Raw genomic sequence first — 121,787 nt, 5'->3', positions numbered from 1 at the left:
GCACCAGTCGTTTTCAGCTCTGGGGTGACGTCGCATCACGACATTTTCACGGCAGACTTTTTACAGCAGGGGTGTAACACAAAGACGATCTGACTTTATTGGGAACGAGAGAAAGAAATTTTCCTTACAAAAATAGAAGCGCGTCTTGCAGGATGTATTCACGCAGGTCCATTTAATTTATTGCAATCGGATTCACTTCAGAACAGCTGTTTTGCTACAGCTCCGAGCGAGGCTCGTTTTGAGCAGGAATGCACAGGAACGCAGTTCTGGCTGGCTGGGTGTCAGGGGGTGTGGCCTGATATGCCAATGAGTTCCTGCTGGGCTTTTCTTACAAAAAAAAGCCCTGTGTGAAACAATGGTGATAGCAGGGGGTGTGGCCCATTTTGCAAATAAGTTGGGGAGGGACAGTGGCTCAGTGGTAGAGCCTCTGCTTGGGAAGCAGACAGTCGCAGGCTCAATCCCCAGCATCTCCAAAAAAGGGTCCAGGCAAATAGGTGTGAAAAACCTCAGCTTGAGACCCTGGAGAGCCGCTGCCAGTCTGAGAAGACAATACTGACTTTGATGGACCAAGGGTCTGATTCAGTATAAGGCAGCTTCATATGTTCATGTTCATATGTTCCTGCTGGGGGTTTTTTGACAAAGAAACAAAAACAAACTCTGGCTCCAAGCCCAGGTAAGACAGAGAAGAAGTCCTAGATAAGATGAAATACAAAGGGCAAACGAGAGCCAAAGAGGCTCAGCATCTAACCCAGGGGTGTTGAACTCAATTTGTTATGTGGGTTGGATCTGACATAAATGAGAACAGGTTGGGCCCGGCCGTGTTGGGCCAGGCCCTATCTAAGATTAGATCCAAGTGGGCAGCCGTGTTGGTCTGAAGCAGTTGAACAAAGCAGGAGTCAAGTTTCACCTGTAAGACCAACCAATTTTTATTTAGAACGTAAGCTTTCGTGCGCTCTTAAGCACACTTCATCAGACGAGGAATCTGGCCCAGTGAGCAAAGCCATACAGAGCTGAGCAGAGCCATACATAACTGGTAGGCAGTGGCCCAGAATGCAACATGGTACAGATTTAAGAACCAATGACAGTGAAGTAAAATTATCTGGTAGGCAGTGGTTTAGAATGTAAAACGGTACAATGACAGAATAGTGCAATGAATAGTATGATTAGGTAGCAGAGAGATACACTTTTTAAAGAACACAGCCAAACACGAATAAAGATTTATTTATTTATTTATTTATTTTGGGAAATAAAGTTTACTAGCATAAAACATCAGGGAAAGGTACTTGGGAGTAAAAAGAAATAAACTTTGCATTCTGCATGCACCATCAGCATCCTAACTGCTACATGGCTACATTACAACTCTTTGTTAAGCTGCTTCTTCTTCCCAGAGAACACCGAGACAGGAAATAGGACAATTCAACTTGCATACAAGATGATGATGATGATGATGATATTGGATTTATATCCCGCCCTCCACTCCGAAGAGTCTCAGAGCGGCTCACAATCTCCTTTACCTTCCTCCCCCACAACAGACACCCTGTGAGGTGGGTGGGGCTAAGAGAGCTCTTACAGCAGCTGCCCTTTCAAGGACAACCTCTGCCAGAGCTATGGCTGACTCAAGGCCATTCCAGCAGGTGCAAGTGGAGGAGTGGGGAATCAAACCCGGTTCTCCCAGATAAGAGTCTGCCCTTTCAAGGACAACCTCTGCCAGAGCTATGGCTGACCCAAGGCCATTCCAGCAGCTGCAAGTGGAGGAGTGGGGAATCAAACCCGGTTCTCCCAGATAAGAGTCTGCCCTTTCAAGGACAACCTCTGCCAGAGCTATGGCTGACTCAAGGCCATTCCAGCAGGTGCAAGTGGAGGAGTGGGGAATCAAACCCGGTTCTCCCAGATAAGAGTCCGCACACTTAACCACTACACCAAACTGGCTCTCAAGAGCAAAGCTTTTCACACACAAAAGCCACCCCCCCTCCCCGGCTTAGAAGAGAAAGTTCCTAATTGGATCTAAGCTACAAAACATAATATCCCATATTTCAGCTAAACAACAACAATTAACTGTATAATGTCTGAAATGTGCATAGCTAGCTTGCTTGCTTTCCAACAGTTTGACACCTCTGATCTAGCCCATGAGAGGGTGGCGCCATCTGCCAAGCGTACCCCAGTTATTGAATTCTTTTAACCCTTTCCCTCCCAGATCCTCTAGCCTGCAGAGTTACAACAGCCAACAGGGAAAAAGCTGGAGATTTTGGAGGTAGAGTTTGAGGAGAGGGAAGATTGGGGAGGAGGCGGGACCTCAGCAGGATATGATGCCAAAGTCCACCCTCCAAAGTATCCATTTTCTCCAGGGGAACTGATCTCAGTCATCTGGAGATCAACTGTAATAGTGAGAGATCTCCAGGCACCACCTGGAGGTTGGTAACCCTAGTGGGGCTGATAGATCAGACTAGTAGGAGCACTTTCACAGACACTAAATAACATACTTTCAACCCACTTTCCGTGCACTTTGCAACTCGGTTTTACTGTGTGGAAAATCTACTTGCGAAGTCGCTGAAGTCGATTGAAACGGCACCAGTCAGTACATGTGAAAAGTACCCTAGCAAAAAGGATGTCATCCCAGCAGCTGCCAGAAGAGGCAGTCGTGAGGGCACTTGTGGCAATCATCCCCCAAAATCCCGCCTCCCCTCCAGGGCTCTGAACCAATCCTTGTGATTTTGGCCTCATGCCAATCCAATGGGTCGTCAGCCAATCAGAGCCCGGGAATGCCTCTGGATGGGAGGGGCTGAGCCAGCCTCCACTTAAGAAGGGGGAGGAGGAATTTTTTTTCCTCCAAAAGGAGATTTTTGTGGCTCTGGATAAGAGTGTCAGTTTAGGCAGGTTTGTATTTAGCTTTTGCTTAAGATTTGGGGTCAGTTTAAGGAAAAAAGTTTGTTATACACATATATTCTGGGATAGGAATGAACGGTGCCAGTGAGTGAGTGTAGCTGTGCGTTTTGTCCCAACCCCAATAGCTCGAGGCAGCGGCAGCCCCTCCGCAGTCAAAATTTCAGGGCCCCTTTGACAAAGCTGCAGGGGAGAGGCAGAGAGAGGCAAACTTGACAAGAAGAAGAAGACTGCAGATTTATACCCCGCCCTTCTCTGACTCAGAAACTCAGAGTGGCTTACAATCTTCTGCATCTTCTCCCCCCCACAACAGACACCCTGTAAGGTGGGTGGGGCTGAGAGAGCTCTGACAGAAGCTGCCCTTTCAAGGCCAACCTCTGCCAGAGCTATGGCTGACCCAAGGCCATTCCAGCAGCTGTGAGTGGAGGAGTGGGGAATCAAACCCGGTTTTCCCAGATGAGAGTCTGCCCTTTCAAGGACAACCTCTGCCAGAGCTATGGCTGACCCCAGGCCATCTCAGCAGCTGCAAGTGGAGGAGTGGGGAATCCAACCCGGTTCTCCCAGATAAGAGTCTGCCCTTTCAAGGACAACCTCTGCCAGAGCTACGGCTGACCCCAGGCCATCTCAGCAGCTGCAAGTGGAGGAGTGGAGAATCAAACCCAGTTCTCCCAGATCAGAGTCTGCCCTTTCAAGGACAACTCCTGCCAGAGCAATGGCTGACCCAAGGCCATCCCAGCAGGTGCAAGTGGAGGAGTGGGGAATCAAACCCGGTTCTCCCAGATAAGAGTCCGCGCACTTCACCACTACACCAAACTGGCTCTCTAAAGAAGCAGCCGCACCAGGTGAGTTGGTCAAAGAGTGGTTCAGTTGCTGGCTGCACTTGCAGGCTGGGAGGGCTGCAAGCGGGGGGGGGGGGGAACCGGAGGAAAAGCTGGCATGGGGGCCCACAGGCCAGTGCCTGCTTGGCCTAATTGTGAATCCGGCCCTGTCTCTGAGGCACTGAGAGCTGATCCTTCAAGGGGGCTGGGCTGCCCTGTCTGTGGATGTCTCTGGGGGTGAGAGAAAGGACTTGAGGCACCAGGCGGTCCTGACTGAAGATTTTAAAGGAAACAAGAAGGGTGGTGAATGTGACGTCCAGAGAGGTTGTAGAGCGTGGCAGACGCTTTGTGTGAGTGGACTAGGGGTGTCACCTCCCCCCCTTGCAGTATCCTTTGGGGGGGGAAATCTAGCCTACGGCTGAATCCGTTTACTGGGGCTTTCATGGGTTGTCCAGTAAATCATTTGCTTTCAGTCCACAACACACCCTCGTCACATGTCTGGGTTTTCACCCCTAAGGAACTCAGGAATCGCATCATGTATGCATCTCTTGCAGGGCCTTTTTTTGGTAGCCGGAACTCATTTGCATATTAGGCCACACCCCCTGGTTCCCGGAGCTTACAGGAGGCCCTGTACGAAGAGCCCTGCAAGCTCTTGGAGGACTGGCTACATCGGGGGTGTGTGGCCTATAATATTCCCTCTCAACTGTGGCGTTTTGTGAGCAAAAATTCTACTTCGTGAGTTACTGGCGTTAAAGTTCTGAGCTACTGCATCAATTAGTGTGCTCTGGGGCCATCCCTCCTGAGCTAAGACAAAAATGTGTGAGCCAGAGGCTAACGAATTGTGAGCGAGCTCACACTAGCTCAGTCTAGAGGGAATGCTGAAGGCCTAATATGCAAATGAGTTCCTGCTACCAAAAAAAGCCCTGTGTGACCATACTTCCCTCTAACGTGTTTTGTGTGTAATTACCCAAGGCTATTTATATTTTTGTAAATTTAGCAAGCAGTTTGGTGTTACTAAACAATCAGAATTCTCTTTTGCTCAGCTGTTATATTTTTTTTTCCAGCCAGTGTTAGGCTGCTTTAAGCCAGTTTGGTGTAGTGGTGAAGTGCGCAGACTCTTATCTGGGAGAACCGTGTTTGATTCCCCACTCCTCCACTTGCAGCTGCTGGAATGGCCTTGGGTCAGCCATAGCTCTCACAGGAGTTGTCCTTGAAAGGTCAGCTGCTGTGAGAGCCCTCTCAGCCCCACCCACCTCCCAGAGTGTCTGTTGTGGGGGAGGAAGATAAAGGAGATTGTGAGCTGCTCTGAGACTCTGATCCAGAGAGAAGGGTGGGGTATAAATCTGCAGTCTTCTTCTTTTTGGTAAAATCTGACTTGGGAACAGAAATGCCGTTTGTGTGGTGGCCTTAAAGACTGATCTTGAACTGAAGAATGTCTTAAGTACTCTGAGTTAAAATGGTAGCTTAAAACTCATTCCTCAGTCAAAGACAAAGCTGTAATTAATTCCGGCAAGCTGTAGGCACTGGATGGTCCACCAGGAACGGGCTACTTCAGGCGTGTCAAACATGCAGCCAGTGGGCCAGATCAGGCCCCCAAAGGGCTCCTCTCAGGCCCACGAGCAACTCACTATCATCTGCTTCCTTCTCCCTCTCTCGCTTCCTTCTGTATCACAGCTTGCTTTGCCAGGCTTGCTCAATCGCACAGGAGCTACAGAGCAAAGCCTCTATTTTCTTCATTGGCTGACTGGCACACGAGGCAACTTTTGTACAAAAGCTCACAATGCCCAGCCATTTCATGTTTTCCCCTGGGTCCTAGGCTCAAAGCATTACCCATGGGATTTCTGTAATGAATGTCAATAAGTCAAAAGTAGGTTTGTGACAAGAGATAAACACCTGAACAGCACCTACTCAAGCTTGCTACAGCATGGACATTGTCTCCAGATTTTGATGCAATATTTCAGAGCAAGAGTTGTCAGTTATCAGAAACTGTTAAACAAAATATTGCAAGAATGCTAATCTTTTAAGTGTGTTTGAAGTTTTTTTTTTTAATTGTGTTTGTCTGTGTCCTTTATAAGGTTTAAATCTCTGCTACCTGGCATTACATACCAAAGAGCCAGTTTGGCTCTTGATAAAAGCGTCAGTTTAGGCAGTTTTTTATTTCGCTTTTACTTAAGGTTTGGGGTCAGTTTAAGGAAGAAAGCTTGTTATACACATATATTCTAGGAATGAATGGTGGCAGTGAGTAGATTGGAACAGTGAGAGAACTGGGCTTGATTCCCCATTCCTCCACTTGCAGCTGCTGGAATGGCCTTGGGTCAGCCATAGCTCTTGTAGGAGTTGTCCTTGAAAAGGCAACTGCTATGAGAGCTCTCTCAGCCCCACGCACCTCACAGGGTGTCTGTTATGGGGGAAGAAGATAAAGGAGATTGTGAGCCACTCTGAGACTCTGATTCAGAGAAAAGGGCGGGGTATAAATCTGCAGTCTTCTTCTTCATTTTAGGACACACACAGCCCAGCCTGACAGGGTCTCATTTATGTCAGATCCAGCCCTCATAACTAATGAGTTTGACACCTCTGAGCTGGTTGTGTTGAACCTTCGTTGAAGACCTCGGTCTTCAGCACACCTTTCTTTCGAGCTTGCTTTCCCCTTTCTCTACCACACGGTGGCACCAGAGACCTCTGTTTACCCAACCCCATTCCTGCAACCAGCGTGTGAGTGTGTGTGTGTGTGTGGGGGGGAATTCTCTTGTGTGTCTCTGTGTGTTTGTGTTACTTGTTCTCAAGTTCTTGGCCACCCCGGCTCCCCCTCCCTTCCTGGATATTTTATACTAACACGTTCTGCTCCCCGCCTCTTGGCAGCCGCACATCTTGACAGCGGCGTCTCTTCCAAGTAGGAGTTCTTTTCAGAGGCTCCTTGGGACACCAGAAAGAGAGGGGGAAAAATAGCATTTCCAAAAAAGAGAGAGAGAGGGGGGGATTTTCCATCTGAAACGCAGATTGGTGTCCCCCGCCCCACCCTCGGCCTTCACTGCTGTGTGCTGGCATCCCGCCTCTTCCCACAGCAACTCTGGAGAACAGAGTGACTTCTTTTGAAACCAGCGATTCGTACATCGGCTCTTTCCCTTTTGATCTAGAGCCAGAGGCAAAGGGAATCCTCTGGTTTTGCACCGAGATCTAAAGAGTTCTTGATTCCTGCAGTAGAGATTCCTTCCCTCCAGTCTTCTCCACTTAAGTTCTTGACCTCCTTCAAGACCGGGTGACCCACCGCAATTGCGTTGATCTGGAAGATCTGTGGACGAGAAGGGCTGTGGATTACTTGAAAGGACCAGAGCCTCATAAACTTCTCAACAATTCTTTGGCGCAACTTTTAGGAACTCTTGGATCGGATTTCCGGGCCTTGATAGGTTCCCTTAATCCAGACCCCTCTCTCTCTCGGCTTGACTTCGCGAACGAAGATTTAAGAAAGGTGCAGTAGTCCACGTCTTCTGCAGGCTCGCTTTTCTAATCCAGACCCACTTTTCTAAGAAATCACTTGGCGGTCCGACAGAACTCTAGATCCCCAGCTGAGATTTTGTTCCTTTTTTTTTGCCTTGGGAGTTCTACATTTGAGCTTTCAGGAGTCGGGGGCGTCGAGCCTCGCACCCAGGGCTGCCGAGATGTTCAGCTGGATGAAGAAGCAAGAAAAGAAGAACCCCGAGGTGATCCACACCGTCACCGAGGGCCTGAAGGACCTCTATAAGAAGAAGCTGCTGCCGGTGGAGGAATTTTACCGCTTCCACGACTTTCATTCTCCAGCCCTGGAAGATGCCGACTTCGACAACAAGCCTATGGTGTTGGTGGTCGGCCAGTATTCCACCGGCAAGACCACCTTCATCAAATACCTTCTGGAGCAAGACATCCCTGGGAGCCGAATTGGGCCCGAGCCCACCACCGACTCCTTCATTGCCGTCATGCACGGAGAAACGGAAGGGATCATACCCGGCAATGCTCTGATCGTGGACCCCAACAAACCCTTCCGGAAGCTGAACCCCTTTGGAAACACTTTTCTCAACCGGTGAGTGTCCAGGGTTGGCTTGTGTCCCTTCTTCTGTGCTCTCCGGCCCTCGAGTGCATTCACGGCGCATGCCTTCTGCAGTTTTGGGAGGGCAGATAGAACAAAATACCTTTTGAAGATCGTATATGCCCCCTGCTGTAATGAATAGGATCTTTAGTGCATGTCCTGTATGATTGCAAGGTGTACAGCATTCGGCAAAGGTGTACGGCAAGGTGTACAGCAAATCCTTCCTTTTCCTGCAATCTTGCGTACCGCTCTTCATCAAAAAAATGCAACAACTGAAGGATCTTTCGAATGACAGGAACCTGAGAGTTATACTCAAATTCGCTAAATTTGGCTTGCCACCAGAACTAGAAAAGTCACTCATAGCTCTGAAGGGAAATAGCTAGGCATTTTCTCTTAGTTGGTGGTTTTTAAAAGGTTTCGTTCCGTTGTTAACTGTATGCATGTATGTACTGTATGTTTTATAATTGATTGTAGCAATTTTACCTTTGTTCTCTCAGCACCATTTATATGGGTGACTGTAACTGGCATTGGTTTTATCTGTATGGTTTTTGCTGGCTTTTGCCGTGAATAAGCTAAACTGCCTTTGCTGACCTTAATTTTGGGGTCTGTGAAGCAGCGATGAGCCGCTGACAGCCGGCGTAGCTTTATCCCTAACATGCCAACCTCCAGGTGGGACCTGGGGATCCCCTGGAATTACGGCTCACCTCCAAATCAGAGTGCTCTCTAAGCTGAGTTTGTGTGAGCTAGCTCACCGTTTTCTAGCCTCTGGCTCACCCATTCTTGTCTTCGCACAGGGAAAAAAAGGCTCTAATGCAAATTGATTTGGGCAAGAGCTAAGCTTAATGCCAGTAGCTCACAAAGTTGAATTTTCACTCAGAAGACTCCACAGCTTCGAGCAGGGGCGGCCAAACCGCGACTCGGGAGCCACACGGGTCCCACCTGGAGGATGGTATCCCTGCGTAGAGACTTCTAGTACCTGAAACGCTTCCCAACAGAAAAATAGAACGATGCCGAAAACTTTAGCTGCTTTGATATCTGTCTGCTTGGTTCGTGCGCAGTTCCACTTTTATGCAATTCATACAGCTCCAGATTTAGAAATGGCGTCCTTAAGAACTAGCAGGAGGATAAATTCAGGTGGATCACTGTGTTGGCCTGATGCAATAGAACAAAGTTTGGAGCCCAGGGGCTCCCTGAAGATCAACAAAGTTCAATTCTGGGTAGAAGCTTTCGTGTGCATCCTCGCTTCTGATAAAAGATAAAAGGAAGTCCTTCTTCACCCAAAGAGTGATTAACATGTGGAATTCACGGCCACAGGAGGTGGTGGCAGCTACAAGCATAGCCAGCTTCAAGAGGGAATTGGATAAAAATATGGAGCAGAGTTTAGCCACAGTATATTATTGGAACTATTAGCCACAGTATATTATTGGAACTGTCTGGGGCAGTGATGCTCTGTATTCCTGCTGCTTGGTGGGGGGGGGCAAAGTGGAAGGGCTTCTAGCCCCACTTGTGAACCTCCTGATGGCACTTGGGTTGTTGTTTTTTTTGCCACTGTGTGACACAGAGTGTTGGACTGGATGGACCATTGGCCTGATCCAACATGGCTTCTCTTCTGTTCTTATGTGACACAGAGTGTTGGACTGGATGGACCATTGGCCTGATCCAACATGGCTTCTCTTATGTCCTTATGACACAGAGTGTTGGACTGGATGGACCATTGGTCTGATCCAACATGACTTCTCTTATGTTCTTATGACACAGAGTGTTGGACTGGATGGACCATTGGCCTGATCCAACATGGCTTCTCTTATGTTCTTCTGTTCTTCAGATACTTTTGCAGTGGGCCTGCACATGGAAGCTTATACCCAGAACCAAACTTCGTTGGCCTTAAAGGGGCCACTGGACTCAGACTTTATGCTAAGACAGGGGTGGCCAAACTTGCTTAATGGAAGAGCCACATAGAATAAACACTAGATGTTCGAGAGCCGCAAGGAGAAAGAAGAAAAGAAGGAAAGCAAATAGATGGGGGAGAGGGAGGGAGAGGTGGAAAGAAAGCAATTTTTAAATGCATTCTCCAAGTAGCTGGCTGGCTTGGCTTGGCTGAGTGATTTAAAGCCAGCTGATGGGAGGCTTCGAGAGCCACGCAACATGTGTGAAAGAGCCACATGTGGCTCCCGAGCCACAGTTTGGCCACCCGTGTTCTAAGACCTAGCATTGTGGAATACTTAAGGCCAACAGATGTCCTTAGCACAGCCCACCAATGGTGCCCCTCAGCCCTTCCTTTGCTTAACTGACAAGACATGAAAACTGGGGAGCTGCTGAAGGTGAAATAAGAGATTCAACATTCAAAATTTATTCCAGGACATCCCGCAGTTCAGACCTCACAACTATTTTAAAATGGAAACTTTTTATTTATTTTTCATTTACGTTATGAGAGCCAGTTTGGTGTAGTGGTTAAGTGTGCGGACTCTTATCTGGGAGAACCGGGTTTGATTCCCCACTCCTCCACTTGCACCTGCTGGAATGGCCTTGGGTCAGCCATAGCTCTGGCAGAAGTTGTCCTTGAAAGGGCAGCTGCTGGGAGAGCCCTCTCAGCCCCACCCACCTCACAGGGTGCCTGTTGTGGGGGAGGAAGGGAAAGGAGATTGTGAGCCGCTCTGAGACTCTTCAAAGTGGAGGACGGGATATAAATCCAATATCATCTTCTTCTTCTTCTACACTAAATAGCAGTAATCAACAGGGCTTTTTCTGAGTAGGAACGCACAGGAATGCGGTTCCAGCTAGCTTGGTGGCAAGGGGTGTGGCCTAATATGCGAATAAGTCCCTGCTGGGCTTTTTCTACAAAAAAAACCCCTTGTGTGGAGCAATGGTGCCATCAGGGGGCGTGGCCTAATATGCAAATGAGTTCCAGCTGGGCTTCCCCTACAAAAATCCTGTGTGAAACAATGGTGATGTCAGGGGGTGTGGCCTAATATGCAAATAAGTCCCAGATGGGCTTTTCCTACAAAAATCCTGTGTGGAACAATGGTGCCGTCGGGGTGTATGGCCTAATATGCAAATGATTTCCTGGTGGACTTTTTCTACAAAAAAAAGCCCTGGTAATCAATATAAGCAAAACGCCTATGTGGTGCCCCCGCTTCCCCCCCAGCAACGTGCTTCTTTTGCTTCATGGTTAATCCTGGGCTGGGCACTCCATATAAAATAGGTCAGCTGTCTTCACAAAAAACCCTGACGCAACATTGCTGGCTTCAGACTGCCCATTACTGAGAGGCACTCCACTTGAGAAAGAAAGGCCGTCTGTGGGGTTCTTGGCTCAGTCGAGATCTGAAGGTTTTGTCTCCCACCCCACCCCCAGCGTGGCTTTGATTCACACAACAGTGTTGCAGTGACAGAAAGAAAAGCTGCTCTGAGCTCTTTTGCAGCTGTTGACAATCCCCTGCACGGGCCAGGGTGGGAAAATCACATATGCCCTGTCTCTTTGACTTTAGACTGAGGAGGACTGCAGATTTAAACCCCGCCCTTCTCCCTGAATCAGAGACTCCGAGCGGCTTACAATTTCCTTTATCTTCTCCCCCGCAAGAGACACCCTGTGAGGTGGGTGGGGCTGAGAGAGCTCTGACAGAAGCTGCCCTTTCAAGGACAACCTCTGCCAGAGCTATGACCGACCCAAGGCCATTCCAGCAGATGCAAGTGGAGGAGAGGGGAATCGAACCCGGTTCTCCCAGATAAGAGTCCGCACACTTAACCACTGCACCAAACTGGCTTTCAGCAGCTCTGTGCTCAGAAATGAATAAATGAACTTTCGCATAGCATAGAAAGGTGAGAATTAGGGGTGGGCAGGGAACGTGAACGTGGTGTTTCGTTTCGTTTTGTGGTTTGTGGGGTTGCCCGATTCAGTGGTTCTGTTTGGTTCATGGGTTTTTTTTTTATAATTTCCTGAATGATTCGTGGTCCATTGGTTCATTTAGTTCAGAAAGGCATAGAATGGCTCCTGAGTGGGCTAGAGGTGCCAAACCTGTGGGCAAACTCTTCAGCAGGCTCTCCTCTACCTACTCTCCAAGTTTGGTGTGAATTGGATTTGGGGAGGGCAAGCTACAGCCCCCCAAAGCGGGTGACCCCCTCAGCTAGTCAGTTTCACTGGCAACTGTCTAGAACTGCAGGGGGCTGGGAAATCATGCCAGGATGTCTGGCAAAATGAACCAAACGCCATGCCAAGAGAAAAGGGCGGTTTGTTTTCATGCTTGGGTGCAGTGGGATAGACAAACCAGTTTGGAACGAACCACAAATCAGCCATTTTTAGCAGAGATCACAATTCGTGGTTTGGTTCCTGCCCTTCCTTAGTGAGAATCATCCCCCTCTAATGTGTATCGGGAAGGAAAGCTGGCATGGTCTAGCGCAGGGGCGTCAGATTCATCTGTTACGAGGGACGGATCTGACATAAATGAGACCTTGTCGGGCCGGGCCCTGTGCGTACCTATTTAAGATTAGGTAGCAGAGATATAAACTTTTTAAAGCACACAGACAAACACGACTAAAGGTTTTGTTTTTGTTTTCCAAAATAAAACAGGCTCAAAATATTAGCACTTGTTGGTCTTAAGGTGCTTTCTTCGCATTTCTCCCATGGGATCTAGGAAACTAGGAAGCTCTGGCTCTTTCCCTTCCTCCCCAGGGGACCAGGAGGGGGAGGAGCCTCAACCAAGGGAGAAAATTGAGGTTTTGCTCTGTAGCTCCTGTGCGATTGAGCAAGCTTTGCAAAGCAAGTTGAGATGCAGAAGGAAGCAAGAGAGAGGGAGAAGGAAGCAGACAAGAGCCGGTTGCTGGGGGGAGGGGGCCTGATAGGAGCCTTCCAGGGGCTTGATTTGGCCCCCAGGCCACATGTTTGACACCCCTGCTCTAGCCTGATCTTGTCAGATTTTGGAAGCTAAGCAGGGCTGGGATGGGAGACCACCGAGGAACATTGCAGAAGAAGGCATGGGCAAACCGCCTCTGCTTCTCACTTGTCTTGAAAGCCCCTTTCTGGGGTTGTCATAAGCTGGTTGTGACTTGATGGCCTGGAGGTATGTAATGTCTGCAGGTCAAAGATGCTATTTGAGGCACCGGGGTGTCTAGATGAAAGAAATAGCTGGGTCCTTGTTGCCCCACCTTCCTTGGCCCCTACCAGGTGATGCGGGATAGGGTTGCCAGACCCAGGATGGGAAACTCCTGGAGATTTGGGGATGAAGCTCAGCAGGGTACATTCCTATGGAGTCCCCCCTCCAAAGCGTCCATCTTCTCCAGGGGAACGGATCTCTGTGGTTTGGAGATGAGCTGGAATTCCAGGGGATCCCCAGGTCCCACCTGGAGGATCAAAAACACAACCCCAAGGTTATAGTGACAATCAACTAACAATTGTATTGTTAACCATAAACACAAAGAAACATATGTCCCTAATAAAGTCCTTAGGGTAGATACGTACGGGAAAAGTCCAACATGAGAAACGTCATCTTCGCGTAGTGATTTCTTCAGTGAAATTTCCATCAATGAAATATGAATTTCCAAAGTTTGCTTGAAAATCCCTGGGCAGGTCGTTGACTTCGGCCCCACCTGTTTCCAATTCTTTTTTCAACGGGATATTCCACAAATTTTGATAACAAATATAAGATCCTTGCATCACACTAATAGGGACCATAGCCTCCACAAAACCTTAGAGCCTTTTTGAGCGATTGCCATAAGTGAAGGTTTTGTGGATGGTCCCTATTAGTGTTATGCAAGAATCTTATATTTCAGGGGTGGCCAACGATAGCTCTCCAGACGTTTGGCTGATGGGAGTTGTAGGCAAAAAACATCTGGAGAGCTACTGTTGGCCACCCCTGTTGTATTTGTTATTAAAATGTGTGGAATACCCCCGGTTGAAAAAAGAACTGGAAACGGGTGGGGCAGAAGTCGAAGACCTGCCCAGGGATTTTCAAGCAAACTTTGGAAATTCATATTTCATCGATGGAAATTTCACTGAAGAAATCACTACGTGAAGAAGACGTTCTCATGTTGGACTTTTTCCATTTGTATCTACTCTAAGGACTTTTATTAGGGACATATGTTTCTTTGTGTTTATGGTTAATAATACAATTTGTTAGTTAACTGTCACTATAACTTTGTGGTTGTGTTTTTGATTATCTCCACAGTGACTTCTCTCTTAGTTCTACCCACCTGGAGAATGGCATCTCTACTTGCTACGGCTTTCCAGAAGGTTGCCATGTTTTTAATGTGCCCTGCTCCTGTGCCTTCAACGCTTTGACGTGCAGACGTCAATTATCCATTTGGAGCATTTTTGTGGTGCCTTCGCAGAGACTTGCTCTTAGCCACTAGAAGTTTCACCTCTGTTTTAAGCTGCTCTTTAAAAAGCACTGGAGCGGGCTGGGCCACTTCCCCTCAAATCATTTGGCAATCTTAGGTGTTGAAAAGCTGGAATTGTCAACCCCGATGAAGAAGGAGACGTAAGAAAAGGTTCAAAAGCAGCCAAATGTGCCAATAGAGCCATCGCATTTCTGAACTCAGCTCCGTCCCTGAAAACCAGATTTTAAAATACTTATGTACCACCATTCTTATCAGGGACTCTCTAGACAGTTCTCATAAAAGCAGTGTCTGGAGACATGTAGATTTCCCATCCCCTCCTTGTTTGCTGTCCAGTTGCCCCTTGGAAAAGGGTTAGGAAAGGGCTGGGGAAAGGAGTGGTTGTGGAATGCAAAGGGCACCTGTTCCCACTCCCCGTGGCTTCCCGGGGGAGAGAGAAAGGAGGGGAAAGTTTCCAGTGCTTTTCTGGAGGGTGGGCATAGCTCCAAGCCCAATTCCCTGGAACATGGCGGGGTGCTCCATGCCAATGTGTCCCGGTAACACCCCTGGAAACAAGTCAGCTCTCCAGATGTGCTGCTTTTCAAGAGGAGAGGGGACCTTTCTACAAGATGGATGCCAAGACGAGAAATGTTGGGCCTTGTGAGAGCAGACAAGCTAGGCATCCAGAGGTGTGTGAAACCAGAGAGTATGAGTAAGGTATATAACTCAGAACACTCCGTGAAAGCTTTAACTAATACATATATTGAAAACAAATTTTTAAACCGCAGTATTTTTCACATATTAATTTGGAATTATTTTACTGTCCATTTTACAATGTTTTTCTTCGTTTGTAGGACTTCTTGAAGTCCAATGGACCAATGCAAGTCTGATTGCAGTTCCCAAACTGGTGTGGCTGCAACCGGACTGCAATTTAATATGTTGTTAACCGGAAAATTAGCGGCCCCGTGGCGAAGAGTGGACTTCAGGCATCCGGAGATGGCAGAAAGGGCTTATTTTGACCCCCCCGCCTCAAAAAACACACACACACACAACCCTGTAGAGTCCATCAGCTTCCCCTTGCATTTATTTATTGTTGTCTTTTGGGAAAGTCTGGGATGATGCCAATCCTTGTGGCAATAGTCAGGATTCGAATCCAGACCTTTAAAAGCCTCCGTAAGGACATGGTCCTTATGCTTGTATCAGTTGCCCCCAAAAGCAAGGATTTTAGCTGCATCTTTACTTGTAGGAAGCGGGAGGCAGCTGAGTCATGAGGAAAGGGGGGGGCATCAGTGTTTTGATAGATAAAATAAAGAGGAGAAATTGCTCTGATTTGTATCATCCCAACTCAGGCGGTAACTGAAAGAGAGATGCGGTGCACACTAAAATGTGTGTGTGTGGAAAATACCATCAAGTTGCAGCCAACTTAACAGCAACCCCACCAAGGAGCTTCCAAGTCAAGGGAGAAAACAGAGGTGGTTGGCCATCGCCTTCCTCTGCAGAGCCTTCCTTGGTGGTCCCCCACCCAAATACCCACCCTGCATAGATTCCAAAATCTGATAAGATTGGGCTATACACCATGCCACCTTCCTTCCTTCAACCAGATCCCCAGCAAGGGGCTTTCAAGGGAAGTGAGAAGTAGAGGTGGCTGGCCCTTGCCTTCCTCTGCACAGCCTTCCTTGGTGGTCTCCCATCCAAATACCCACCCTGCATAGCTTCCAAAATCTGATAAGATTGGGCTATACCATGCCATTCCTTTCTGCAACCAGATTCCCCAGCAAGGAGCTTTCAAAGGAAGTGAGAAGCAGAGGTGGTTGGCCATCGCCTTCCTCTGCAGAGTCTTCTTGGTGGTCTCCCTTCCAAGTTCCAACCCTGCTTAGCTTCCAGTTTATGATTACTCCAGCAGGGGGCTTTCAAGGCAAGCAAGAAGCAGAAGGGATTTGCCATCACCTTCCTCTGCAAAGCCTTCCTTGGTGGTCTCCCTTCCAAGTACTGACCCTGCTTAGCTCCCAAGATCTGATGAGATCAGGCGGTGCTGTGCCACCTTCCCTCTTGGTGGCAGCTGCAACCATAGCCAGCTTCAAGAGGAAATTGGATAAACGTATGGAGCTATGGTCCATCAGTGGCTGTTAGCCACAGGGTATTGTTGGAACTCTCTGTCTGGAGCAGTGATGCTCTGTATTCTTGGTGCTTGGGGGAGGGGCTGCGGTGGGAGGGCTTCCAGTGTCTTGGCCCCACTGATGGACCTCCTGATGGTGCCTGGTTTTTTTGGCCACTGTGTGACGCAGAGTGTTGGACTGGATGGGCCATTGGCCTGATCCAACAGGGCTTCTCTTATGTTCTTATGTGACACAGAGTGTTGGACTGGATGGGCCACTGGCCTGATCCAACATGGCTTCTCTTATGTTCTTATGTGGCACAGAGTGTTGGACTGGAGGGGCCACTGGCCTGATCTAGCAGGGCTTCTCTTATGTTCTTATGTGACACAGAGTGTTGGACTGGATGGGCCACAAGACTTCCTGACAGGTGCCTAAACTTAGGCTCCATGTCTGAAAGGTTGAAGACCACGAATCTGATGGGTAATTAGCCATTTTGATTGGTGGAAAGAGGCTGTGATGGGTGTGGGAAGGAGCAATGAGGCGGAGCAGGGGTGGAATTCTTGCAGGAGCGCCTTTGCATATCAGGCCACACCCACCTGCTGTAGCCAATCCTCCAAGAGCTTACAAAAAAGAGCTTTGGAAGCTCTTGGAGGATTGGCTACATCAGGGGGTGTGGCCTGATATGCCAAGGAGCTCCTGCTAGAATTCCACCCCTGAGGCTGAGAATGTTGTGAGTTGGGCTGGAGGTACGGTTGCCAGCTCTAGGTTGGGAAACACCTGGAGATGTTGTGGGTGGGGCCTCAGGAGGGCAGGCTTTGGGGCATGCTGCTATAGAGTCCAGCTGCCAAAGCAGCCATTTTCTCCTGTTGCCTGGAGACCAGTTGTCGTAGCAACCCTGGCTGGATGATCTGGGGAGGCTGGGGGTACATCTTTTGGGAAGAGGGATTAAAATGTGGCATTTGCTGCCAGATGGAATTGCCGCATCTCCTGAGATCACCCACCCTCCACAAGGATGGCCACAGGCATAAATGGCTTTAAAAGGGGATTAGACAGATTCATGAAAGATAAGTCTATCAGTGGCTACTAGATATGGTGACTAAAGAGAACCTCCACATTCAGCGGCAGTAAAGCTTGAATACCCATGCCAGGATGCAACATCAGAAGGGGAATTCAGCCTCTATGCTCTGTTCTTTGCCCTCTGGAGTGGTCAGCCACTGTGTTAGACAGGATGCTGGACTAGATGGACCATTGGTCTGATCCAGCAGGGCTCTTCTGATGTTCTTATGAAAGCCTCAGCCTCTCTGGCCTGTTGTTGGCCCTTCAGAGGAACTGTCTGGCCACTGTGTGAGTCAGGATGCTGGACTAGATGGACCACTGGCCTGATCCAGCAGGTCCCTTCTGATGTTCTTATGAAGTCCTCAGCCTTTCTGCCCTGTTATTTGTCCTCCGGAGGAACTGGCTGGCCACAGTGTGAGACAGGATGCTGGACTGGGGGGACCACTGGTCTGATCCAGGAAGGCTCTTCTTATGGTTTCATGAGGGACAGCAAAATGGATGGGGTGAAGTGCATGATGCTGAGGACTCCAAAAGGAATGAGAAGAAGAAAGGCGAGCAGTGCTGGAATGTGGATATCCTGAGTTGTCGCTTTTTGTTCAGTGCCTTTTGCAGCTGCAGTAACTGGCAGGAATCTACAGGCTTTCCTGCCTTGTCCTTCTAACCTACTGAAAATCTTTGCCTGTTGATTTATACCTGTTAGCAGGGGTAGAATTCTAGCAGGATCTCCTTTGCATATTAGGCCCCACCCCTCATGATGTAGCCAATCCTCCAAGAGCTTACAAAGCTCTTTTTTGTAAGTTCTTGGAGGATTGGCTACATCAGGGGGGTGGGGCCTAATTTGCAAAGGAGCTCCTGCTAGAATTCTACCCCTGCCTGTTAGGAACTGTTTAATGACCTGGCTCTTTTGCCCACCCGTAAAAAGACATGGCAACAGCGCTCCAGCTGTCACAACTCAGAGGGGGTCTTACCAAGTGTCACCACCACTCTGGGTTAAGGGTTCCCCTTGAGAAGGCCCAGAGTTCCCTCCCAAGCCCTTCAGGCCTCCTGTAGCTTAGGCCAAATAACAGGCGTGAGGGCCAGGCAGAGTGAACAACAACAAAAAGCTTTATTTTAAGGTCAGTGCAATATAACAAACAAGGTGCATAAAACAGTAAAAGGGTGAAGGGAAAAATAACCAAATGCCCTAACGCGTCTGAACTTACTGTCCCCAACTCAGTCAGACCTGGGCCTACTCACCCTACCTCACAGGGTGGGGTTCTCTCCCTGGCAGCAGCTCTTCCTCAGCTCTGCCTCCTAGGAGAAGAACACCCCCTTCCTGGGCTTGGCCTTTATATAGTCTCTTCCCTGACCCCACCCCTCTCTGGGCCTGTTTCCCTCCAAAACCCTCACTACCCAATCAGAAGGACAGAGGGGATCCTGGGAAATGTAGGCTCTTCCCAGTACTCCTACAGAGGCTTCCCTGGGGCCTGCAGGCCTTACTCAGCCCAGGATCATGACACCAGCACAGACTTTTTTCAAGTTCCTGTTGGCTGGCCCAAGGCAGTGGGAAATGGTGGACTTGGATGTCCCTCAGCCTATTCCGGAAGGGTCTACTTTTAGCATCCTTGTTTATACTGTATGGCCCCGCTTCTTCCTCCGCCGAGGAGTCAGTAAACACAGACCCCACCCCAGCGCATAGCACAGCTCAGCTTTTGGCACCCACTATCTCGACTCCTGGTTAATCCACCTTTACTCCTGCTAGGAGGGAGTCAATCTGGAATGTAAACCATGATTCTGAGAAAAGAAGAAGGAGAGGTGAACCGAAGCACTAAGAAACGGGGAAGTGGAACGAGACAGTTTCATATAGGGTTGCCAAGTCCAATTCAAGAAATATCTGGGGACTTTGGGGGTGGAGCCAGGAGCCTTTGGGGGTGGAGACAGGAGCAAGGGTGTGACAACCACAGCTGAACTCCAAAGGGAGTTCTGGCCATTGCATTAAAAGGGACTGCATGCCCTTTAAATGCTTTCATTTGGAAATAATGAAGGATAGGGGCATCTTCTTTGGGGGCTCATAGAGGGTGCTTTGAGGAGAGGCATTGGATACTATGCTGAAAATTTTGTGCCTCTACCTAAAAAAAAACAACAGCCCCTCTGAGCCCCAGATATCCGCGGATCAATTCTCCATTATACCCTATGGGAATTGGTATAATCAATATATATCTCACACACCCCCACACCCCCTGCTTTCTGATGACCCTGAAGTGGGGGGAGGGCCTCCAAACCAGGGGATCCCCTGCCCCCATCTTGGGATTGGCAACCCTAGTTTCATAGTCAGTAAAGCTACGCGGTCTGTCTCGGGCAGCTACTTGGGAATAAGACGCTGGGACTTTTCAGCCTAGACTGAAGGTTGCCAGCTTCCAGGTGGGACCTGGAGATCTCCCGCTTTGACCACTGATCTCCAGCTGGCGGAGATCAGCTCAACTTGGAGAAAATGCCTGCTCTGCAGGGTGGAGTCTAGGGCAGGGGTGTCAAACATCTGGCCTTGGAGCCGAATCAGGCCCTCAGAGGGCTCCTATCAGGCCCCCAAGCAACTGTCTGTCCTCTGCTTCCTTCTCCCTCTCTCTTGCTTCCTTCTGCATCACAGCTTGCTTCTCCAGGCTTGCTCAATCGCACATAGGGTTGCCAAGTCCAATTCAAGAAATATCTGGGGACTTTGGGGATGGAGCCAGAGACTTTGGGGGTGGAGCCAGGAGACATTAGAGCCAACATCAAGGCTGTGGCAAGCATAATTGAACTCCAAAGGGAGTTCTGGCCATCTCATTTAAAGGTACGGCACACCTTTTCAATTCCTTCCTTCCACAGGAAATAATGAAGGATAGGGGCACCTTCTTTTAGGGCTCATAGAATTGGACCCCCTGGTCCAATCTTTTTGAAACGTGGGGGGTATTTTGGGGAGAGGGACTAGATGCTATACTGAACATTTGGTGCCTCTACTCCAAAAAACAGCCCCCCCAGAGCCCCAGATACCCGCAGATCAATTCTCCATGATTTTCTATGAGAATAAATCTCCATAGGAAATAACAGAGTTCCCAGCAGACATTTCCCTCCCCTCCCCCTGCTTTCTGACGACCCTGAAGCGGGGGGAGGGCCTCCATACCGGGGGATCCCCTGCCCCCACCTGGGGATTGGCAACCCTAATCACACAGGAGCTACAGAGCAAAACCCCTATTTTCTCCATTGGCTGAGGCTCCTCCTCTTTAATTGTGATTGTCTGTGTCCTTTATAAAGTTTCTATCTCTGTTGCCTAATGGGAACACACACAGCATGGCCCGGCCCAGCCCGGCCTAACATAGCTCGGCCCTCCAAGGTCTCATTTACGTCAGATCTGGCCCTCATAACAAATGAGTTTGACACCCCTGGTCTAGGGCATTGTACCCTGCTGAGGCCCTTCTCTAAGCCCCGCCCTCTCCCAGCTCCACCCCCTAACTGGCAGAGATCAGAAAATGGCTGCTTGGAAGGGTGGAGTCTATGGCATTGCACCATGCTGAGGCCCCTCCCCAAACCTCGCCCTCTTCAGGCTCCACCCCCAAAATCTCCATGTATCTCCTCACCCAGAGCTGGCAAGAGGGAGACCAGATGTCCTCTTTTTTGGTGCCTGTCCTCTTTTAGGGTTGGAAGGTTAGGAATATTCCTAGTTAGTAGCAATAATCACAGCTTAAATAGCCAGGGTATTTAAAATGAGATGTGCCATGGGGATCACCAGCTTGAAGCAGTAAATTGGGGAAAATGTCCTCTCTTTTGCTTACTGAACTAGGATTTGGGGGGATTTGAGTTCAAATCGTGTCGCTCCCTGGATTAATCTCAGTTTAACCTACTTCACGGGGGGTTTGCGATGAGAAAATGGAAGAGGAGCTGACCACATACAAAACTCCTTGAAGGAGGGGCGGGATTGAAAAAAATGTGATTGATAAATTGAACTGGCGCTTTATAACAGTGATATCTTTTTATGCCCACAGCCTTCGTTGCCGCTTGTGGTAGGGCAGGTGCCATCCTTTGGCCCAGGACTTTTTTTTTTGTAGCAGGAACTGCTTTGCATATTAGGCCACACCTGTCCTGATGTAGCCAATTCTGCAGCTTTTACAGTAGGCCCTGTGCTAAGAGCCCTGAAAGCTCTTGGAGGATTGGCTACAGGGGGTGTAGCCTAATATGCAAAGCAGTTCCTGCTACAACGCTCCCCCCCGCTTTGGCCTCATCTTAGTTGGAGAGGGCTAGTTGGCATTGCTGATCCCAGGGCCAACCCAATCACATGCCAAGGAAGCATGAACCCAGAGTGCCAAAATTCCAGGGCCGCCTGCCTCAGCTCTGGCAACGTCTTGGAGATGAGACTGCTGGCTGGCACATGTAAAGGAGGCGGACAGAGACAGCCGGCTGATAGCGAGGGAATGCAGTCAGTCGGGAGTCTTGTGATCTCCAACGGTTGCTGCAGGAACAGAGGTCAAAACCAGCCGGCCCTGAACATGAGAAAACAGTCTATCGGTGGCCTCTAGATCAGTGACTGTGTCATGTTTAGGATAAGACGGGCGAGGCTGCGGAATTGGAATTCATCTAGGGATGCAGGAAAAAAATACAACCTTCAGGCTAGCTTTGGGAACAGCTGGCAGTTACAGGCACAATTATTAAATCTTAGAGACAGGAACATCGGAGAAGGCATCAGAGGAAATGACCTGCAGCCTTTGAAAGCTGATACTGCAATAAATCTTCGTGCCCCAAGAAGTCTCAAGTCTTTCATTGGTGAACAGTAGGGCTGTCAAGTTCCCAGGCCCCGTATTGGGCCAGTGGCAGGGGGGGAGGGAATCCTCCCCCAACGTCACCAGCTCGATGACGTCACTCACGATGTCATGCACTGTCCCTCTAGGAGCTTCCGGGGGAATTTCCTGGATGCTCCAGCAATTTGAGAGGGAAAACTCTATGATGCCTATTGTACCGTAGAGTTTTCCCTCCCAACTTGCTAGAGCGTCTGAGAAAACCATAGAGTTTCCCCAGAAGCTCCTAGAGTGGCTGGCACATGACATCACTTGAGAGTGACATCATCATTCCCCGCGTGCTTCGTGCACCCTAGTGAACAGTCTTACTATAGGTACCTGCCTTGCTGGCTGAAGAGTGGATTCCAGTCAGCATCAGTGATTCAGGTTTCCAACTCTGGGTTAAGAAATTCCTGGAGATTTGGGGAGGGGGAGGCTGGGGAGAGTGGGGCTTGGAGAAGGGAGGGACCTCAGTGGGATACAATGCCACAGGGTCTACCCTCCAAAGCAGCCATTTCCTCCAGGAGAACTGATCTCTGTAGTCTGGAGGTCAGCTGTAATTCTGGGAAGTCTCTGGGATGCCACCCTCAAGGTTGTACCTGGGGATCTCCCAGAATTACACCTCATATCCAGAATACAGTTCCCCTGAAGAAAAATGGGTGCTTTGGAGGGTAGACTCTGTGGCATTGTATCCCACTGAGGTTCCTGTCCTCCCCAGGCTCCACCCCCAAATCTCCAGGCGTTTCCCAACCTGGAGCTGGCAACCTGCCCCTCGTCCCTTACTGGTGGCCAGGGGGGCATCCCTTTCTTTAGGCCCCACCTGGAGACTGGCAACCCTAGAGCATTGAACCAGAACAGCATGAGTTATTCCCCTTTAATTAACGTACTGTACAAAGAGAGTCCCTTGGACTGCAAGAAGATCCAATCAGTCAGTCCTCTGGGAGATCAACCCAGACTGTTCCCTGGAAGGTCAGATGCTAAAGCTGAAGCTCAAATCCTTTGGCCACCCAATGAGAAGGGAGCACTCCCTGGAGAAGACCCTGATGCTGGGAAAGACAGAAGGCAAAAGAAGAAGGGGACGGCAAAAGAGGAGATGGCTGGACAGCGTTACTGATGTAACAAACACGAATTTGAGCAAACTTTGGAGGATGGTGGAAGACAGGAGGGCCTGGCGTGACTTGGTCCATGGGGTCGCAAAGAGTCGGACACGACTGTGTGACTGAACAACAACAACAAAACAAAGATATGGTCTTGTACATGTGATATACGCACATATCCAAAATTGCAAACTAGAGCCGTTCATGGATCTTTCATTGTTTTTGGTATAGACCTCAACTGCCCCTGCTCCAGTACTCGATATCTTTCAACTGCTGTTCCCTTCTCCCGGTGTCCATGTTGATTTATTTATTCATGTCCACGTGCATGCATCCCTTTGCTTTTCCAGTGTTCAGATGCTTCCAAAGGAGCTTGCAGGAATGAAGACCTATCGAGGGTAAACGGGAGCAGTGCTGATTCACAAACCCTGCCCTAGAGTAAAGAAAAAGCAACAGAAGGTTTAAAAAGAAACTTGGTTCAGGGGTGAATGGGTGGATTTCCGCCCCACCCTTCGCATGCATGTCTCCACAAGAGCGTCTTACATTTTCCGCAATCTGAATCTCAGCATCAAGAGCTCAGAAGTGAAATCCTGTGTATGCTGTAAGGCCCAGAAGGGGTGTGGAATAAGAGTGCTCATTGGTTGATTCAGAACCCCAGGCAGAATGCATTTAAAATTGGCTTTTTGTTTTGCATTGCTGTTGTCACTCATGCATTTAGACAGGCCTCAGATTCAGCAGCAGCTCACAGGAGCACAGCTCCTGAACCTTTCCGAGGGTTCACCCTCTTCCTCTCCACCTACCTGGTCGATTGAATAGGAGGTGCAGCTGCATAACAATCCCTGGATTAGGAGAGCGGGCAGCCAGCCAGCCACCAGGGGCTTGGCCACACCCCCAGCAGCTCTCACTAACCCCTGGAGAAGCCCACACTGCCCTTTCTCAACTTTTGGGTGGTGGGTGGCTTTCTGGCTTTCTGACTGGGGGAGGGCAGCCCAGGAGAGCCCCAGGTGAGCGAGGCCTGCTTGGGTTGGCTGGATCAGTAGCCAGCCCAAGCAGGCCTCGCTTGCCCGGGGCTCTCCTTTCTTGCATCGGGTTGCTTTTGACTGGTGGAGGGTGGCATATGCTAATGAGTTATGCTAATGAGCTCCAGCACCTGTTTTTCTGCAAAACAACCCCTGCATTTGGATATAATGTTTATCTGGGCTGTACTCAGTATTTTCTGGCATGCATGGCCCTGCCTAATTACGTGACATTTAGGTCAGATCCGGTCCACAGAAAAAATGAGTTTGACACCCCTGCAAAGGTGCAACTGGACTTGAATCCAACTCTCCTCCTGCAGACCACCACGGCTGCCCTCAGTCCCTGTCTTTGTGGAAGACAAGGAGGGAAGAGGAGAAAAGGGAAGAGGAGCGTGTGGTTTTGGCTGCACTGGTAGTCCTGAGTTTTCCAGCATGCAGTTGATTTAAGGACAGTGTGCAATTAGAATCAGTGGGGCCGAGGCCAGCCCTAGACTGTCTGGTACCCTAGACAAGGCTACCTTTTGGCTTCCCCCTCCCCATCACTGATAACGTCACCGAGTCACATAGAGGTGCCCAATTCAGCGCAACCCAGAAGGCCAGCGCCCTGGAAGTCACCTAGTTTTCCTAGCATCACTGCTGGCCACTGAGCATGGTGGTTGGCGGGGAGGGGACAGCTTCAACTGCCAAAGATTTCTTCCTTGCAGAATGGAACTTGGATATTTCTGCTGCTTATATCCTGTGGCTAACACCACCTGGATGGCCTAAGCTGGCCTGATCTTGTCAGATCCTAGAAGTGAAGCAGGGTCAGTCCTTGGATGAGAGACCACCCAGGAAGTCTAGGGTTGCTCTGCAGAGGCAAGCAATGGCAAACCACCTCTGTTCATCTGCCTTGACCTAGATGGCCCAGACTAGCCTGATCTCTTCAGATCTCAGAAGCGAAGCAGGGTCAGACCAGGTTAGTTACATAAGAACATAAGAGAAGCCATGTTGGATCAGGCCAATGACCCATCCAGTCCAACACTGTGTCACATAAGAACATAAGAGAAGCCCTGTTGCATCAGGCCAATGGCCCATCCAGTCCAACACTCTGTGTCACATAAGAACATAAGAGAAGCCATGTTGGATCAGGCCAGTGGCCCCTCCAGTCCAACACTCTGGGTCACATAAGAACATAAGAGAAGCCATGTTGGATCAGGCCAGTGGCCCATCCAGTCCAACACTCTGTGTCACATAAGAACATAAGAGAAGCCATGTTGGATCAGGCCAATGGCCCATCCAGTCCAACACTCTGTGTCGCACAGTGGCAATATATATATATATATATATACACACACACACACACAAATATATACACACACACACAAATATATATACACACTGTGGCTTATAGCCACTGATGGACCTCTGCTCCATATTTTTATCTAACCCCCTCTTGAAGCTGTCTATGCTTGTAGCCGCCACCTCCTGTGGCAGTGAATTCCACATGTTAATCACCCTTTGGGTGAAGAAGGACTTCCTTTTATCTGTTTTAACCTGACTGCTCAGCAATTTCATCAAATGCCCATGAGTTCTTGTATTGTGAGAAAGGGAGAAAAGTACTTCTTTCTCTTCTTTCTCCATCCCATGCATTATCTTGTAAACCTCTATCATGTCACCCCGCAGTTGATGTTTCTCCAAGCTAAAGAGCCCCAAGCGTTTTAACCTTTCTTCATAGGGAAAGTGTTCCAACCCTTTAATCATTCTAGTTGCCCTTTTCTGGACTTTTTTCAATGCTATAATATCCTTTTTGAGGTGCGGTGACCAGAATTGCACACAGTATTCCAAATGAGACTGCACCATCGATTTATACAGGGGCATTATGATACTGGCTGATTTGTTTTCCATTCCCTTCCTAATAAATCCCAGCATGGCGTTCGTCTTTTTTATTGCAACCTCACACTGTCTTGACATTTTCAGTGAATTATCTACCACGACCCCAAGATCTCTCTCTTGGTCAGTCTCTGCCAGTTCACACCCCATCAACTTGTATTTGTAGCTGGGATTCTTGGCCCCAATGTGCATTACTTTGCACTTGGCCACATTGAACCGCATCTGCCACGTTGACGCCCACTCACCCAGCCTCAACAGATCCCTTTGGAGTTCCTCACAATCCTCTCTGGTTCTCACCACCCTGAACAATTTAGTGTCATCTGCAAACTTGGCCACTTCACTGCTCACTCCCAACTCCAAATCATTTATGAACAAGTTAAAGAGCATGGGACCCAGTACCGAGCCCTGTGGCACCCCACTGCTTACCGTCCTCCTTACCGTCTTGCTTACCATTCTTGGATGGGAGACCGCCGAGGAAGTCCAGGGTTGCTACGCAGAGGCAGGCGATGCCAAACCACCTCTGTGTGTCTTTCCCCTGACCTGGATGGCTCAAGCCAGCCTGATTTCATCGTATCTCAGAAGCTAAGCAGGATCAGCCCTGGTTCGTACTGGAATGGGAGACCACCCAGGGAATCCAGGGTTGCTGCGCAGAGGCAGGCAATGGCAAACCTCCCCTGTTTATCTCTGCCATAACCTGGATGGCCCAGGCTAACCCAGATCTCAGAAGCATGGGTAACGTCACCAAGTGAAATGGGGGCACCAAATCGGTGCCCCCAGAAGGCCGGCGCCCTAGACAATCGTCTAGCTTGCCTAGTGGCAGGGCCCACCCTACCTCTGTCTCTGCCCTGACCTGGATAGCCCAGGCTGGCCTGATCTCATCAGATCTCAGAAGCTAAGCAGGGTCGGCCCTGTTTAGTGATCGAGATGGGAGCCCATCAAGGAAGCCCAAGGTTGCTCTGCAGAGGCAGACATTGGCCAACCACCTCTTTTGTCTCTGTCTTGACTTGGTTGGCCCAAGCTAGCCCAATCTCATCAGATCTTGTAAGCTACCAAGGAAGACTACCAAGGAGACTACCAAGGAAGACAGGAGTTGCTGCGCAGAGGCAGGCAATGGCAAACTCCCTCTGTTCATCTCTGCCTTGACCTGGTTGGCCCAAGCTAGCCCAGTCTCATCAGATCTTGTAAGCTAAGCAGGGCCAGCCTTGGTTTGGTACTTGAATGAGAGGCTACCAAGGAAGACAGGAGTTGCTGCGCAGAGGCAGGCAATGGCAAACTCCCTCTGTTCATCTCTGTCTTGAGTTGGTTGACCCAAGCTAGCCCAATCTCATCAGATCTTGTAAGCTAAGCAGGACCAGCCTTGGTTTGGAACTTGAATGGGAGGCTACCAAGGAAGACAGGGTTGCTACGCAGAGGCAGGCAATGGCAAGCGACCTCTGAATGTCTCTGTCTTGACCTGGTTGAGCCAAGCTAGCCTGATCTCATCAGATTTCAGAAGCTAAGCAGGGTTGGCCTTGGTTAGTGTTGGAGATGGGAGACCACCAAGAAAGCCCACGGTTGCTATGCAGAGGCAGGCAATGGCCAACCACCCCTGTTCACCTCTTGCCTTGAAAACCCCATGGGGGGTTGCTATAAGTCTGCTGCGAAGTGCTTTCCACCACCAGTATGAAAGACAAGAACTCTAGTGTCCCAGTTTGCACTACCCTCGAGCCCTTCCGTTATGTGTGTGAGATCCTCCCTTCCCAGAGGTCCCGGCGCTGCCTTCCTTCCTTCCCCCCGACTGACTGCCTCTCTTCTCCTCAGGTTCATGTGTGCCCACCTGCCCAACCAGGTGCTGGAGAGCATCAGCCTTATTGACACTCCGGGGATCCTGTCAGGCGCCAAACAGCGCGTGAGCCGAGGTAAGGGGAAGTGTTGGGAGTGGGGGGAGAGCAAATGGGATCTGCCCCAGTTGGGCCCATCTCTTTGGGGTAAAAGTTTTTCTCCTCTACTCCTTATTGCTGCTTGCTCAATGCTTCTCAACCTCACAAATTGGTTTTGTGCATGGAAGTCAGACTAGGCTTGCCAATCCCCAGGTCCCAACGGGGGTTCTTCCGCTTTCCCAGGTTCCTTCACGCCCCCAGTCAGCTGGCCGGTGCGGGAAGCCCTGCCCCCAAAGTCACCATGTGACTTTCCACCTCTGGAGGCTTCAGTCTTCGATTGAAAGGCTTCCTCCTGGGATGGGGTGTCTGTGTTACTTTGAAGAAGTTGGCAGCAACTTGTGAGTAGAGAGGCCAATCCCTCGCTTCAGAGTCGCCAGAAAACGGGGGGGGGGCAGGGGGGGAAACGTCTGCTGAGCACTTCATTATTCCCTATGTGGAGATCGATTCTCATAGGGTATAATGGGGAATTGATCTGGAGGTTTCAGGGCCCTGGGGGAGCTGTTTTTTGAGGTAGAGGCACCAAATTTTCTGTATAGTATCTAGTGCCTCTCCCCAAAGTACCCCCCAAGTTTCAAAACGATTGGACCAGGGGGTCTAATTCTATGAGCCCCAAAAGAAGGTGCCCCTATCCTTTATTATTTCCTATGGAATTAAGATATTTTAAAAGGTGTGCTGTCCCTTTAAATGTGATGGTCAGAACTCCCTTGGAGTTCTATTATGCTTGTCACACCCTTGTTCCTGGCTCCGCCTCCAATGCCTCCTGGCTACACCCCCAAAGTCTCCTGGCTCCACCCCCAAAGTCCTCAGATATTTCTTGAATTGGACTTGGCAACCCTAAGTCAGACCGATTTCCCACTAGCTTTGTTTTATTCGTGCGGCATGCAGAAACCTCTAAAACCCAATTTCTGCTAATTGCAGCCCCGAGGCAGATAGTGTGAAATCCGACGGAAGCCCCGCCGAGAAAAGGAGCGTGAGAGCGGCGTAACGCTAGTGGGAAATCGGTCTCAGTTTGTTGATGCCAGATTGAGTGGGGACTGCATGTGTATTCCAAAGGTTGGATACCCGGCTGGTTTTACAAAGAGGAGAGGCGGTGGTCTGAGGTAGTTGATTTGGGGGATCCTCCGTAGACACTGGCTCAAGGGGATATAAGAAAAGCCATGCTGGATCAGATCAGGCCAATGGCCTAGTCCAACACTCTGTGTCAAAGAGTGGCCAAAACCCCAGGTGCCATCAGGAGGTCCACCAACAGGACCACAACTCCAGAAGCCCTCCCACTGCTGCCCCCCAAGCACCAAGAATACAGAGCATCCTTGCCCCAGACATAGGAACATAAGAGAAGCCATGTTGGATTAGGCCAATGGCCCATCCAGTCCAGCACTCTGTGTCACACAGTGGCCAAAACCCAGGTGCCATCAGGAGGACCCCCAGCAAGACCAAAACTCCAGAAGGCCTCCCACTGTTTTCCCCCCAAGCCCAAAGAATACAGAGCTTCACAGCCCCAGATAGAATATCCCATCTATACCTTGTGGCTAATTGCCACTGATGGACCTCTGCTCCGTAGGTTTAGCCAACTGAGGGGTGGGGGGAGAATAGGGTTGCCATTCTCCAGGTCTGAGGGGGAATCCCCTCATTTTTAGGGGTTCTGCCCACCTGCCTCCAGACAGCGAAGTTGCCATGCGATGCCCCTGACACGATGACGTCGCGTGGTTTGATGCCAATTGTAACGTAGAGTTTTACCCAAAAACCAGAGCATTGTCCCCGATGTCACCAGCACGATGACATTGCTCCTGAGTGACATTGGTGCATTGTGCAACGTCCCTCCCATTCCTGGAAGACTCCCCCAAATTCCCATAAATCCCCCACCCCCACTAAGATTTAGTGGCATGACAAGGAGACCTGGCAATCCGGGGTGGGGGGTTTAGACAGGCCCAATCTTAGACGCCTGGCGGACCCCATGCCGCGCTTCCACACAAGTTCCCTTTTTTTGTGCGTGTGCGTGGCGCACAATAACATCACTAGTGATGTCATCGTGCAAGGCAGCATGGGGGGAGAGAGCAACGGGCGGCACACGAGGCCGCACTGCCGCTTGCCCCCTGCACCGCCTGGCCACTTTCAAGCCGAAAGCGGCCGCCGCGCTCTTTGGAGTGCGCTCCAAACAGTGCAGCGGCCAAGTGGCACATTCCAGCCAGGAAAGAGGCAAGGGGAGTAAGGGGGCTCCTTGTGGCACCCCCTGGTGGGGTAGCGCCCTAGGCAGCCACTTACTCCGCCTACTTCCACGCGCCGGCCCTGGGTTTAGAAAAAATGTATCCATGACTTCCAGGTTGTATCTGCAGGCCTGTTTGACCTCAATGACATCCGCTGTCCCTGCATGATTGAAGGCCTTTTCAGACAACATTCAGCAATCTGTATGTTAAGTAGTGAGTTCGGCCAGCATAGAGATTTTCAGCATCTTTATTAAGTGACTGCAAACATGCAGCAATATATCCAGTTGGGGAAGGGAAAACCCAGCCCCCCATGAAGCAGAAAGCACTCTGTGGTTGCCAGGGGTCATCTTATAGAAAAATAGGTGGCGGAGCATAAGTTATTAGCATATGCTTCCCCCCCGCCAACCAAAGGCAACCTGATGCAAGAAAGGAGAGCCCTGGGTGAGTGAGGCCTGTTTAGGCTGGCTAGAGATCCAGCCAGCCCAAGCAGGCCTCACTTGCCTGGGGCTCTCCTGGGCTGCCCCTCCCCCCCAATCAAAAGGCCAGCAAGCCACCCACCGCCCAAAATCACAGAAGAAGTGGAGAAAGGGTGGTGCGGGCTTCTCCAGGGGTTAATGAGGGCTGCTGGGGGTGTGGCAAAGCCCCTGGTGGCTGGCTGGCTGCCTGCTCTCCTAATCCAGGGATCGTTATGCAGCTGCACCTCCTATTCAATGGACAAGGTAGGTGGGGAGGAGGAGGGGGAACCCTCAGAAATGTTCAGGAGTTGTTCTGTGAGCTCCTGCTGAATGCGATTGCACCCTTTTTGGATCCTTCATTAGAATACGCCTCCCCATCGGCAGATCCTAGGATTCCCTATTACTGCCTCCCGATTGGCCAGTTTGAATGATGCAGCCAATTGGAACGCAGATCTTTGGATCATCTCAGACTGTTGTGTTGCGCCTTGACCTCAGGACACAACACTGGAAATGCCTGGAGGAGAGGGGCGGTTACCCCCTCCCCACATCTGTGCATTCAACTGCAAAGCCTGCTTGGGTACATGGTCAGGAGGCACACTCCCCCCCCCAAAAAAAGTTGAGTTTTGCCTTGTATAGCAACAGCTCTAAAAGCCTGCAAAACATTCACCTGTAGGCACTGCCCTGGCCTTCTCATGGGAGCAGAGCCCGCAGCTGCCGCGTGCTCACTGAATGCTGGATGTCGCCCGGAAAGGATTTCTGAGTCTGCTTTGGCATCCCCACCTGCTCACCCAGCGCCAAGCAGACGGGGGTCCCTTCCCCTCTTCCTAGGGTGGTCAGCTCCAATTCAAGAAATATCTGGGGACTTTGGGGGTGGAGCCAGGAGACTGGGGGTGGAGCCAGGAGCAAGGTTGTGACAAGCACGATTAAACTCCAAAGGGAGTTCCGGACATCGCATTTAAAGGGACCGCACGCCTTTTTAAATGCCTTCCCTCCATTGGAAATAATGACGGATAGGGGCACCTTCTTTGGGGGCTCATAGAATTGGATCCACTGGTCCAATCTTTTTGAAACTTGGAGGGTGTTTTGAGGAGAGGCACTGGATGCTATGCTGAAAATTTGGTGCCTCTACCTCAAAATACAGCTCCCCCAAGCCCGAAATACCTGCAGATCAATTTTCCACTAAACCCTATGGCAGCATTTCCCAATGGCAGGGTCATGACCCGACACCAGGGCACCCGGGCCTCGATCCCGGGTCGTGAGGCCTCCCACCGATATCCGTCCCCCCCGCAGCATCACACCGCCCCCCACGCCTTCTCCTCCCTCCCTTCCCCACCCCAGGTTAATTTCACGCTGTGCAAAGCCCTCCGTCCCCCTCCCCCGCCGACCACCTCATCAACGGGAAAAACGGCTCTGAGCGCTGACTCGTTGCTCAGGCCTACCAGTGGCAGATGGCAGGGACGTAAGCTTCCTGGAGCTCACGGTAGGCCCTGTACTAAGAGCCCTGTAAGATCTTGGAGGACTGGCTACATCAGAAGGGTGTGGCCTAATATGCAAAGGAGTTCCTGCTACAAAAAAAAGCCCTGGAAATAGCACCATAGAATCCATCCTCCAAAAAAGTCCGTTTTCTCCAGGGGACTGTGGTCTGGGGATGAGCTGTAATTCTGGGAGATCCCAGACCACGTGATGAGAGCCAGTTTGGCTTTCAAGCGTGCAGATGAGAGCTGTTCAAGCGTGCAGATGAGAGCTATGTGAGAGCTGTTGCCTAAGCACGGGTTCCGGGAAAAAAAATACAGGCGGCCAGCGGAAGTGGCGTATGAAACACGGAAGGGACCTTGGCCCCGTGTCGCCGTACCTGTGGGATTGAGGACTACCCTCACCACACTTGAATAACGGTACGCTTGCGTCTACCAAGAAACCTTTTTAGACCGCAAGGTAGTGTACCTGTATTGCATTGCATATTGATCTGGAACGACTACGTACGTTGAGCTCAGCGAAGAGCCGCTGTGTTTTGGTGGAAAGTTGTGTTTGCGATGTTCCATTGAACTGAAAGCTTAAGAAGAACGGTTGCATTTATTCTTGTTTTGTAAATGACAGTGTTTTCCTATATTTGCCTTACCCGCCTGGGGATTGGCAACCCTACCTCCTCTGTCCTCGGTCGGCTGGGGGCTGGGGCATATCCCCGGGTGTTCTTTGGCTGGTCACCAGGCCTGAGTGTATCAAGCGGCTCGTGCTATTGTGTTCCTGCCTGCAAGGTCTGGGTGGGTCAATATTGATTCAGTCTCCTGGCTTCACGGAAAACAAAGTCTTGCCGGGATTCGTGTCAAAACAAAGGAAGCAGCTGGAGGGGGGGGGCGGAGGACGTAAAGCAGGAGGGGTGTGGGCGACCGGGGTGGGTGGGGAGGGGGGAATTGGCCAGGCACACAGAAACCTGAACTTGGAATCGGGTCACTACCCGCTCTCTTCCCAGCTCCGCTTCTGTAACTTTGACGGCAGCCTTTTTGCATTTTAGCTGTCAAAGATGCAGGAGCAGAAACCAAAAAGAGCAGCTGGCAACCACTCCGACACGTGCGCGGGCAGCTGTATGAACGGAAGGAGGTTCGGGGCGAAACAAGAAATAGGGTTGTCAGGGAAATACCTGGAGATTTGGGGAGTGGAGCCTGGGGAGGGTGTGGTTTGTGAAGGGGAGGGGCCTCAGCCTCCAGGTGAGGCCTGGAGATCTCCCGCTTTGACAACTGATCTCCAGCTGGCCAAGATCAGCTCCTCCGGAGGAAATGCAATATAAGTAACTGGTACCGATGTGCAAATGGGAAATATATAAAAATCATAGGTCAACAATAAAGATATTCACATTTTCAATGTGTGCACATGCATTTGATTTAGTGCAAATATAAGACGAAATCAAATAATAATGCAAAGGAACAATAAGGTACCCCTACTGGGGCCTGAACATTTTCCAGAGAGGTGGCTTGCTATTGCCTGCCCCTGCATCCTGCCCTGGTATTCCTTGGAGGTCTCCCATCCAAGTACTTGCCAGAATTGGCCCTGCTTAGCTTCCAAGATCTGACGAGATCGGCCTTGCCTGAGCCATCCAGGTGAAGGCCAAGAAATAACATTTGGGGTGGGATTGCATATTAGGCCACACACCCCTGATGTAGCCAATCCTCCTGGAACTTACAGAAGGCCCTGCGCTAAGAGCCCTGTAAGCTCTTGGAGGATTGGCTACATCAGGGAGGTGTGGCCTAATATGCAAAGGGGTTCCTGCTACAAAACAGCCCTGAAGTGTCCGAACCAAACGTCAGCCATGTATTACAGCCTGCTGTTTCTTGACCTTCCCACTGTTTCCTAAGCAGGCAAGGGAAGTGAGGGATTTCGGGAGCTCTTGTTTGGTCACAGTGCAAAGCCGTCACAAGTTGTGCTGGGGGGAGGCTTAACTCCCCATCTTGGCAAGCCCCCTTGGCCCGGCGAGCCAAAGAGCTCCACTGATTACAAAAAGCAAGGAAACATTTAGCCAGCGCGGGAAGGAATCGGTTACAAAGGCCGCTATTGAGTGGGAACAGAATGTGCCAACGAACGAGAGAGCCTGCAGATAAAACAGCTTCGGGATGCGCACTCAGCATTCCAGGGCGGGTTGGAGGGTGCTCTTGAGTCTCGATTTGGGTGTGTGCTTGTGCATATCAGTGGAGACGGGGAGAAAGAAGGGAGTCTTTGAAGGGATAAAGAGGGGGAGGTGGACCAAAGGTTGCCAACAAAACAGGAGTTAAGTTGCACTTATAAGACCAACTTAGTTTTATTCAGAACGTAAGCTTTCGTGTGCTCTCTAAGCACACTTCATCAGACGAGGAATCCGGTGCAGTGAGCAAAGCCACGCATAGCTGGTAGTCAGTGGCTCAGAAATTGCAAACTGGTACAAATTTAAGATCCAATGACGGTATAGTAAAATTATCCGGTAGGGAGTGATTTAGAATGCAAAACAGTACAAATTTAAGATCCAGTGACAGAATAGTAAAATTAACAAATTGAGCAAACCTTTGATCTGAGTAGCGTGAGCAAGCAAACGCAATAAAACAGTAATATGTCAAAATGTGAGAACGTACGTCAATGACTATATTGTATTAAGCCTGGGTCAAAAGGAAGGTATTTATATCTTGATATTTATATCAAGTCTCCCCTGGCCACTGAGCAAGGAGCAATTGGGGGGGGGACTTTTGCCGAAGGAGGGGCCATAGAGGGAGAAATGGGGGGCAGTGGAATGCAGGTTGTGTGGGATCGATTAAGAACGGCCAGTGGATGTGCTGAAGGGGCAATTTGGATTCTCTTGCTTTGCACACAGAAGTTTCCCTAATCCCTTCCCAAGGGGTGCGCCCGCTTCCCCCACTCCCCTGACCCATATGGATAAACCGTTTTTTCTAGGACAAAGCAGTAGACAAGGGCACCTTTAAGACCAATTAAGTTTTATTCAGAATGTCAGCTTTTGTATGCCCTTAAGCAGACTTCATCAGACAAAATGGGAACGGCAAGCAGCAATTCTTAATATAAGCGGGCAGTGCGGAATCATGGGAATGTTTTTAGCAGATTAAAAGAATCGCAAATAAGGATCTGTATTTGTTGTGTTAGGACAAAGCAGGGCTGAAAAAACACTGGAGGGTGATAAAAAGCAGACTGCTGTCGTAGTTGCGAAGTGCCATAAATCTAGGTAACGTTCCGGCTTTGTGAGTTTAAATAGAGGGCGTGGTTTCTCAAGAGATGATAACATCCATTAGAATTTGCCATTAGAAAAAAAGGACGACATTAAAATACAGTGGCCAGATGTTCACTCCAGAAACAAACTGCTGTCACACACCACGCACTTTCAATGCACCCTAGCTGTCATTTGCACCGCACCTGTGTTTCGCATAGGAAAATCCAGTTGCTAACAGTTGCTAAAGTGTATGGAAAGAGCATTATTCAACCTGTGTGAAGCAGTGGACTGTGGTGGAGAGAGGGAATCCTGCATTTGGATAAGGGAAGAGCCCTGAAGGGGGTGGTATGATCAGGGATACACCTTCCCCTCAGTGCTGCTGTGATCCCTTTATTGACTCCGCAGAAAGAAACCTCAATCCTTTTTAGGGTTGCCAAGTCCAGTTCAATAAATAGCTGGGGACTTTGGGGGCGGAGCCAGGAGACATTGGGGGTGGAGCTAGGAGCAAGGGTGTGACCAGCATCATTGAACTCCAAAGGGAGTTCTGGCCATCACATTTTAAAGGCACCACACTCCTATTTATAAATGCCTTCCTTCCGTAGGTAATAATGAAGGATAGGGGCACCTTTTTGGGGGGCTCATAGAGTTGGACCCCCTGGTCTAATCTTTTTGAAACTTGGGGGTTATTTTAGGGAGAGGCACTGGATGCTATACCGAACGTTTGGTGCCTCTGCCTCAAAAAACAACCCCCACAAAGCCCCAGATACCCGCAGAGCAATTCTCCATTATTTCCTATGGGAATCAGTCTCCATAGGGAATAACAGAGTTCCCAGCAGACATTCCCCCCCCCCGCTCCGCTTTCTGATGACCCTGAAGTAGGGGGAGGGCCTCCAAACCGGGGGATCCCCTGCCCCCACCTGGGGATTGGCAACCCTAGAACCAGTGCTCACAGCAATCTGCAGGTGGCTAGTCCGTTTCTTTCTCTGGCATTAGCGGTTCTGCATTGGCAGCCCTAGTCCTTTCCCCGCAGCCGGAGCTGATATGTTCGAGCCGCAGCCCCTCGGTGGGAATGGGGTGGGGTTGGGGGAGTCCTCTCATGCTTTCTCTCTGACTCAAGAGAACATTCCTGTACTCATCTTCCCCTGGGACGGCTGCTTTCCACAGCCCAGGGATGGGTCAACAGGGTGGCTTCGCGTTCCAGCCACGGGAGCCAGTCTCTCCGCCCCTCCCTTTCCTCCCCTCTTGTCTAATATTTCCTGGTTGCTGGGCACCCTCAACGAACTATGTTGCAAAGAGACATGCGCTCCTAGCTGTATCTTTACATTTCACCCTAAACTATGCTGAGAATCTGGTCAAACCCCACCTCGGTGAGCAGGGCGAAGTGGAAACGTGGAAAGAACCGCTCCCTGCACAGAATGGGCCTTGTTTCCAGCAACTGCTTGCCAGCAATCTTGTGGGAGCAGCTCTTCTCTGAAGGGTCTCTTCTCACCTTAGTAGAGTTAGATCCAAAGCCAGGAACTCCTTAGAGCAGGGATGGCGAACGGTAGCTCTCCAGAAGGTTTTTTTTCGCCTACAACTCCCATCAGCCCCAGCCAGCATGGCCAATGGCAGGGGCTGATGGGAGTTGTAGCCAAAAAAAACCATCTGGAGAGCTACCGTTGGCCACCCCTGCCTTAGAGAGCAGCAAGAATTTCAGGGAATGAGCTTTCAAGCGTCACAGAGCCCTTCGTCAGACACAAGGAGGAAAAGAGGCTTGAGTCTTCAGGAGCTTCGGGATTGGAATTAGGGTTGTCAGTCCCCAGGTGGGGCAGAATTAAAGGTAAAAACCTCTGTGAAAACCAGCCTCCAAAATATAAGAACATAAGAGAAGCCATGTTGGATCAGGTCAATGGCCCATCCAGTCCAACACTCTGTGTCACATAAGAACATAAGAGAAGCCATGTTGGATCAGGTCAATGGCCCATCCAGTCCAACACTCTGTGTCACATAAGAACATAAGAGAAGCCATGTTGGATCAGGTCAATGGCCCATCCAGTCCAACACTCTGTGTCACATAAGAACATAAGAGAAGCCATGTTGGATCAGGTCAATGGCCCATCCAGTCCAACACTCTGTGTCACACAGTGGCCAATATATACACACACTGTGGCTAATAGCCACTGATGGACCTCTGCTCCATATTTTTATCTAACCCCCTCTTAAAGCTGTCTATGCTTGTAGCCACCACCACCTCCTGTGGCAGTGAATTCCACATGTTAATCGCCCTTTGGGTGAAGAAGGACTTCCTTTTATCTGTTTTAACCCAATTGCTCAGCAATTTCATCGAATGCCCACGAGTTCTTGTATTGTGAGAAAGGGAGAAAAGGACTTATTTCTCTACTTTCTCCATCCCATACATAATCTTGTCAACCTCTATCATGTCACCCCGCAGTCGATGTTTCTGCAAGCTGAAGAGCTCCAAGCGTTTTAACCTTTCTTCATAGGGAAAGTGTTACTAAAGATATTATCAGCGAAAAATCTTCCTAACAATCAATATCAAAATGTACATAAATAACAAAGGAACAACAGCAGACCCAACCAAAATCAATAAATAACAAATTAATGTCCACTTTTCACACGGAGGGTGCGGGTAGAAATTCCAACGGTGCAACTGACAACGGAGACCGAAGCTCCACGCAAGTCAATCGTACTATGGAAAGATGTTCTAAGTAACAGCAGTTGCGATATGAAGTAAATTTCTGAAAGCTTGTCGAAGCAACAGCGAAACATGGGATCAAGTACGACCGCATAGCAGATCATTTTATGCCTTGCTTTACAACAAAGCTTGCGTGAAGCTTCAGTTGCTGTTGTCAATTGCACTGTTGGAATTTCTACCCATACCCTCCGTGTGAAAACTGGATATTAACTTGTTATCTACTGACTTTGGTTGGGTCCGGGGTTGTTTTTTTGTTATTTATGTACATTTTGATATTGATTGTTAGGAAGATTTTTCATATATCTTTAGTAAAGATTTTTCAATATCTTTAGTAAAAACAACTTGTTTATATTTTGGAGGCTGGTTTTCGCAGAGGTTTATACCTTTAATTCTGCTCCATTATCCGCGTTGCTCTTTTTTGGTTTCACAATCCCCAGGTGGGGGCAGGGGATCCCCCGGTTTAGAGGCCCCCCCCCGCTCCAAGGTCATCAGAAAGTGGGGGGGGGGAAAGATGTCTGCTGGGCACTCCATTATTCCCTGTGGAGACTGATTCCCATAGAGCATAATGGATAATTGATCGGGGGGGGCTGTTTTTAAAGATAGAGGCACCAAATTTGCAGCACAGCATCCAATGCCTCTCCCCAAAAGACCCTCCAAATTTAAAAAAGATTGGACCAGGGGATCCAATTCTGTGAGCCCCAAAAGAAGGTGTCCTTATCTTTCATTATTTCCAATGGAGGGAAGGAATTGAAAAGGTGTGCTGTCCCTTTAAATGTGATGGCCAGAACTCCCTTGGAGTTCAGTTATGCTTGTCACACCCTTGCTCCTGGCTCCAAGTGTCACTTGGCTCCACCCCCAAAGTCCCCAGATATTTCTTGAATTGGACTTGGCAACCCTAGCTGGAATCTAACTTTCTGCAGCACAGATTTAGACGGGTTGCCGTGTTGGTCTGAACCAAGTTTGAGTCCAGCAGAACCAAGTTTGAGTCCAATGGCACGTTTAAGACCAATAAAGCTTTATTCAGCTTTCCTGTGGGCCAGTCTGGTGCAGTGGTTAGGAGCGTGGACTCTAATCTGGGAGAACTGGGTTTGATTCCCCACTACTCCACTTGCAGCTGCTGGAGTGGCCTTGGGCCAGTCACAGATTCTCTCAGAGCTGTTCTCTCAAGAGAAGCACTCTCTGAACTCTCTCAGCCCCACCTGCTTTGCAGGGCATCTGGTGTGGGGAGAGGAAGGGAAGGAGATTGTAAGCTGTTCTGAGACGCCGAGTGAAGGGCAGGATATAAATGCAGTCTCCTCCCCTTCTTCTTGTTGGAAGTTGCCAGTCCATACATAGAGAGGAAGAAGACTGCAGATTTATACCCCACCCCTCTCTCTGAATCAGAGACTCAGAGCGGCTCTCAATCTCCTATATCTTCTTCCCTCACAACAGACACCCTGTGAGGTTGGTGGAGCTGAGAGAGATCTCCCAGCAGCTGCCCTTTCAAGGACAACCTCTGCCAGAGCTATGGCTGACCCAAGTCCATTCCAGCAGCTGCGAGTGGAGGAGTGGGGAAGCAAACCCGGTTCTCCCAGATAAGAGTCTTCTCTTTCAAGGACAACCTCTGCCAGAGCTATGGCTGACCCAAGTCCATTCCAGCAGCTGCGAGTGGAGGAGTGGGGAAGCAAACCCGGTTCTCCCAGATAAGAGTCTTCTCTTTCAAGGACAACCTCTGCCAGAGCTATGGCTGACCCAAGGCCATTCCAGCAGCTGCAAGTGGAGGAGTGGGGAATCAAACCTGGTTCTCCCAGATAAGAGTCTGCCCTTTCAAGGACAACCTCTGCCAGAGCTATGGCTGACCCAAGGCCATTCCAGCAGCTGCAAGTGGAGGAGTGGGGGAATCAAACCCGGTTCTCCCGGATAAGAGTCTGCCCTTTCAAGGACAACCTCTGCCAGAGCTATGGCTGACCCAAGGCCGTTCCAGCAGCTGCTAGTGGAGGACTGGGGAATCAAACACGGTTCTTCCAGATAAGAGTCCGCGCACTTAACCACCACACCAAACTGGCTCTCTAGAGGTGGAGGGTGAGCAGCAAATGAGCATGGAGTACAATAAAGGTGTTTGACAAATGCAGGGACCAAACTGGAATAACAAGCTTAGTTTATATGGTCACCATTTGTTTGGGTTGCTCTCAAGCATCCCACAGGTCAAAAGGGTACATCTCCCCATCAGTCTCCAATTCCGATACATTTATTTTATTCACAATGCCCCCACCCCAATTAAATTAAAACCAAACAGTGACCTTCTAAACTGAGCCTGGAAGCTCCCTGTTTTCCTATGTGGGGGGCTCTGGAGAAAGTATTTTGTGCAGGGGCGGAATTCTAGCAGGAGCTCCTTTGCATATTAGGCCCCACACCCCTGATGCAGCCAATCCTCCAGGAGCTTACAAAAAAGAGCAATGTAAGCTCTTAGGGGATTGGCTACATCAGGGGGTGTGTGGCCTTATATGCAAAGGAGCTCCTGCTAGAATTCCACCCCTGATTCTTTGTGTGCTCAAAGATTCTCCAAAGGAACATTGCTTCAGGTTTTGTGAGAGGACAGAGGTCATGCTAGAATTCAGGTCTGCTGGTCGGTCTGTTTTAGTCGCCCTGGAAGGGAATAAAAATTAAATTATTGTATGGCATTTTGTGTAGTATAGACGGGAGATCCTAGGCTTGTCTGGCCATTTGAAGCACTAGCTCAGGGGTGTCAAAAAGGTGGCCTGGGGACTGAATCAGACCCCTAGAGGGCTCCTATCAGGTCCCTGAGCAACAGGCCCTTGTCTGCCTCCTTCTCCCTCTCTCTTGCTTCCTTCTGCATCTCCACTTGCTTTGCCAGGCTTGCTCAATTGCACAGGAGCTGCAGAGCAAAACCTCAGTTTTCTCCATTGGCTGAGGCTCCTCTCCCTCCTGGTCTCCTGGGGAGGGAGGGAAAGAGCCGGCGCTTCCTTTGCCCACTTCCCTGGATCCCATGGGAGAAATACAAAGGAAGCACCTTTAAGAGACCAACCAGTGCTAATGTTTTAAGTTTTTTTAAAAAAATTTAGTTGTGTTTGTCTATGTCCTTGAAAATGTTTGTATCGCTGGTACCTAATCTTAAATAGGTACGCCCATGGCCCAGGTCTCATTTAGGTCAGATCTGGCCCTCATAGCAAATGAGTTCGACACCCTTGCATTATGCAGTGAGCTAGGCTTATGGAAGGGGGGAGGCTGGGAGACCTGTGACTGACCCAAGGTCACCCAACTTTCCTTCAAGCCGAGGAGGGTGGAACGAAACCAGTCCGTTGCACTTAACCGCTGCGCACCACGCTGGCTCCCAGAAGGGAGTCCAAGGAGCACATGGGGTGGGCTGAGAAGCCACAGTTTGCTGGGCTTCCTATAGGAAAGACCGGCCCCCTGCACCATGGCAACACAAGGCAAGATGGTTCAGTTGCAAAATGCTGAAGAATGCCACTCCTGTGCCAGGGACGGAGGAGGAAGGGCACGTTTCCAAGGCTGGATGGTGTGAGCGAGCGCCCAGGAGGGCAGTAACAAGGAAACAGCATGGAATCATTGGAATTGGCTGGTTCGTAGCCAATTTTTCTTCCAAAAAAGTATAAGAGGCCTTTGTTGAACTGGGCTCCGCCTCCCCCTTCTCCGGCTGTTTCTCTCCTCTCCAGATTTAAAGAAGGGGGTGGCGGAATGATGAATTGGCGGAATAGACTGGACCCCCGGGGGTAGGGTTGCCAAGTCCAGTTTAAGAAATATCTGGGGACTTTGGGGATGGAGCCAGGAGACTTTGGGGGAGGAGCCAGGAGACATTGGGGGTGGAGCCAAGATCAAGGCTGTGACAAGCATAATTGAACTCCAAAGGGAGTTCTGGCCATCACATTTAAAGGGACAGCACACCTTTTCAATGCCTTCCTTCCATAGGAAATAATGAAGGATAGGGGCACCTTCTTTTGGGGCTCATAGAATTGGACCCCCTGGCCCAATCGTTTTGAAACTTGGGGGATATTTTGGGGAGAGGCACTAGATGCTGTACTGAAAATTTAGTGCCTCTACCTCAAAAAACAGCCTCCCCAGAGCTCCAGGTACCCGCAGATCAATTCTCCATGATTTTCTATGGGAATAAATCTATTATTATTATTTATTAAATCTATATAGGGAATAATAGAGTTCCCAGCAGACATTTCCCTCCCCTCTCCCCGCTTTCTGACGACCCTGAAGCGGGGGATCCCCTGCCCCCACCTGGGGATTGGCAACCCTACCCGGGGAGTGGGGGTTGGGAAACGGCTTCTTCCCGGGAAAGGCAACTTTCCACTAATGTCGGCTGTATTCAGATCTTCCTGCAAGGAGGGGTCCAATTCTATGAGTCCCAAAAGGAGGTGCTCCTATCCTTCATTATTTCCAATGGAGGGAAGGCATATAAAAGGTGTGCTGTCCCTTTAAATGTGCTGGCCAGAACTCCCTTCAGAGTTCAATGGTGCTTGTCACAACCTTGCTTCTGGCTCCACCCCCAAAGTCCCCAGATATTTCTTGAATTAGACCTGGCAACCCTAGTCTTGCACACCAGCACAATACCTGCAAGGGCTCGGGCACGCCCAGCCACTTTGCCCAGGTTGCAGCCCAGTTTTAATGGCGTGCTGAGCTCATGCAAAATTAACCGGGGAAGTTCTTTGTCCCAGACGGTTTGGCACCACATAACCGGAATCAGAGTGTTGCTTTTGCTGAGTGCAAGTGTTTGACTCTCAAAAAGAGCAGCTGGCAGTGGCTCTGATAATAAAGAAGAGTTCTCCTAAGCATATGCAGATTGCTCCCCCTAGATAGAGAGGTGATGCACATTTAGGTTTGTCCATCAATGCCAGCAGCTTAGAAAGATTCCGGGTCGCCACGTTGGACTGAAGCAACAGAACGAAGTGAGTCCAGCATAAGCTTCCCAATCCCCAGGTCCCAGAGGGGAATCCCCCGGTTTTACAGGCTTCCCCCCTCCCCCAGCCAGCTGGCCGACAGGGGAAGCCCCGCCCCCAGAGCCATCATGCACCTCCATGAACGATTCCCATAGGGAATGATGGGGAATTGAACCACGGGTATCAGGGGCTCTGGGGGGGGGCTGTTTTTTGAGATAGAGGCACCAAATTTTCAGTATAGCATCTAGTGCCTCTCCCCAAAATACCTCCCAAGTTTCAAAAAGATTAGACCAGGGGGTCCAATTCTATGAGCCCCAAAAGAAGGTGCCCCTATCCTTCATTATTTCCTATGGAAGGAAGGCATTTAAAAATTTGTGCAGTGATGGCCAGAACTCCCTTGAAGTTCAATTATGCTTGTCACACCCTTGCTCTTGGCTCCGCCCCCAAGGTCTCCTGGCTCCACCCCCAAAGTCCCCAGATATTTCTTAAATTGGACTTGGCAACCCTAGTCCAGCAGCACCTTTAAGACCAAAGGAGTTTAAGTCGGGGTATAAACTTTAGTGTGCATGCACACTTCCTCAGATACATTGAAACTGACTTCCGCAACCCTTACATATAGGTGGGGGCAGGGGGTTTTTTTGTAGCAGGACCTCCTTTGCATATTAGGCCACACACCCCTGATGTAGCCAATCCTCCTGGAGCTTACAGTAGTAGGTCCTGTACTAAGAGCCCTGTAAGCTCTTGGAGGATTGGCTACATCAAGGGGGTGTGGCCTAATATGCAAAGGAGGTCCTGCTACAAAAAAGCCCAGGATTGGGAGGGTGGGGTTAGTTGCCAGGAAGGACTAGTTAGAGTTAAGATGCGTAAGTAACTGGGCAATAAGTATAGCTGAGAATGGATTGAAATAGTTGGTAAAACTTGAGAACAGCAGCAAACTAGCATACAAATCAGAGGTAACAAACAGAAATGAGAACTAAATTTGAAGCCAGTGACACCGTTAAGACCAACAAAGTTTAATCTAAGCGAGAACTGAGTAGGGTTGCCAATTCAAGAAATATCTGGGGACTCTGGGGGTGGAGTTAGGAGACTTTGGGGGTGGAGCCAGGAGCAAGAGTTCAACAAGCATCATTGAACTCCAAAAGGAGTTCTGGCTATCACATTTAAAAGGACCCTTTGAAATAATGGATAGGGGCATCTTCTCTGGCAACTCATAGAATTGGTCCTTTTGTTCCAATCTTTTTGAAACTTAGAGGGTGTTTTGAGGAGAGGCACCGGATGCTAGATAGAAAATTTGGTGCCTCTGCCTCAAAATACAGCTACTCCGGAGCTCCAGATATCCATGGATCAGTTCTCCATTATATCCTATGGGAATTGGTCTCCATAGGGAATAATGGAGTGCCCAGCAAGTATTTCTGTCCTGTTCCCCTTGCTTTCTGATGATCCTGAAGTGGGGGGAGGGCCTCCAAACCGGGGGATCCCCTGCCCCCACCTGGGGATTGGCAACCCTAGAAGTGGGTAACTTAGTTTGTAGCACAGGAGAGCTTATACCCAGTAATGTGTTGAGAGTGCCCCTGGTCTCAAAATTTGTTCTGTTGCTTCAGACCACCACGGCTGCCCACCTGGATCTATTCTCTTTCTGGTGAAAGGTTGCCATGCTTGTGCCAGTCTAGGCCTGCCTGCTGGGTGCCCCGTGTTTTGGCTCCCTCTCCCGCACGCGCCACAAAGCCAGGGGCTTTCCAAAGCAGAGGAAATTCCTGCCACAAGTTGGCACATGCTAAAGCCAGCGGCCTGCTCGGCGCGGTGAATTTCTGCTCTCCCTAGGAGCTGGAGCTGCCTCCAAAGATTCCAGTAAGCAACGATTCCAAAGAAGATTTTTGGAAACCCAGATTTCAATACCTAGACTTCTGTTCTGCTCAAAACTGGGTGGCCAGCCCAAGTTCAACAAGGGAAGCTTTCTCCAGGCATGAAGAGAACGGGATGAGAGGGGAAGTAGCTTGACCCGTAGAACTTCTGCTTGTAAGGCGCTGTTAAAGGCACTTTGGCCAAGAATTTTCAGAATTCCATCACTGAAGAACTATTCCCTACTGCCCTGTTAGGGCTGTGCTGTGTTGCCAGATCATCAGGTTAGAATCCTTGCCCAAGTTCAGTTATTTGGCTCAGGCTGCACTAGAGAAGGGGCTGTTTAAAATCTCCCCCCTACTGTTTTTCCTGATCAAAATCCATCTTCCCTCCCCCTCCCTTCCTGGAGTGGTTGAGAGCCCCCCTAGGGTTGCAAGGTCCAATTCAAGAAATATCTGGGGACTTTGGGGGTGAAGCCAGGAGACTTTGGGGGTGGAGCCAGGAGCAAGGGTGTGACAAGCATAGGGAGTTCTGGCCATCACATTTAAAGGGACCGCACACCTTTCAAATGCCTTCCCTCCATTGGAAATAATGGATAAGGGCACCTTCTTTGGGGGCTCATAGAAATGGACCCCCCTAATCCAATCCTTTTGCAACTTGGAAGGTATTTTGCGGAGAGGCTCCAGATGCTATGATGAAAATATGTTGCTAATGTCAGGAAAGCAAGCTTTTTTTTAACCCCAAGCCTGAACTCATTTATTTATTTATTTATTTATTTGGGATTTATATCCCGCCCTTCCCACGGATGGCTCATGACAGCATCGGGGGGGAGGGGGTAGGTGTGCATTTAATTGTGGTTCTCCAAGCCAGTTCAAGCAACCGTTTTCAGATTTTAAAGAGACTCCGAGAGAGATCTGTCCATCGGTCTCACACATCATGTCTTGTGGCCTGAGCAACCCCAAATTGGTTGCCAAGTCCAATTTAAGAAATATCTGGGGACTTTGGGGGTGGAGCCAGGAGACTTTGGGGGTGGAGCCAGGAGACATTAGGGGTGGAGCCAAGATCAAGGCTGTGACGAGCATCATTGAACTCCAAAGGGAGTTCTGGCCATCACATTTCAAGGGACGGCACACCTTTTCAATGCCTTCCTTCCATAGGAAATAATGAAGGATAGGGGCACCTTCTTTTGGGGCTCATAGAATTGGACCCCCTGGTCCAATCTATTTGAAACTTGGGAGATATTTTGGGGAGAAGCACTAGATGCAGTACTGAAAATTTGGTGCCTCTACCTCAAAAAACAGCTCCCACAGAGCCCCAGATACCCACGGCTCAATTCTCCATGATTTTCTATGGGAATAAATCTCCACAGGGAATAACAGAGTTCCCAGCAGACATTTCCCTCCCCTCCCCCCGCTTTCTGACGACCTTGAAGAGGGGGGAGGGCCTCCAAACCGGGGGGATCCCCTGCCCCCACCTGGGGATTGGCAACCCTAACTGTTGTATACTTGTACACTGGGATGCCAAAAGATCTCATATGGGAGCCCATGAATCCTGTTTGTAAAACAAAAAATTGTGTATGGCTCCAGATGTTGTGTGGGGACCTCAGGTCTAATTCTAAAGGGAATACTGCAATACGCAGAGGGTGATTAAAATGTGGAGATTGCCACCAGAGGATGTAGTGGTAGCTATGGGAATAGACAGTTTTAAAAGGGGATTAGATAGATTCATGGAAGACAGGTCTATCAGTGGCTACTAGCCACGGTGACTGAGGGGAACTTCTGTGTTCAGAGGCACGAGGTCTCTCAATCCCAGAGCCAGGAGGCAACATTAGAGGAAGGCCTCAGCCTCTATGTCCCATTGTCGGCTGTCCAGAGGAGCTGGTTGGCCACTGTGTGAAAGGGAATGCTGGACTGCAGGGACCACTGGTCTGATCCAGCAGGGCTCTTCTTATATCCTTGGCCTCTTTGCCCTATTGGTGGATCTCCAGAGGAACTAGATGGCCACTCTGTGAGACAGGATGCTGGACTAGATGGGCCACTGGTCTGATCCAGCAGGGCTCTTCTGATATTCTTAGTGGGGGAAGGCCTCGGCCTCTATGCCCTGTTGTTGGCCCTCCAGAGGAACTGGCTGGCCATTGTGTGAGACAGGAGGCTGGACTAGATGGACCACCAGTCTGATCCAACAGGGCTCTTCTTATATCCTTCTGATGGCCTTGGCCTCTGTGCCCTGCTGTTTCCCCTTCAGAGGAACTAGTTGGCCCCTCTGTGGGACAGGAAGCTGGACTAGATGGGCCATTGGCCTGATCCAGCAGGGCTCTTCTGATGTTCTTATGAAGGCCTCAGCCTCTATGCCCTTTTGTTGACGGTCCAGAGGAACTGGTCGGTCATTGTGTGAGACAGGATGCTGAACTAGATAGGCCCTCTCTGGAGTCTGGTCTGATCCAGCAGGGCTCTTGTAATGTTCTTACGAAGGCCTCAGCCTCTCTGCCCTGCTGTTAGCCCTCCAGGGGAACTGGTTGGCCTCTGTGTAGGGTTGCCAATCCCCAGGTGAGGGCAGGGGATCCCCCGGTTTGGAGACCCTCCCCCCGCTTCAGGGTCATCAGAAAGCGGGGGGAAGGGAGGGAAATGTCTGCTGGGAACTCTGTTATTCCCTATGGAGATTTATTCCCATAGAAAATCATGGAGAATTGATCCGCGGGTATCTGGGGCTCTGGGGGGGGGCTGTTTTTTGGCGTAGAGTCACCAAATTTTCAGTATAGCATCTAGTGCCTCTCCCCAAAATATCCCCCAAGTTTCAAAAAGATTGGACCAGGGCGTCCAATTCTATGAGCCCCAAAAGAAGGTGCCCCTATCCTTCATTATTTCCTATGGAGGAAGCCATTGAAAAGGTGTGCTGTCCCTTTCAATGTGATGGCAAGAACTCCCTTTGGAGTTCAATTATGCTTGTCACAGCCTTGATCTTGACTCCACCCCTAATGTCTCCTGGCTCCACCCCCAAAGTCCCCAGACATTTCTTGAATTGGACTTGGCAACCCTACCTCTGTGTGGGATAGGATGCTGGACTAGATGGGCCATTGGCCTGATCCAGCAGGCCTCTCCTCACGTTCTAATCTTAATCCATTGGGGGCGCCTGTTGCAGCTCGCAGGAAGAGCTTTTTGGGAACATTCACTTCCCACCTCCTCCTCCTCCTTCCCGTTCTTAAATAAACAGAGGAACAGTGGAAGAGCTTTCCAGGGTTACAGTGAAGGACCTTCAGTTCTTGGGAGTCAGGTTTTCCTCTCTGCTTGTCATGCAACTGGAGCCACCCGGAGCCCAGCTTTAGCTGCCAAACGTCCCAAGGACTGGCAGGGGCTGATTGCCTGGACGGTAGCCCCAAACTGGATGGAGAGCCAGTTTGGTGTAGTGCTGGAGTGTCAAACTCCTTTGTTACTGGGGCTGGATCTGGCATAAATGAGACCTTGTTGGGAGGGGCCATGTTGAGTTGGGCCGAGCCATGTCAGGCCGGGCCACATATGTACCGTTAGCACTCATTGGTCTTAAGGCTGCTTTCTTTGTATTTCTCCCATGGGATCCAGGGAACTGGGCAAAGGAAGCTCTGGCTCTTTCTTTCCTTCCCCAGGAGGCCAGGAGGGGGAGGAGCCTCAGCCAATTGAAGGAAGAGAGGCTTGGCTCAGTAGCTCCGCTGTGCAATTGAGAGAGCCTAGAAAAGCAAACTATTCCTCCCCCCCTTCCTCCCCAAGGAAGGAGCCTCAGCCACTGGGGAAAAGAGGTTTTGCTCTGTAGCTCCTGTTCAATGGAGCAAGCCTTCCAAAGGAAGCTTTTATGCAGAAGGAAGCAAGAGAGAGGGAGAAGGAAGCAGAGGACAGCCAGTTGCTCGGGAGCCTGATAGGAGCCCTCCGGGGGCCTGATTTGGCCCCTGAACCGCATGTTTGACACTCGTGGTATAGCGGTTAAGCGCACAGGCTCTTATCTGGGAGAACCGGGTTTGATTCCCCACTCCTCCACTTGCAGCTGCTGGAACGGCCTTGGGTCAGCCATAGCTCTGGCAGAGGTTGTCCTTGAAAGGGCAGACTCTTATCTGGGAGAACCGGGTTTGATTCCCCACTCCTCCACTTGCAGCTTCTGGAATGGCCTTGGGTCAGCCGTAGCTCTGGCAGAGCTTGTCCTTGAAAGGGCAGACGCTTATCTGGGAGAACTGGGTTGGATTCCCCACTCCTCCACTTGCAGCTGCTGGAATGGCCTTGGGTCAGCCATAGCTCTGGCAGAGGTTGTCCTTGAAAGGGCAGCTGCTGTGAGAGCTCTCTCAGCCCCACTCACCTCCCAGGGTGTCTGTTGTGGGGGGGAGAAGATATGGGCGATCATAAGCCGCTCTGAGTCTCTGATTCAGAGAGAAGGGCGGGGTATAAATCTGCAGTTCTTCTTCTTTACGGCACTGTACCCTGCTGAAGCCCCTCCCCTCCCCAAACCCCACCCTTTCCTGGCTCCAACCCCAAAGCCTCCAGGTATTTTCCAACCCAGACCAGGCAACCTTATGTCCCACTCCAGAGGTGGATGCCCCAAAGCCAAGCAGGGGTCTTCAGGTGCCCTTTGGCAAGGCCCCCTTTCCCGTGTGCGTGAGGCAGTGAGATAAGGAGTGTTTGGCCATACCCCCTCCCTCTGTTATTTAGATTCTCCCCCCCCCCCCAGAACCGCCACAAATTATTTGTCTTTCAGCCTGTCAGAACAATGAGGCCCCACGGCTCAGACTTTCCTATGGAACGGCTCTCGGTTTCCTTTTTTGGTGCTGTGGAACCAGGCCCTTTGTGAACTTGGCCTGCCAAAAGGGAGGGAGGTGGCTGGCTTCCAGCAGCTAAGAAAGCTGTGAGTCTTCTCTAGATTCGGGGAGGGGGGGTGGGAGGAGACCTCAAGGCAGAGAAAGAAATCTGCTTTCGTCAGGCACAAAAGGGGGTGTCCAGGCCGGGGCGGGGAACCATCCCAAAAGTAATAAATAAAAATACTGCTTTCAAAGCAAGCTTTTGGGTTTTTAATTCCTTAGCTAGCTTGCCAATCCCCAGGTGGGGGCAGGGGATCCCCCGGTTTGGAGCCCCTCTGCCCGGTTCAGGGTAATCAGAAAGCGGGGGGAGGGGAAGGGAAATGTCTGCTGGGCACTCCATTATTTCCTACAGAGACTTATTCCCATAGGGTATAATGGTGAATTGATCCGCGGGTGTCTGGGGCTCTGGGGGGGCTGTTTTTTGAGGTAGAGGCACCACATTTGCAGCATAGCATCCGGTGCTTCTCCCCAAAATACCCCCCAAGTTTCAAAAAGATTGAACTAGGTGTCCAATTCTATGAGCCCCCAAAGAAGGTGCCCCTATCCTTCTTTATTTCCTATGGAAGGAAGGCCTTTAAAAGGTGTGCTTTGTCCCTTTAAATGTGACAGCCAGAACTCCCTTGGAGTTCAATGATGCTTGTCATACCCTTGCTCCTGGTTCCACCCTCCAAAGTCTCCTGGCTCCACCTCCAAAGTCCCCAGATATTTCCTGAATTGGACTTGGCAACCCTGTAGCTCCGTCATGAGCTGGCTGAGGTTTGGAAGTCGTAAGGCGGGTGGGGGGAGAGAACCCTCCCACGAAAAATCTCTTTGCTGCAGCCCCAGCGTTTGGCCAAATGCTTCTTTGAAATGGGCATTGCCTGTAAATGAACGGACCTGTGAAAGAAAGAGCAGTAGGGTAGTTCTTTAAGAGGCCGTGGCAACTCCAGCCGAAATCGTTTTTCATTTTTATTTCATTGGAGCTGGATATATTTGATTTTTCTGGTTTCTGTGTGGCAGATTGCCAGTCAACTCAAGTTGCCAGCCTTCAGCAGGGGTTTGGCGATATTGTGAGATTTACTACCGATCTCCAGATGACAAGAGATCAGTTCCCCCAGAGAAAAAGGCTGCTTGGGAGAGGGGGGGGAATCTGTGGCCAGTTTGGTGTAGTGGTTAAGTGTGCGGATTCTAGTCTGGGAGGACAGAGTCTGATTCCCCACTCCTCCACTTGCAGCTGCTGGAATGGCCTTTAGTAAGCCATAGCTCTCGCAGAGCTGTTCTTTCAGGAGCAGTTCTCTCAGAGCTCTTTCAGCCCCACTTACCTCACATGGTGTCTGTCAGGGGAAGAGGAAGGGACGGAGATTACAAGCTGCTCTGAGACTCCGAGTGAAGGGCAGGGTATAAATCCAATCTCCTTCACCTCCTCCTCCTCCACCACCACCACCACCACCGCCACTTCTTCTTCTTCTTCTTCTTTCCCTGCAGTCCCTCCCCTCCCCAAAGCTTGCCTTCTCCAAGCTCCACCTCCAAGTCTCCAAGAATTTTCCAGTCCAGAGTTTTCAACCCTGCAGTAATCACATTCAGCCATCCTGTTTCCTGATCGCCTTTGGAGAGCCAGCTTGGTGTAGTGGTTAAGTGCGCGGACTCTTAACTGGGAGAACCGGGTTTGATTCCCCACTCCTCCACTTGCAGCTGCTGGAATGGCCTTGGGTCAGCCATAGCTCTTGCAGAGCTGTCCTTGAAAGGGCAGACTCTTATCTGGGAGAACTGGGTTTGATTCCCCACTCCTCCACTTGCACCTGCTGGAATGGCCTTGGGTCAGCCATAGCTCTAGCAGAGGTTGTCCTTGAAAGGGCAGACTCTTATCTGGGAGAACCGGGTTTGATTCCCCACTCCTCCACTTGCACCTGCTGGAATGGCCTTGGGTCAGCCATAGCTCTGGCAGAGGTTATCCTTGAAAGAAAGGGCAGACTCTTATCTGGGAGAACCGGGTTTGATTCCCCACTCTTCCACTTACAGTTGCTGGAATGGCCTTGGGTCAGCCATAGCTCTGGCAGAGGTTATCCTTGAAAGAAAGGGCAGACTCTTATCTGGGAGAACCGGGTTTGATTCCCCACTCTTCCACTTACAGTTGCTGGAATGGCCTTGAGTCAGCCATAGCTCTGGCAGAGGTTATCCTTGAAAGAAAGGGCAGACTCTTATCTGGGAGAACCGGGTTTGATTCCCCACTCTTCCACTTACAGTTGGTGGAATGGCCTTGGGTCAGCCATAGCTCTTGCAGAGCTGTCCTTGAAAGGGCAGCTTCTGTCAGAGCTCTCTCAGCCCCACCCAGTTTGGTGTAGTAGTTAATTGTGCGGATTCTTATCTGGGAGAACAAGGTTTGATTCCCCTCTCCTCCACTTGCAGCTGCTGGAATGGCCTTGGGTCAGCCATAGCTCTGGCAGGAGTTGTCCTTGAAAGGGCAGTTGCTGTGAAAGTCCTCTCTGCCCCATCCACCTCACAGGGTGTCCGTTGTGGGGGAGGAAGGGATTGGCAACGCTAGCTACATCAGGGGTGTGTGGCCCAATAGGCAAAAGAGTCCCTGCTATTTTTTAAAAAAAAGCTCCGGTCATGTGAATACTGATGCTGTGCTTCGGTTCTTTCTGATGGTTCCAGACTTCTGATATCCTAATGCAGGGGTGGCCAACGGTAGCTCTCCAGATGTTTTTTGCCTACAACTCCCATCTGCCCCAATGGCTGGGGCAGATGGGAGTTGTAGGCAAAAAACATCTGGAGAGCTACCGTTGGCCACTCCTGTCCTAATGCATCCGGTTATCAGATGCCCTGTTTGGTGTCTTGCCCTGACTCACTCTGTGTTAATCCACTCTGTAAGAAAGGTAGACTACAAAAAAACATGTATAACCAGGGGTCATTTTGTAGAAAAATAGGTGGCGGAACTCATCAGCATAACTCATTAGCATATGCCACCCCCCTCCCCAGCCAAAAGCAACCCAATGCAAGAAAAGAGAGTCCCGGGTGAGCGAGGCCTGCTTGGGCTGGCTAGAGATCCAGCCAGCCCAAGCAGGCCTCACTCGCCTGGGGCTCTGCTGGGCCACCCCCCATCCAGTCAAAAGGCTGACAAACCACGTGCCACCCAAAATCACACAAGAAGCGGAGAAAAGGTGGTGTGGGCTTCTCCAGGGGTTTATAAGGGCTGCTGGGGGTGTGGCCAAGCCCCTGGTGGCTGGCTGTCTGCCTGCTCTCCTAATCCAGGGATTGTTATGCAGCTGCACCTACTATTCAATGGACAAGGCCGGTGGGGAGGAAGAGGGGGAACCCTCGGAAAGGTTCAGGAGCTGTGCTCCTGTGAGCTCCCGCTGAATCTGAGGCCTGCATATAACTAACTAAATGCAAGCGGGCTCTTGAAAGGTACGTGCAAAAAGAGCCCCTTATTTGAGAAGCCTCTCTTGTCTCCCACAGGCTACGACTTCCCGGCGGTGCTGCAGTGGTTCGCCGAGCGCGTGGACCGCATCATCCTCCTCTTCGACGCCCACAAGCTGGAGATCTCCGACGAGTTCTCGGAGGCCATCCGGGCCCTCAAGGGCAACGAGGACAAGATCCGGGTGGTCCTGAACAAGGCCGACATGGTGGAGACGCAGCAGCTGATGCGGGTCTATGGCGCACTCATGTGGTCGCTGGGCAAAGTGTTCAATACCCCCGAGGTGCTGCGCGTCTACATCGGGTCCTTCTGGTCGGAGCCTCTGCTCATCTCCGACAACCGACGGCTCTTTGAGCTCGAGGAGCAGGACTTGTTCACGGACATCCAGAACCTGCCCCGGAATTCTGCCCTGAGGAAGCTCAATGATCTCGTCAAGAGAGCCCGTCTGGTTAGGGTGAGTACGAGGAGTCGGAGAAGTAGAAGGGACGGGGGTCAGAAAAGAGAGAAGGCGGCGGGGGTCGAACAGGAGGATATTCCTGTGGGTCAAGTAGGGATAGCAGGGTTAAGTCATTCTGTAGATTGGGAGTCCCCAACCTTCTTGTGACCTTCTTGTGGTACCAATTTGGAAGGGAAAACTCTATAGCGATTTGGGAGGGAAAACTCTGTGGTACCTCCCAAATTGCTAGGGCGTCCAGGAAAACCATAGCGTTTTCCTGGGTGCTCCTAGAGCAGCCGGTGTGCGACGTCGCCAGCTCGATGATGTCACTTCCAAGTGACATCATCATGCCAGCAACGTCAGGGGAAGATCTCCCCTGCTGGCCCAATATGGGATGGCAGGTTGGGAGCCTCCGGGGGGGGGGGGGAGAATCCTCGCCCGGCCCGGGAACTTGGCAGCCCTAGGTGGAGCCAGCCACAAAATGGATGCCGCGGCTTGTCTTCAGCCATACAGAGAAGCGCTTTGCGCTCTGGTGGTAGCTTCTGGTGACTTCTTGTATTGTGAGAAAGGGAGAAAAGTGCTTCTTTCTCTCCCTTCTCTGTCCCATGCATAATTTTGTAATCCTTTAAAAAAATATGCTTTTACCCCTTGGCAGGGGTGGAATTCTAGCAGGAGCCCCTTTGCATATTAGGCCACACACCCCGATGCAGCCAATCCTCCAAGAGCTTACAAGGCTCTTTTTTGTAAGCTCTTGGAGGATTGGCTACATCAGGGGTGCGTGGCCTAATATGCAAAGGAGCTCCTGCTAGAATTTCACCCCTGCCCCTTGGTCATCCAATGGCCCTGTTGCCTTCCTGACTCGTCTTCTGCTACCAACGATGGGCTAGGGATTAGAAGGGAGAGAAGGCAGCCATGTTCTGTAGGAAAATATTTAATAGAAGGTTTTGCCTAGGTGGGAAACACCTCTTAAGAAGTACCACAAGCCACACCCAGTAGGAAAGACAATAGTCTGTATATGCTTCTGCTCCAACGGCTCACCGTCTTGCCCTCATTTTGGCCCAGGTTTACTAGCAATTGAAGAATTAACGGACGTTCTCACATTCTGACACGTTACTGTTTTATTGGTTTCCAGGGCTTTTTTGGTAGAAAAAGCCCAGCAGGATCTTATTTGCATATTAGGTCACACCCCCTGATGCCACCATTGTTTCACACAGGATTTTTGTAGAAACCCCCCAGCAGGGCATCATTTGCATATTAAGCCACACCCCCTATGTCACCATTGAGTAACACAGGGCTTTTTTGTAGAAAAAGTCCAGCAGGGACTTATTTGCGTATTAGGCCACACCCCCTGATGTCACCATTGTTTCACATAGGGCTCTTTTTGTGGAAAAAGCCCAGCAGGAACTTATTTGCATATTAGGCCACACACCCCTGACATCGTAATTGTTTCACACAGGGCTTTTTGTAGAAAAAAGCCCAGCAGGTTTGCCTATGGAGATTTGCATATTAGGCCACACCCCTGATGCCCAGCCAACCAGAACGGTGCTCCTCTGCGTTCCTGCTCAAGAAAGAGCCCTGCTGGGTTTCCCACGCCAATGCTACCCAGATCAAAGTTTTTCTCAATTCGTTAATTTTCCTTTTTCGCCATTGGATTTTAACTTTGCACCACTTTGCGTTCTAAAACCGCTGCCCACCAGCTCTCCGTAGCTCTGCTCACGGCCCCCCACTCCTCGTCTGAACAAGCGTGCCTGCACACGAAAGCTCACGTTCTGCGTGAAACTTCGTTGGCCTTCAAGGTGCTGCCGGACTCCGACTTTCCTCTTCCCCTCTTCACCTTTCAAAAGATTCCTCTCGCGGAGCCAATGGATAGAATCGCAGAGCCGCCTCCCCTCTTGCGTCGGGACAGACACCTCTACCCAGCCCGAACGACCCCGTTCCCTTTCCTCTATGGGAAGAGATGAGCGTTTGTTCTGACGCACATTTTTAATTGCCGCTTTTCCTGTTCTCTTGAATGGCAGAGAAGGGACGACAACCCTCAACTTGAACAATGGCTGTGTTCCCACAGAGGAAGTTTGTAATTGAGCTTCAGGGTACAGGGTGTTTACGGGACCGGCCACCCCTTTCCCGAATCCTCTCTCCGCATCCTACTCTGGTTTTCTCATTAAGCGTTTCCTGTGGGGTAGCACCAATTACATTAACCTCAGTAGCTTGCCTCTCTTGTCGGGCCTCTTCTTTGGAGGTAAAAGGAAGGAGGAGCATCAGAGATAATGCCGAGGTAATACCGAGACACTCCCTGAGCCAGTATGGTGTAATGGTTAAGTGCGCGGACTCTTATCTGGGAAAACCAGGTTTGATTCCCCATTCCTCCACTTGCAGCTGCTGGAATGGCCTTGGGTCAGCCATAGCTGTTGTAGGAGTTGTCCTTGAAAGGGCCACTTCTGGGAGAGCTCTCAGCCCCACCCACCTCACAGGTTGTCTGTTGTGGGGGAAGGAGATAAAGGAGATTGTAAGTGCTCTGAGTCTCTGGTTCAGAGAGAAGGGCGGGGTATAAATCTGCAGTCTTCTTCTTCTTCTTCCCCAAAATCAGGTGCAACAGTGAATCCAGTTGGAGCAGATGTCCCTTCCCAAAGCGACATCTTCTCCATCATCCTTGTTGAAACATCAGCCAACTCCAGGTTAGAAAATCCCTGGAGATTTGGGGGTAGAAGAAGATGATGATATTGGATTTATATCCCACCCTTCACTCTGAATCTCAGAGCAGCCTACAATCTCCTTTACCTTCTTCCTCCACAACAGACACACTGTGAGAGGGTGGGGCTGAGAGAGCTCTCACAAAAGCTGCTCTTTCGAGGACAACTCTTGCTAGAGTTATACCTCACCCTTTTCTCTGAATCAGAGTCTCAGAGCAGCTTAAAATCTCCTTTATCTCCCCCCCCCCACAACAGACACCCTGTGAGGAGGGTGAGGCTGAGAGAGCTCTCACAGAAGCTGCTCTTTCAAGGACAACTCTTGCTAGAGTTATACCTCACCCTTTTCTCTGAATCAGAGTCTCAGAGCGGTCTACAATCTTTTTTACCTTCTTCCCCCACAACAGACACCCTGTGAGAAGGGTGGGGCTGAGAGGGCTCTCACAGCAGCTGCCCTTTCAAGGACAACCTCTGCCAGAGCTCTGGCTGACCCAAGGCCATTCCAGCAGGTGCAAGTGGAGGAGTGGGGAATCAAACCCGGTTCTCCCAGATAAGAGTCTGCACACTTAACCACTACACCAAACTGGGTAGAGTTTGAGAAGGCACGGTTTGAGGAGGGGAGGGACCTGAGTGGGGAATAATATCATTGAACTAGGGTTTCCGGCTCTGGGTTCCAAAATTCAAGGAGATTTGGGGGTTGGGGTGGAGCCTAGGGAAGAATATAGGAAGGGGAGGGAACCTCAGCATGACCCAGAATCCTCCGAAAGACCCAGGTTCAGTTCCCAGCGTCTCTAGCTAAAAGAACCAGGTGAGGAAAAAAGACAACTAGCCAAGAATTGCTGTCTGACAGGATAGACAATCTTGACTCGGATAGATCAGTAGCCTAACTTGGGATAAGGCAACTCCATGAGTTCAGGTTTGTTGAATGGCCAAGGGCTGATGGACTAAAATTCTTTCATCGATCGGTAGCCCAAATACCGTCGTTGTAATAAGATGTCACACAGTAGGTTCAGGATGGACAAATGGAAACACTGCTTGACACGGAGAACGATTCAGATGCGGAATTGGCTGCCCAAGGATGTAGCGACGGCCGCAGGAATAAACAGCTTTCAAAGGGGATTAGAGTCATGGGGTGCAGCATTCGCACTACACTCAATGATGCATTCTGCAACTGAATTTTTGCTATTCTTACGCAATAAAAATCCAGTTGCAAAACACATAGGCCGTTTTCCCACTGAGCTTACCTCGGAGCGACATCCCTCTTCACCGCGCAGCGTCTGCGCGGATTTCCCACCAACTGCTCCGAGGAACCAGGAAGTTCCCGACCTTTTGCGTCGCAAATGGAAACCGCTAAAAACCAGTTTACATTTGCGACGCAAAAGCCGCGGCTCTTCCTGGTTGTGCGCAGCAGTTGGTGGGAAATCCGCGCAGACGCTGCGCGGTGAAGAGGGACGTTGCTCCGGAGTGAGGTCAGTGGGAAAACAGCCATAATTTAGTGTAGTGTGAATACACCCATGGAGGATACGTCCATCAATGGCTACTAGTCATGGTAACTGAGGGGAACCTCTGAACTAATCCTCCGAATCCAAGAGCTAGGAAACAACCCCAGGGGAAGGCCTTGGCCTCCCTGCCCTGTTGTTGGCCCTCCAGAGGAACTGGTTGGCCCCTGTGCGAGGCTGGACTAGATGGACCACTGGTCTGATCCAGCAAGGGTCTTCTGATGTTCTTACAAGAGGAAGGCTTTGGTCTCCATGCCCTGTTGTTGGCCTTCCAGATGAACTGTTTGGCCACTGTGTGAGACAGGAGGGTGGACTAGATGGACCACTGGCCTGATCCAGCAGAGCTCTTCTTATGTTCTCATCAGGGGAAGGCCTCGGCCTCTCTGCCCTGTTGTTGGCCCTCCAGAGGAACTGGTTGGCCCCTGTCTGAGACAGGATGCTGGACTAGAAGGACCCTCACTGGTCTGATCCAGCAGGGCTCTTCTGATGTTCTTACTGTGTAGATCTGCTGGAATAACTATTGCCGCTCAGACGAAGGGCTCGACTGGGGCTCCTCTCTGATCCGTTAAGATTTCTGAGACGGTTTCAGACGATATTCTGTGAATACGTGGAGGAGATGGTAGATTGCCCCGATGACCGGATAGAGTTACCAGGATCCCCCTGGCTCAAGGTCTTTCCCAGGAATGTAGGAAACTTCTGTCTGGATTTCCCTTTTGCAAACATCTCCCAGGGAATTCAAAGACATTATTGGCGTTCCATCCAAAGCAGGAAGAAGGCCCTGCCCTATTACTGGGTCTTTTTCTTTCTCTCCCCCCACTTTAAAATTTATATACAAGGTTCTCTGATTGCCCAAGGGAGGGGCTGGCTGTCCCTCAAAAGTTCAGGAAGTTTCCATTCCCCCCCTCCCCCGACTTCTTTTTTTCTCCCTCTCCTTGGCCTTATCTTTTCCTGTCACCTGTACCAGGCTGGCTTTGTGTTTCAAGAGTCCTCCAGTGGCAATTTCCTCCCAGCTTCAAACAAAAACACAGCAACGGTGTACACAAGCGAGAAAGGATGTCAAGGCGTCAGGAGTGGGCTTTTCCACAACGGACAATGCCCCAGCCTTGGGCTGACATACCAGAAAACGTACAGTGTCGTGCAGGAGGGAATGTCGGGAGTGTGGGGGTGCGAGAGCTGCCCATGAGCTTGTTGCTTGAAATCAAGAACTGAAGAGCAAACATCCATCTTCCCTAATTCATGATTTATTCAGGTTGAGAGCCAGTTTGGTGTACTGGTTAAATGCACTGATTCTTATCTGGGAGAACCAGGTTTGATTCCCCACTCCTCCACTTGCACCTGCTGGACTGGCCTTGGGTCAGCCATGGCTCTCGCAGAGATGTCTTTGAAAGGGCAGCTTCTGGGAGAGCTCTCTCAGCCCCACCTACCTCAGGTTCAAGATTTCGGGGATCCCTCTGCCAAGAAGCCATCCAGCGGATCCTCTGCACCAAGGACTTTCAACAAGAGGGCCAGTTTGGTGTAGTGGTTAAGAACGGGTGGATGCTAATCTGGAGAACTGGGTTTGATTCCCCACTCCTCCTCCACATGCAGCCTGCTGGGTGACCAGGGGTCAATCACAAGTCTCTTAGAGCACTCTCAGCCCCACCTACCCCACAGGGCGTCTGTTGTGGGGGAGGAAGGTAAAGGAGAGTGTGAGCCGCTCTGAGACTCTGAGATTCAGAGTGGAGGGCAGGATGTAAATCCAATACCTCCTCCTCTTCCTCCATGGTGGGCAGCTATATTGGTCTGAAGCAGCAGACCAAAGTTATGAGTTCAGTGGTACCTTGAAGACCAACAAAGTTCAGTTCTGGGTATAAGCATTCCTGTACCACCGGACTCCAACCTCTCCCAGATTAGAGTCCTTGTGCCTAACCACTAATATTATTCAGCCTCCTGAATAGTATTATATTTTGCATGTGGTTTGGCTCACTGGCATGAGTTGTGTATAGGGTTGCCAATCCCCAGGTGGGGGCAGGGGATCCCCCGGTTTGGAGGCCCTCCCCCCGCTTCAGGGTCGCCAGAAAGCGGGGGGAGGGGAGGGAAATGTCTGCTGGGCACTCTATTATTCCCTATGGAGATTTATTCCCATAGAAAATCATGGAGAATTGATCCGCGGGTATCTGGGGCTCTGGGAGGGCTGTTTTTTGGGGTAGATACACCAAATTTTCAGTATAGCATCTAGCACCTCTCCCCAAAATACCCACCAAGTTTCAAAAAGATTGGACCAGGGGGTCCAATTCTATGAGCCCCAAAAGAAGGTGCCCCTATCTTTCATTATTTCCTATGGAAGGAAGGCATTGAAAAGGTGTGCCGTCCCTTTAAATGTGATGGCCAGAACTCCCTTTGGAGTTCAATTATGCTTGTCACAGCCTTGATCTTGGCTCCACCCCTAATATCTCCTGGCTCCACCCCCAAAGTCTCCTGGCTCCACCCCTAAAGTCCCCAGTTATTTCTTGAATTGGATTTGACAACCCTAGTTGTGTAGGCAGATGACTGTGTTGTGACTTGGCAGTTTTCACAGCCCTCCCCCCTCCCCCGGAGAAAAAGAAGATTATTATTTGGATTTATACACCACTCTTTACTACCCAAGAGGCCTGTGGCGCAGAGTGGTAAAGCAGCAGTACTGCAGTACTGTGGTCTGAACTCTCCGCTCACGACCTGAGTTGGATTCAAGCAGCTGGCCCAAGGTTGACTCAGCCTTCCATCCTTCCGAGGTCGGTCAAATGAGTCCCCAGCTTGCTGGGGGGGAAGTGTAAAAGACTGGGGAAGGCAAGGGCAAACCACCCCGTCAAAAGTCTGCCGTGAAAACGTCGTGAAAGAAACGTCACCCCAGAGTCGGAAACGACTGGTGCTCGCACAGGGGACCTTTCTTTTCCTACCCAAAGGAGTCTCAGAGCGGCTTACAATCTCCTTCCCTTCCTCTCCCCACAACAGATGCCCTGTGGGGTAGGTGGGGCTGAGAGTGCTCTAAGAGACTTGTGATTGACCCCTGGTCACCCAGCAGGCTGCATGTGGAAGAGTGGGGAATCAAACCCAGTTCTCCAGATTAGCATCCACCGTTCTTAACCACTACACCAAACTGGCCCTCTTGTTGAAAGTCCTTGGTGCAGAGGATCCGCTGGATGGCTTCTTGGCAGAGGGATCCCCCGAAATCTTGAACCTGACTGTGCTGCAATTCCTGCCTGAAGAGGGATGAAGGTGTAGGACGGATCCCTGTTCAGCCCCTCCCCCCCCCACTTCCTGCTCAGAGACACGTAGAAGAATTTACAACCTGACTGCTTTCCGGAGCCTCCTGCGTCCCCTGATTGTTGCTGTCCTCCAGGCATCCTGTCTTGGCCAGGCTTCAGGGCATCTCTCACGCTCCAGGCGTCTGCAGTTCTGGCTCTGCGGCCACCTCAAGGGGAGCCGGGCCGCCTCGATCTCACAGAGGAGGTTTCCTATGGGCTGGACAGACGATGGGCCTTGCTGTCCCCTTCTGCAGGAAGCACTGGGTTATAAATCCAGTTTAGGGGATTGGAAAGTGTCCCCAGGAAGGCCAAGGGGGAAGCAGCCGTGAGGCCGAGACCTGTCTGCCGACCAAAGGAGGTTGAGCCGTGCAGAAGTGGCGCCATTTAGGGTTGCCAACTCTGCGTTGGGAAATTCCTGGAGCTTTGAGGAAGTGAAGGCTGGGGAGGGGAGGGGCTTCAGTCAGGTATGATGCCATTGAGTCCACCCTCCAAAGCAGCCGTTTCCTCCAAAGGCAGTTTCACCAGGCTTGAGGCGCAATAAAGCTGTTAACAGACTCTGCATTTATTGCCTTGTGACATTCTCACCCTCATTCTCCAATTCTAACACGTTCTGCTGCCTTTGTTGCTTTCCCGGGCAACTGCTATCCAGACCAAACCTCTTTCAATTTGTTCGTTTCGCTTTCAGTTTGCTGATTTCACTATTTTGCAATTGGATTCTAACTTTGTACTATTCTGCCTGTTTTACTTCTCTATGCAGCTCTGCTCACTGCACCCCGTTTCACCGTCTGACGAAGCGGGCACGCCCACGAAAGCTGACGTTCTGCATAAAACTCTGTCAGCCTTAAAGGCACTACAGGACTCTGATTTTGTTCCATCTTGGGTATAAGCTTTCGTGTGCAAGCACACTTCTTTAGATGCATCGAGGAAGCGTGCATGCTCACGGAAGCTTGTACCCAGAATGAAACTTTGTTAGTCTTATAGGTGCCACCCGACTCAAACTATGTTCCGTTAGAAATACCATAAAAATTATTATTTTATTACATTTGTGTCTCGTGCTCCCCTGACGGGCTCAGGGCGGCTAACAACAATTCAAACGACATAGTGCTCAAATAAAATCACAATAAGGTCATTAAAAACATTTCATACGATCTTGTACAATTTAAAACAATCCTCCCGTTTCAGTTTCATTCTCTAAGTCCGAGACGGCGTGGTTAGTTCTTATTGAGCACTACGTGCAGGCCGCGGATTCAGTGGGAGCTCACAGGAGCACAGCTCCTGAACTTTTCTGAGAGTTCCACCTCTTCCTTCTGAGAGTTAGAACATAAGAACAGAAGAGAAGCCCTGTTGGATCAGGCTAATGGCCCATCCAGTCCAACACTGTGTGCCACATAAGAACATAAGAGAAACCCTGCTGGATCAGGCCAATGGCCCATCAAGTCCAACACTCTGTGTCACATAAGAACATAAGAGAAGCCATGTTGGATGAGGCCAATGGCCCATCCAGTCCAACACTGTGTGTCTCATAAGAACAGAAGAGAAGCCCTGTTGGATCAGGCCAATGGCCCCTCCAGTCCAACACTGTGTGCCACATAAGAACATAAGAGAAGCCATGTTGGATTAGGCCAATGGCCCATCCAGTCCAACACAGTGTGTCACATAAGAACATAAGAGAAGCCATGTTGGATCAGGCCAATGGCCCATCCAGTCCAACACTCTGTGTCACACAGTGGCCAATATATATGTGTGTGTGTATGTGTATATATATATATACACATACACACACATGCACATATATACTGTGGCTAATAGCCACTGATGGACCTCTGCTCCATATTTTTATTCAATCCCCTCTTAAAGCTGGCTATGCTTGTAGCCTCCACCACCTCCTGTGGCAGTGAATTCCACATGTTAATCACCCTTTGGGTGAAGAAAGACTTCCTTTTATCCATTTTAACCCGACTGCTCATCAATTTCATTGAATGCCCACGAGTTCTTGTATTGTGAGAAAGGGAGAAAAGGACTTCTTTCTCTACTTTCTCCATCCCAGGCATAATCTTGTAAACCTCTATCATGTCACCCCGCAGTCTACGTTTCTCCAAGCTAAAGAGCCCCAAGCGTTTTAACCTTTCTTCATAGGGAAAGTGTTCCAACCCTTTAATCATTCTAGTTGCCCTTTTCTGCACTTTTTCCAATGCTATAATATCCTTTTTGAGGTGCGGCGACCAGAACTGCACACAGTACTCCAAATGAGACCGCACCATCGATTTATACAGGGGCATTATGATACTGGCTGATTTGTTTTCAATTCCCTTCCTAATAATTCCCAGCATGGCATTGGCCTTTTTTATTGCAACCGCACACTGTCTTGACATTTTCAGTGAGTTATCTACCACGACCCCAAGATCTCTCTCTTGGTCAGTCTCTGCCAGTTCACACCCCATCAACTTGTATTTGTAGCTGGGATTCTTGGCCCCAGTGTGCATTACTTTGCACTTGGCCACATTGAACCTCATCTGCCACGTTGACGCCCTTGTTCCACCTCCTTGTCCACTGAATAGTACTGCAGCTGCATAACAATCCCTGGATGAGCTCCACCTCCTATTTTTCTACAAAACGACTGCTGACTACATGCAATAATGATGTTAGGTGTTGTTTAGTGCTCTACATTTATATTGGGATGGGTTCAAATACCAGCGCTATGGGACGGTGGGATAGTGGTTCCCTCCCCATTAGACGCTAAATGCCAGCCTATACAATTCTCCCTAGGACTAGTGTAAAAACAAATGCTAAAATGATCAAAGTTTCTGACATTGCTTCATCGTAGTATAGTACAGTAATATTTTTAAAAGGCAAACCAGGTTTCAGGCAACTTTTTCAGCCAGCTAAGCGAAGCATCGCATCTTGAGCAAAATAGAACTAGAATGGCCATGGCTAGTGCAAGGCCCTGCCCGGCTCCAGATTGCTGCTGAGCAGAGCTTCCTGTGTTCATGAGCTCATGTGCACAGTTTAGAGCAGGGGTGTCAAACATCTGGCTCAAGGGCCAAATCAGGCCCCCGGAGGGCTCCTATCAGGCCCCTGAGCAACTGGCTGTCATCTGCCTCCTTTTTCCTTTCTCTTGCTTCCTTCTGTGTAACAGCTTGCTTTGCAAGGCTCTCTCAATCACACAGGAGCTACAGAGCAAAGCCTCTGTTTTCACACTGTCTGAGGCTCCTCCCTTGGGAAGGCAGGTGGGGGGGAGGGGGAGGAATAGTTTGCTTTGCCAGGTTCTCTCAATCGCACAACAGAGCTATTGAGCCAAGCCTCTATTTTCACACTGGCTGAGGATCCTCCCTTGGGAAGGGGGGCGGGGGGGAATAGTTTGCTTTGCCAGGTTCTCTCAATCGCACAGCAGAGCTACAGAGCAAAGCCTCTATTTTCACATTGGCTGAGGCTCCTCCCTTGGGAAGGCGGGCGGGGGGGGAGGGGGAGGAATAGTTTGCTTTGCCATGTTCTCTCAATCGCACAGCAGAGCTACTGAGCCAAGTCTCTCTCCCTTCTATTGGCTGAGGCTCTTCCCCATCCTGATCCCCTGGGGAAGGCAGGAAAGTGCCAGAGCGTCTTTTGCCCAGTTCCCTGGATCCCATGGAAGAGATACAAAGAAAGCACCTTTAAGACAAAATAAGTGCTAACGTTTTAAGTTTTTTTAAAAAAAATCTTTGTGTTTGTCTGTGTTCTTTATAAAGTTTATATCTCTGCTATCTAATCTTAAATAGGTACAGATATGGCTGGGCCACGTCAGGCCGGGCCATATGTGTACCTATTTAAGATTAGATAGCAGAGATATAAACTTTATAAAGAACACAGGCAAACACCGACAAAGTCTCATTTATGTCAGATCCAGCCCTCATTACAAATGAATTCAACACCCCCGGTTTATAGGGAACACCGGCCAGGTATTTTTTTTTTTCTTCCTTGCTTTTAGGGATTCAGGCAACACCCAGAAATCTCATCTCATCATCTTCTGAGACTTCCACCCAGAGAAATCTCATTTGCTTATCACAGGAGTGCATATTTGTCGAAACATATCAGTCTTATCTTTTTCCTAAATCTGCTCTATCATGTGGGAAGTGATTGGTTCTTGACTGAATAGGAGATCATCAACACAAGTGTAAATGAGTCCGTCAACAAGTGCAAAGGAGTTACATCCGATAGAGCAAGATAAGGAGGCCGACCTTAACTCCTCACCTGCATTAAAAAGCAATTAGTCTCACTTTTCTGCAGCCTTTTCAACTTGAAACTTAACGGTTAAAGTAACTTTAAGCGAACAGAGTTCACCAACGGTTGAAGAACGCTTGAACTCTCAGTTGATGTGCAAAATCAGCCAGGAAAAGTTGCTGAACTGATAGCTTTGGCACTTATGCACCTACATATCAGGTGGTACAAAAAGACCACAACCTGAGACCCCAGCAGGGATGCCAACCTCCAGGTGGGACCTGGCGATCTCCCAGTATTACAGTTTTCTCCAGATGGCCCTGGAGAAAATGGCTTTTTTTGCAGGATGGATATTATATCCTGCTCCTTCCCCAAACCCTGCTCTCCCTAAGCTCCACCCCCCGCAAAAAATCTCCAGGCATTTACAACTCAGATCTGTCAGCCATAGAACCGGGGGACAGGGGCTGCTACCAAGTCAGAATAGACAAGACCACGGATGGCCAGTGTTTGAGAGCTACAAGCAGGGTGGAATTCTAGCAGGAGCTCCTTTGCATATTAGGCCACACACCCCTGATGTAGCCAATCCTCCCAGAGCTGACAAAAAAGAGCCTTGTAAGCTCTTGGAGGATTGGCTACATCAGGGGGTGTGGCCTGATATGCAAAGGGGCTCCCGCTAGAATCCCACCCCTGTCCACAAGACATAGACATCAGATGTTTGAGAGCAGCAGGGAAGGAAGGAAGGAAGGAAGGAAGGAAGGAAGGAAGGAAGGAAGGAAGGAAGGAAGGAAGGAAGGAAGGAAGGAAGGAAGGAAGGAAGGAAGGAAGGAAGGAAGGAAGGAAGGAAGGAAGGAAGGAAGATTGGGAGATGGAAAGAAAGCAACTTTAACTTTAAATGCATTCTCCAAGCCATTGGCTGGCTTGGCTTGGAGAAATGGTTTAAAGAGGGAAAAGCCATTTCCAAGTTGGCCAAAGGGCCAGTGGGGGCTTCAAGAGCCACACAATATGTGTGTTAGAGCCGCATGCGGCTCCCAAGCCACAGCTTGGCCACCCCTGATTTAGTGCACGTGATCACAACTCTTGAAAGAGTTACCTAGAAACTGTGGCAACATATAACATAAATCCCCATAACAGCCCCTTAGTTTAAATCAAAAGTCTTCAGGGATGTGGCCACCCTCGGTTATTGAAGGAGGATATTCTGTAGGTGGGGCAGCCACCGAAAAGACCCTTTGCCCGATTCCAACCAGCCAAGCTTCAGAAAAGACCGGTTCCCTAATGGAGGGCCTTGGAGCAGATCTCCTGGATCAGATATGGGGAGTGTCTAGTGGGGGGCCTGTATAAAATCCCCCCTTCCCCCCCTCTCTCCCTTCCCCTCTGTCTTTGTCCCCCAAGGTCCACGCCCACATCATCAGCCACCTGAAGAAGGACATGCCCTCCGTCTTTGGCAAGGAAAACAAGAAGAAGCAGCTCATCAACAAACTGCCCGTCATCTTTGCCAAGATCCAGCTTGAGCACCACATCTCTCCTGGCGACTTCCCAGACTGCCAAAAGATGCAGGTGAGAGCGGCTTCCCCCTCTGCAGCCCCTCCCTGAACAGCCAGAGGCATTTGGGGCAAAACAGACAAAATGCCAGGGCTTTTTTTTCTAGCAGGAATTCCTTTGCATAGTAAGCGACACACCCCTGATATAGCCAATCCTCCAAGAGCTTACAGGGCTCTTAGTAGAGGGCATTCTGTAAGCGCCAAGAGGATTGGCTACATCACAGGGGGTGTGGCCTAGAATCATAGAATGCTAGAGTTGGAAGGGACCTCCAGGGTCATCTAGTCCAACCCCCTGCACAACGCAGGAAACTCACAAACACCTCCCCCTAAATTCACAGGATAGAATGCTAGAATCCTAGAGTTGGAAGGGACCTCCAGGATCATCTAGTCCAACCCCCTGCATAACACAGGAAACTCACAAATCTCTCTCCTTAAATTCATAAGATCCTCATTGCTGTCAGATGGCCATCTAGCCTCTGTTTAAAAACCACCTAGGAAGGAGAGCCCACCACCTCCCAAGGAGGAAGCCTGTTCCACTGAGGAACTGCTCTAACAGTCAGAAAGTTCTTCCTAAAAGAACAAGAGACATTGGATTTATATTCCGCCCTCCACACAAGAGTCTCAGAGCGGCTCACAATCTCCTTTATCTTCCTCCCCCACAACAGAACACCCTGTGAGGTGGGTGGGGCTGGAGAGGGCTCTCACAGCAGCTGCCCTTTCAAGGACAACCTCTGCCAGAGCTATGGCTGACCCAAGGCCATTCCAGCAGATGCAAGTGGAGGAGTGGGGAATCAGACCGGGTTCTCCCAGATAAGAGTCTGCCCTTTCAAGGACAACCTCTGCCAGAGCTATGGCTGATCCAAGGCCATTCCAGCAGGTGCAAGTGGAGGAGGGGGGAATCAAACCTGGTTCTCCCAGATAAGAGTCTGCCCTTTCAAGGACAACCTCTGACAGAGCTATGGCTGACCCAAGGCCATCCCAGCAGCTGCAAGTGGAGGAGTGGGGGAATCAAACCCAGTTCTCCCAGATAAGAGTCTGCCCTTTCAAGGACAACCTCTGACAGAGCTATGGCTGACCCAAGGCCATCCCAGCAGCTGCAAGTGGAGGAGTGGGGGAATCAAACCCAGTTCTCCCAGATAAGAGTCTGCCCTTTCAAGGACAACCTCTGCCAGAGCTATGGCTGACCCAAGGCCATCCCAGCAGCTGCAAGTGGAGGAGTGGGGGAATCAAACCCAGTTCTCCCAGATAAGAGTCTGCCCTTTCAAGGACAACCTCTGACAGAGCTATGGCTGACCCAAGGCCATCCCAGCAGCTGCAAGTGGAGGAGTGGGGGAATAAACCCAGTTCTCCCAGGCAAGAGTCTGCCCTTTCAAGGACAACCTCTGCCAGAGCTATGGCTGACCCAAGGCCATTCCAGCAGCTGCAAGTGGAGGAGTGGGGGAATCAAACCCAGTTCTCCCAGATAAGAGTCTGCCCTTTCAAGGACAACCTCTGCCAGAGCTATGGCTGACTCAAGGGCATTCCAGCAGCTGCAAGTGGAGGAGTGGGGAATCAAACCCAGATTGATTCAAGATAAGAGACCACAAATTTAACCACTACACCAAACTGGCTCTTCCTAACGTTGAGCCAGAAACTCCGTTTGGTGCCCCCAGAAGGCCGGGGCCCTCGGCAATTGCCTAGCTTGCCTAGTGGCAGGGCCGGCCCTGATGGCAGGAGAATAGGAAGGCCGGGTCATGCACCTAGCGCACGGGTTGCTGAACTGAGGCTCAGGAGCCACACATGGCTCTTTTACACATACTGTGTGGCTCTCGAAGCCCCCACTGCCCAGTCAGCCAGCTTGGAGAAGGCATTGGTCTCTTTAAACCAGTTCTCCAAGCCAAGCCAGCTGGCAGCTTGGAGAATGCATTTAAAATTGCTTTCTTTATAGTTCTCCCTCCCATATATTTTCCTTCCTTCCTTCCTCCCTCATTTCCTTCCTCCCTTCCTGGGAACACTCACCTCCCTCCCTCCCTCCCTCCCTCCTTCCTTCCTTCCTTCCCTCCCTCATTTCCTTCCTTCCTTCCTTCCCTCCCTTCCTCATTTCATTCCTTCCCTCACTCCATCCTTCCCTCCTCCCTCCCTCCCTTCCTCCTTCCTTCCTCCCTCCCTCATTTCCTTCCTTCCTTCCTTCCCTCCCTCCCTCCTCCCTCCCTGCCTCCCTCCTTCCTTCCTTTCTAGAAGAGAGCCAGTTTGGTGTAGTGGTTAAGTGTGCAGACTCTTATCTAGGAGAACCAGGTTTGATTCTCCTCTTCTCCACTTGCAGTGCTGGAATGGCCTTGGGTCAGCTGTAGTTGTCCTTGAAAGGGCAGCTGCTGTGAAAGCCCTCTCAGCCCCACCCACCACACAGGGTGTCTGTTGCGGGGGAGGAAGGGAAAGGAGATTGTGAGCCACTCTGAGACTCAGAGTAAAGGGTGGGATATAAATCCAATATCTTCTCCTCCCTCCTTTCCTTCCTTCCTTCCTGCCGTCTTGCGGCCCTCAAAATCTGACCTTCATGTCTTGTGGCTCTCAAACATCTGATGTTTACTGTACGTGGCTCTTAAATTAAGCAAGTTTGGCCACCCCTGACCTAGCGTGTCTCACTCCCTCCCCGCTCTCCGGTCTCTTTTCAGGAGATGCTGATGGTGCATGACTTCACCAAGTTCCACGGACTGAAGCCGCGCATGATGGACATTTTGGACGAGATGCTGACCACGGACATTGCCAAGCTGATGCCCCTCTTGCGCCAGGAGGAGATGGAAGTCCCTGAGCAGGTCGTCCAGGGCGGGGCTTTCGACGGCACCCGCAACGGCCCCTTCGTGGAAGGCGCGACCGAGGGTGCCTACGAAGGCATGGACGATGAGGAATGGGTGGTAACCAAGGACAAGCCCAAGTACGACGAGATCTTCTACAACCTCTCCCCCATGGACGGCAAGCTGAGCGGCACCAAGGCCAAGAACTGGATGGTCACCACCAAGCTGCCCAACTCCGTCCTGGGCAAGATCTGGAAGCTGAGCGACGTCGACCGCGACGGCATGCTGGACGACGAAGAGTTCGCCCTCGCCAGCCACCTCATCGAGGTCAAGTTGGAGGGCCACGGCCTGCCCGCTGATCTGCCCCGCCACCTCGTGCCACCCTCCAAACGCCGACAGAAGGGATCGGCCGAGTAGGACACCCTCCTAAGCGTGCCCCTTCCCGTATACCGGGCTTGAACTGCTCCAGTAGGCCCCGGTTCCGCTCCAGCTTTCCACCTTCCATCCACATCTTTCGCTAGGCTCGGGACTCTTCGTGAAAACCCTGTTCCCCTATCGAAAGCATCAGGAGGTCTTTATTCATGCTGAAACGAAGCTCTGAGTAGACCTTTCTGCTTCCTCCTTCCCCCCTGCTGGGCCCACAAAAACGCTCATGGTTCCTCTTCTCGTAGGCCGGGCTCCTCCAGGCCTGGTTTGAACCACTTTGGTCGGCTTCCTGGGGAAAGCTCTCCACGTCGACCTCCGAGAATCGCTTCGGATGCGCCGGCGACGATATGAATTTTCACCCGTGTGAGGCTTCCCCCGGCCGTCTTCTGTTCCAGCAAGAGCCGGATTCAGAATCCTGTAGCTTGGCACCATTTCCCCTTTTTATATCGCATGCGAACTGCTTGGCAAGGCAGCTTCACGCTGACAGTCCGACCCGTATAAGACTTATAAGTCTCCAAACTGTGTTGATCGTGATTGTCTTTAATGGGCCCCGGAACCTTCCACTGGCTGAGACCAGACAGCCGTGGCCTTCTTGGTTGTTCTGTTAGAATGTTATCCTGTCAGTGTTACCCTCCACAAACGGCTGATCCCCACTTGTCTTTAATGGGCCCCAGAACCTTCCATTGGCTGAGACCAGACGGCCGTGGCCTTCTTGGTTGTTCTGTTAGAATGTTATCCTGTCAGTGTTACCCTCCACAAACGGCTAATCCCCACTCGCTGCCCATTAAGTCTTGGGTTCAGGGTCCTCTTGCTCGTTTCCACTTGACGTCTTAGCCTCCCAAGACGACTGTTGACCGCAAGAGTTTTGGACCAAACAAAAGGAACCAGTGAGTTGTAGTTTTGCAGGAGTTTGCGCTGGCTCCCTTCTCTATCTTGATGAGTAAGATCAGGTGAGAGCCCTCCTTTTAAGTAGGGCTTTTTTTGTAGCAGGAACTCCATTGCATAGTAGGCCACGCACCCCTGATGTAGCCAATCCTCCAAGAGCTTACAGTAGGCCCTGTACAAAGAGCCCTTTAAGCTCTTGGAAGATTGGCTACATCAGGGAGGTGTGGCCTAATATGTAAAGGAGCTCCTGCTAGAAAAAGAGCCCTGCTTTTAGGCAATGTTCCTGACGCCAGGGTCCTCGTCATAAGCAGCTCTGTTCGTAGGCGTGAGAATAGCAGCAAAAGCGGGGGCCGGTTGAAGCCGCGCAGAAAGTGTTGTTTTCCTCCTTAGGACTTAGAAGATGCTTTGGACATAATCCCATCTTCACAGCCATTCACAGGTCGGTAGGAAAGGGTTCGTGTCGACCAGAGGGGGAATAAGTCGTCCCCGCCTCTTCCTCTTGCTCTCTTTCTAGAAGGGAGCCTGTGTAGAATCCTGTTCTTGAGCGAGCCAAGAGGGGAAAGGCCCCCGCGCAGAAAATAATGTTGCAGGATTCAAGCAAAGACTAAACAGTGGTCAACGCAGGCCTCAGCAAGCAGTTCAGGGAGAGCAGTTATTAGCAGATCAGTTGTTTCAGTTCCTGTTGGAGAGGGGGAAAGGCCACTTAGATTTGCTTCCAAATATCCCAAGCACTCTGCCAGTCCCCTACACTGGCTTGGGATGGGCAGAACCTTCTTTCTCAACTCGACATCCTGTTGACCTCCCCCCCCGCCCCCCAGAAGCTCTGGGATCCAGCCAGGACTCGACATGCCCTTTCTCCTGGGAGCGGCTGGTCCTCTGGAAGCCCAGGGGGATCCGTCCATTGGCAAGGATGAGGCAATGGCAGGGGTTGAGCAAGTGACCGGGGCGTTGGTGTCTAATAAAAACAGCCTGTGGTGTGAAGCAAGAGAGCAGGCACGGGTTGAAGAGCTGAATGGAACGGCGAATCAGGGTTTAATAACGGAAGAAGCTTGAAGCTGTAGGTCGCCGTCGGAATTTCCGGGGAAGACATGAGTTCCAAGATGGAAAACATATACTGGGAGTCCTAGCCAATCAGGAAGCCAATCAGCGAACATATCTAGGAAGTTCTAGCCAATTGAGAAGCCAGGCAGGAAGCCAATCGGGATCCATATGTAGGGAGTCCTAGCCAATTGGAAGCCTGGGCAAGAAGCCAATCAGGAAGCATAGAGAGAGAGTCCTGCTTGTGATGTCACTTTTGGGCTTCTCTACTTTCCCAAGTGCCCTCCTTTAAAATTTCCTACCTTTGGGCCTGAGTCCTAGCCAATTAGGAGGCCAGGCAAGAAGTCAATCAGGGAGCACATATAGGGAGTCCTAGCCTATTGGGAGGCCAGCAGGAAGCCAATCGCTTTCCAGAACTGGCAGCGTAGCATGCCTTGGCCAGGACATGATGTGTCACTGATGGTAAACAAGCGTTCCTAACAAGGAACTATGGCCACCAATCTAAAAGGTGGGGCCACGGCGGAGGACTCTTATTGGCGAGTTCTCCGTCGAAGCAGAGCGAGGACGTCGGAGCCCCGACCACCCTATTCAGATGAACGCCCTTTTCCAAGTCTCACCTTTTGAACAGATTGTCCAAGGTGGCCCTTACTCTGAAACTGCGTTGTCTGGAGTAGCCATTGCTAATTGAACGTTTTGCCTTGGCAACCTTTTTTTTACAACACAAAAACACGTTTTAGCAGCATTTCTACCAAAGCCCCTGGCCTGGATCCTTTCTGTAGCCGGCGGGAGCTCTGCTCTTTGGTGCTAAACCCAAGCCGAGTGTCATTTGTGGGGGTAACTTTTTCCCATCCCCTTCCCACCCACCCCAACACCCACTGCATGCCTTTTCCCCTACTGAGACAACCAATGTGTTGTCCCTTTGAGGAACTCCTTGTTAGCTTTGAAGTTTAGGAGACAGTACAGACAGGACTAGTCTAAAGGGGTTTAAGACCATAAAGGGAGCCATGTTGGATCAGGCCAATGGCCCATCCGGTCCAACACTCTATTACACAGTGGCCAAAAAAACCCCCCACAGATGCTATCATGCTAGTTTTAAGTTCAGCTTTTGTAGCTTCCTTCTGGCTTGCACGATTGCACCTCTGTTGCTGACATTTTTCAAATATTTTTTTGAAAATATTTGCTGCAGTACTGCATTCCTAAGCTCTGCTCACGACCTGAGTTCGATCCCGGCGGAAGCTGGGTTCAGGTAGCCGGCTCCAGGTTGACTCAGCCTTCCATCCTTCCGAGGTTGGTCAAAGGAGGGCCCGGCTTGCTGGGAGGAAAGCGTAGAGGACTGGGGAAGGCTACGGCAAACCACCCCGTAAAAAGTCTGCCGTGAAAACATCGTGATGCGATGTCACCCCAGAGTCGGAAACGACTGGTGCTTGCACAGGGGACTACCTTTTCTTCAAAGAAGGAAGTTCTCATTCAGCCGAGGTTTTGAGAACCCTCCCTTGAGACTTGTGTCTCCCCTCACAGCACTACAGTTCCCTGGGAAGGAGAAATAACCGTTATCCCAAGCTGAATTCTGTAGTGTAAATATGCCCTCTGTATCTCTGTAGTGGAAAACTGGAGAGCCTGACCATAGAGACCACATTCTCCATCCCTTCTCAGGTGCTACAAAGCAGCTTGGCAGCTACGTCTCTATGGTTCTTTGGAGGACTGTGTGTGTATTCGGCATCAAAAAGAGTCAGGAAGCCCAGATTCTGCGATTGGAATATATAATGCAACTTGCACGACGGCGTAATTCTTGAACATCCAACCTCTCGCTAGTAGGGTTTCTTTTGTTTTAATAGGTGTGTAGATGCCGTATGAGAGCCCCGTGGCGCAGAGTGGTAAAGCTGCAGTACTGCAGTCGGAGCCCTCTGCTCACGACCCGAGTTCGATCCCAGCGGAAGCTGGTTCAGGTAGCCGGCTCCAGGTTAACTCAGCCTTCCATCCTTCCAAGCTCGGTCAAATGAGGACCCAGCTTGCTGGGGGGAAAGTTTAGAGGACTGGGGAAGGCAATGGCAAACCACCCTGTAAAAAGTCTGCGATGAAAATGTGAAAGCAACGTCACTCCAGAGTAAAAAATGACTGGTGCTTGCACAGGAGACTTTGTTGTTGTTCAGTCGCACAGTCAAGTCCGACACGTTGTGACCCCATGGACAAAGTCACGCCAGGCCCTCCTGTCTTCCACCATCCTCCGAAGTCTGCTCAAATTCATGTTTGTTACATCAGTAACGCTGTCCAGCCGTCTCATCTTTTGCCGTCCCCTTCTTCTTTTGCCTTCTGTCTTTCCCAGCATCAGGATCTTCTCCAGGGGACTACCTTTACCTTTTTAGATGCCATAAGGGAACATTGGAGGCTGCCATATTATCCAGCCCCTTAAAGCACGAGGACATAACTGGCTGAACCTTCACAAATTCCATTTTCTGATTTACAGTGATTGGCGCAAAAGCCCGAACATTGGAAGTCTGGCCATCCAAGGCCTCAGTAGGAGTGTGTCTGTGAGTGTCCCGGACTGATTGGCTGAACTGCTGTGATGTCACAGCACACAGAAGCATGTTAGAGAGAGACAGAAACCCCCCTCCCAAGTCTAGGGACCGTAATTCCCTTTAATCCAGGCTTTTGGCTGGTTATCTCTAGCTAAATGTTATTTATACGTGTTTGCTCCGGCTTGCGTAATTCCACCCTGTTGCTGAAATTTTTCAAATATTTTTTTAAATGACGGAGATGATGAAGGGGTAGTGAAAAGACAAGAAATGTTTCCGACCATTCCTCCAAAATCAGGAGGCCTAGAAGGTTGCTGTTAAAAAACAAACCAACCGAATGCCGAGTTTATCTCCTTGTCACCTTTTCAGGTGTTAGATGCCTGGAAGGAACGTGCTTATTGTTGAGTGGGATACGCAAGAGCAGAGGTGGAATTCTAGCAGGAGCTCCTTTGCATATTAGGCCAAACCTCCCTGATGTAGCCAATCCTCCAAGAGCTTACAGGGCTCTTTTTTGGAAGCTTTTGGAGGATTGGCTACATCAGGGGTGTGTGGCCTAATATGCAAAGGAGCTCCTGCTAGAATTCCACCCCTGCATAAGAGTATTGCTTTGACTGCGAATCTCTTTCAGTAGCCATCCAGATTGGCTTTCTAGCATCTCCAGAAGTGAAGTGACAGGGTTTACATGGTCTCTGGGGCCAATCCAGATCAAGTGACTCCTCGTATTAAACGCTCAGCATGGACCATACGGGGAAGAACAAAGTTTTTCTTCCGCCTTCATTGCTTCGTGTATATCCGTTTAACTCTTTCACTGCAGTCCACTCCAGCTCGCTGTATTATTATTTGTGTGACAAAACCCGCAGGCTAATTAAAGTCACACTTCACAGCAATGTATATCTGCCCACCTCACTTGTAAGTTTGTTGCAGAGGGCAAGTTACGGTTGTAGAAGAGAGACTTTATGAACGATCTGCGACTGGTGAAGTCCAAGGAGCAGGTCAGGCAAAGATGAGCGCATGCACGTTCTCATCAGAAAGCAGGGCGCCCCGTGGCGCAGGGTGGTAAAGCTGCAGTACTGCAGTCCAAGCTCTGCTCACAACCTGAGTTCGATCCCGGCGGAAGCTGGGTTCAGGTAGCCGGCTCAAGGATGACTCAGCCTTCCATCCTTCCAAGGTCAGTCAAATGAGTCGCCAGCTTGCTGGAGGGAACGTGGAGATGACTGGAGAAGGCAATGGCAAATCAGCCCGTAACAAAAAGCCTGACAAGAAAACATTGTGATCAAAGTTTCGTCTATGCTGTGGAGTCTTGTTCTACTTTGTGAGCTACTGGCATTAAAATTGTGAGCTGCTGCATAAATTAGTTTGTTCTGGGGCCATCTCCTTCCCTGAGGTAAGACAAAAATGTGTGAGCCAAAGGCTAAAGAACTGTGAGCTAGCTCACACTAACTCGGCTTAGAGGGAACACTGGTCGTGATGTGACGTCACCCCATGCGTCGGTAATGATTCAGTGCTTGCACAAGGACTCATTTTACCTTTTACATCAAAAGGCACCCTGGGAAATTTGCAAGACTGATGTATCCCTTAGGGCCTCGTTTTTGCTGTGAACCTGCATAGCCCACAAGGTGGGAGGGCGGGGGGTCCTATCCTGTACTCAGAGCCAGCACCCCTTATCAGCACCGCAAGCTACGATATGAACCCACACGTCCTGCACCCGAGTTTCACAGCTGGATCACAAGCTCTCTGTACAAAATATGAATACGCTCGCTTGTGTGTACTCCGTTTTGCCAGGTCCGCTCCGCCTCTAACATGCACGCACAGCGTCCTTGCGTCTCCAAGGGCATCCGCAAGTCCCACACAATGCCGGTCTGCATAGCCATCCTTTCCCACCCCCTGCCCCATCCACTGGGGTGAAAAGACTCCGGGTCAGATCTCCCACAAAGCTCTGAAACGGAGGCGATAGACTCCCATTCCGGTTGAGGAACTCTCACGAACTTTGCTGACCGACCGAGGCGAGCGAGATCCAGCTGCTGCGGCCTTCTCGACACCAGAGATCCAAAGCTGCCTCTCTGATGTGCCTTGGGGACTATAACAAAATTGCTACTGCAATAAAACACATTGTTATTTACCAGCCTGACCGGTCTCTGGTTATCCAGCTTTGTTCCCAAGCGTGTTTTGTTTGCCTGGTTTGTGGCCGTACGTGGGGGGGAAGAAAGGATTCAAAGGTGAGCGCAACAGAGCTCAAACTGATGTAGAGATGCCAGCCTCCAGGCAGGACATAGCTAACAAGGAATCCATGAAGAATCACCCCTAAACTGTGTGTGTTTATGTCCTACACAGTAAATGTGGCTCTTGGGTAATCTAAAGACATTCTGTAGAAGTTTTAGGGCAAGGATTTCCTCCTGTTTTCAGCTCATGGGTGTTTTTGGAATTTTGACACGAGGGGGTGGGCACAACCGCAAAATGGCTGCCAAAGGAGGTGGAGCCAAGCACAAAATGTCAGGGAGTGAGGTTATATGCCACTCTAATAGTAAATCTTCAACATCTCCAGGCAGGTGCTCTGTTTAACAAGATGCCTTTTAACACAAGCCCATTTAAGCATACATGCACACAGCTCAGAAGAGAAGAAATCGGATTTATATCCTAGCCTTCACTTGGAGTCTCAGAGCACTTTACAATCTCCTTTCCCGTCGCCTCCCCACCCTGTGAGGTAGGTGGGGCCAAGAGAGCAGCGCTTGAGAGAACAACTCTGCCAGAACTGTGACTGACCCAAGGTCACACCAGCAGCTGCATGCAGAGCGGAATCAAGCTCGGTTCTCCCAGATTAGAGTCTGTGCTCCTAATCACTACACCAAACTGGCTTACCTTCAGTCATGTTTTTTAAAAATTCTGCACAGCCAATTATATCTCCAGTGGCCAATCAGAAACCCCACTGGGCAAAAGTCCCATTTGGCTCCTCCCACTTTCTTCATGGACGCCAGGAAAGATGTCAGCAGGTACAACATGGCGCCCATGGGTACCACATTGGGGATTGCTGTTCTAGGGTAACTGTTAAAGTTTTTCAGTAAAACCTCAGCCTGTTCTCTAAGGTTGTCAAGGCCAATTCGAGAAATATTTGGGGACTTTGGGAGTGGAAACAGGAGAATTTGGGGGTGGAGCCAGGAGACATTGGGAGTGGAGCCAGGAGCAAGGCTGTGACAAGCACAACTGAACTCCAAAGGGAGTTCTGGCCATCACATTTCAAGGGACTGCACACCTTTAAAATGCCTTCCCTCCATTGGAAAGAATGAAGGATAGGGGCACCTTATTTTGGAGGCTCATAGAATTGGACAACCTGATTCAATCCTTTTGAAACTTGGAGGGTATTTTGGGGAGAGTCATCAGATACTGTGCTGCAAATTTGGTGCCTCAACCTCAAAAAACAGAGTCCCCCAGAGCCCCAGATCAGTTCTTCATTATACCCTATGGGAATCATTCTCCATAGGTAATAATGGAGTGCCCAGCAGACATTTCTCTCCCCCCCCTGCTTTCTGATGACCCTGAAGCAGGGGGAGGGCCTCCAAACTGGGGGGATCCCCTGCCTCCACCTGGAGATTATATAGCAACCAAAAAGAGTAATGTGGAAATCGGAGCAGGTGAGAAGCCCTAAGGCAGGGGTGGCCAGCGGAAGCTCTCCAGATGTTTTTGCCTACAACTCCCATCAGCCCCAGCCAGCATGGTAGCTCTCCAGATGTTTTTGCCTACAACTCCCATCAGCCCCAGCCAGCACGGCCAGTGGCTGGGGCTGATGGGAGTTGTAGGCAAAAAAAAAAAATCTGGAGAGCTACCGTCGGCCACCCCTGCCCTAAGGCATCCACGTCCAACCAGCCTCAATTATTTATTTATTATTATTTCTTTATTACGTTAAGCTCATATCCCGCCCTCTCCGCAAGCGGCAACAGGGCGGCTCACAATTGTAGGAAATGCAAATATTTTATATAACAAAATTCACTTGTAAGACAACACGATGCTATGCAAAGTGCAGATATAAGCCACACCCGAACGTAAAGTTCCTTTATTTATAGCTGAGAGTCTGTCCTTTGAAACTGGAGCTCTGGGATGTGGTATAGCAAGCCGTGAGAGCAGAGTCCAATGCTCCAAATCTTCTTTTAGCCCAGTGTAAAAGTTGGAAGCAGAAAGGCGCAAGATCGCAACAGGGATGCTCGTAACGCCCTGTTTAACACGAGGCTCCCACGAGCTTCAACAAACATTTAAATAATGCATATGGGAGACCAGCACTCCAACCGTTCTGCAGACAAACAACGGCGTGAAGTAACCCAATTTTGGGGCTTTGCCCCACCTGGAGACAGGCAATCCTAGTGTTCTCTTCCAGATGGGTAAAGGCTTCCAGCTCAAAGAATGTGATCTCTGGAAGGAGGGTTTGGTTCCTCTGTCCATTGTTTTAAGAGAGCCAGTTTGGTGTAGTGGTTAAGTGTGCAGACTCTTATCTGGGAGAACCGGGTTTGATTCCCCACTCCTCCACTTGCACCTGCTAGCATGGCCTTGGGTCAGCCATAGCTCTGGCAGAGGTTGTCCTTGAAAGGGCAGCTGCTGTGAGAGCCCTCTCCAGCCCCACCCACCTCACAGGGTGTTTGTTGTGGGGGAGGAAGGTAAAGGAGATTGTGAGCTGCTCTGAGACTCTTCGGAGTGGAGGGCGGGATATAAATCCAATATCTTCTTCTTCATCTTCTTAAGAACTGGTCTTGATACCCTTGAAGATCTGGGGCAGAACACAGAGCTTGGCGGGTAGAAAGCCTCAACTCTCGCTAAAACAAGTTCTCAACAGAGCTAGGGAAAAACTTCTGCCCCAAAACTTGGAGAACAGCTGCCAGTCACAGTAGGTGGGAGGGACTGGCCTGTGTCTTTTGCAATGGTCGTCACCCCTTTCCCCGTGACCCATTCCCCTTACCAAGGCAGAGGCCGACAGAGAGCTGGGTGGGTCTGTCGCCCTGGAGGAGCAGTCTTGGCACCCCTCACCGTTTGTTCTGCTTGGCAGAGGCTGGCGAACCTCTCTGCGCTCTGAGTCACCCACTGGGCCGACGCCAGGAGCACTCCCGGCACAGCCAAAGGAAACTTCACATTCCTTTCCTCTTGCCAAAGAGAACAGGCGGTACTGGGTGGCTCGGCACAGGGAAATCCACATTGTGGATGGAGCCCTGGGAACCTTCTGACCTCACCCCGCTGCACAGGGGGCAGTGCCCAGAAACAAAGCCCCCCTCCTCACAATACGCTCACCCAGGGCTACACCAGCGTTCTTAGCAGAAGACTTCAGATTTATACCCCGCCCTTCTCCCTGAATCAGAGGCTCAGAGAGGCTCACAATCTCCTATATCTCCCCCCCCCCACAACAGACACCCTGTGAGGTGGGTGGGGCTGAGAAGAAGTGGAAGAAGACTGCAAATTTATACCCCGCCCTTCTCTCTGAATCAGAGACTCAGAGGGGCTCACAATCTCCTATATCTTCTCCCCCCACAACAGACACCCTGTGAGGTGGGTGGGGCTGAGAAGAAGTGGAAGAAGACTGCAGATTTATACCCCGCCCTTCTCTCTGAATCAGAGACTCAGAGGGGCTCACAATCTCCTATATCTTCTCCCCCCACAACAGACACCCTGTGAGGTGGGTGGGGCTGAGAAGAAGTGGAAGAAGACTGCAGATTTATACCCCGCCCTTCTCTCTGAATCAGAGACTCAGAGGGGCTCACAATCTCCTATATCTTCTCCCCCCACAACAGACACCCTGTGAGGTGGGTGGGGCTGAGGAGAAGTGGAAGAAGACTGCAGATTTATACCCTGCCCTTCTCTCTGAATCAGAGACTCAGAGGGGCTCACAATCTCCTATATCTTCTCCCCACACAACAGACACCCTGTGAGGTGGGTGGGGCTGAGAGAGCTCTGACAGAAGCTGCCCTTTCAAGGATAACTCCTGCATAGCTATGGCTAACCCCCTCCTCACAATATGTCCACCCAGGGCTCCGCAGCATTCTTAGCTGAGGCTTTTTTATAACTAGCTGAACAAAGCAGGAGTCAAGTGGTACCTTTAAGACCAACCGAGTTCATTCAGAACGTAAGCTTTCGTGTGCTAAAAACACACTTCTTCAGATGAGGGATCAGGGGTGGAGCCAGGAGCTCGGCTGTGACAAGCATCACTGAACTCCAAAGAGAGTTCTGGCATCACATTTAAGGGACCGCACACCTTTGAAATGCCTTCCCTCCGTGGAAATAATGAAGGATAGGGGCACCTTCTTCGGGGGCTCATAAAATTGGGCCCTGCAGTCCAATCCATTTGAAATGTGGAGGGTCTTTTGCAGAGAGGCATCGGATGCTATGCTGCAAATTTGGTGCCTCCACCTGAAAAAAAAGCTCCCCCAGAGTTCCAGATACCCACCAATCGGTTCTCCATTATTTCCTATGGGGACTGTTCTCCATAGGGAATAATGGAGTGCCCAGCAGACATTTCCCTTCTCCCCACTCCTGCTTTCTGATGACCCTGAAGTGGGGGGAGGGTCTCCAAACCGGGGGATCCCCTGCTTGGGGATTGGCTACCCTATTATAACCCCATGTCTTCGTGGAGGAGGGAAGAATTAAGAGTTGCCAACCAATGCTCCCTCTAAGCTGTGGAGTCTTGTGAGCAAAAATTCTGCATCATGAGCCACTGGCATTAAAGTCTGTGAGCTCCTGCATAAATGAGTGTGCTCCGGGGCCATCTTTCCTGAGCTAAGACACAAAATGTGTGCTGGAGGCAAAAAAACTGAGCTAGCTCACACCAACTCAGCTTGGAGGGAACACTGTTGCCAACCTCGAGGGGGTGGCTGGAAATTGCCTGGACTTACAACCAGTGTTCCCTCTAAGCTGAGTTAGCATGAGCGAGCTCACAGATTTTTAGCCTCCAGCTCACACCTTTTTGTCTTAGCTCAGGAAGGATGGCCCCAGAGCACACTCACTGATGCAGGAACTCAGTGGTCCCCGACGTTTTTGGCACCAGGGACCGGTTTTGTGGAAGACAATTTTTCAACGGATCCCAGGGATGTGTGGGGGGCGTTCAGGATGATACAATTGTGCACTTTATTTTGGTGTGGTGGTTAAGTGTGTAGACTCTTATCTGGGAGAACCGGGTCTGATTCCCCACTCCTCCACTTGCAGCTGCTGGAATGGCCTTGGGTCAGCCATAGCTCTGGCAGAGGTTGTCCTTGAAAGGGCAGACTCTTATCTGGGAGAACCGGGTTTGATTCCCCACTCCTCCACTTGCAGCTGCTGGAATGGCCTTGGGTCAGCCATAGCTCTTGCAGAGCTGTCCTTGAAAGGGCAGACTCTTATCTGGGAGAACCGGGTTTGATTCCCCCACTCCTCCACTTGCAGCTGCTGGAATGGCCTTGGGTCAGCCATAGCTCTGGCAGAGCTGTCCTTGAAAGGGCAGCTTCTGGGAGAGCTCTCTCATCCCCACCCACCTCACGGGGTGTCTGTTGTGGGGGAGGATGGTAAAGGAGATTGTGAGCCACTCTGAGATTCAGAGTGGAGGGCAGGATATAAATCCAATGTCGTCGTCTTCTTCTTCTTCTTCATCATCATTATTATTTTTATTATTATTACATTGTAATATATAATAAAATAATTATACAACTCACGGCCTGGTTGCTAATAGACCACAGACCGGTACCAGTCCACGGCCAGGGGATTGGGGGCCCCTGCAGTAGCTCACAACTTTAACGCCAGTAGCTCACAAAGTAGAATTTTTGCTCACAGAACTCTGCAGCTTCGAGGGAACATTGCCTACAACTGAACTCCCTGGCAAGAGAGATTCTGGAGAAAGCGGCCACTTTGGAAGGAGGACTCCATGGCATTCTACCCCATGAAAAGTCCCTCCCCCAAAACCCTGCCTTCCTGAAACTCCACCCTGAAAACCTCCAGGTATTTCCCAACCTGGAGCTGGCAACCTTAGGAGGGATTATGTCACGGCTGCCTTCTGCCAGAATTTAAGCATCGCACTATTTTGAGTTTGGGTGCAGGGAGAGTTTCACCATGGTTTTAAAAGCCCCGGGTTGGCAAAACTCTAGATTTTGACTGTCAAACAAAGCATTTGTTTAAAAAGGTAAAGGCAGTCCCCCGTGCAAGCACCAGTCGTTTTTGACTCTGGGGTGACGTTCTGCCGCTGAGTCAACCTCGAGCTGGCTACCTGAAAACCCAGCTTCCGCCGGGGATCGAACTCAGGTGGTGAGCAGAGCTTAGGACTGCAGTACTGCAGCTTTAACACTCTGCGCCACGGGGCTCTGCTCTCTTTACCCCGTGCTTAATTTTATAAACCTCAATCGTGTCCCCCCTTAGTCGTCTCTTTTCTAAACTGAAAAGTTCCTGGAGACGAATGATGCATTGAGTGAAGAATCAACAGAAGCCAAACTGACTCACAGCAGCGAGTCTGTACAAATGATCCAGCTCGAACACCAAAGGGAAACAATCTGCAAGTTCTCCAACCGCTGCACAAACAGTGTGGGGGGGGGGTGAATCCCCAGGCTGGAAAAACACAATCATATTTCCAACCCCACCCCGTGTTCTATTCCCCCCTCCAGGACTTCTGAGCTGAGGTTAGCCTGCCCTCTACAGGCTAAGTGTAGAATTAGCAAAGGGTGGGGAAAGCACCGTTTCCCCCGGGGAGAGCCAACATAAATAAACTGTTCTTCTAATTTTAAAACTTAGGCCTGGGTGGGGCCACGGCTCAGCGGTATTTGCTCGGCATGCAAAAGGTCCCAGGTTCCAAGCCCCAGCATTTCTAGAGAAAAATGATCGCTATGCAGGCGGTGTGAAAAAAAGACATCCAGTAAAACCAGAGAATCTGTCCTTGTGGTATGGTGGTAATTCCTTTCTCCACTCAGGGCTAGCCCGAGACTGTTTGGCATTCAGGCAAGGTTCACACCTGACACCACCCCTGCGCTGATAACATCCCTCCAGATACACCCCCCCCCATACCAACAAATAAATTCTCCATTATACCCTGTGGGAATCGATCTCCATAGGGGGTAAGGCTCTCCTTCCTTGGAGGATTTTAAGCAGAGGCTAGATGGCCATCTGACAGCAATGAGGATCCTGTGAATTTTAAAAAAGGTAAAGGTACAAGCATCAGTGGTTTCCGACTCTGAGGTGACGTCGCATCACGACGTTTTCATGGCAGACTTTTTAATGGGATGGTTTGCCATTGCCTTTCCCAGTCGTCTGGGGAATTTGCCTGTGAATTTAGAGGGAGGTGTTTGTGAGTTTCCTGCAGTGTGCAGGGGGTTGGACTAGATGACCCTGGAGGTACCTTCCAACTCTATGATTCTAAGGGAGCACCCAGCAGACATTTCCCTCCCCCCCCCCTTTGTGATACGCCTGAAACAGGGGGAGGGCCTCGAAACCAGGGAATCCCCTGCCCCCACCTGGGGATTGGCAACCCTATGTGGCCATCATGACATCCTCTGGCATCCTCTTTAGGCATGACTCAGATCCTGACTCTGCCATAAAGTTTGCCTGCAGCAGGTGACCTCAGGCAAGTCAGTCTCTTGTCAGGGTGGCCTACCCTGCAGGGTTGTTATGGGGCTTGACCTCCAAGGGCAGGGAAGAACCACCAGGGTTGCCAAGTCCAATTCAAGAAATTTCTGGGGCCTTTGGGGGTGGAGCCAAACGCAAGGGTGTGACAAGCATAATTGAACTCCAAAGGGAGTTCCGGCCATCACATTTAAAGGGACCGCACACCTTTTAAATGCTTTCCCTCCGTTGCAAATAATGAAAGATAGAGGCGCCCTCTTTTGAGGCTAATAGAATTTGACCCCCCGTCCAATCCTTTTGAAAATTGGAGGGTATTTTGGGGAGAGGCACTGGATGCTATGCTGAAAATCTGGTGCCTCTACCTCAAAACACAGCCCCCCAAAGCCCCATTATACCCTATGGGAATTGATCTCCATAGGGAATAATGAAGTGCCCAGCAGCCATTTCCCTCCCCTCCTCGTTTTCTGATGACCCTGAAGCAGGGGGAGTGTCTCTAAAGCGCGGGATCCCCTGCCCCCACTTGGGGATTGGCAACCCTAAGAACCACGCATGCTATTCTGAGCCCCCTCTTGAGAGTAAAATGCACAGTAAATGATGCTAAACACCTTCTAGCGAACCCCAAAGGGCCAAATCCCCAGGCGGGCACAAATGCAAAACTCTCTTCCATTCTGTACCAAGAATACAGAACGGTTCTGCTATAGAGATGCCCATGACTAGAGCGGCACCATCACGAAAGGGCTATGCCGGAACTCGAATTATGTGCCGCTCTGGACTGCGCTCTCTATGCCCCATGATGCGAAAGACTGCCTCTACAAAGCGGCGGCGCCATACCGGAAGCGCGCTCTGCGCGATGCTCTAGCCCTCCCTCTCCATGGCCGCCGCGCCTCGCTTTGCCCCTTCCCAAAATGGCGACCGCCGGCGGAAATGGCCTTCAGCGGCTTCCTGTCCGGGCGCGAGGAAGAGGCGCTTCTTTTCGGCCTCTCGCGTGTCGCAAGATGGCGGCGGCTGAGGCGGCTTCGGGCTTCCTGGGCTTCGGGCCCGGCTCCCGCAACCCGGCCCTGCCCCGCTCCCGGCGGGCCGGTGGGAAGGGAGCCCGGAACCGCAAGAAGGGCTGGAAGCGCTGGCGGGGGCCGGAGGCCAAGCTGGGCCGGGAGCTGGAAGAATGGCTGGACGAGAAGGCGGCCGAGATGCGCCACTTGGGGTCAGGAGAGCCTCTGGATAGGGACCTGGAGGGGCGGGGGGCTCTCCCTCCTCTGGCTGAAAAGGGGGCGCAGTGGCCGGGGCGGGGCGGAGAGGGGCGTGGCTCAGTGGAAGAGCCTCTGCCTGGCACGCAGAAGGTCCCAGGTTCAATCCCCGGCATCTCCAGTTAAAAGAACCAAGTAGGAAGTGATGGGAAAGACCTCAGACTGAGACCCTGGAGAGCGATGAAGTGGGGCTGTAGCTCAGTGAAAGAGCTTCTGCTGGGCATGCAGAAGGTCCCAGGTTCAATCCCCGGCATCTCCAGTTAAAAGGACCAGGCAGGAGGGGATGGGAAAGACCTCAGCCTGAGACCCTGGAGAGTCATGAAGTGGGGGCTGTAGCTCAGTGGTAGAGCCTCTGCTTGGTATGTAGGAGGTCCCAGGTTCAGTCCCTAACCAGGCAGTAGGCAATGCGAAAATCCCTGACTGAGAGGCTGGAGAGCCATGGTGGGGCTGTAGCTCAGTGGTAGTGTGTCTGCTTAGTATGCAGAAGGTCCCAGGTTGAATCCCTGGCATCTCCAGTTAAAAGGACAGGGCAGGAGGGGATGGGAAAGACCTCAGCCTGAGACCCTGAAGAGCCATGGAGTGGGGCTGTGGCTCAGTGGAAGAGCCTCTGCTTGGCATGCAGGAAGTCCCAGGTTCAGTCCCTGACCAGGCAGTAGGCAATGCGAAAATCCCTGACTGAGAGGCTGGAGAGCCGTGAAGTGGGGCTGTAGCTCAGTGGTAGTGTGTCTGCTTAGTATGCAGAAGGTCCCAGGTTCAATCCCTGGCATCTCCAGTTAAAAGGACAGGGCAGGAGGTGATGGGAAAGACCTCTGCCTGAGATCCTGGAGAGCCAGGAAGTGGGGCTGTAGCTCAGTGGCAGAGCCTCTGCTTGGCAGGCAGAAGGTCCCAGGTTCAATTCCCGGCGTCTCCAGTTAAAAGGACCTGGTAGGGGATGGGAAAGACCTCAGACTCCCTGGAGAGGCATGGAGTAGGGCTGTAGCTCAGTGGTAGAGCATCTGCTTGGTATGCAGAAGTCCCAGGTTCAATTCCTGGTGTCTCCAGTTAAAAGGACCAGGAGAAGGGTATGGGAAGGACCTCAGCCTGAGACCCTGGAGAGCTAAGGAGGGGGCTGTAGGTTGGTGGCAGAGCCTCTGCTTGGCATGCAGGAGGTCCCAGCTTCAATCCCTGACATCTCCAGTTATAAGGACCGGGCAGGAGGTGATGGGAAAGACCTCAGCCTGAGACCCTGAAGAGCCATGAAGTGGGGCTGTAGCTCAGTGGTAGAGCATCTGCTTGGCATGCAGAAGGTCCCAGGTTCAATCCCCAGCATCTCCAGTTAAAAGGACCCAAGCAGGAGGGGATGGGAAATACCTCAGCCTGAGACCCTGGAGAGCCATGAAGTGGGGCTGTAGCTCAGTGGTAGAACATCTGCTTGGCATGCAGAAGGGCCCAGGTTCAATCTCTGGCATCTCCAGTAGGTGATGGGGGGAGAGCTGCTGCTAGTCTGAGTAAACAGTACAGACCTTGATGGACCGAGAGTCTGATTCTGTATAAGCTTCATGGGTGAGAATTATTTGGGTAGGATCCAAGAGACATCATTTCAAAACCCTGCTCTACTGTGATGTACATTGCTACTCTCCCTTAGCCTAAATAAACCTGTCGGGTGTGTTATGAGGAGAAAATAAGAAAGGAAGAACTATCTGCCATGCTGAGTTTCTTGGAGGAAGGGGAGATAAACATGTAAAGGTTCTGGGCATTTTATGTGTTTTGAGTGGCAACTGTGTTTCTGCTTAAGACCCCGGAGAACTGTTGTTGGTAACTCTTGACTTAAATGCTTAAAGTGAGGGAGAGATGGGAATTTTGTTGCTTGCAGCATATAGACGTATCAAATATGATTCTATTTACAGCGCACTCAGAATACAAGTTAAGAACAGAGGCTTTTTGTGTAACCTCTAGGTAGAAACCACTGGACTAAGCAAGCCTCAATGTGCATTAATTAATACCAACCAATATCCACAGGTTGATGGCATACAAATCGGACCACAAACACAATAAACAGTACCAGACGCATTTCAGCCTAAGGGCCTTCCTCAGCAGTCACTGATATATAGATACATAGGCACCCCAAGAAGAGTTGTTGGCATAGAAAGCCAAAATGGGTGTTGATTAATTGGTCTGATTTTTTTTTCTTGTCTGCAGAGGCCCAGTGTCGGAGAAGCCTGACGAAAGCTTGTTCTTTGTGGATACTGGGAATGATGAGAAAGGTGAGGACTTGCTGTGGAACCCTCTGTGTGTGGGTCACCCTAGGTAAGAGCGGAGGATCAGAGAGAGGAAGGGCTGCCATCTAGAGGATGGTGTGGAATTGTTTTCTGTGGCCCCAGCAGGTAGGACCAGAACCAGTGGGTTGAAATTAAATCAAAAGAGGTTCCGGCTCAACATTAGGAAGAACGTCCTGATTGTTAGAGCGGTTCCTCAGTGGAACAGGCTTCCTTGGGAGGTGGTGGGCTCTCCTTCCTTGGAGGTTTTTAAACAGAGGCCAGATGCCCATCTGACAGCAATGAAGATCCTGTGAATTTAGGGGGAGGGATTTGAGAGTTTCTTGCATTGGGCAGGGGATTGGACTAGATGACCCTGGAGGACCCTTCCAACTCTATGGTTCTAGGATTCTCTGATTCTATGAATAGTCTGGTTCGGTATGAATCAGCTTGATGTGTCCATTGAGGGTCTTCTTACTCATCTGTAGCTGCCAGTTTGAAGGCTGAAGGTGAGCGAGGAGACTGGGTGTTGGCTGTAATTTCTCAGCATTCCTTTTTGAGAGGCTGCACTGAAACTGTTTCTCTTCAGTCACGGGACTAGCTGATAACCAGAACCCTAGTGTGTTAGGGGAGAGGGTAGGCGCTGAAGCTACTGATTCCTGTGGGGAGGGAGTTGGGTTTAGAGTGGGGGCGCTCGGAGGAGGTGGGGCTAATTTCAGTTTCTTTTATTGCTCTTGTCTTTTGGTTGTGCCATTTTGACTGAGTCTGTCCTGCGTTTGTCCCAGACCTCAAACAGAACCGTGCCAAAGAGAAACCGTTGAAGGTCGACTTGATCCTGCAGATCGATTCCAAAGTGCCTCCCCCCAAAGAGTGAGTGGCTCCGTTTTCTTTCAGGGGACCCCCACCCCTGCCCATTGCTCGCTCCTTCTGCCACACGTTGCACGAAGGGGGCTCGTAGCTTGGAGGGAAATTGCAAAGATGGTCTGACTTCAATGGGAGCAAGAGAAAGAAATTTCACATGCAGAAACAGAAGCACATCTTAGCGTGACTGTCATGTAGGTAAATGTAACTTATTGTGAACAGATTAGCTCCCCAAAAACTTAGCTTGCTACAGCTCCGAGCCCAGCTAAGAGAGAAAAGAGAGGTCTTATGAAACACAAAAAGAAGATAATGGGTTTATATCCCGCCCTATACTCAATCTTAAGAGCCTCAGAGCAGTCACAATCTCCTTTACCTTCTCTGTGAGGTGGATGGGGCTGAGAGCGCTCTGACAAGCTGCCCTTTCAAGGACAACTCCTATGAGAGCTATGGCTGACCCAAGGCCATTCTAGCAGGTGCAAGTGGAGGAGTGGGGAATCAAACCCAGTTCTCCCAGAGAAGAGTCCGCATACTTAACCACTACACCAATAGCCAGAGAGGTTCAGGGAGGGACGGTGGCTCAGTGGTAGAGCATCTGCTTGGTAAGCAGGTTCAATCCCCGGCATCTCCAACTAAAAAGGGTCCAGGCAAATAGGCGTGAAAAACCTTAGCTTGAGACCCTGGAGAGCTGCTGCCAGTCTGAGTAGGCAATACTGACTTCGATGGACCAAGGGTCTGATTCAGTGTAAGGTAGCTTCATATGTTCCATCTAACCAGTGAGAGGGTGGGGCCAAATGCCCATACGTGAGCAAGAGAGAATTCTCTTAACCCATTCCCTCCCGTGTTCTCTTGCATACAGAGTTAAAATATCGTTATATCTCATTGTTCAGGGGGCAGTCAAAGACGGCCAAGAAGCAGCACCACAGCCGTAGCAAAAGGGTTTTGGTGGGCGCTCTGAAAAGATGGCGAGAGGGATGATCATTTTTCAGTTTGGTGTAGTGGTTAAGTGTGCGGGCTCTTATCTGGGAGAACCGGGTTTGATTCCCCACTCCTCCACTGGCAGCTGCTGGAATGGCCTTAGGTCAGCCATAGCTCTGGCAGAGGTTGTCCTTGAAAGGGCAGCTGCTGTGAGAGCTCTCTCAGCCCCACCTACCTCACAGGGTGTTTGTTGTGGGGTGGGGAGGTAGAGGAGATTGTGACGGCTCTGAGACTCAGAGATTCGGAGTATAGGGCGGGATATAAATCCAAAAAACCCCCCCTTATATTTCCCTCGGCCTCTGAGGCCCTGAGCTTTTCTCTCTCTTCAGCATCCTGGCCTACCAGGTCCCCAACGCCAAGAAGATGAAGCGGAAGCAGCGGCTCTGGAAGAAGCTGGCCGAGAAGGGGGTGATGCCTCGGAAAGAGCGGCTCCTCCAGGAGAGGTTGCAGAAAGCACCAACGGAAGCTACTTCACCGGAAGCCAGTGGCAACTCTAGTCCCTCCAGGGCATTCTACGATATCTGGTCCGACTCAAGTAAGAGGAAAGAGTGAGCCTGAGACGTCTCTTGTTACTGTCCTTCACTGTGGGAAGAAAACATGAGTCTGGGAAGTTTTGGTGAGGGAGTTTTGGCTGGGCACTGTGTGAGGCAGAATGCTGGATGAGATGGACCATTGGTCTGACCCAGCAGGGCTCTTCTGATGTTCTTATGAAGGCCTCAGCCTGTCTCCCCTGTTGTTGGCCCTCGAGAGGAACTGGTTGGCCACTGTTTGTGACAGGATGCTGGACTGGATGGCCCACTGGTCTGATCCAACAGGGCTCTTCTAAAATTCTTATTGGGGGAAGGCCTCGGTCTCTCTGCCCTGTTGTTGGCCCTCGAGAGGAACTGGTTGGCCACTGTGTGAGATGGGATGCTGGATTAGATGAACCACTGGTCTGATCCAGCAGGGCTGTTCTGATGTTCTTATGAAGACCTTGGCCTCTGCCCTGTGGTTGACCTTCCAGAGGAACTGGCTGGGCGCTGTGTGAGGCAGAATGCTGGACTGGATGGACTACTGCTCTGATCCAAGCGGGGCTCTTCTGAAGTTCTTATGGCCTCTCTGCCCTGTTGTTGGCCCCCAGAGGAACTGGCTGGCCACTGTGTGAGACAGGATGCTGGACTAGATGGACCACTGGCCTCATCCAGCAAGGCTCTTCTGAGCTTCTTACGAGGTATAATGCCACCATTTTGTAGAGGGGTTTTTAAAACCTGGATAGAAGATCCTTGGGCGGGTTTGAGAGCCGAGTGTTGCTTTGCATTCAGTATCTGGTCGGGAACCAAACTGAATGGACAGCCAGGTCCAAGTTTCCCAAGAAGTATTTATATAAAAAAGTTGTCGGTGTAGGGCTTCGCGTGGGCATTGTTTGAAGGGCTTCTTAACCCATATGCCGGTCCCTTATGGCTTTGAATTTGTGTGCCAGGGGTGGGGAGGATATGGGGACTCAGCCTCAGAATCAGCCTCACCCTTTAAAAGAAGTCACATAAAACCCTACAAGGGCAAGTATTTCTTATGCCCCCGGCGTAAGAACATAAGAGAAATCATGTTGGATCAGGCCAATGGCCCATCCAGTCCAACACTGTGTCACACAGTGGCCAAAAAAACCATGTGCAATCAGGAGGTCCTCCAGTGGGGCTAGAAGCCCTCCCACCGTGCCCCCCCCCCAGCACCAAGAATACAGAGCATCACTGCCCCAGACAGAGATCCATCAATTTTTGTTGTTGTTCAGTCGCACAGTTGAGTCCAACTCTTTGCAGCCCCATGGACAAAGTCATGCCAGGGCCTCCTGTCTTCCACCATCCTCCGAAGTCCACTCAGATTTGTGCTTATTACATCAGTAACGCTGTCCAGCCATCTCATCTTTTGCCATCCCCTTCTTCTTTTGTCTTCTGTCTTTCCCAGCATCAGGGTCTTCTCCAGGGAGTGCTCCCTTCTCCTTGGATGGCCAAAGTACCCTGGAGCTAATAGCCACTGATGGACCTGTGCTCCAGATGTTTATCCAATCCCCTCTTGAAGCTCTCTATGCTTGTAGCCGCCAGCACCTCCTGTGGCAGTGAATTCCATGTGTTCACCCTTTGGGTGGAGACGGACTTCCTTTTATCCGTTCTAACCCGACTGCTCAGCAATTTCACGGAGTGCCCACGAGTTCTCGTACTGTGAGAAAGGGAGAAAAATCCTTCTTTCTCTATACCTTCTCTGTTCCGCGCGTCATCTTGTAAACATCTTGTATCTTGGTCTGTTGAGGAAGTGGGTGTGCCCAGATCCCCTCTTCGCAGTTGCTTTTCTCGGAAGCCGGTTGGGGTCTGTTGGAAGCAGACGGTGGAATTCACCAGGCCATCCATGGACCTTTAGTATAAGATGGGGCCTGCTGCTGATGATGTTGGTTTTTGTGTTTTGGGGTTCCTGCTTTTTGCCCTCCCCATGGCCTGAATCATGCATAAGAACATAAGAGAAGCCATGTTAGATCAGGCCAATGGCCCATCCAGTCCAACATTCTGTGTCACACAGTGGCCAAATATATATATATATATATATATATATATATATATATATATATATATATATATATATATATATATATACACACACATACATATACACACACACACACTGTGGCTAATAGCCACTGATGGACCTCTGCTCCATATTTTTATCTAACCCCCTCTTGAAGGTGGCCATGCTTGTGGCCGCCACCACCTCCTGTGGCAGTGAATTCCACATGTTAATCACCCTTTGGGTGAAGAAGTACTTCCTTTTATCCGTTTTAACCTGTCTGCTCAGCAATTTCATCGAATGCCCACGAGTTCTTGTATTGTGAGAAAGGGAGAAAAGGACTTCTTTCTCTACTTTCTCCATCTCATGCATAATCTTGTCAACCTCTATCATGTCACCCCTCAGTCGACGTTTCTCCAAGCTAAAGAGCCCCAAGCGTTTCAACCTTTCTTCATAGGGAAAGTGTTCCAGCCCTTTAATCATTCTAGTTGCCCTTTTCTGAACTTTCTGAACATTCTAGTTGCCCTTTTCTGAACTTTTCTGAACTTTCTCCAATGCTTTTCTGAACTTTCTCCAATGCTCCAATGCAGCTGAGGTTCAGTGCTTAACGCTGAGCAGGCCTTCTTTCGTCTCTGGGTGACGGCATGAATTTGCACGCTTCCTCCTGTTTTTAAACACATCCAGCTGCTCTCCCCCCCCCCCCCTTACGAGATCTCGGTAAACAGAACGAAGTTGTGTGCAATTGGGAGAAATTCAGAGATATTTGGTGGATGTTAGGTGTGGCCTCGGTGGTGTGCGTGTGTTAAGTGCTGTAAAGTCAGTACTGATTTATGGCAAGCCAACCACCCTGTAAAAAGCCTGCCGTGAAAACGTTGTGATGTGACGCCACCTCAGAGTCGGAAACGACTGGTGCTTGCGTAGAGGGACTACCTTTACCTTTTTATGAATGAATAACCTCCAAAACATCCTCTCGGTTCACAGCCTTGCTCAGGTTTTGCAAACCATGGCTTCCTGGATGGAGTCCACCCCCCTCATGTTGGGTCTTCCATTTTTTCCTACAAAGTTAGGGCAAAATAGTGAAATTAACAAGTTGAAAGAATAACAGTTTGGTCTGGGTAGTATAAATTGTGTGGGAAAACAGCAAAAGGCAATAAACATGTCTGAATTGGAGAACCATGGGGAGAACGGCTGTAAATGTGGAGTCTGTTAATTGCTCTATTTCTCCTCGAGCATGGGTTAAACTGAGAAATCTTTTTCTCAGAGGTGTTTCTGTCCCCCCAATATACCTAAGTGGTTAAGTATATTGGTTAAGTGGGCAGACTCTTATCTAGAAGAACCGGGTTTGATTCCCCACTCCTCCACTTGCACCTGCTGGAATGGCCTTGGGTTAGCCGTAGCTCTCGCAGAGCTGTCCTTGAAAGGGCGACTTCTGTCAAAGCTCTCTCAGCCCCACCCACTTCACAGGGTGTCTGTTGTGGGGGAAGAAGATAAAGCAGATTGTTAGTCACTCTCTGATTCAGAGAGAAGGGCAGGGTATAAATCTGCAGTCTTCTTCCTCTTACCCATTTATACTAATGCGGAATACCATGGTATGTGTTAGCTTGATCTTGGTCACCAGCAATATGTTCTTACACTTAATCACAATGAACCACCATTAAGTTCTTGTTTGAAAGGGCTGATCTGGAGTATTGAGTTGAGTGGGGGGTGTCTAGTGCAGAGGTGGCCAAACTGTGGGTCTTTCACACATATTGTGCGGCTCTTGAAGCCCGCAAAGCCCCATCAGCCAGCGTGGAGAAGGCATTTGTCTCTTTAAATAACTCACTGAAGCCAAGTCAGCTGATGGCTTCAAGAATGCATTTAAAGTTAATGTTGCTTTCTTTCTGCCTCTCCCTCCCCATCTATTTTCCTTTTCTGTCTTGTGGCTCTCAGACATCTGACATTCATGTCTTGTGGATCTTAAGCACCTAACATTTATTCTGTTTATTATTGAGAGCCAGTTTGGTGTAGTGGTTAAGTGTGTGGACTCTTAACTGGGAGAACCGGGTTTGATTCCCCCACTCTTCCACCTGCACCTGCTGGAATGGCCTTGGGTCAGCCATAGTTATTGCAGGAGTTGTCTTTGAAAGGGCAGCTGCTGTGAGAACCCTTTCAGCCCTACCCACCTCACAGGGTGTCTGCTGTGGGGGGGGGGGGGGAGAAGATATAGGAGATTGTAAGCCGCTCTGAGTCTCTGATTCAGAAAGAAGGGTGGGGTATAAATCTGCAGTCGTCGTTGCCTTCTACGTAGCTCCTCTGTTCAGCAAGTTTGGCCACCCCTGGTCTGGCGTGTAGATGGCTGTTCCTGAAAGCCTCTGGGTCTCTTCTGACTCCACTGGCTCTTTCATTCACCCCACCCGCACCGAAGAGGTGGCACATTAGACAGGGGTGTCAAACTCGTTTGTTAGGAGGGCCGGATCTGATATAAATGAGACCTTGTCGGGCCGGGCCATGTGTGTATCTATTTAAGATGAGGTAGCAGAGTGCAACCTGGCGCAAAGTGGTAAAGCTGCAGTACTGCAGTCAAACTCCCTGCTCACGACCTGAGTTCGATCCCGGCAGAAGCTGGGTTCAGGTAGCCGGCCCAAGGTTGACTCGGCCTTCCATCCTTCCGAGGTCGGTCAAATGAGGACCCAGCTTGCTGAGGGGGGGGGGGGGAGTGTAGATGACTGGGGAAGGCAAGGGCAAACCACCCCGTAAAAAGGTCTGCCGTGAAAACGCTGTGAAAGCAACTTCACCTCAGAGTCGGAAACGACTTGTGCTTGCACACCTTTCCTTTTAGCAGAGAGAGAAATTTTATAAAGACACAGACAAACACACATATATATATTTTAAACTTAAAACATGCTTAAAACGTTAGCACTCATTGGTCTTAAAGATGCTTTCTTTGTATTTCTCCCATGGGATCCAGGGAACTGGGCAAAGGAAGCTTTGGCTCTTTCCTTCCTTCCCCAGGGGACTGAGGGGGGAGGATCCTCAGCCAATGGAAGGAAGAGAGGCTTGGCTCAGTAGCTGCTCTGTACTATTAAGAGAGCCTGGCAAAGCAAGCTATTCCTCCTTCCAAGGGAGGAGCCTCAGCCAATGGAGAAAATAGGGGTTTAGCTCTGTAGCTCCTGCGCCATTGAGGAAGCCTGGCAAAGCAAGCTGTGATGCAGAAGCAAGCAAGAGAGAGGGAGAAGAAAGCAGATGACAGCCAGTTGCTCGGGGGCCTGATAGGAGCCCTCCGGGGGTCTGATTCAGCCCCCAAACTGCATGGTTGACACCCCTGCATTAGAAGTTGCGTGCTTTCTCACCTTGCCCCATTAGGGTTGCGCATTGAAAGGATGAGGGCCCTCCAAAACTAGGGACTGATAAAACTTTTTCAGGTGTCATGCCAGCTTTTGCCCAGGTGGGGGCAGCACAGTATCTAACCACAGGGCCGAAGGATTCTTTGACAATCCAAGGCAATGCTTATGAATGGGACGCTGGTGCTTGTAACTCTAGCCATAGCGGGGCCCCCCCTCCCAGTTGAGGCCGTGCAAATGTATGAGGGCTACCAGGGGCAACAGGGAGGAATGCGTGAGAGAGGCAGTATCCTAGATTCTCTTACCAGTTGCGTCAGGGGACCGTGCAGAGCTGTCGGGACATCCGTGGGGCTGTGAAGTGGGCCAAAAGTCTCCATAGGGCTGTTGGAACAGCTCCCTAAGTAGGTGTGCCCTCTTGCACCTGGTGGTCTTGTGGGTTTTGTGCCTCCAGGAGGATTTCTCCGGCACCTGCCCCCTAATACAGGGCTGACTTCAGAGCTGGCCGGGCAGTCCTGGCTCCGGAGATGGGAGAGCGTTGGGTAACATTTGACGAAGAAAAAGAAGACATTGGGTTTATATTCCGCCCTCCACCCTGAATCTCAGAGCGGCTCACAATCTCCTCTATCTTTTTCCCCCACAACAGACACCCTGTGAGGTGGGTGGGGCTGAGAGGGCTCTTAGCAGTTGCCCTTTCAAGGACAACCTGTGCCATAGCTATGGCTGACCCAAGGCCATTCCAGCAGCTGCAAGTGGAGGAGTGGGGAATCAAACCCGGTTCTCCCAGATAAGAGTCCGCCCTTTCAAGGACAACCTCTGCCAGAGCTACAGCTGACCCAAGGCCATTCCAGCAGCTGCAAGTGGAGGAGTGGGGAATCAAACCCGGTTCTCCTAGATAAGAGTCTGCCCTTTCAAGGACAACCTCTGCCAGAGCTATGGCTGACCCAAGGCCATTCCAGCAGCTGCAAGTAGAGAAGTGGGGAATCAAACCCGGTTCTCCCAGATGAGAGTCTGCCCTTTCAAGGACAACCTCTGCCAGAGCTAAGGCTGACCCAAGGCCATTCCAGCAGCTGCAAGTGGAGAAGTGGGGAATCAAACCCGGTTCTCCCAGATGAGAGTCTGCCCTTTCAAGGACAACCTCTGCCAGAGCTAAGGCTGACCCAAGGCCATTCCAGCAGCTGCAAGTGGAGAAGTGGGGAATCAAACCCGGTTCTCCCAGATGAGAGTCTGCCCTTTCAAGGACAACCTCTGCCAAAGCTATGGCTGACCCAAGGACATTCCAGCAGCTGCAAGTGGAGAAGTGGGGAATCAAACCCGGTTGCCCCAGATGAGAGTCTGCCCTTTCAAGGACAACCTCTACCAGAGCTATGGCTGACCCAAGGCCATTCCAGCAGCTGCAAGTAGAGAAGTGGGGAATCAAACCCGGTTCTCCCAGATGAGAGTCTGCCCTTTCAAGGACAACCTCTGCCAGAGCTAAGGCTGACCCAAGGCCATTCCAGCAGCTGCAAGTGGAGAAGTGGGGAATCAAACCCGGTTCTCCCAGATGAGAGTCTGCCCTTTCAAGGACAACCTCTGCCAGAGCTAAGGCTGACCCAAGGCCATTCCAGCAGCTGCAAGTGGAGAAGTGGGGAATCAAACCCGGTTCTTCCAGATGAGAGTCTGCCCTTTCAAGGACAACCTCTGCCAAAGCTATGGCTGACCCAAGGACATTCCAGCAGCTGCAAGTGGAGAAGTGGGGAATCAAACCCGGTTGCTCCAGATGAGAGTCTGCCCTTTCAAGGACAACCTCTGCCAGAGCTAAGGCTGACCCAAGGCCATTCCAGCAGCTGCAAGTGGAGAAGTGGGGAATCAAACCCGGTTCTCCCAGATGAGAGTATGCCCTTTCAAGGACAACCTCTGCCAAAGCTATGGCTGACCCAAGGCCATTCCAGCAGCTGCAAGTGGAGAAGTGGGGAATCAAACCCGGTTCTCCCAGATGAAAGTCTGCCCTTTCAAGGACAACCTCTGCCAGAGCTAAGGCTGACCCAAGGCCATTCCAGCAGGTGCAAGTGGAGGAATGGAGAGTCAAACCTGGTTCTCCCAAATAAGAGTCTGCCCTTTTGAGGACAACCTCTGCGAGACCCAAGGCTATTCTGGCAGCTGCAAGTGGAGGAGTGGGGAATCAAACCCGGTTCTCCCAGATGAGAGTCTGCCCTTTCAAGGACAACCTCTGCCAGAGCTGTGGCTGACCCAAGGCCATTCCAGCAGCTGCAAGTGGAGGAGTGGGGAATCAGATCCAGTTCTCCCAGATAAGAGTCCCCACACTTAACCACTGCACCAAACTGGCTCTCTAGTTTGCACATAGTCAGGCAATACTGATTCAGCATGTCTCTCCTGGAAGAAAACGGGAAGCCCTTTTAACCTGCCTGCCTTTGTCCTTTCTGCCCTCCCTCTCACGTTTGCCCTGTTCATCGTACCTGGCTGTGCCTCTACCACACACACGCACACACACCTGTTCAGGTCTACAGTTCAGGGCTAATCTTAGCGCCTTAGAGCACAAATTGTCCTCCCTCGAGGCCGCTGTCCGGTTCCCGTCGGCGGAGGAACGTGACCGCCTGCCCACACACTTCGCTTCCCTGCTGGAGCACGGGGCAAGGGTGCCTCTGCTGGTTTTGGGGGCCCCAAGGTTGCCGCAGACACCGAAAGCGAGCCGGATATCACCCCCCCCCCTTCCCTTCTCTTTGCGCGATTCTCATGCTCCAACCGGAAACCTCTCTATAATCCCAAAATTTAGACTGGGTCCCCCGAGATCTCCGTAGTTGCTTAAGAAGGATTAACCACCCTCTCGGTCAAGGTGCTCATGAGATGATTTCCCTCCACCCCCTACCTTTTCAGGACACGCTCCTGGGTCAGTTGAGGATTCTAATCCTGTGCCGAAGCATTGGGAGAGGTGGAGGGGGAAACGGCGCTTCCAGATTAACCGCCGGGGTGCGACGGGATCACCTCGGAGTGCGAACGCTGGTGTTCCTCCTCCTTTCCAGTTGATTATTTAGTTAACAGCCGCTTCCTCCCAGCAAACCTCCCCTCTTTGTACTCAAGTGAGGAAATGTTGCATTTCCCAACAAGTAATTAAAATGCTAAGTTTCCTGCCAGAGGAGGTAGTGATGGGCAGGGGTGGGATTCTTGCAGGAGCTCCTTTGCATATTAGGCCACATCCCCTGATGCCTTGTAAGCTCTTGGGAGATTGGCTACATCAGGGGGTGTGGCCTAATATGCAAAGGAGCTCCTGCTAGAATTCCACCCCCGAGATGGGCACAGGTGTTGGCAGCTTTAATGGGGGGTTAGGCAGATAGATGGAAGGGAGGTCTATCAGTGGCCACTCCCCATTTTGGGAACCTCCACATTCAGAGGCAGCCAGTCTCCGAATACTGGCGACAGGAGGTGACATCAGAGGCCTCGGCCTCTCTGCCCTGTGATTGGCCCTCCAGAGGAATTGGTTGGCCCCTGCGTAAGACAGGATGTTAGACTAGATGGACCCTCACTGGTCTGATCCAGCAGGGCTCTTCTGATGTTCTTAGGAAGGCCCCTCAGCCTCTGTGCCCTGTTGTTGGCCATCTAGAAGTACTGGTTAGCCACTGTGTGAGACCCGATGCTGGATGAGATGGACCGCTGGTCTAATCCAGCAGGGCTCTTCTGGTTTTCTTACAAAGGCCTTGGCCTCTGTACCTTGTTGATGGCCATTCAGAGGAACCGGTTGGGGCCACTGTGGGAGACAGGATGCTGGGCGAGATGGACCACCGCTCTGATCCAGCAGGCCTCTTCTGATGTTCTTGTGAGGGGAAGGCCTCAGCCTCTCTGCCCTGTTGTTGGCCTTCCAGAGGAACCAGTTGGGGCCACTGTGGGAGACAGGATGCTGGGCGAGATGGACCACCGCTCTGCTCCAACAGGGCTCTTCCGTTGCTCTTAAGCGGCGGTACAACATGCATCTTCTCTTCTAACTAAAACTGGCTTGAATTAAAAAAAAAAAAAAAGTCTACAGTCTCCTGACACTGACCGGTGGTGCGTTCCTTTCTCATCCCATTTAGATCCGCTGGATGGAGTCCTAGCTGGGAAGGACATCTGGTTCTTGGAGCAGACCAAAAAGCAGCCAGTGAAGGTAAGGGGTGGGGTGGGAGCTCGGTTTCTGAGCGGAGGGCTTGGCTGGGGAAAGACGGGGAGGGGGGCCGTGAACACCACTCAGCCTTCCTCCTTCCCTCCCGTAGCGCCCAGCCAGGCTGTTGAAGACTCCGTCGCAGCTGCCAGCTGTGGAGGTCATCGCCCCCGGAGGGTCTTACAATCCCAGCTTCCAAGCTCATCAGGTATTTTGGAGGGGAGATGGGCTGGCTGGGAAGGCTGTCAGGTTTCCAGCAGGGGAGCAGGCAGTAGTCATTCATTCCCAGGGGAAGGAAAAGGCCACGTATTGTGGGTGGGGGGCAGCAGTGAAGGACGTTACTCCCTTTTGCCAGTGGATATATTAGTGTGTGTCTGAAACTGTGGATGGGGTATACAGGTGGAACACTTCGTCTGGGGAAGTCATACTCTGTCTTCTTGGTGCTGGGGGGGGGGGCAACAGTGGGAGGGCTTCTGGAGTCCTAGCCCCACTGGTGAACCTCCTGATGGATCCTGGGTTTTGGCCACTGTGTGACACAGAGTGTTGGACTGGAGGGGCCATTGGCCTGATCCAACATGGCTTCTCTTATGTGACTCACAGTGTTGGACTGGATGGGCCTTTGGCCTGATCCAACATGGCTTCTCTTATGTTCTCATGTGACACAGAGTGTTGGACTGGAGGGGCCATTGGCCTGATCCAACATGGCTTCTCTTATGTTCTTATGTGACACACTGTGTTGGACTGGATGGGCCATTGGCCTGATCCAACAGGGCTTCTCTTATGTTCTTATGTGACACACAGTGTTGGACTGGATGGGCCATTGGCCTGATCCAACATGGCTTCTCTTATGTTCTTATGTGACTCACAGTGTTGGACTGGATGGGCCATTGGCCTGATCCAACATGGCTTCTCTTATGTTCTCATGTGACACAGAGTGTTGGACTGGATGGGCCACTGGCCTGATCCAACATGGCTTCTCTTATGTTCTTATGTGACTCAGAGTGTTGGACTGGATGGGCCACTGGCCTGATCCAACATGGCTTCTCTTACATTCTTATGTGACTCAGAGTGTAGGACTGGATGGGCCATTGAACTGATCCAACGTGGCTTCTCTTTTGTTCTTATGTCTGGGCAGTGATGCTCTGTATTTTTGGTGCTTGGGGGGGGGGGGGGGCAACAGTGGGAGGCCTTCTGGAGTTCTGGCCCCACTGGTGGAGCTCCTGATGGCACCGTTTTTTTGGCCACTTTGTGCATCGAATGTTGAACTGAGTAGACCATTTGCCTGATCCATCATGGCTTCTCTTGTGTGTAGGGCAGTGATGCTTTGCTTTCTTGGTGCTTGGGGGGCAAGAATGGGAGGGCTTCTGGAGTTCTGGCCCCACAGGTGGACCTCCTGACAGCACCTGGTTTTTTGGCCACTGTGTGACTCAGAGTGTTGGACTGGATGGGCCATTGGCCTGATCCAACAAGGCTTCTCTTATGTTCTTATGTGACTCAGAGTGTTGGACTGGATGGGCCACTGGCCTGATCCAACAAGGCTTCTCTTATGTTCTTATGTGACTCAGAGTGTTGGACTGGATGGGCCATTGGCCTGATCCAACAGGGCTTCTCTTACGTTCTTATGTAGAGCAGAGGTCTATCAGTGGATATTAGCCACAGGGTATAGATGGAACTCTCTGTCTGGGGCAGTGATGCTCTGGATTCTTGGGACTTGGGAAGGGTAACAATGGGAGGGCTTCTAGTGTCCTGACCCCTCTGATGGACCTCCTGATGGCCCCTGGGTTTTTTGGCCACTGTGTGACACAGAGTGTTGGACTGGATGGGCTGTTGGCCTGATCCAACATGGCTTCTATTGTGTTCTTATGTGACACAGAGTGTTGGACTGGATGGGCCATTGGCCTGATCCAAAATGGCTTCTCTTATGTATTTATGCGACACAGAGTGTTGGACTGGATGGGCTGTTGGCCTGATCCAACATGGCTTCTCTTCTGTTCTTACGTGACACAGAGTATTGGCCTGGATGGGCCATTGGCCTGATCCAACATGGCTTCTCTTCTGTTCTTATGTGACACAGAGTGTTGGACTGGATGGGCCATTGGCCTGATCCAAAATGGCTTCTCTTATGTATTTATGCGACACAGAGTGTTGGACTGGAGGGGCCACTGGCCTGATCCAACGTGGCTTCTCTTATGTTCTTACGTGACACAGAGTGTTGGACTGGATGGGCCATTGGCCTGATCCAACATGGCTTCTCTTCTGTTCTTATGTAACCCAGAGTGTTAGACTGGAGGGGCCACTGGCCTGATCCAACATGGCTTCTCTTCTGTTCTTATGTAACCCAGAGTGTTGGACTGGAGGGGCCACTGGCCTGATCCAACATGGCTTCTCTTCTGTTCTTATGTGACACAGAGTGTTGGACTGGAGGGGCCACTGGCCTGATCCAACATGGCTTCTCTTCTGTTCTTATGTGACACAGAGTGTTGGACTGGAGGGGCCATTGGCCTGATCCAACATGGCTTCTCTTCTGTTCTTATGTGACCCAGAGTGTTGGACTGGAGGGGCCACTGGCCTGATCCAACATAGCTTCTCTTATGTTCTTATGTGACACAGAGTGTTGGACTGGAGGGGCCACTGGCCTGATCCAACATGGCTTCTCTTCTGTTCTTATGTGACACAGAGTGTTGGACTGGAGGGGCCATTGGCCTGATCCAACATAGCTTCTCTTATGTTCTTATGTGACACAGAGTGTTGGACTGGAGGGGCCACTGGCCTGATCCAACATGGCTTCTCTTCTGTTCTTATGTGACACAGAGTGTTGGACTGGAGGGGCCATTGGCCTGATCCAACATAGCTTCTCTTATGTTCTTATGTGACACAGAGTGTTGGACTGGAGAGGCCATTGGCCTGATCCAACATGGCTTCTCTTACATTCTGTTGGTCAGGGAAACAGGCATGGATGAAAAGGGGCTCCCAGGTTTCTACGCTCTGTCTCCTTATGCCCTTCTCTCTCCTTCCTCCATTGTAGGCTCTGCTCCTCCAGGCCCACGAGATTGAGCTAAAGAGGCAGAAGGCACAGGAGAAGCTGGCCGGCCAGCTCCGCTTCCCTGCGGCAGACGAGGCCCCTACTCAGGTGAGCGCTTCCCCCAAGGCGAGGACGCCCGATGTTTGCAGACAGGATGGGAAGTGGAGATGGACTGCAGTGTCTTCTTTTATTGGGGTGTCGTGGCTCAGTGGAAGGGTGTCTGCCTAGATGGTCCCAGGTTCTTCTCCATTTAAAAAGGTCAAGGCAGGAGGTGATGGGAAAGACCTCGACCTGGGACCCTGGAGAGCCATGAAGTGGGGCTGTAGCTCAGTGGTAGACCCTCTGCTTGACATGCAGAAGGTCCCAGGTTCAATCCCCGGCATCTTCAGTTCAAAGGACCAGGCAGGAGGTGATGGGAAAGACCTCAGCCTGAGTCCCTGGAGAGCCATGAAGTGGGCCTGTAGCTCAGGGGTAGAGCATCTGCTGGGCATGCAGAAAGTCCCAGGTTCATTCCCTGGCATCTCCAGGTAAAAGGACCAGTCAGGAGACGGTGGGAAAGACCTCAGCCTGAGACCCCGGAGAGCCGCTGCCAGTCTGAACAAACAGCTTTGACCTTGATGGACCAACGGTCTGATTCAGTACAAGACAGCTTCGTATATACCAGGGGTGGCCAAACACACTTAATGAAAGAGGCACATAGAATAAACATCAGATGTTTGAGAGCAGCAAGACGTGAGTGTCAGATGTTTGAGAGCTGGAAGGAAGGGAGGGTGGAAGGAAAGAACAAAAGCAAATAGATGAGGGAGGTGGAGGTGGAAAGAAAGCAACTTTAACTTTAAATGCATTCCCCGAGCCACCAGCTGGCTTGCTTGGAGAAGTGATTTAAAGAGAGAAATGCCTTCTCTGAGCCGACCAACGGGGCAGTAGGGGTTTCAAGAGCCACACAATATTTGCGAAAGAGCCACATGCGGCTCCTGAACTGCCATGTTTGACACCCCTGCTCTAAAACAATGGGGGAACAATGCTCACTGCCAACAGCTGGCAGCCTGTGCTGCCCTCTGGCTTTGTGCCAAGCTGGGTGACGTTTCTTTAACCAGTTTGATAGTTCTGGTTCTGAAGAGCTTCCTGGGCAGGGGGATATTCATGTCACTCCATGACCTTCCCCATCACTGTAGTGATAGGAAGAGGAAAATCGACACCGGCCAGTGACGAACACGAGGATGCCAGAAGAGCGATTCGGTTTACATTAAATTGATTCGGTTTAGCTACTCCCTTCAACACCCCTCTTCTCATTGCTCGGCTGGAGAGACGGTATATTTAGCCTCCTAATAGGCCTGAGCGGTTCAGTGCTGTATCAGTTTAAAGGGATGTGCCAGCCCGCGAGAAGCTGTAAGTAATCCTGCCTGGAGGTGCCGGACTTGGCAGCTGCCTCCCACATGCGAGGAGAACCCCCCGTCCAGCCCAGGGAAGGAGCTGGCAACCGGCCCACGAACGATGGGCTCACACAGGTCTCGTGACGGCTGCTACGTTAGGCCTCGCACGCAGGTGGAACGCCCCCCCTCCCCCCATCCTCTTGATAGCACTCAGGGGCCGCTTTGGTGTCGGGCAGCAGGATGTGGAGCTGCACTGGGCAGCCAAAGCGGGCTGGTTGCAAGAAGCCTCGCCTGGTCAAATTCGGAGGTTCTATCCCGCTGCAGCTTAGGTACATTGAAAGCCAGTTTGATGTAGTGGTTAAGTGCGCGGACTCTAATCTGGGAGAACCGGGCTTGATTCCCCACTCCTCCACTTGCACCTGCTGGAATGGCCATAGCTCTCACAGGAGATGTCCTTGAAAGGGCAGCTGCTGGGAGAGCCCTCTCAGCCCTGCCCACCTCACAGGGTGTCTGTTGTGGGGGGAGAAGATATAGGAGATTGTGAGCCGCTCTGAGTCTCTGATTCAGAGAGAAGGGCGGGGTATAAATCTGCAGTCTTCTTCCACTTCTTCTCAGCCCCACCCACCTCGCAAGGTGTCTGTTGTGGAGGGGGAGGAAGATATAGGAGATTGTGAGCCGCTCTGAGTCAGAGAGAAGGGCAGGGTATAAATCTGCAGTCTTTTTAAAGAGATAAATGCCTTCTCATAAGTCAGCCGATGGAGTGGGGGGGAGGGGTTTCAAGAGCCACATAACGCAGGGGTGGCCAACAGTAGCTCTCCAGATGTTTTTGCCTACAACTCCCATCAGCCCCAGCCAGCATAGCCAATGGCTGGGGCTGATGAGAGTTGTAGGCAAAAAACATCTGGAGAACTACCGTTGGCCACCCCTGACGTAATGTACGTGAAAGAGCCACAGTTTGGCCACCCTTGGTCTTGACTCGCTCTGTGTCATCCTCCTCGAGTCCCAAGTGAGAAAGGTGGACGATAACATGATGTGAAATGACACGAACAAAAATAAGGGTGCAGGCTGGGCTTCTTGGGAGCTCGTGCGCCTGTCTACGCAGGTGCCTACTTCTGCTGCTCCCATGCTGGGGATTATTAGGAAGGGAATGGAAAACAAATCAGCCAGTGTCATAATGCCCCTGTATAAATCGATGGTGCGGTCTCATTTGGAGTACTGTGTACAATTCTGGTCGCCGCACCTCAAAAAGGATATTATAGCATCGGAAAAAGTCTAGAAAAGGGCAACTGGAATGTTTCAAGGGTTGGAATACTTTCCCTATGAAGAAAGGTAGAAACGCTTGGGGCGCTTTAGCCTGGAGAAACGTCGACTGCAGGGTGACATGATAGAGCTTTACAAGATTATGCATGGGATAGAGAAGGTAGAGAAAGAAGTACTTTTCTCCCTTTCTCACAATACAAGAACTCGTGGGCATTCGATGAAATTGCTGGACAGTCGGGTTAGAACGGATAAAAGGAAGTCCTTCAGCCAAACGGTGATTAACGTATGGAATTCACTGCCGCAGGACGTGGTGGCATCTGCAAGCATAGCCAGCTTCAAGAGGGGTTTGGATAAAAATATGGAACAGAGGTCCATCAGCGGCTGTTAGCCACGGCGTATTGTTGGAACTGTCTGGGGCAGTGATGCTCTGTATTCTTGGTGCTTGTGGGGGGGAGGCAAAGTGGAAGGGCTTCTAGCCCCACTTGTGAACCTCCTTTTTTTTTTTGGTCACTGTGTGACACAGAGCGTTGGACTGGATGGGCCATTGGCCTTATCCAACATGACTTCTCTTATGTTCACTCTTTGGCGTGTTTGCAGGAGACGATCTTCCAGGAACAGTGCGAGGGGCTTCTGGAGGAGGACAACTCTGGCAACGAGGAAGAGCGTGGGGGGCCGTCGAAGCCGGAAGGGGAGGAGCCTCAGGCAGGCTCCGGTCCGGCTCCCCCTTTGCCTGCTGCAGTCGCAGGAGAGAAGAAGACGGAGAGGCAGAGGAAGAAGGAGAAGGAGGCCAAGCGGCTGGTGAGTTTGCCCTGCCAGTTTGGTGTAGTGGTTAAGCGTGCAGACTCTTATCTGGGAGAACGAGGTTTGATTCCCCACTCCTCCACTTGCAGCTGCTGGAATGGCCTTGGGTCAGCTGTAGCTCTCGCAAGAGTCGTCCTTGAAAGGGCAGCTGCTGGGAGAGTTCTCTCAGCCCCACCCACCTCACAGGATGTCTGCTGGAGGAGGGAGGAGGTAATGGAGATTGTGAGCCGCTCTGAAATTCAGACATAGGGCAGGATATAAATCCCAATATCACCATCGCCTCCTCCTCCTCTTCAGGCAAGATTTGTTGGCAGGCTCTTTGCCCAATCTGTTCATCCCTGGACAGGCGTCCTAGAGGGTTATTATACTTTGGTTGCATTACGAATAGACAAGAGTCCCTGGAAAATACAAAGCTTGAGTCCAGCAGCAGCTTTAAGACCAACAAAGTTCAGTAATGGTGTAAGTGTTCGTGTGCATGCATGCAACTTCGTGTGTGTGTGTGTGTGTTTGCGTCCAAAAGCTTAAAGTTCGTTAGTCTTAAAGGCGCCCCCGGACTCTAACTTTGTTCTGTTGGTTTCAGACCAACGTGGATACCCATCAGTGTTCCCTTTAAGCCAGGGGTGGCCAGACTTGCTTAACAGAAGAGCCGCATAGAATAAATGTCAGATGTCTGAGAGCAGCAAGAGATGAATGTCAGATGTTTGAGAGCTGCGAGGAAGGAAGGAAAGGTGGAAAGAAAACTGGAAAGAAAGCAAATAGATGGGAGGAGGTGGAAAGAAAGTAACTTTAACTATAAAATTCCTTCTCCAAGCCAGTTGATGGGGCTGTGGGGGCTGTCACAATATGTGTGAAAGAGCCACAGTTTGGCCACCCCTGCTCTAAGCTAAGTCAGCGTGAGCTAGCTCACAGATTTTTAGCCCCCAACTCACATGTTTTTGTCTTAGCTGAGGAAAAGTGGCCCCAGAGGTAGAGAAGGTAGCTCAGTTTTCATGCCAGTAGCTCATGAAGTAGAATTTTTTCACACAGGACTCCACAGCTTAGAGGGAGCATGGATACCCCCCCCCCCCCCCCCCCCAGAATCTACCCTCATTGGGAAATACAGTAATGTTAGGAAAAGTGGATGGCGGCAGGAGAAGAGGAAGGCCCAACAGGAGAGGGAGGAGCTCCATCCAGGAAGTCACAAGGGCCCTTGCAAGGCTGTTAATGATAGGCCGTTTTGGAGGTCACTCATTCGTAGGACCCGCAGTCCAGACTAGTGAGCCCCGCAGTGAGCTTCCCGAGTTTCTCTGCTTCCGTTACTTTTAAAGTAGAGCAGGTTTCTAGACCTCCTGCAAGCCTGCCGCGTGGCTCAGCGGAAAAGTCTTTGCAGGCAGAGGGCCCCAGGTTCAGTCCCCGGCATCTCCAGTTAAAAGGACCAGGCAGGAGGGGATGAGAAAGACCTCAGTCTGGGACCCTGGAGAGCTACTGCCTATCTGAGTAGGTGACACTGTGCGTGGTGGACCGAGGGCCTGGTTCATTACAAGGCAGTCACGTATGCGCTCCTGCTGGTAGTCCCTGTCGAAAGCTCAGCAGTCAGAGAGGCGATTGAGTGAGATTCCCAGGGTTGGTGGACAGCGGGGCTTCCAGCGCCCTGCCCTGCTCCTTGTGTGACTGGAATAAACAGTGCAGAGCGGGAGAACACGCAGATGTTCCGAATTAGCATCATTTCTGCTCGTCGTAGAATGGAATTTCTTTTTGCCCTGTCTTTGCGGTGGATTTTCATTTCCATGATTTGAAAAAAGGGGGAGGGGGAAGGAAATTTGCCCAGAGGAAGAGACCTTCTGTGCTTAACAAACGCGTAGGCAGGCCTTTTGTGACTCTGCACCCACGGCTCCCGCTCGTTCTGCGTGGGCACCTCGGCCCTGGCACCGCTCCCCGAGCTGCCCTTGAGAAGCGGCCACAGCGGTTGGGGCATCCTCCAAAGCGGGCCGCTGGCCAAAGGGAGCTTGATGATCTCTCTCCACACACACACACACACCACTCCACCGATGCTGCTGTAGCTCGCAAACACGCGGCCATCTGGCCGACCGGCCTGGCCATCTGCTCCCCGCGTGAGCCGCAGAAACGAGAGGGGGAAAGGCCGGCTCCGGCTCCCAGATCACCTCTCGGAGGAGAGAGCCAGCAGTCTCGTCCTGGTGGGCGAGGGGAAGGGGGCCGGCCCCGACCCGCAAAGGGCGCCGCCGCCGGGGAGAGGGCGAGCCGGGGCAGGAGAGGAAGGCGTTCTCTGCCAGGCCGCCCCCTCACTTTTGGCTTCCACCCCCAGAGAGCCCGGGAGCGGAGCGAGAAGGCGGCGCGGCTTCGGCGCCAGGAGGTCTTCCGGCTGCACTCCATCCGGCTGCAGGTGAAGCGCTGGGAGGCGGAGCTGCTGCGGCGGAAGCGGGCCCGGGAGGCCAGGCGGGAGGCCGAAGCTGACAAGCCCAAGCGGCTGGGCAAGCTGAAGTAAGAGCCCGCGGGGGGTGGCCGGCGGAGGCAGAGCTTAGCGAAGGTGCTCTGGGATGAGGGGGGGTCAGGTGCGCCCATCGTAGAGAGCCAGTTTGGTGTAGTGGTGAAGTGTGCGGACTCTTATCTGGGAGATCCGGGTTTGATTCCCCCACTCCTCAACTTGCAGCTGCTGGAATGGATTGGGTCAGCTGTAGCTTTTGCAGAGCTGTCCTTGAAAGGGCAGCTTCTGTCAGAGCTCTATTAGCCCCACCCACCTCACAGGGTGTCTGTTGTGGGGGGAGAAGATGTAGCAGATTGTAAGCCGCTCTGAGACTGATTCAGAGAGAAGGGCGAGGTATAAGTTTGCAAGCATTGTGTGTTCCTAAACAGGCCTCTCCCCATCCCTCCTCCGTTGTAGGTATGAAGACCCGGATCTGGATTTGCAGCTGAGCTCTGAACTGGCCGAGTCTCTGAGGACACTGAAGGTGAGCCCCTCTGCCCCGGACTTTGGGCTGCAAAGAAACCTGATCTGCAGTAGGACTGCCTTAAGAACATAAGAGAAGCCATGTTGAATCAGGCCAGTGGCCCATCCAGTCCAACACTCTGTGTCACATAAGAACATAAGAGAAGCCCTGTTGGATCAGGCCAGTGGCCCATTCAGGTCAACACTCTGTGTCACATAAGAACATAAGAGAAGCCCTGCTGGATCAGGCCAATGGCCCATCCAGTCCAACACTCTGTGTCACATAAGAACAGAAGAGAAGCCGTGTTGGATCAGGCCAATGGCCCATCCAGTCCAACACCCTGAGTCACAGAAGAACAAAAGAGAAGCCATGTTGGATCAGGCCAATGGCCCCTCCAGTCCAACACTCTGTGTCACATAAGAACATAAGAGAAGCCATGTTGGATCAGGCCAGTGGCCCATCCAGTCCAACACTTTGTGTCACATAAGAACATAAGAGAAGCCATGTTGGATCAGGCCAATGGCCCATCCAGTCCAACACTCTGAGTCACATAAGAACATAAGAGAAGCCATGTTGGATCAGGCCAATGGCCCATCCAGTCACACAGTGCCCAAGAAAAGTGGGGCTAGAAGCCCTTCCACTTTGCCCCCTCCCGCCACGAAAAACTTCAGCATGAAAAACCTCAGCTTGAGACCCTGGAGAGCTGCTGCCAGTCTGAGTAGACAAGACTGACTTTGATGGACCCGAGGGTTTGATTCAGCAGAAGGCAGCTTCATATGTTCACAACTCTTTGGGGAGGGACGGTGGCTCAGTGGCAGAGCATCTGCTTGGTAAGCAAAAGGTCCCAGGTTCAATCCCTGGCGTCTCCAACTAAAAAAGGGTCCAGGCAAATAGGCGTGAAAAACCTCATCTTGAGACCCTGGAGAGCCGCTGCCAGTCTGAGTAGACGATACTGACTTTGATGGACCAAAGAGGATCTGATTTAGTAGAAGGCAGCTTCATACGTTCAAGGGACGACCCAGGGTGCTGGTCGCACTCGAACCCTTCACGGTGGCCCATGATGAGACCCATCCTTGCGCTCGGAGTATTTCCGGCCTTTAACGCCGGGAATGTGAAGGTCACCAGGGGCTCCCTGGGCCCGCCGAGCAGGCAAGGTCTGGGGAGCTGAGGCCAGAAATCCCCCCCCCCCAGCCTGACAGGTCCCTCCTCTTGTGGGGCTCCAGAAATTCCCAGGGGAGCATTGGGTTGGGGGAGGGTGGAAGGGGCAGAATCTCAGCGCTGCAGCTTCACCGTCTCAAGCTTCTCACAGTCTCACAAATTCCTTCTGCCTTATTGCTGGCCGAGGCCACAGTCCGAAGCAGTCAGCCTCTGAATCCCAGAGCCAGGAGGCAACATCAGGGGGAAGGCCTCGACCGTCTTCACCCAAAGGGTGATGAACACACGGAATTCAGTGTCCCAGGAGGTGGTGGCAGCTTCAAGCACAGCCAGCTTCAAGAGGGGATTGGATAAACAACTGGAGCAGAGGTCCATCAGTGGCTATTAGCCACAGCATAGTGATGGAACTCTGTCTGGGGCAGTGATGCTCTGTATTCTTGGTGCTGGGGGGTGGGCAACAGTGGGAGGGCTTCTAGTGTCCTTGCCCCACTGGTGGACTTCCTGGTGGCACCTGGCTTTTTGGCCACTGCATGACACAGTGTTGGAACAGATGGGCCGTTGGTCTGATCCAACATGGCTTCTCTTTTGTTCTTATGCCCTGTTGTTGGTCTTCTGGAGGAACTGATTGGCCCCTGTGTGAAACAGGATGCTGAAGCAGATGAGCCACTGGTCTGATCCAGCAGGGCTCTTCCAAGGTTCTTATGAAGGCCTCGGCCTCTGTGCCCTGTTGCTGGACGTCCCAGAGGAACTGGTTGGCCTCTGTGAGACAGGAGGCTGGTCTAGATGGACCACTAGTCTGATCCAGCAGGGCTCTTCTGATGTTCTTATGAAGGCCTTGGCCTCTGTGCCATGTTGCTGGACCTCCCAGAGGAACTGGTTGGCCCCTTCGTGAGACAGGATGCTGGAATAGATGGACCACTGGCCTGATCCAGCAGGGCTGCTCTCGCGTCATGTTGTCGTGTTGGTGCTGGCTGGTGTCGATGCCCCTTTTCCTGTCACTGCAGCGATAGGGAAGGTCATGGGGTGACATGAATCGCCTCACCCAGGAAGCTCTTCAGAACCAGAAGCTGGTCAAAGAAGCTCCATCCAGCTTGGCGTTCAACCAGCTGCCAGCAGAAACTGCCAGTGAATCTTATCCCTCCATTGTTTTAGAGCAGGGGTGTCAAACATGCAGTTTGGGGGCCGAATGAGGCCCTAGGAGGGCTCTTATCAGGCCCCCAAGCAACTGGCTGTCATCTGCTTCCTTCTCCCTCTCTCTTACTTCCTTCTGCATCTCAGCTTGTTTTGCAAGGCTTGCTCAATCGCACAGGAGCTACTGAGCAAAACCACTATTGGCTGAGGCTCCTCCCTTGGGAAGGAAGGCGGGAGGAATAGCTCACTTTGCCAGGCTCTCTCCGTTGCACAGCAGAGCTTCTGAGCTAAGCCTCTCTTCCTTCTGTTGGCTGAGGCTCCTCCCCCCCCTCAGTCCCCTGGGGAAGGAAGGAAAGAGCCAGAGCTTCCTTTGCCCAGTTCCCTGGATCTCACGGGAGAGATACAAAGAAAGCATCTTTAAGAACTATGAGTGCTAACGTTTTAAGCATGTTTTAAGTTTTTTAAATATATATATATATCTGCTACCTCATCTTAAGTAGGTACATAAATGGCCCAGCTCAACATGACCCGTCCCCACAAGGTCTCATTTATGTCAGATCCAGCCCTCATAACCAAATGAGTTTGACACCCCCGTGCTAGAGGTTTATTGTCTCTGAATAGCTTCTGGGGCTCTGCCTGTGTACCGAGTCGAGCTGGTTTTCTGCTGCTGCATCCTGGGAGTTCCAGAGTTCTGTCTTTTTAAAAAAAAAAAAAATCTTGAAATTCCTCCCTCCTGACATTCCGGGGGAGGGGGGGGGGAGTAGCGGCTGACCTAAGCGAGCCCGATCTTGCTCGATCTCAGTAGCTAAGCAGGGACAACCCCGGTCAGTTCTTGGATGGGAGACCACCCAGGAAGTGGAGGGTTGCCGTGCAGAGGCAGGCAAGGGCCAACCACCTCGAAGGGTCGCCGTAAGTCAGCTTCGACTCGACGGCATCTGGCCACGTACCCAGTATCTGGGGGTGACTTGCAGAGAGCCAGTTTGGTGTAGTTAAGTGCGCGGACTCTTGTCTGCTGGAATGGCCTCGGGTCGGCTGTCGCTCTGGCATAGGTTGTCCTTGAAAGAGCAGCTTCCGTCAGAGCTCTCTCAGCCCCACCCACCTCCCAGGGCGTCTGTTGTGGGGGAGGAGGAAGATAAAGGAGACGGTGAGCCACGCTGAGACTCTGAAATTCAGAGTGGAGGACGGGGTCTAAATCCAATATCATCAGCTGGGACCGAGATGTCCCCAGCGAGCACCCGCTTTGTGTTCCTCACCCTTCGTCTCCCTTCTGCAGCCTGCGTCCCGATTTCTTTCCTAGCCTGCCACGGTGCTGGAGGGTTGCTTGACGCCAGATCCCCTCCTAGCAGTTCTGAAGCTGACGGGGTCGTCCCGACATAGCGCCAGGCCTGAGGCCCACCCAGGAGCTTTGCGGCTGAGCAAGCTCTAAACCTGGGCCTTCCCCGCTGCGTCTCCTCTCCACCGCAGCCCCCATCTCTTCTTCGCACCTCGCCCCCGCACCTCCCCCTGGCCCGAAATTCGTGCCAACTGCTCCCTCCAGGAAGGAAGCACCTAATGAGTGTACGTGAGGAGCTGATGTTGTGTGAAGAGTTGCGCTGCCAGCACCTGCTGCCTCTGTGAGCGTTAAGCGTGGGGGGGGTGGGAGGCTTTGGGGACACTCTCGTCTTCCTGTTCCTCCCACCCCCGCCCCCACCCCTGGTTCACTGCTGGGAACATTCGTGAGGATTTTTAAAAAGGAGGTGACGGCACTGCTCCGTGGCGAAATCTGAAAACAAAAGCCGCCTCCTACCTCTTAAAACCAACTAAACGAACACAGTGCGGTGTGAGAACATAAGAGAAGCCATGTTGGGTCAGGCCAGTGGCCCATCCAGTCCAACACTCTGTGTCACAGAAGAACATAAGAGAAGCCATATTGGATCAGGCCAGTGGCCCATCCAGTCCAACACTCTGAGTCACATAAGAACATCAGAGAAGCCATGTTGGATCATGCCAATGGCCCATCCAGTCCAACACTCTGTGTCACAGAAGAACATAAGAGAAGCCATATTGGATCAGGCCAGTGGCCCATCCAGTCCAACACTCTGAGTCACAGAAGAACATCAGAGAAGCCATGTTGGATCAGGCCAGTGGCCCATCCAGTCCAACATTCTGAGTCACAGAAGAACATAAGAGAAGCCATATTGGATCAGGCCAGTGGCCCATCCAGTCCAACACTCTGTGTCACAGAAGAACATAAGAGAAGCCATGTTGGATCAGGCCAGTGGCCCATCCAGTCCAACACTCTGCGTCACATAAGAACATAAGAGAAGCCCTGTTGGATCAGGCCAATGGCCCATCCAGTCCAACACTCTGTGTCACAGAAGAACATAAGAGAAGCCATGTTGGATCAGGCCAGTGGCCCATCCAGTCCAACACTCTGTGTCACATAAGAGAGGCCATGTTGGATCAGGCCAGTGGCCCATCCAGTCCAACACTCTGTGTCACAGAAGAACATAAGAGAAGCCATGTTGGATCAGGCCAGTGGCCCATCCAGTCCAACACTCTGTGTCACACGGTGGCCAAAAAACCCAAGTGCCATCAACAGGTCCACCAGTGGGGCCAGGACACTAGAAGTCCTCCCACTGTCCCCCACCCCCCCAGCACCAAGAATACAGAGCATCACTGCCCCAAACTGCTCCATCTATAACTTTTGGCTAAGAGAACATAAGAGAAGCCCTGTTGGATGAGGCCAGTGGCCCATCCAGTCCAGCACTCTGAGTCACATAAGAACATAAGAGAAGCCATGATGGATCAGGCCAGTGGCCCATCCAGTCCAACACTCTGTGTCACATAAGAACATAAGAGAAGCCATGATGGATCAGGCCAGTGGCCAATCCAGTCCAACACTGAGTCACAGAAGAACATAAGAGAAGCCCTGTTGGATCAGGCCAGTGGCCCATCCAGTCCAACACTGAGTCACAGAAGAACGTAAGAGAAGCCATGATGGATCAGGCCAGTGGCCCATCCAGTCCAACACTGAGTCACAAAAGAACGTAAGAGAAGCCATGATGGATCAGGCCAGTGGCCAATCCAGTCCAACACTGAGTCACATAAGAACATAAGAGAAGCCATGATGGATCAGGCCAGTGGCCAGTCCAGTCCAACACTGAGTCACAGAAGAACATAAGAGAAGCCATGTTGGATCAGGCCAGTGGCCCATCCAGTCCAACACTGAGTCACAGAAGAACGTAAGAGAAGCCATGTTGGATCAGGCCAGTGGCCCATCCAGTCCAACACTCTGTGTCACAGAAGAACATAAGAGAAGCCATGTTGGATCAGGCCAGTGGCCCATCCAGTCCAACACTCTGTGTCACACGGTGGCCAAAAAACCCAAGTGCCATCAACAGGTCCACCAGTGGGGCCAGGACACTAGAAGTCCTCCCACTGTCCCCCACCCCCCCAGCACCAAGAATACAGAGCATCACTGCCCCAAACAGTGCTCCATCTATAACTTTTGGCTAAGAGAACATATGAGAAGCCGTGTTGGGTCAGGCCAGTGGCCCATCCAGTCCAACACTCTGGGTCACACAGTGGCCAAAAAACCCAGGTGTGGCAAAGCCCCTGGTGGCTGGCTGGCTGCCCGCTCTCCTAATCCAGGGATTGTTATGCAGCTGCACCTCCTGTTCAATGGACAAGGTAGGGGGGGGGAGGGGAGGCCAGTAGAAAGTTTCTGGAGCTGCGCTTCTGTGAGCTCCTGCTGAATCTAAGGCCTCCTGATGATAATTATAATTATTTCTCTAACCGCTGCGTTTCCTCTGCCCTCTTTTCTGCTGCTGCTGCAGGAATAGCAGCTGCGTCTCTCCAGGGCATAAGAGCCTCAGAGAAGCCATTTTGAATCAGGCCAACGGCCCATCCTGGCCAACACTCTTGAGTCACATAGTGGCCAAAAAAACCCAAGTGCCATCAGGAGGTCCACCAGCAGGGCCAGGACACTAGAAGCCCTTCCACTGTGCCCCCTCCCCCCCAAGCACCAAGAATACAGAGCATCACTGCCCCAGACAGTTCCAATGATACGCTGTGGCTAATAGCCACTGATGGACCTCTGCTCCAGATGTTTATCCAATCTCTTGAAGCTGGCTACGCTTGCAGCCGCCGCCACCTCCTGTGGCAGTGAATTTCACATGTTAATCACCCTTTGGGTGAAGAAGGACTTCCTTTTATCCGTTCTAACTCGACTGCTCAGCAATTTCATTGAATGCCCACGAATTCTTGTATTGTGAGAAAGGGAGAAAAGGGCTCTGTCCCCTGCATAATCTTGTAAACCTCGATCATGTCACCCCGCAGTCGATGTTTCCCCATGGTTGGCTTGTTGCAGCAAATGCATTCCACGACATCTTGAAAGACCCGTGAGAAGCGTCTGAGGCTCCAGAGTCAGCTGATCTGTTGTATACGTCAAGCAGCTCACATAATTAGTTTTCTTTCCTTCCCAGCCCGAGGGGAGCATCCTAAAAGACCGTTTCAAGAGCCTGCAGAAACGCAATCTCATAGAACCCAGGGAGCGTGCAAAGTAAGTGAAGAGAGTTTCCCAAACTTCCCGGGGGTGGCAGTAAGACTCACACCTTGGTTGAAATTGAGGTCACGAGCTGCACTTTCGTGCGAGGAGTCTGCCCACTGTGTCTCTGTGTGAGTCACCAGTCGGACTCAAAGACGGATTAGCAGATATAGAGGAACAACAGGCAACCGGCTTCTGAGGGAAGGTAGTTTTTGCTGCATCTCTGTAAATTGGGAACATAACTGCATCTCTGTAAATTGGGGTCATGCGCTGCACTTTCATGCAAGGAGTCTGCCCGCTGCGTCTCTGTGTGAGTCACTGGTCAGTCTCGGAGACAGATGAGCAGATGTAAAGGCACAACAGGCAGCCTGCTTCTGAGGGCAGGTAGTTTTTGCTGCATCTCTAAATTGGAATCAAGCGCTGCACTTTCGTGCAAGGAGTCTGCCCGCTGTATCTCTGTGAGTCACCGGTCAGACTCAGAGACGGATGAGCAAATATAAATGCACAACAGGCAGCTCGCTTCTGAGGGCAGGTAGTTTTTGCTGCATCTCTGTAAATTGGGAGCATAACCGCATCTCTGTAAATTGGGGTCATGTGCTGCACTTTTGTGCAAGGAGTCTGCCCGCTGCATCTCTGTGTGAGTCACTGGTCAGGCTCGGAGATGGATTAGCAGATATAAAGGCACAACAGGCAGCCCGCTTCTGAGGGCAGGTAGTTTTTGCTGCATCTCTGTAATTGGGAGCATAACTGGTCCAGATTAGAGGCTGTTAGGAGGGAGACGAGACTGGCGCGACTTTGTGAGAGGCAACAAGAGACCTCGTTGGGTAAAAAATGTCAGATTGTGGGAGACCCTTTAATGATTGTCTGGCAACACACAGTGCAGTACTTCTCAAAAATCTGTGTTTGCAGAGAGGGAGTTCCCTAAAGCCGGCAGGGTATCCCTAGAAAAACAGTGTTGCACGTTTGTTTTCAGGCCTCTGTGGCAGCTGAAAAAAGCTGGGAGCGCCCACTTGATCGGGCTTCTGCCCTGATCCCCACATGCGTGTTCTCACTCAGTGACCTGCTAGGGTTGCCAATCCCCAGGTGGGGTCAGGGGATCCCCTGGTTTGGAGGCCCTCCCCCCGCTTCAGGGTCATCAGAAAGCGGCAGGAGGGGGGGAGAGGAGGAAAACGGCTGCTGGAGGCTCCCATTATTCCCCATGGAGAACAATTCCCATAAGGTATAATGGAGAATTGATCTGCAGGTATCTGGGCCTCTGGGGGATGGTTTTTTGAGGTAGAGGCACCAAATTTTCAGCATAGCATCCGGTGCCTCCCCTCAAATGACCGTCCAAGTTTCAAAGGGATTGGACCAGGGGGTCTAATTCTATGAGCCCCCAAAGAAGGTGCCCCTGTCCGTCATTGTTTCCAACGGAGGGAAGGCATTTAAAAGGTGTGGGAAAGGAAAGGTCCCCTGTGCGAGCACCAGTCGTTTCCGTCTCTGGGGTGTCGTTGCTTTCACGGCAGACTTTTTAAAGGGGTGGTTTGCCCTTGCCTTCCCCAATCACTTACACTCCACCCCCCCCACCCCCCGCAAGCTGGGTACTCATTATACCGACCTCGGAAGGATGGAAGGCTGAGTCAACCTCGGGCCAGCTACCTGAAAACCCAGCTTCCGCCGGAATCGAACTCAGGTCGTGAGCAGAGGGAGTTCAGACCACAGTGCTGTAGTACTGCTGCTTTACCACTCTGCGCCACGGGGTGTGAGGTCCCTTTAAAAGTGATGGCCGGGACACCCTTTGGAGTTCGATTATGCTTGCCACGCCCTTGCTCCGACCCAAAAATCTCTTGGCCCCCGCCCCCAAAGTCCCCAGATATTTCTTGAATTGGAACTGGCAACCCTATGACCTGCTGGTAGTGAATGAGAAGATCGGACTGCTTGTGATTCCGGGAGCGGAGATGCCTCTCCCGCCCGTACCAGCTGCCCCTCCCGCAGCCGCTCTTGTTTGCGGGCAGCATGGTTGTCACTGTTCTCTTGGGGAGGGACGTGTGTCTTCTGGCTGAGCCCCTGAAGGCTCTCTCTCTCCTAAGAGCCAGTTTGATGTAGTGGTCAAGTGTGCAGGCTCTTATCCGGGAGAACCAGGTTTGATTCCCCACTCCTGCACTTGCAGCTGCTGGAATGGCCTTGGGTCAGCCATAGCTCTTGTAGGAGTTGTCCTTGAAAGGGCAGCTTCTGTTAGAGCTCTCTCAGCCTCAGTCAATGTGGTATGGTGTTGGAAGTGTGTGGACTCTTATCTGAGAGAACCAGGTTTGATGCCCCACTCCTGCACTTGCGCCTGCTGGAATGGCCTTGGGTCAGCCATAGCTCTTGTAGGAGTTGTCCTTGAAAGGGAAGCTGCTGCGAGAGCCCTCTCAGCTCCACCCATCTCATAGGGTGCCTGTTGTGGGTGGCGGGGGGGGGGAGGTAAAGGAGATTATGACCGCTCTGAGATTCAGAGTATAGGTGGGATATAAATCCAGTATCTTCTTGTTCTTCTCTACCAGGTTCAAGAGGAAGTACCGTGTGAAGTACGCTGAAAAACGGGCCTTCCGAGCGATCACGTAAGTGGGACTCTTTGTTCACCCCATGAGGACAGAAATGTGGGGGGAGAATCGTGGCGCTATCTGTGTTGTCCCCCCCCCCCCGATAAATGGCTTTTCTGATCCTGTTCTGGGCACAGCTGGAGCCAGAGGGGGTCCCCAGTGGTCATCTAGTTCAGCCCCCCTTCTTCCCGCACAATGCAGGCAATTCGCAGCCACCTCCCCAGCGACCCCCTGCTCTGTGCCCAGGGAAGTGGCAACTTACGTGGCCTCAATTTTGTCGCTTGTTGTTTCACTTTCCCCGTTGCGCTGTATCCTCAAGGTTGATGAAGGGCTTTTTTTGAAGGCATACGGGGGTCTGATGTTAGAAACCTGTCTGCTGACGGATGGTGTCAGAAGCTTAGACTCACACCTGAGACCAAGGGAGGGGATAGAGTGGGCTGCCTTTGGGTGGAGCTTGGGTGGAGGTCTGCTTGCTAACGCTCTCCGTGTTATAAAAAAAAATCATCTATAGCAGGGGTGGCCAGCGGTAGCTCTCCAGATGTTTTTTGCCTACAACTCCCATCAGCCCCAGCCAGCATGGCCAGTGGCTGGGGCTGATGGGAGTTGTGGGCAAAAACATCTGGAGAGCTACCGTTGGCCACCCCTGATCTATAGAAGAAACTATCGCTTCAGAGGCAGATCGTACCGCAGCCTCTTTGGGGTGGGCGTTTTTTAACACAGGAAGCATTTAGAAGTGGCATTCCCTCCCCTCCCCCCACACACACACTTTTAAGTAGCACCATCATTCTACAACAAGGGGTCCCCAACCTTTTTGAGCCCGCGTGTCCCTTGGAATCCTAACCCTGTGGCGGACATAGCCACAAAATGGCTGCTGCAGAAGGCGGAGCCGGCCACAAAATGGCCGCTGCAGAAGGTGGAGCCAGCCACGAATTTGGCTGCCGCAGCTGACCTCCAGGTCACGCAGTGTGGATCCTTGTGCTGGGGTGGCAGCTGCCATCAGTCGGATCTCCAGCGGCCAGTCAGAGGCCTCGCTGTGCAAAAGCCCCCGCCCGGCTCCAGCCATTTTCTCAAAGCACTCGGTGGGCGCTGCGTTGGGGACCCCTTTCCTGCAGCCTCATTCTCCTGCTTGTGTCAGTGCTGCCTGAAATTCGGACACTGCCCTCCGTGCCTGCTCACGAGGAGGGGGCTTCCGGCTTTGTCGGGGATTCCTCAGGCGAGCAGCAGAGCTGGTCCGATAGAACCTGAGCGGGCAGCGAGAAAGAAAACCGCTTCCCACTCTCCGCAGTCCTGCACTGGAGGGCGACCGGCAGCTGCCCCAGCACTTCCTTGGGAAGCGAACGAGAAATCCGCCTCTTGGCAGCTGTTGGTCTTCTGGCTAGCAGCCAGGCAGGGCCAGGCCTGGCCAACTGTTCTCTTGCTGGTGCTTTTCCTACTGGGCAGCGTCTGCTTCCCTCCCCCCTCCCAAAAGAAGTGACTCACAGCTGTGACCTCGTTGTTGAGAAGGCCGGATGGCAGCTGCTCAAGTCCCTTTTGAGCTGGACTCGCTCGCGTTGACAACTGTCTCTCTCTCTCTCACCCCACCCCCATCCCCTCTTGCAGGTTGTAGAGCCTGGATCACACCGTGGCGTTCCGGGAACACCTCTTAGGCCTTTTCTGTTTCATTAAAAAAAAGAAAAACACCATAAGCCAGACCCAGGCTGGGCCTTCTTCCTTCCTTCCGTCCAGCCTGCACATAACATAACCCTCCTGCCACCGTTTGTGGGCAGAAAGGAGCAGCACGGTGGTTTGTCCCAAGTCTTTTGGGCCCAGTTTGGTGTAATGGTTAAGTGTGCGGACTCTTATCTGGGAGAACCGGGTTTGATTCCCCACTCCTCCACTTGCAGCTGCTGGAATGGCCTTGGGTCAGCCATAGTTCTCGCAGAGGTTGCCCTTGAAAGGGCAGCTTCTGTCAGAGCTCTCTCAGCCCCACGTACCTCACAGGGTGTCTGTTGTGGGGGGGAGAAGGTAAAGGGGATTGTGACCACTTTGAGATTTGGATATCATCATCTCCTCCTTCCTCTTTCTTCTTCATTGCCTGTTAAGCCCTGAAAACGTAACCTTCTTCAGAACCACTGTACTTTCATTGCCAGAGGGCAGGCAAATGTGGGAGATGTGGCATCTTCTGCATCCCCCCCCCCCAGTTGCATTGTTATTACACCTTTCCCCAAGTGTGGCACTCGCACGCCTTGTTGCATTTGAAATTCCACAATACCGTTAGGCAGACGTCATGAAGAAAACCCACGATGTTCAGACGACGGGAGCTTTTGACTCTCGCATGCTCGTTCCCCCCAAATCTTGTTGGGTTTCTAAGGAATTTGGATCTACCTGCAAACGTCGTCCCCTTTCCTGCGTAATTTAATGCTCACGAGTGACTTTGTTTTCTCTTGTGAGCGCCCTAGGAGCCCTCTCGTTGGCCGCCGCTGGAGTAGGCGGGCCTTTGATCTCATCCAGCAGATGTGGTTCTTCTAAAAACGTAAAAGGAGCCCTGCTGGATCGGGCCAGTGGTCCCTCTCGTCCAGTGTCCTGTCGCCCCCGTTCCTCCGGAGGGCCAGCTGCAAAGCAGAGAGTCTGATGCCTTCCCTCTGAGGTTCAGCAAAAAAAGGGGGGAAACCAGCATGTAGGTGCAGGCATGAAGAGAGAAAAGAACCGCTGACTGACCACTAGATATCACTCATGTACCTCAGGGGTGGCCAGCGGTAGCTCTCCAGATGTTTTTTTGCCTACAACTCCCATCAGCCCCAGCCAGCATGGCCAATGGCTGGGGCTGATGGGGGTTGTAGGCAAAAAAAATCTGGAGAGCTACCATTGGCCACCCCTGATGTACCTTAAAAACATGAAAGGCGATTTATTCTATGCAAACATCCAATCCCTGTCTTGTTCTTGTGTGGCTTGTGGTCAGGACCAAAAAAGTCTTACAGCAATCCAATAAATGGAAAGTAAAGGTCCCCTGTGTAAGCACCAGTCGTTTCCGACTCTGGAGAGACGTCGCAACACGACGTTTTCACGGCAGACTTTTTACAGCGTGGTTTGCCCTTGCCTTCCCCAATCAGCTACACTCTCCCCCCCCCAGCAAACTGGGTCCTCATTTCACCTCGGAAGGATGGAAGCCTGAGTCAACCTCGAGCCAGCTACCTGAAAACCCAGCTTCCGCCGGAGATCGAACTCAGGTCGTGAGCAGAGCTTAGAACTGCAGCACTGCAGCTTTACCACTCTGCGCCACGGGGCTCTTTCCAAGGAAAGGTCCCCTGTGGAAACACCAGTCGCTTCTGACTCTGAGGTGACGTTGCTTTCACAATGTTTTCACGGCAGACTTTTTACGGGGTGGTTTGCCCTTGCCTTCCCCAGTCATCTACGCTTTCCCCCCAACAAGCTGGGGACTCATTTGACTGACCTCGGAAGGATGGAAGGCTGAGTCAACCTGGAGCCAGCTACCTGAAAACCCAGCTTCCACCGGGATCGAACTCAGGTTGTAAGCAGAGAGTTCAGACTGCAGTACTGCAGCTTTACCACTCTGCGCCACGGGGCTGCTATATACGATAGTACAATAAAGAGCAGCCCCAGCTTCCAGTAATCACCGCAATAAGGTTGCTCATCCAGAGAACGCATCATTTTCTAGACTACATAGCCCACTTTTCCCAGAAATTCATATTAAGTTGGACATCATTGAATATGAGACTACAGAAAGTTGGGACTGTGCCTTATTGCGGTGATTATTGGAAGCTGGGATGGCCCTTTATTGTACTGTCATTCAGGGGTGGCCAACGGTGGCTCTCCAGATGTTTTTTTGCCTACAACTCCCATCAGCCCCAGCCAGCCATGCTGGCTGGGGCTGATGGGAGTTGTAGGCAAAAAACATCTGGAGAGCTACCGTTGGCCACCCCTGCTTAAGACTTCTTTGGTTCTGACTACTAGCCATACAGGAACAAGACAGGGATTGGATGTTTGCGCAGAATAAATTGCCTTTCATGAGTGATATCTAGTGGTTGCAGCCAGCGGTTCTTTTCTCTTTCCCTGCTTCCCCCTGAGGTTGCCTC

At 51.1% G+C, this 121,787-nt stretch overlaps 2 protein-coding genes across 2 annotated transcripts; both read left to right on the top strand.

Annotated features, from left to right (window-relative positions):
• The first annotated feature begins 7,283 nt into the window (after window positions 1-7,283).
• On the top strand, window positions 7,284-71,584 carry EHD2 (EH domain containing 2). The gene is made up of 5 exons (XM_060258244.1): window positions 7,284-7,752; window positions 27,777-27,874; window positions 52,922-53,334; window positions 66,346-66,510; window positions 69,146-71,584. The coding sequence occupies exons 1-5, from the start codon at window positions 7,355-7,357 to the stop codon at window positions 69,680-69,682; spliced, it is 1,611 nt and encodes a 536-aa protein (XP_060114227.1). The 5' UTR covers window positions 7,284-7,354; the 3' UTR covers window positions 69,683-71,584.
• A 13,027-nt stretch (window positions 71,585-84,611) lies between these two features.
• NOP53 (NOP53 ribosome biogenesis factor) lies at window positions 84,612-119,405 on the top strand. The gene is made up of 13 exons (XM_060258299.1): window positions 84,612-84,871; window positions 87,093-87,157; window positions 87,934-88,018; window positions 89,314-89,519; window positions 98,895-98,965; window positions 99,072-99,167; window positions 101,985-102,089; window positions 105,212-105,412; window positions 107,718-107,893; window positions 108,294-108,360; window positions 115,092-115,168; window positions 117,676-117,732; window positions 119,314-119,405. The coding sequence occupies exons 1-13, from the start codon at window positions 84,666-84,668 to the stop codon at window positions 119,318-119,320; spliced, it is 1,419 nt and encodes a 472-aa protein (XP_060114282.1). The 5' UTR covers window positions 84,612-84,665; the 3' UTR covers window positions 119,321-119,405.
• Window positions 119,406-121,787: the final 2,382 nt, after the last annotated feature.

The sequence above is a fragment of the Heteronotia binoei genome, chromosome 17 (genome assembly GCF_032191835.1).
Source record: "Heteronotia binoei isolate CCM8104 ecotype False Entrance Well chromosome 17, APGP_CSIRO_Hbin_v1, whole genome shotgun sequence".
Taxonomy (NCBI): Eukaryota; Metazoa; Chordata; class Lepidosauria; order Squamata; family Gekkonidae; genus Heteronotia; species Heteronotia binoei.
The sequence above is the reverse complement of the archived record's forward strand: the minus strand, read 5'-3'. Positions and strand labels throughout refer to the sequence as shown.

Excerpts from the sequence above, each read along its gene's own strand:
- EHD2 (XM_060258244.1), top strand. The coding sequence starts at position 7,355 with ATGTTCAGCTGGATGAAGAAGCAAGAAAAGAAGAACCCCGAGGTGATC. Across the intron at positions 7,753-27,776 it reads GGAAACACTTTTCTCAACCG|GTTCATGTGTGCCCACCTGC; the intron begins GTGAGTGTCCAG and ends TCTTCTCCTCAG. Across the intron at positions 27,875-52,921 it reads CAAACAGCGCGTGAGCCGAG|GCTACGACTTCCCGGCGGTG; the intron begins GTAAGGGGAAGT and ends TGTCTCCCACAG.
- NOP53 (XM_060258299.1), top strand. The coding sequence starts at position 84,666 with ATGGCGGCGGCTGAGGCGGCTTCGGGCTTCCTGGGCTTCGGGCCCGGC. Across the intron at positions 108,361-115,091 it reads AGTCTCTGAGGACACTGAAG|CCCGAGGGGAGCATCCTAAA; the intron begins GTGAGCCCCTCT and ends TTTCCTTCCCAG. Across the intron at positions 115,169-117,675 it reads GAACCCAGGGAGCGTGCAAA|GTTCAAGAGGAAGTACCGTG; the intron begins GTAAGTGAAGAG and ends CTTCTCTACCAG.